The following is a 144,179-nucleotide window of genomic DNA, read 5'->3' as shown; positions in this document are numbered from 1 at the left end:
CTTCTCAGGGATCAGTAACTTCTTCATCAGACTTCGTAGATGATGCATCTTCATCAACCTCAAATTCTTCTTCCACCAATTGCCTTAACGGACCTTTATATGAATTGTCAGAGCTCATGGCCCAACTTCCCATCAAGTAAGTATAGGTGATATGCTCCCATATTTTTAATAGTAATGGGAAGGCCTTGTTGTGAAGATTTCAGAACCAGTTAACAGATAGATCTTCTTGTCTTCTTTCACTCTTGAAATTGTTAATATCCAAATTTAGAATTTTCTAAACTATGAACTTTTCTGGATTGATCTAAAACATCTTAGTTGTAGTATGGAAAGGTTGCCTTCCTTTCTCTCCAGGGACAAATGGATTTACCAATTTTAACCACTAAAATGAAGTCAATGGTGTGAAGGGAAATTTTTGGAGGTGTGAAACTTTCTTTCAAATTTTTTTATTTTTCAACTTTTGGAGTGTCTATAAACACCCAACTGTCCCGTTTGAATGCGCGTCAGCTTCTCTTTGACGTATATTTATTCATTTGTGTAAGTCCACAAAAGTAGATCTTCTTGCTGAAGGTTTTGCTTGTGTTTGTGCAGGAGAGGACTTTCCAAGTATTTCCATGGCAAGTCTGAGTCTTTTACATCCCTTTCAAGTGTAAAAAGCATAGAGGAACTTGCAAAGAAAGAAAGTCCTTACAGAAAGAAAATGAAAGCATGTAAAAGCTATGGGGGTGGGTTGGATAGCCACAAATTGTACACTCTTCCAAGAGCCACCATCTCAAAGAAATTCTCGAGAAATTCTGTCATCCTTATCTTTTCCAGGCAGGAGTTCAGGTAGTTTATCGAGAAGCAGGTTCCTTTAATTCCTGTACAAAAGAACTTTTGATCTGTTCATGAGGATTATCCGAAGTTGCATGCATGATTCACCATTCACTGCAACACGGAAATTTATTTTTTCCCGTTGCAGATTTTGTAAAGAATTTGCGCGCATGGTTTGGTGATGAACTGATAATCAAATCTGTAGTCAAAAGTCTATTTGACTATTTTTTTATGGAAAGTTAGAAGGCATAATTCCAATTAGTGGACACTAAATTTTGGTATTTTGAACCTTTCCTAATACATCAAGGTTTAATATATATATATATATATATATATATATGTTGTTAATTGCAGCTTAATCCTTTGAGTATAATATTCTTGAACGCATCTATCCAGCCTAAACCATATACAATTATCAATATATTGGCTCAATGTTTCCAGAATCTGAAAAATGGGATTTCAGGAATTTATGTCATCTAGCAAAGTTTCCCAACTTATAAAAACTTGAATCCCATGGTTGAGTTCGTAGCATTTCTGCATGGTAACTATGTTTGAGTTATGATAGGCTCCTTCTTGCCATCGTCTTTTCTAGGATAGGCTATGAGTCTACCCATTGAATCTCTAACTACTCATGGCAATGAAGATTGATCCCTTTTCTAAGTGTGAATTGTCTTTCTTATGCGACCTAGAATAACCGACATAGTGGCCACTTAAGCTCTGAAAGATGGTCTCCAGTCCACTTGAGATTTTTTTTTTTCTTGGTATTTAAGGCTGGTTTTGACCCTGGTCAGTCGAATAAGAGTTTAGCACTCTTCCAAATCCACTTGTTTTTATTGGCAATCTTTCTTAACCTGGGATTCGATCCTTAAGAGGTTGCTGCAAGGCAGAGATTCTATCTTCAGCATTTGCAAATTTTCTCTTCCTAGTTTCTCTTAAGCCTTGGCCTCCTTTGTTAAAAAAAATTAATTCTTTTCTTATGAATGAACCATTAAAGTTCATAATTACTGCTAATTCTACACTTCTCTAAGAAGCGTTCAACTCTTTAGATGATGATAACATCTCCTTCATTTAGACTGCATATATATATATATATATATATATATATATATATATATATATATATGTGCGCGCGCGCGCTTAACAAGCATGTATTCCATATTCCAGGTTAGATTCAATAGTTATGCGGTCTCATGAACACCTGATGGAAAGGTTTTCTTTCTTCGAATAATGGTTAATCGAATATTCTTACAGGGTGTCCCTATATCCATGTCCATTTTAAGCAGCATACTAAAATCTCTTATTAATTATATGAGGAGGGATCATTTATACTAGCGTAATTACACATTTTTTTAACCTTTGAATCAAAGTGGCTAAGGGTAAGTATTATAGATTTAATTGGATTTAAGAATAAAAAAATATGTAACTCTTACACTAGTAGCATACCACTACTACTACACTTTTCAATATTATCTGCTTCAAATGAAATCCACTTCAAAGCCAGAACTACAACAATCTTTATCACTATTGGTGCATTAAGAAACATTAATTAATATGATAAAGGTGATATAGTGATTGTTAAAAAGAAAATGCAAGTAACCGATGATTTGTCTTACAATGATCTACAGTCAGAAGGAGGCATTAGACAGCGAAATTCTAATTCTACATTAGTTTCCTGGAGAGTGGATGCTACATGAAACAACAGAGATGCTGTTTCTGATAGGCTCAACTTTAAGAATATCAATGTCTTCACTGACTTCATGGAGATACAACTGCACGTTTGTGGATTCTGGCTGATCGCCTCAGTGGAGTTGTGACCATGTTATTCCTCCCTTCTCCATCCACTCCTGCCTGTTGCAACACAAACAAAATAAGATTCCAATTCAAAAACCTTATTAAAAACAAAGGTGTTTTGTTTGAATAGTCCCTGGAAAAAAATATGCCTTAAGCAATGTTTGTGTATAACACAGGATTTCAGCAATATTTTGCATCTAAAACAAAATATAACACAGGATTTCAGCAACTGTGGTCCTGAACGACTAAATGAGAATGTCTGGCAGAGATAAGATAATCATGTAGTTATGTATGTGGAATTATCTGTCAGGACTTGACCAAAAAAAATCTGAAACCGAGTTAGACATAGTAGTTATAGTTTCAGACTATGATGATACATAAAAAAGCAAAAGAGTCCCAGAGATAATAATGCTAAATATAGTTGAACGAAAATAGAGGAAAAAGCATACCATGTCATCGTTTCCTAACTCCTTCCTCAAAAGTTTCTTCCTGGCAGTCAATCTTTCAGATGAACTTGAATTGACGGCATAGAATTCTGAGAAATCTTGTTGATCCTGAACCGGAGCTGAATAAGCCTTGATCCTCAAAACCTTTTCCAGAAAATCAGAATCGCTCCTTACTTCATCTTTCATTCTGCATTTTATAGCACAACTCTTAAGAGAGCTGCTAATTGCTCCCACCTCAAACTCACCAAGCAACTCAACTGAAGGTGCTCCCCTTCGGTAAGTTTCTTTAATATCTTTGTCCGCAGAGCTAATCAAGGGCATGGTGCTCAAAAAAGAATTAACATGCATTTTGTGCTCCTCTCTCTTAGCAGGAAGCACCAAACTTGGTTTCTCCTTCACAACAGGTTTGGTCGAATGCTTAACCACCAGAGAAGAATGCTTTGATGCAATTCCTTTTCTCCTAATATTGGATCCCAATACCAAAGATACAACAATAGCAGCGCATGTTAAAATCCCAAACATAACTTTGAGAAGTATTTCAGTTCCCATGTGCTGGTTGAACTTGAACCCCTTTATTGGATTAACTTCTTCAAATTTGAGAGTAGGATATTTGCCCCACTTCTCGAGAATAGTAATTGCACTTGCCATGCTTATGGCATTTCCAAATCGTAAATTTTTGCCTTGAACCATATCCTTATCTCTGGCTTCGTTGTGAATTTCTTCTTCTGACTCCTTTGAAACCACCTTTTCTATCTCTGAAGAATCTGTTGTGTGAGATGCAGCCTCCTGATGATCAGTCCCTTCAGACAACAGACATGCCTGATCACCTTGTAAGAATTCAATCTCTCCTGCAGTTTCTCGTCCCAGCAGTTCAATATCCACAACCATCTGATCAGAAACTTCTCCTGTTTTCACCAATGCCTTTTCAATTACATCTTGACGTTCTTCATTTTCTTTTACTTCTTCAACTTTCTCTACGTCTTCAATCTGTTCCCCACTTTCTTCTCTTTCCTGCAACTCAATATACTCGACAAGCTGGTCAGAGATGTTTCCTGTTTTCACCAATTCATCTTCAATTACATCTTCAGTTTCTCCATTTCCCTTTCCATCTTCAGCCTTCCCTACTTCAATCTTTTCCAGAGTTTCTTTCCCCTGCAACTCAACATACTCAGCAAACAGGTCAGAAGATTCTCCACTTTTAATCAATTCTTCTTCACGAGCATCATCACTTTTTCCATCTTTCTTTACTTCTTTAACCATCTCTACAGATTCAACATTTCTATCATCTAGCTCCAAGCTAACTATTTCTCCCATGTTAACATTTTCAGCCATCTCTTCCTCAATCCCCGCGGCTACAATAGCTTGCTTTAAGCCCAATAAACCCAACCGTTCCTTTTTTCTATCAAAGAACTTATATCCAACCTCAACACTCTCAAAAATTCCATGCGAGTGATTTTGAATCGTTTGATAACCAAGTGTAAGACCCTCAAAAGCTCGTGCAGAGGTTGGAGAATTCATGGAGGAAATATATGATGTAGTTAGTACTAATACAACCAATAAAAGCAGATATTTCAACACCCCTCTCAAACTCCATCCTACTTCCTCCTCTTCCTCTTCATCACTTTCAGTATCAAATTCCTCATCTTCTTCTGAAAAACAAGATGCCGAAGAAGAATTGTCACTATCAGCTTCATCACCAGCAGCTTTCTTGGAATCAAAAGAAGCAGTGCTACTGACACTCAACTCATTATCTCCTTCTTTGTCTTCTATTTCAAGGCGTAAAAAGATCTCTTTTCGCCTACTAGGATTATACCTTAGGAACTGAGGCCTTGGTGAAAGGTAATTCGTTAAGGGGTCATAAGGCCTTGGTGAAGGTGTCTCATCCCTGGAATTGTATGATAATGGTGTCTTCTGAGAAGAAGACTTCTTAGAATTGACTTTGGAATCAAGATTTGGGGAATTCTTCGGTGAAGCTTTTGGAATGGTCTTTGGTGAGGGTTTTGAATCAAGATTTTGGGTTTCTGAGAGATGGGTGTTGGAAGAATTAGATCCAAGAGATTCATTTTTTTCAGCTAAGATTTTCTTTCTTGGAAAAGTGGCCTTTGAAACTGCAGAAACAGTTGGTGACATGAAATTCTTCACAGTATGTTTCTTTGGGTTTTGCAAATTCAAACCCATTACGTGATTGCTTCTATCATTCTCATCTGAACCTATAAAAAATTCCAAACTTAAAACAATTAAAACAAAAAAAAAAAAAGAATACCAAATCGAAGATTCTAACTTATATTAGGGGAAACAAAAACAAAACACAGAGATAAGTAGAAAGAAAAGGAAAGTTTACCTTTGGGAGATGCAGATGATTTGATAGGAGCAGACGAAAAAAAGACTTTTTTCGCAGGCCCTTTCATCTTTTCTTTTGCCTTTTGTTTTTTCTCGTTGTGTTTTGATTGGAAATGTTTTTCTTGAAGTTTTTATTTTCTGTTAATTTGGAGGGAGAGGAAGAAAGAAGAAAACTGAAACTCAAGTGACCGTTGGAAGTAGATTTGAAAATTTGAAATGCCCTGCATTTTTTACCGTTGGCAGAGCCGTCAGTTTTATAACGGCTAGCTTCAAAAATTTTTCTTCAGGCCTACATTAATGGGGCAGGCTTTTGTAGTAACTTAACTTTTATTTAGATGTACGGAAGATTAAAAATATTAATGATAATAAAATTATTTATTATAATAGTTAGATCTAATAATTTTACACATAACAGGAAAGTAATATGAAAAAAATTATATATAAATTTAGTGTAATCGTATTTTGTGTTTTAATTATGTCAAATATGATTAAGATATTATACTATTTGTATTGTATTTATATCAAGTAATAATAACACGTTTAATATATAGAATTATTCATAATATAAAAAAAATTAAAATTTATTTTAATTTATTTAAAAAATAAATTAATAATTGTATTTGTCATACTAGTATTTAAATCAATTATAAATATTTAATTTTTAAACAACTTTTTGTCTAAAAACTAATTTAAATTATATTTTTTATTTAAATAAATAGACTAATCGTATCTAATCATGTTATTTATATATAATCATGCTAATCGTGTCACGTTGTATTAGTTAGGTATAAATTAATTTTAAATATATTAATCGTATCATATCATATTTAACACATATAATAAAACGTGTCATGTTTGTATTTAAATTATTCGTGCTATTCGTATATTCATATCATGTTCATATTAAAATTATTCGTGTCGTATCTAAAATCTTGTTTGACACAAAATACGATAGAAAATACGAATTATCAAATTTAAGAGTAATGAGATTGCACACTGTAATAATGAAATTAAAATCAATATAAAATATTTGTTTGAATATAAATACAACAATGAAAATGAGATAAAAAAAAATAATAACTATTAAAAATATTTATTTAAAAAATTTATTGATAAATTATTTTTATATTTTTTAATATTATTTAGTATTTAAAATTTTAAAAGTTTTATTCAATCAATATGTTCATATATTTTTTTTATATTACAAATAATAATTAGGATTTTAAGTATTAAAAATTACAAAAATACTTTAAAACATTTAATATTTAGAGATAATACTCATAACAACTATAAATATTAATACGAATATAAAACAAATAACAAAACTTTTAATTAGACTTTAGGATAAAACAAGAAAATAAGAAGTAAATGGTACGGGCATTATTAATCAATTTGTATCCCGATTAGTCACCCCACTCGTTATTAGAGTTGGTAACGAATTAGATTAAGGAGTTTTTGTTCGTCTTAAATTAAATTTAATTCGAATTTTTTTTTATTTTTTCATACTCGAATTCGATCTGATTTGATATTATATAAATCGTATTCAATTCGATTCGACTCGAAATTAATAAAATATTATTTTTTAAAATATATAAATATTATTTTTAAATATAAATATTTAAATATATAATTATATAAATATATATATTAAAAAATAATTTTTATATAATATCGAATCGAATCAAATCTAATTTGTCTAAAATTTAAACTCGATTTTATCTTGATTTTTTTAAAAATTTTACTCAATTTAATTTGATTTAAAATTCAATTTAAAAAAAAAATTGATTCTAAATCGAAACATAATCCATCGGGAATGAATTGGGTTACCGACCTACCCATGATGCTCCGGTCACTCGTGGGGGTTCAGTGCAATCCATAACTTTCAACAAGACTTTGAAAATGCTGGCCAAATAGCAAGCTGCAGCACAGTTGGAAAAAAAGATGCCCCACCGCAGCATATCGGGCCTGCAGTCAAAATCAAATGAATGCTTAGGCTAATTTGGAGGAGAAGTGAAATTGATTTTGATGAAATAAAAATTTATAATAAAAATTTATGTTGAATAAATTTAATTAAAATTAATCTTTTAATTAACTGATGATGGTTAGAACTTAATTACTCTTTATTGAAAATGTAGCTACATCCAAACATAGATTTAGACAAAAATTTCAATCATGGAATTTAATAATTTCTTAAAATACAATATTCTAATCCACTTTATAACAAATTTTATTTATTTAATAATTATCAATATTTTAATATTTTATTTGTAAGATTTATAGATTCAATATAAATACTCGTTAAAACCTACAATAATCCTGAAATAAAATAAATTCCTTTCACTTAAATCTGTTATAAAGAAAAAAAGTTATCAATGTTAGCTTTTAACATCTGAGTTTGTAGGTCCAAAAAAGTATAGGTTATTTATTTTATTTAAAAAAATATAGATAATTATAAGAGCTATCCAATATTTTAATTGTCGTGTAAAATATATTTTTTGGTTCAGGAAATATATTTCCTATTTATTTTAATTTTTAAACTTGAAAATGGAATATATAGCGTAACATTGCAATTGGGATGGTTGACAATAAAGAAGAACAAAGGGAACGATGCCAACAAATGCAGAATTCAGGCTTTGAAGCAACCCATCCGCAATATATTTGCTAGAAAACACAAAAATAGAAATTTTCGTCCGTGCATGTTTCAAACCGACTACTTTCGCAAAATGTTCTAATTAATTAAGCTAATAAGCTAAATTACTGAATTAAATTTTTTATTTATATAATGAACAAGGCTCCGTTTGTTTTGCGACTTTCAACTCATGTTTTTGAAAAATGTTTAAATATTTTAGAAAATTAGAGATTTTTATTATTGAATGGGTCAATAAAAAAATATTTTTTGAAAAATAGAGATTTATTGAAAAATCTATTTTTCAATAATATTAATAGAATATTAAAATATTATAAATTATTTATTATTAAAATATATTGAAATTATTTATTATTAAAATTCTTAATATTTAAAAATAATTATATTTTAATATTAATATTTAGTAGTAAAATATTATATTAATATTAAATTATTATATTAATATAAAACACTTAAAATAAAACTATTTATTGTTATTTATATTAATATTTTAAAATACTATTACTATTCTTTGAATATTATTTTTATTAAAATAAAATTTTAAAATAATAATATTTATTATTAAAATTTTAAAAAAATTTATACTATTAAAATAGTTATATTTCATATTGAAAGTATCTATTATTAAATCACAACAAAAATATTATTTATTTATAAATTATCAAAATAATCATATAAATACATTAGTTAATAGAATACAAAATAATATATTTAAATTGAAAAATATTAAAAATGTTAAAAAATTCATATAATTAAAATAATATTATTATATTAAATAATATTAATTATTAAAATAGTACAAATTTACTTACTATATAAATATTTATTATAAAAATAATAATATAATATTTATAGATACCCCAAAGATCCTTCAAATTCCGAAGTTCAGTTTGAGTATAATAGAATTGTAATTGGATTCCGAAGTATCCTATTTGGATTTTGGCTGACGTTCGGCTTTGGGCCACATTGCGTGCGCAATCGAGCAATACCCAGCAAACAGCAGTTATTCCTCGCTAGTTTACTGTCAGCCGAACCATTCCACCAACATACATAAGCATCGCTAAACGAGTCCTCACCACCACCATTAACCTAACAATCAAGTCAAAATTAGACACTGCCATTCCCAACAAACCCGAGAAACATACAGACACAGCAAATCCCTCTACCCATTCTCCGCAACCACCATCTACCTTACATGCACAGACTCTATGCATACAGAGGAAAAATGAAGGTTCTCAGCCATTCTGCAACAAGCTGAAAAACAAGAAATTTTCCTAAGATTAATTCACTGCCATTACCAATTAAGCTCAACAATCACAGAGATAATTTTCAACATGCATTCTCAGCAAGGGTTACACATAATCCAAAAATTTTACAGAAGCCAAAAGAAAACCACAAACCAGAAATCATAATTTCTACTTAGTCGTCAGTACCAAGTCCCCACGTGGCAACCACTGTTTTCCAGCATCACCAATCGAGACCGCCTAGCTCACAGCATCAAGGAGGAGCCTCATCAAAGCTAAGCGCCAGCCATCCATTGTCGAGACCAGACCCTACCATCATGCCACAGTTAGAGCCATCCTCGAGCTTCAACAACATCCATTGTTACCACTAATAGTCCAAGCTTACCAACTCGAGATCTATACAACAGCAAAGGAAAAACAGCTCATCACAAGAAAACAGAAAAGAGAGAGTCTTTCTTAGATTTGGGGTCCAAAGTGTTTAAGAGAAATTTAAGTGTCCAAATTTGGCAAGAAGGAAGATCCGAAGGAGAGAAGAAACATACCCAAATTTGAAGGCCATCGGAACAGTAGAAGAGGGGGTTTGAAGGTTTGATCGTCGAGACTTTGGGCTAATATCTACGAAAATCCAGTGAGTTCTCGAAGAAACCAGCTAGAGCACGTGAAAGTTGTTAAAATAAGGTTCACACACGTTGGTTTACATTTTAGAAAATTTAAATGAGGTGTCTTTTATATATATATATATATATATATATATATATGAAAGATTTAAGAATCTAATAGTTTAAAATTTTGAACTCAAATAGTATTAAACATGCATGTATGTATTTTTTTGTGTGCTCACGTGAGCTTTAAGTGTGACTTATTTCTCAACAAGTAGTATTAGAACTAAAATTACGACAAAATCGAACCCAATGGTATTGCTAAAAGGGAAATTATTGGCAAATCAAAAGTTAATCATGTCCATCAACTACATGTACTTTTAAAAACACCGATATTAAAATGTTCGATTTAAATACAGCGAGTTTATGATAATATATAGAAGCAGAATATTCAAGTGGGTGATATGTTGAGTCAATCTGAAATGCAAACTTAAAAAGGTACTGAGACAACTTAGATAATCAAGTTGAGTGTTATGCCCTAGCCCAAAAAGTACACTAAAAATGTGAGGTTGTGGACCTAAATGAGGTATTGATAGGACTTACTTGCACGAATGAGTCACCTAGGCAGTTGGGTTAAGTGCTATATCTTGGCACAAAAAGCGCACTAAAAATGTAAAGTTATCTAGCTCAAAAAAGGTGTTAATAGGACTTACTCGTACGAAAAATTAAAATGAGACTTGATTGAAACTCACAAATGAATGAGAGAAATTGTTGGAATATGATTCACGAATAAAGAATCTAACGTCGTTAACTTAAGCTTTTGGGTTCAAGTTAGGATCAACGTATATGTATGACCTCTTTGATATATTTTCATAGACTCTAAGTGTAATTTATCTTTCAACAAAAGTGGAGACCAAAATGAATTCCTAATGAATTTTTAAAGTGATTTCGACATAAATTATTGGTATCGTAGATAATGACAACTACAAGTGATCACTAATTCCTGGTTTTGTGTCGTCGAACTTTGATTTTTCAAGTTAGAGAGAAGGTCAAGAAAAAAGAGAGGAAGTTAAATGAAAAGATGAAAGAAAAAAGCTTCAAAATAGGCTATTTATAGCAATCATAAAATCGCGTCGTTTTGCGACAAGGATATTCGTGCGTTTTGAATTTGAATTATAACCAGCTTCTGCTTAGCCATGAAGCTGCCAAGCCGAGATTTCGAGCCGTCAAGCCACTGAATCCGAGCGTTAAGCTACACTATGCCAATTGAACCATTGACGAAGCTTTGAGCCATTGACCAACCCAAATTTTGGTATTTTCTTTATTTTTATTTATTTTTTGATTGAAAATGTTATTTTAAAAGAAAAAAATAAATTTTGAGATTAAATTTATGAAATCCTATCAAATTATTGAAGGATTTTCATAAACTTAAAAAATAATAATAAATTTTAAAATTTATGAAATCATATCAAATTATTAAAAATATCTTATTTAAGAAATGAAATTTTTTCAAACTAATAGAGGTTTTTTATGAATTTAAAATAAAATTAAAAAATTTTATCAAATTATTGAAGAATTTTTATGAATTTAAAATAAAATTTTAAAATTAAATTCTACCAAATTGTTAAAAGATTTCTTAGTTTAAAGAAAATTTTTAATATTAAATCTATTAAACTATAGGAGGATCTTATTTAAAAAATAAAATTTTACTAAATTATTAAAAAATTTTATTGATTTCAAAAGAATAAATTCTTTAAAAATATCTAACAAATTCAAAGATGAAGCCTCTTAAAAAATTACAATAGTCTCTTTAAATACTTTTGAGATAAAAAAATATTTATAAATTGTTACAAAGCTATTAAAATAATTTAAGAACAATTTCCTATTTTTAAATACTTAAGAAGATTTTTTCATTTTTTAAAGTAATTTAAGAATAATTTTTAACATTAAAATATTGAAAAAATTATTTTATTATTTTTAGATTGTGGATAATATAAAGTCAATTGATTCTTTGGACGTTATGAGGGTATTGTAATCATATTTGCACATAATTGTACTTCTAGATTAGCTTGGTTTCAAAGTTTAGAATTTAATCTTTTAAAGAATGAGTTAAGCTTAAGACATCATTTTAAAATGAAACAAATTTAGTTAGGTAACTAGTCACACTTAAAAAAAATTTTTTGTAGCAACTCTTCAATTTGTATCTAACAATTTAGTTTTCGAATTTGTACATTATGATAATATTATTTATTATTAAAATATTAAAAATATTTATATTTAATAATATATCAAATTAAAATATCAAAAGACTTTTAATTTTAATATATTAAAATTTTTAGTTAAAGTTATATAAAAATATTTTTATTAAATAGTAATATTTTGAGTGATCAAATCAAGTTTGAATGTAAAATATTATGTCTAAGATCTAACTTGAGTAAGACTATAAAAATATTTAAAATTAAAATATTTGAAAACTTTTAATATTAATATTTAAAAAATTTAAATAAAATTACATAAAAATATTTTTGTTAATATAATAATATTTCAAATATGATCAACTTAAGCTTGAACTTAAAAAATCTTGTTGGCTTCAGTATAATTTTACTCATGACCTGGCTAAGTAATTTTATCCATAAAAAAATTTTAAAATTATCTTATCCCATTCAAAAAGGGCTAAAATTTTCATAAAAATAATTTAATTTTTTTATTAATCAATAAATTATTTTTTATAAAATAAATATAAAAATTATTTTTCACAAAACAAACTAAAAACTCTTTTATTTTTCTTTTACGGAACGAAAGCCTCGTTCAACTTCAATATGTACGAAATCTCTTTATTAAACCTTAAATTATACTATATTCACTGGTTGTTTACATCTTATATATTCCACTGATCCTTTTTTTGAGGTTTTAATTTGAGAATTTTTCTTAATTGAAAAGGGGGGAACCTCCATACGATAAATTATACAATCTTTTCTGCATACTTGCACTCTTTTGTATAAAGTGAAACACTTGAATTCAAGATCCAATTAAGAACTGCTCTCTTGTTCCAATTATAACAACTGCCCATCCGCCAATGTTATTTTCCCCTTTAGAACTCTGATGAAATGCCCCGGATAGCCAATAAAACACTTGTTTTTAACCAATGATCTGTTAATTTTGAGTTGTTAGAATGGAATTTAAAATTGAAAATTACCGATTCGAACTTCAAACTTCAATTACAGTTAAAAAAATTTTTTTAAAAATTTTATGTTACATTTGCTTGAATTTTCAAATCCAAATATCCAATAACGACATCGAAAAATCCCACATGGATAAGAATTCGTACGAATTTAATGCCCCAAAAAAAAATCGACAAGACAACTTTCAATTTATGTATTAAACTAATCACCCAAAACCCTTTTTCAAAATCGAAAGTTTTCAAACAACTAAACAGTGGTTAATCAAGATTTGTATTAATTTAATGCATTTAAAAAATTATTTATTTCAAAGAAATTGAACATTCTTTATTTTTTTCGAAAAGAGATTAAGATGACGAAAGCATAGCAATTTAACCAAATACATTGGACCCACATGTTCCTCGTACAAATAGCTTCTAATAAAACAATTCTGAAAACAACTGAAAATTTTTCAGTGTTTGTTGGATCAGAAGAGACATACTTGCTAACTAAGCTTTAATAATATTGTTATTTAATATTGTGATTAGCAACGTCTTTTCTTCTATTGGCGCTTTTGGTCATTTGTACTTGTATTCGTGACTCGGGGCATTTGCTAATTATATGAATTCAATTTAAATTTTTCCAACAATTTTAATTTGAGAAATTAATCAGGATTAGTCTATTTAATAAGATGATGGGTTTTTTTTAATAAAATTTTGAATTTTGTGAGAAGCATTTCAAAAATTAAAATTTGAATTCATCCTATTTATATGAATTTTTTTTTAAATAAAAAAAATCATACAGAGTCTAAAGTACTTCTGAACAATATCATCTATAAAAAAAAAAAAAAAAACTGTTAGATAAAAAAGTGATATAATTTCTGGCAGGTTCTCTGTCAATTGTTGGACATTTCATTATGTCAAGCAAAGAGATAGGTTGAACTACACTAAATGCACATTTTCAAACATTTTTGACATGAAGAAAAACATTTTCAAAAATGAAAAAAAAAATTCAAAAATAAAATTTTGCCAACGAATATTTTAAAAACATATTTATAGTTATTTTATAAAATATTATATTAACTATAAATTATAATGCATTGAAAATCATTAAGTGTCGACTATTATATGTAATGCTGCTTAAATATTACCATAAGCTACACTTAAGGAGTAATGGTTAGCAAAACTTTCAGAAAGATATTACATAAGAATAATTCAAATGAAACATATCACATATATAGCTTGTACTTTCAACTATAAATGAGGTTATTTCTCAAGGTTTAGCCAATAGTATGCCAATATTGAGGCACATGCAGCCAAGGCTTGACCAATCTTATCTTTCTTTGTCACATTGAGCAGAGCTTTAAACAAAATGTCCTGCTCATATGATAGCAGTGCCAGTGCACCACCTAACTCAACTGACCTCCCTTGAATCCAACTGTGAATGCCAAATTTAGTACCATCAAGGAAGCTTCATATCTTTCAATAATAGCACATTTCAAAATTTTTTTTTCATACTATTATCATTTAGTCCTTAATTCCCACAGTTTTTTGAACCAACTTCTCATTTTTGTCCACTTCCAGTTGAACATGGCTAACCAGATTTTGACATTTTGGACCAAGTTCACACCTATGAAGTTTGTTTAAGCACTTTGTCCAAGATGGAAAAAAGTTGTTACTCTTAAAAATATAAAAATGGAAAGATTCATTTCATTGGCAAAGCCATGATTGAAAAGAAAACCTCTGAGAAAGAATTTACAAAAGCACTCTGTTCTATCCTATGGCTTTCTCATAACAAAGTGGGAAAACTTGACTTGTTCATTCTAACTCCACTTATGCTGTTCCTTGTAGCCATTATTTTAATGAGCGAAAGCCTCTTCTTTGCTCCTGGCTCTTGTCTTTGCTTCGGGGCACTGTGAGATCTTAACTTCGCCTTAAAGGATTGTGTGTTTGCCATATAGTTTGGGAAGTTTGAATAAGCCCTAAAATAGCTGTCTCCGCACACACTCTTCGCCGGTGTAGTAGGAGCATTGGAACTAGCCGTATTGGCAAAAAGAGGAGTGCTCTGAGCAGTAGAGATCCTACAGTCGTCGCCGTTGAAGCACCATTCGAAATCATGAAGGTTTTGGCAATTGGGTATCGATGACCGAGCTGGAATTGGACATGGAAGAGGTGATGACATTGTCTGGTAAGGCAAGTCATCCCCACATTCAGATAATGCAATATTGTACCGGCGAGACCTTGATCTGGTCTTGAATGTATCAATTTCAACTATTTTTGGGCTGTCATCGTATGCATTGATTTCAACCGATGCAGATAGTCTTTTGCTGTGAATTTCACTTCTTGGTTCATCAAACCTTTTCTGAAAAACGAGAGGGAAAGCCATCAACGAAATAAGCTGATTAAATAGAAATTCCATACTAGGAAATCTGTTGGCAATGATACTTACAATGGATTTCCTGGCCCTGTTTTCAGGATAGTACCTATTCTCCTTGTTGAAGGAGCGATGAATCCGCTGAGATCGAACAGCTGTTTGTGCTCTTATAAGAGCTTGCATAGTGTGCAGAGTTGCATTAGCTCTCTTCCTTACAAGATAGCCTCTAACAAGAGCTTGCAACCTAACCAGTCCTTTCAAAGCTCTAAGTGCTTTCCGGGCCTGAAATTAGAACCAAATTAGGTTCAACAAAGGGTTTTACAGGAAAAAAGTAACCAAATCTAACTCTTTAAACATTCAATCTAAGATCAATTGATAATAAGAGAAGTATTCAACTTAAATATAAGATAACATAAAATTCAATATTTAGCGAATATAGTATAACACCACTTTAACAAGCTTTTTCATGTGCAGGTGTAGATATGAGCCTACACGTGATAAACTGGACAGAAGTAACAGGTAAGAACAATGAAATAGAATCCAGATTATAATACTATATCAAACATACAACTTAAAATTAATTGATTATAAATATAAAATATAAATTTAATATTTAACTGATGTGTAATAACTCTACTTTATCTTTAAGTTATTAAACTAAATGTAAATGTTTGATATGAATATGTATATAACACATATAGTTCTATTTTATTTTTCATATAACATAATACCAATTTGTCAAGGGACCCAAAAGTCACCAACTTTAACGTGGTGCTTGGAGAAACCAGACTGGCAAAACAAAAAATTCAACGCCTGGTTGAACAAATGATCCCCCTCAGTTCAACAAAAACAATGGTTTTTATAAAATTCAAAAGCAGGAAAAAGAGAAGAATTTGGGAGTTTAGTCAAAAAAGAGTTGGAAAGCATATCTAGCACAAGAACCGTTACATTGAGCAAAGAAAACACACGTACTGTTTCATTACATAAGAGTTAGGCATTTTTCATTACATAATCTAATAGATACTTACCAAATAGCCTCTAAAGACAGTTTGAATTTTCACAGCTGCCCACCACCTCTTTCTCCCTCCACCAAACAAAGTGCCTCTCCCATTGCTGGTCAGTCTCACCACTGCTTCCGCAGCCTGCGCTGCTGCCACGGCTGCATCAGCTGCAGCTGCTGTAGCAGCAGCCACTGCAATTGCATGCTTGTTTTGCTCCTTAGTCTCAGCAACGTAGCATCTGAGCCAAGCAGCATCAGTGGCCGGAATATGCCTTATATTACTCTTTGGAATCTGAGAAATTGCATTGACATCTTCCCCGGACTTGGCAAAACTCCACCCTTTCTTGTCTTTCCTGTCATATAAAACTGATGAATTCGATGAATGCTCCATCTGGTCTTTGTCCTTCTCTTTTTTCATGCCTAATAGCCCCTTCAGCCAACTTGTAGCCTTCCCCATCTCTTCAGGATCGAAACCAAGGAAGAAAAAGTAGTAGCAACAGAAACAAAACAAGCAGAGTTTATTAGAAAACGGACCGCAAGAGAAGCTGCATTTTATTGTTTCTCTCACTTTCCCTGGAATTTAAAGTGACAAAACAGGAGAGAATTTACAAGAAGCTCGCCAGTAAATCTTTATAGAGAGAAACGAAAATGTCAAAGCACTGAATCGAATACCCAAGCTTTCAAAAAGAGAAAGTAATGATAATAGTCAAGAATTACCAGAGAGAGAGTGTTCTTTTCAAGGTGGGAATCGAGTTTTTTGAGAGAACAAATAAAAAAGGGTGTCTGCAAGATCTCTAGGATCTTTACAGGTTGCAAGTAGAGAAGTGATGAGAACAGCCTGGAGGAAAAACATTAACAAAAAAAAAAAGCGTCAAAAAACCTGACAAGACAAAAAAATATATATGGATAAAGTTGGATATTTTTTGAAAAGTAAATCTGACACATCCTCGTGAAGAACTGCATTACAAGACAACAATGTCACAGAAAGATACAGATAACATGATTTATCACAAAAAAAAATAAAAATTCAAATAAAACTCAGTATGCAAAACAAAGACTTACAGACAAAATCATAAAAAAAAAAGTAGCAATAATAATCAGACGGAGAAGAAGGAACCCACTCTCACTTTCTCAAAATTCAAAAGAAGCGCCCGGTTTCTTTTTCTCAAAGTCTCAAACTTTTTCTAAGGATTTTCTCTCCGCAACTTTGTTGAGCAATGTGTATGATTTGTGTACAAATGAAAGCTACATCCCATGAAAACAAATACTAGAACAATATTTTATACCCTTTATTTTATTAAACCAAAAGACGAAGATCCGATTGCCATTTTTCTTTGCACAAAACCACACACAAAGGGTACAACTTTTTTTTTTCCACTGAGCAAGGATTCAGTGTACTAAACCAAAAGGGTTGGTTTTTATAGCTACTACTCTTTTGTCTATAAAGAGTCCAAATGAAAGGCTGAAACTTCTTTTTTTTTCCCTTTTTTAGGTTAAGAAGAAAGATCTTTCAGTCTCCGTATCTTCTTTTCTATAATGATTTGTGGCTCAGTATCTCTCTCTCTCTCTCTCCTTTCTTGCAGTTCGAAAATGGTGTTTAGCACAAATGAGGGTGAGCTGGTTGCAGATTTTGAAAATTTTTTTGGTAAATAATGGCAGTGTAGCCAATAAATAAGAGAGAGAGAGAGAGAGAGAGAGAGAGAGGGGATATGGTGTAGTTTTAAAATTTCTTAATTTTATTATTTAATTTTGCATGATTCTTTGGGATACAAATCAATATTTTCTTTATTTTATAAGTAGAAAGGATTAAAAAAAGATTGTATCAAACGAATTAATGTTAAAATCTGTTTTTTTATACAAATTATATTATTAAAAAATCAAATTTTGATTATCAAATAATTAATGAATATATTAAAATAAATATTTATTATTTATATAATAAATTATTAATTTTGTATTAATATGATTATATGATATAATTTAGTTAACAAGTAAATATGTTAAGTATTGACGAAGAAATACGGTATAGCTTCATACGATCCTTTCATATAATGAAAATGGTATTTTTTTTATTAGCTTTTGACATTTCACACTTGACAGGTGAATTAAAATTTAAAAATGATTTAAGGGTTCGACCTAGTCTCTCTTCCCTTGGTTCTATCTTTTTTAAAATAAAATAAAATAAAATAAAAATTATCTGTTGGGTTTTTTAATTTTGAATGGAGATATAAATCTAAAGCTGCTGCTGCCAGTTTAATTAAAAATTACATGGATGAATAACAATAGTATCTTTTTGAAAATGACTTGGGGCTTTAAATTTTGAAATGGATATTTTGACCGTGTGTTGAGCTAATTTGTGGGATGATGTTGATAGAAGGGAACTTGGAAAAGGGAAGTGCGTAAGTACCACATTAACAATAACAACAATTCTTACAGTCCGGACTAGACCCCTTTCAGTTTTCATGTCAAAGTAAGAAAAAAAAAATGCTTAAACTTTACATTTTTGAAGCAATCATGACTCATGAGTACTTGGACCATATGGGTTCATGATCAAGGTACTGGACAGATTGGTTCCGGGAATTGAATTGGAAATTTGACTTTGAAAATGGGCTTGGCAAGCATAATTTGAGCGGTGACGTTTTTCTTTTATTTGAAAAAAAATTTAATATGACGAGTAATTTTTAAATTATAATAAATATTTAATATAATATTTAAATTATAAATTTATTAATTAATATATTATTTATTTTTAATATATTAATTAATACTATATTAATTAATAAATTTATAATTTAAATATTATATTAAAATTTTTAAAATTTTAAATATTAAATTAAATATTTTATTATAATTTAAAAATCATTTATGATATTAATTAAAAAAAAATTTTGGACTAAACTCAATATATCTCCTTTTCAATTTGTCCGATTAGATTTATTTATATATAATTTAACAAATTCATGAAATTTCAACAAATTCAAATTAAAACAACTAAAAAGTAAAAAAGTAAATTCTTTTACTATTTGAACTAACATTCATTGATAGAAATAAACTCTTTGACTAAACTTATACGCCAACACCAATTACTAAACTAATTGCTCGAATGTTAATATGATATACAAGAGAAAGATTCGTACCTTGTGCCACTTTTTTTTTTAGGTTACATCTAGTGCAAATTCCTTTGTTTCTTGATTGCATCATTAATAATCAATATAAAAAGGCATTTCTCAAAATCACAACAAAGATGCAATAATCTCTTTTAATTTTATACAAGTGATGTCCAAAATATCAAGCTCAATTCATTGATGTTATGGTGGGTTTATCAATTTAAAATATGATATGATAATATAATCTAGATATAATACAAAAATAAGATACAAAATTAACATGATTTCAAATTATAGTAATAATTATATATAAATTTAATAAAATAAAAAAAAATATTATATATTTTCATGTCAACATGAATTGTAATATATAAATTTCATATAAAACATAATATGAATATATAAATTTTAATATTTTACATTATATAAATATACGAATCGTCATATCTATATTTTTAATATATAATCAAATAAAAGAACTTACAAACAATAATTTTAATTGAATTTTAGAGTCAATAATATTTCATCGAGAATAACTATTTGTGGATAATGTCTGTAACAAATAGAATATATTTTTATTAGTTTTAAACAACAATTAATGATTCAAAGGATGTCATATCGAATAACACTTAAATTGCATATCATAATTTACAATAACAGAAACCACAATGGAGCCTTAAGAAAAATTTTCAAATAGAAAACAAAATAAGTTCTTAAGGTGATAAGTTTAAAACTTCAAGCTAAGATCAATAAGACAAAACAAAAATAAATTTCATACAAATTTTATAAAGACTAGTAAGTTCAAACAACATAAAAGGCATATTACAGATAACATTTTAACTTAAAAAGTAAAAATCTAATAACAAATGTTTTCAAGCATACTTTAATTGAAAAAGAAATTAATAAAAAGGAAAATATTAATATTAATATGGATAAAAAAATATATGAAATATTCAAAAGAATTAAAAGCAAATATAAAATTTTAAAAAAATAAAAATCACAATCATACTTGAGTGACTTTAAATCAATACCAAATGTATTTTAGCATGTTTTAATAAAAAAAATATTACTAAAAAATGAAAGAGATCATCTAACACTTACCTATCATAAAATACCTTGTTAAATAAAAAAAATAAAAACATAATATGCATGCAAAAACTATAAATGAAGATTTAATCAAAGGAATACAATAAATATTATGAAATATAATAAAGGGATAAAAAAAAAAAACAATCCAAAACACATTTCAACGGTACATTTGATTTAAAAATTAGTAAAAATTATTTTTTCTCCTTTGCCTTCTCTAACATTTCTCATTTCTTTTCCTAATCCATTCTTCTCAATTCTTTTTAGGAAATCTTTCTCTTTTATTTTTCTTTATCTTCACTCTCCATATGTTTATCTCTCTTGTCTCTTAATTTCAGATGCTTAGCAGTAGTCATTCATCTCCAAACCAAAAGCTAAAATAGTAATTTCACAACAAAAAAAGACAGTTGTTATCCTCTAATTCTTTGAGATTCTTTATTTTATAGTACAAAATTACCTTCTAAATTATTTTTTAAGACCACATGACGTGTCCCTGAGGGGACAATTTCTATTGTAAGTAATAGATAATAGATGTTTTGTCTTGATTTTGGTCCATGTGATCTGAATTCAAACCATATGCGCTTTTATTAAAAGAATAAATACCCGAATTGTTATTTTTCAAATAAAGGCCAGGCTCCTTGTAATTTCAAAAAAAAAAAAAAATGATCTCAAGGTAATCTTACCACTGCATATGCCAAAAGTTTAAGGACACCAAGCCATAACTTCTATGAAGGTTCTCTAGGCAATTTTACCACTGCATTGCACTTTGTATTGGATTATATATTAACCCTCTTTTAAGCAACATTGGTGTCCCCCATAGTGAAGCAATAATTTTTTTTAAATAAATTAAAATTGTGGATAGTGAAAGGAGTTATTGTATTAAGATTTAAACTCCAAATTTAATTAATGTAATTTTTTAAAGTTGATTATATAAATTAATTGAATTAAACTATTAATGATTTACGTAATAAGACATTGACTTAACGGTAAAAAAAAGATCTTAAAATCTTAAGGTTTTAGGTTCGAGTTTCACTATATGTCTTAACTTTATATTGAATCTGTTTTGTTAGTTGGTTTGTTTGTTTAATTTTTTAGTAATTTCATATTTATGAATGTAATATTTGATAATGACTATAAGTTTGATAATAATTGTAACTTTTATTTACTTGTAATTTCATAAAAAAAAAAAAAAAAAAACTCTTTGTTTATAACGGAGCAACATTATAAATGTAATACTTGACAATAACTTCTCTTATAATTTCATTAAAAAAGACTTTTAGGTTCACAATGGAGCAACATTTGTCTCTCTTGCTATAACTATAGAACTACTATTGTTATGGCGCAATAAAAAACAATATTTAGTTTTTTTTCCCCCAAGTGAAGTAGTATTAAAAAGATTAAACGGACAAAAGGCTCTCAAATCAAAATTTAATAATTATTCAAATTTTTATTGTTTTATTACAATCAATTAAATTTTTAAATAATTATTTTTATTAATTAAACCCTCACTAAACAAAATTGGAATGGAAATTTTCGTTTAATTAAGATTTCAATTAGAGTGAAAATATATGATTAAGAGTTTAATTTAGTGAAAATAAATATTTAAATATTTAATTAATCTAAAATAGAAAATTTAGAATTTGATTGATTGTAATAAAATATCAAAATTTTAAATGATTATTGAATTTTTATTCAAAAACTTTTTTGATTTGTTTGTCTTTTAAAAAACAAAAAATACATTATGAAAAGATAAAAATACTAAAAAAGTTCTTGCATTATTTCTTTTTTTAAATAAATTTATATACTTCTATTATATTAAGATAAGTTCTTATACTTAGATTTCTATCTAAATAAATCTTTTTTCAAACAAAAAAAAATTTATATTAAAAATTTACTTAGGTACAAATAAATTAAGAGCCTATTTAGATATAAATTAAATAATATAGTTTATTTGGGTATAATTAAAGGTTAAGATCATATTTGAACGTAATAAAAATATATAAATCTATTTAAATAAAGTGATAAACTATAAATTTTTTTATCCCAATTGTCAAATTTAATTACAAATATAATATAAAAAATACAAAATTTTGATTAATTTTTTATTGTGATAAATTTATTCTCAATTAGAAAAGTAGGCAATCATCAATGAATGCATTCCTTTTCCTTTTAATCAGCATCACAATCTCAATGTCAACTAGGCATAAGTTCAATTTTTTTTATAAAAGAAGCTGTACTTCGAATATAGAAAGAAATTATAAATATTAAATTTATTAAATATTACTTTTTAAAAAATAATTATATAAACCAATTAAATAAAGAATATATACTATTTTATGCTCGGGGAGGGTTTTAATATACAGTTAGAATAATTTTGCTTTCTAATTATTCAATCATTTTATACTCAATATATATATATATATATATTAGTTTTCATGAAGATTTGAATAGTATGCATTTTTTGTTAGGTATAATATCCAAATAAGTCCTCAAACTTTGCTCTAAAATTCAAATAAGCTTTCAATCTCTTATTACATCAAATTAAAATCATAAATTTTTATTTTATTGTAATTAGAACCTTAATAGTATAAAATATTCAATTTTTTGTTTAAAATTTTTTAATTGGGTGATTTAATTTGTAAAAAAAATTATTTAAATTCATTTGGATGAGATAAATAACAAATATTTAAGAGAATATTATTTTAAAAATTCTATCAATTGAATATTATTTATCTAATTTTAATATTTAATAAGTATAATTACAATAAAATAAAAATTCATAGCCTCAATCTTATGTAATAAAAGATCAAGGGTTTGTTTGCATTTTTAAATAAAGTTTGAGAGTTTATTTGGATATTATTTTTTTAATTATTAGCTCTTTTTTATAATACTTGCTTCTTTTTTTATAAAAAAAAATGATAAATTAATATTCGACTTTTTTTTTTGGGAATTTTTATAGAATTAATTCACTAACAAAAATATATGAAATATAAATAATATATATATATATATGTACAAATTGAAATTCAACTTCTCGTGACAATTAAAGGTCGCACGAAGGATGGATGTTCCTTTTTCTCCTAAACATTTAATGAAACTAATAGTGACAAGTTGCTTTCACAACTTACATTAGAAAGGGGTAGAGGCTTTAGTAAGAAACAGATGCCAAATATGTTTCTTACAACTTTAGAAATCAGAAATTTGGATATACGAAAGCAAAAAAAGTGTTAACGTTATGGATGTTTTTAAATTATAATGAAATATTTGATATGTTATTTGAATTTTAAAATTTTTAATGTAATATTTAAATTTTATTTATTATATATTATTATTTGAAATTAATTAAATTAAAAGTGAGGATGAAATTGCTTAATGTATTTATAATTTAGGTATTATATTAAAAAATTTTTAATTTTAGATATCATATTAAATATTTTATTATAATTTAAATAACATTCATAATGTTAACTTAAAAATATAAACACACTAAATATAAATATAAATAAATTTTATTATATTTATAATTTATTTGTTTAATTAACAAATTTTACTATATTATTTGTAATCATTTATTAAATTTAATAAATGAATAAAATTAACAAAAAATCAAATTTGTTCATGAAGTGTTGTCAAATACTCTATTTATTTATACTCCCAAATATAAATAAATAGGATATTAACAAAATTTAAAATATTATTTATAATTATTTATTAAATTTAATAAATAATATAAACGAACATAAATTAAATTTATTCATAAATTATTCATCAAACAATCTATTTGATTTAACCGATAAACAGTTTCATTCTATTGTTTGACTAGTGATTCCTATTAATATTACTTTTAAATCTATCTCACGTAAATAAATTAAGAGACTGGTCCAACCCTATTCCTTCCGAAGAGCACCGGAGAGGGTAGCCATGAGGAGGATCTGAGACAGGCTGGAGAGCTCCCAGCCTAGCCGCTTGCTTTTTTGAATGTACAATGAGCGTGGAATTTGAGTCAAAAGGCCCTTAATAATCGCTGCTTCAATTCATAGCTACGTTATTGTTGGTTCAATTTTTAAATAATGACATTGTTCATTATTTGATTGCCTATCAATTTTTAAATAATTTGATTGTTCAAGACATTCGAAATTCGACTTCTACTTAAAGGTTAAGTACTGTTTTGTGTATTTGCACACTTTGGCCTCGAAATTAAAAAATAAAAATTTTTTTTAAAAAATTTTTATTAGACATAATTTACATCAATAAAATTGATTAATTTGTCAACAGTTTTTTTTTTTTTTTATATTATAAATTTACACCCTTAAAAAAATTCATGAATCCGCCACTATTTGCACATCATGTAAAAAGTTATCAAAAAGTTTTTACATGCAACACTTGGCTATTTGATTTAGGTTTTTACATGCATGAGATTGTTCATTATTTTTTAAAAGTTTTTAATCTACTCTTTTAACCTTAGCTATTATTTATTTAACTCATCTGACAAAGACATTATGAGTTTAATTATTTTTGAATCCATAAATTTTAAAAATTAAATCTATCTAACATGGATTCCAATTGAACTAATCTCAAAGAATCTTGACTTAAGATTGTTCGTTGTTCATTGTTCATTGTCCGTTGTTAGTGGTAGGTCGAATGGAGCATATAACACAAAAAAAAAAAAAAAAAACCAAATCGGTCCAATTAAATTGGGTCACAGGTCGGGCATTTCCCTCTGAGCCCATCTTGATCCAAAGTCCCAAATTCATGGGGGCCAGGCCATTTTCAGATAAAATATATAAAATCAAATGCATCACATAACAACAACAATTATCTGAATATATATATATATTACTAGAAAAAATCAACAAATCATTCTCTAATAAAAATGTAATTCCATATGATCTCACCAAATTGGAAGAAAGATCTCCAATTTACCACGATTCAAATCAAAATAATTAAACCAAGTATAATCTGATTCATAGTTTTATTTTTTGTTCATCTATTGGAAAGAATTTTAATTTTGAAGAATTGTTACTTTTTAAGTAATAAAAAATTTAAGAATTTTTTCATGTACCAAAAAAAAAAATTCTTAAATTTGTCGAGCTACAAATAAATTTAAGCTAATCTAGCTCAAAAAGAAAGTGTCAAACCCATAGCAAGTATAACATGACGTCGTTTTAGTAATCACCATTTATCACCGACAAAAAAAGCAATTTATCTAATTAACACGTGTTAGGCTCATATCCAATCGTAAACCCCCCCCCCCCAACAACAAAGCCACGTGTTAAGCGAAGATCCAAAACGGCCAGCCACGAAAGACAGCGTTCCCGGCGGTGTCACAAAGACAAATAGAATATTCGATTCCCAACCCCAACCTCAAAATTAAAATCCAAATCCAATCCCAAATAGGGGAATAAAAAAGATTTTTTAAAAATATTTAAGTATCGATTTTTTTGTTAAAATTCCCCCCAAAAAAATCAGCCCCTTCAACCGCTAACGCCTACTGCCTCTCTCTTTCTGAGTTCAAATATCCTCTTTTCTTTGTTAAAGTTTTTTTTTTTTTTTTTCGTATTGAGAACCTTTTTCTTTTCCGATTTGCCTTTAATTTTTCGAATTTTTTAAAAAATTTTCTTGGTATCTTTTTGCCCGTTCTTTGATTTGCTCGATCGAAGAAATTGCTTTTGGTTTTTAGTTGTTCGTCCAACGATAATATCTTTATTGAGCTGTTCAGTTTTCAATTCAAATTGTTCTTAGTTTTTTCCATTAAAAAATTAGGGTTTTCTTTTTGGTGGTAAACGGATATATATAGATAAAGATGGTGAGTTCAGAGGGACTGAGTGGTTCGCCACCGCCGGTAGCAGCGCCAGTGACGCAGTACGGTGTAACAAAGCCGATTTCGATGGCAAGTCCCACCCTAACTGACATACAAAGAAGTCGTGATTTGGAAAAGGTATATATATCTGGAAATTTTAGATTTTGTGTTTTGTGGGTTATTGTTGATTTATTTATTTTATTCTGTTTGTTTGTGTGAAAATTGGTTGACAGTTTTTGGTGGAAGCTGGGCTTTATGAGAGCAAAGAGGAAGCTGCAAAGAGAGAAAGTTCTCTGTCGAATTCAAGAGGTTATTGCATATGTTTTTTGTGTGGAGAAAGTTATGTTTTTGTGAAATTTTCAATGTTGTATGAATGCTACTAACAATGCTATTTTACCACCAATTAGATTGTTCAAGCAATGAGAAGATATTGTTACGCTGGTTCAGAAATTTTTTATTTTTGTTCAATTTTAGCATAGTTTATTTAACAAATTAGGTCGACAAACAAAGTATGAAATAAACTAATCTGAATTTTTTTTTTTTTTTTTTTTTTGGGTTGGGTTAATGTATTTGGGCTCAAATGTGGCAGCAGTGCATGCTCGTTTGGGTTCTAAGATAGGATTGTATGCGATAACTTCTTATCTAATACTGTTCTTGCCAATTGTTCGTCTCTAGTCTTTAGGTAGAAGATTGGACAGTAAGTTGGTTAAAGATATCCTATATGGTTAAGATTGTACAATCCTATTAAGCAAATGTTTAAACTGCATGTATTACGTGAACCTCAGGGATCTCATCCTGTAAGGTCTCTATGGGTAACTACTAAAAGATAATTATTGTGGAAGTCACCCTATTTGGAACAATTTGAAATTCAGATATTACTGCTCACTATACATATTTCTCATGGACCTGTTTGAATGTCTGTTATTTATGTTTATCTGGAAAGCATTATGCCTATAGGGCTTAATTTCTGCAAGTTTTGAGATGACGCTCAATTATGAATTATTGTAGTCAGTGAGAGCATGTTGGATGAACCGTCTGATTTTGTATAACCAAAATGCTAGTCAAATTATAAATGGTCAAAAAATGTGGATCAAACTTATAAGAACTTCAATTATGACCTATATTCATCCTTTCATAAACACACTGCTAGCTAGAGCTCTTTATTGTGCAAATAGGCTAGTAGTTTAGACTAATTTAAGCCCTATGATACCAAATGTTTTTTGATTAAATATTGTGAGTGTATTTATATAGATTCAATGTTATTTTATCATTTGGAATGTTCTAGTAAAAACATCTCAGCTATTTATCATTTTAATTCCTATATGCCTTAGAAAACCTATTGAAAAACTACTATGCACTTTGATCAAACTACTTTCACAGTTTTGGTAACATCTCTCTTTATTGTGTTTAGATTGTAACGGATTGGGTGAAACAGCTTACTCGTTTGAGGGGGTACACAGACCAGATGGTTGAAGATGCAAATGCAGTTATTTTTACTTTTGGTTCTTATCGACTTGGGGTGAACATCTTACCTTTTTCTTTCTTGTTTCATAGTGCTTATGGTAGTCACACCAGGATAACTATACTTTATTGGAATGCTGGCTATAACATAACTTTGGGGTTGTATGATTGGATTGAAAACATGCTGATGTTACTAGGAACATCTTTGTTGTTTTTTGTAAGCATTATAATTTATTCTCTGTAGTTTACATGTTTCATATGCAGATATATTGATTAAGTTTTATTGTTTGATAGGTTCATGGACCTGGCTCTGACATAGACACTTTATGTGTGGGGCCATCTTATGCGAACAGGGAGGTAAATACAAAATTTATTAGTGACTGAATTGCTGATTTACAAACCCTTTTATTTACTTATCTGGATTTTTGCTGTCTTAACCAGGAAGATTTCTTTTTTGTACTGCACAACATCCTGGCGGAAAGAAAAGAAATTACTGAGTTACAACCAATTCCAGATGCTCATGTCCCTGTAATGAAATTTAAGTTTGATGGAATACCAATCGACCTTCTTTATGCAAGCATCTCTTGTTTGGTTGTGCCTCAAGTAAGTCTAAATCACCTTTTATTTCCATAGTAAAAAATTCTATTAGAAGTAAGCATCTGTTTATGTACAAATGTACAGTTACTTCTAGCGTCTTGTTTTTGGATATCTCTGCTTCTTATCTTCTCAATCCTTAGAATTGTATTGGTTGGATCTTCATCTTGTCTGCATGCATTTAGAGTCACGCCCTTCTCTCTGTTACCGTGTATGTGCCTGTCTCGCTCCCTCTCAGATTACTTCTTTTAAGCAGCATGTATGACTTTATATGAATGTTTTCTATGCTTTTGTTGTGCATTTTATTTAGTTAGTTTGCTCCATAACATACCATGTTGTGGAGGTTTTACTACAATTTATGAGGCATGTTTCTGTTGTTACAAATTTAGCATGTGAGTCTTGTTTGTTTGAATTTGTTTTTCCTTTCTAAGAAATGTGTAGTTAAAATGTGTTCTAGATAGTTTTGTTGCTTCTCCCTTTCTTGTCCTCTTGTGTGGGCTTCTTTGCTTTGGAATGAACTAGTAGGTGACGACCATTTTGATTTTTATCTAGGTTTTATATATTTGATAAATGCTTGCTTGTGGACAGGATCTTGACATCTCTGACATGTCGGTATTGTACAATGTTGATGAGCCTACTATTCGAAGTCTTAATGGCTGCAGAGTGGCAGATCAAATTCTGAAACTGGTGCCAAACGTTGAGGTGAAATGCATCTGATCACATATCTGATCTTCAAATTATAGTTTGTTTTCTTGCCTTCCATGCAATCGTTGATTGTTTGGATCTTTTTCTAAGCTTCATACTTGTATAATGTTTTAGCATTTTTGCTTAACGCTCCGATGTCTGAAATTTTGGGCTAAAAGGCGTGGTGTTTTTTCCAATGTCAGTCCTATTCTCCTTCATACTTTTCTAATTATCTTCATTACTGCATTCTCTATTTGTTTTACCATAAATCTCCATTTCAGGTGACTGGATTTCTTGGGGGTGTCAACTGGGCTCTTCTTGTAGCTCGAGTTTGCCAACTTTATCCTAATGCAGTTCCTAGTATGCTTGTTTCACGATTTTTTAGGGTCTATACCCAGTGGCGTTGGCCAAACACAGTTATGCTATGTGCAATTGAAGATGAACTTGGATTTTCTGTATGGGATCCCTGTAAAAATCCCCGTGATAGGACTCATCATATGCCAATTATTACACCTGCCTATCCATGCATGAATTCTAGCTATAATGTGTCCACAAGCACCCTTCGAGTCATGATGGAGCAATTCCAATATGGTAACAACATTTGCGAGGTAAGAGAATAGAGAATCAATTTCTCTATACTGATCCTTTTGGCCAAAAAATATATATATGCTGATCGCCTATCCTATCTCCTCCAAATCCAGAAGATTGAGCTGAATAGAGTGAAGTGGAGTGCTCTTTTTGAGCCTTATTTGTTCTTCGAAAGCTACAAAAACTATCTGCAAGTTGACATTCTTGCAGCTGATGCTAATGATTTGCGTGCTTGGAAAGGTTGGGTGGAATCCTGGCTAAGGCAGCTGACTTTGATGGTAATATTTGTGCCTTTATGGCATGGCGGTTAAATTTAAAGTTTTGATTAACTGTGAACCTTCATGAAACGAAGATATTAAAGGTTTTTCTATTTCAATCTCATCTTCATTTTAAGTTTATCATTTACAGATTGAGCGAGACACTTACGGAAAGTTGCAGTGCCATCCTTATCCTCATGAGTATGTAGATGCATCTAAGCCATGTGCCCATTGTGCATTCTTTATAGGTTTACAAAGGAAACAGGGGGAAGCAGTTCAGGAAGGTCAGCAGTTTGATATACGTGGGTCAGTTGACCGGCATTCAATAAACATGTACATGTTTTGGAAACCTGGGATGGAAATCTATGTATCCCATGTCCGTAGAAAGCAGCTTCTGGCTTATGTTTTCTCAGATGGCTATAAATGTACTCGGAATCTGCGGTTTACTCCCCTCCGGCAGTCTGATAAACTGTTTCATGACAATGGTGTTGCATGTCAAACTGAATCTGGTGAGAAATGCCTTAAGAGGAAAAAGGATCCTGATGGAGAAAATAATGAGCAAAGTAGGTCAGAGAAACGGAAGAGTCCTGATAAGAGTCAGACAGTTTCTCCTGAGATTATTAGTTGTAAGCTTAGCACTATGTCTCCAGGTTGTTCTACATCAGATCTAGATGAAATGAATGGACTTGCTGAAGGGAATGCATCATCTAATTCCACCGTTATCAGCTCTTGCTCAGTTGAGGATATTGGGAATGAATCTACAGCAGGCAGCAGTGAAAGGACCAACGGAGGTAATGATAACCCAGCGTCTTCTCAGAGTGAGTCGTGTGATGATTGTAGATCTTCTGTGGAGTATGAACATTCTGAACAGAATAGAGTATTTCAAGATGAATTGCTGGAAGAGTTAGAGGTTTTGTATTCAAGTTCCTAAATTTTCCTGATTTTTTTTATCATTTATATTTGGTTATGATTTCTTTTTTTCCTCAGTTTGTTGCCTCAGAATTCCTGAAAGTAAATCATTTCATTATCTGGTGTTTTTCTGCTCCATAATTTATATGTCTATTGCCATATTGGTTGTTTTTCTGTCTGACTTATAGATTATATAACCGAATATACTTTCAAGACATGAAGAAACTGCGAACAGAATAGTTGAAACCTTTTCGCCCTTAAAGAGATTATTTACAATTTTCTGACTGGAATATGAACTACATGTTGGGCATTATGTGATTTACAATGTTCTGACTGGTATATGAAATACATGTTGGGCATTACGTGAATCTCAGGTTTGAAAGGCTCACTAATTTACGCTTGAAAGGACTTTCTTTGTCTTGAATATTTTGATCCATTGAGTCAACACCTTTACCTAATCTACTTGATTTTATTTGTTGTTTTTTCTGATGTGAAGCCAAATACTGTGGTTGGTGTGGTTCTTAAGTCCATGAAAGGAGTTGTTGACTCAGAAACCGAGCATGATCCAGTGATAAGGCATGTATTTGAAATTTTAAGTGAGTGTTTCTTTTGGGGTTCTATATGCAATGTTTTTCTTTATAGTGCTTCTATTGGTGGTGTTTTTTTTGTTGTTACTTTGATAGGAGGTTGAGATTGACATCGACGGCGTGAGAGATAAGAATTTAGATTGGTGGATACTGGATAGTCTACGAAATTGTTGCTGCTCAGAAAAAGGCACAGACAGCCAGCAGTTCGGGTAAGTGTAATTTTAGTAGCTGGCTTTTGTTTCTTCCTCTTTTTCGGGCACATGTTCCTTGGTTCTACTGTCCTGGACAGAACCAGTTGGCAGAATCTAAAGATCTTTTGGGTTGTGGCTTTTGTAGCTTGCATCTCTGTACAAATTTTCACTTACATTGTCCTCTGTTCTGTTCTCCAAAGAAGGGGAAAAAAAAGTGGGAGAGAGAGGGGGGGGGGGTAGGAGGAAGTGCCTGTTTTGCACAGGCAATTAACTCCTGCATTATCATGATTTTTGTTTCTTTGGTTATGCTTTCCTAACTTGGTAGTTTTCTAGTGTGTCAGTGTCTCCGGGGGTCCTTTTATGTTGAGAAGTTGCGTGTCTCGGTATCCTTTGGTAGGAATGGTTGAGATGTGTATTTTTATAAAAACTAAACTCAGGTTCAAGGTCTAGTTTGGATAGGAGCTTATTCTTAACTCTTGCTGCCATGTATTGTAATAAAATTAAATTATATTTAATGTCTTTCTCTCCATATCTTGGTGTTTGTTCATTCTTGGTTAGATGGAAAAAAAAAAAAACAAACACTTGGTAAGCTAGTGTGTGACAGGGAACTTTATTCTGAAAGCAAACAGGTTGGGTTTGATTCTCATCTCGAATTCTTCGTGGTTAATGGGGTTTTTACTTCGTTTCCTGGATACGTTATATTCTAATGGCAACAGTAATTAAATTTCTGCATTAAAAAGCTTTTTTTTGGCAAGAGGGTCACGGGAATTCTCAAGCTTTGTTAGCTTTTGATATACGTCTCAAGTTCTGTTAGCCTCTGAACCACTCTTCCAACGGTATTGTTCTGATTCACTCTTCGATCCCGTTGGGATCCATTCTTTGAATGATTTTAAGATTTAAGGGACATTTAGCATTTTTAGTTTTGTAGAGTTTCTAATAAAAATAAACCTTGGTTGACAAATAGGTTTTATCCGTTATCGATTTTAAGGACATCTAACAATTTTACTTTTTGAGAGTTCCTGGTAAAAGTCGTATCAGCCATGAAATTCTGATTCTTTGTTTGTCAAATTTCCCTATTACGACCTCAAATTCAACATTTCCTCGAAAGCAAGAAAAAAAGTACAACAAAAAGATGGACTCGTAAATTTTGATTGGCCTAAAAAAAAGCACTTGTTTATTTTGGTTTAATCTATAAGCTAATGTAAGATGTCATCCCGATTCCACGAGATAAACCAAAATGCAGTGTGAATTCTTTAGGTTTTCTTATTTTGATACTTCATAATATCTCCGTTTTGATTGTACTTGAAAAAAAAAAGTTTAGTTATTTTATTTGAGTTCTTTTTGGTCAATTTATCTGTAGTAATAAATTTGCGTTTGCATGGAGAAAGAAGCAAAGAAATGTTAATACAGGAGAACTCTTTTCGCGTGGAAAAAAAGAAGAAAAGCATAAAACAAAAACAAAAGTACCAAAGCAAAGTCATAAGACCAAATCGAAAGTCTAAACTCAAACAAAGTAGACACGTGTACTCATGGCCCCTTGGTAAAATTTACAATGATATGCTGATTGGTGAAGTTTATTTTTCTTTTGTGCAATTTTTATCGATGAAGTTAAAAGCTATAGATCTTCACCTGAATGAACCACCATTGCTGAGATAGAAAGCTATAAAATCCTTCATTTACCACCCCCTTTTTTTTTTTTTTTTTTTTCTTTTTGCCTGTTACAGTGTCTCTCGCTCCCGCTCGTTTCCCCATTCTCCAAGCCAAAGCAAGATCTTTGCTTTTTGTTTACTTTTGATTTGATTTGATTTATTTTTATTTTCTCGCACAAAGCTCTAATCTTGATTCAACAACCATTCACTGATTTAAATCACATAACTCCTAATTGCCGTTTGTTATTAAATCTCGAAAAAAAGGGGTTCCTTTTATTTTTCAGTTTTTTGGATTATAAACAAAAAAATCCCATTTTTACGGTGAGAAAATGGGGAAGGTGGCAGTTGGGGTGGCGGTGGTATGTGGGGTAGCGGTGGCAGCGGCAGCAGCGGTGGTGGTTCATCGGAAAATGAAGAAGTCAGGGAGGTGGATCAAAGCAATGGAGTTAGTGACAGAGTTTGAAGAAAAGTGTGCGACCCCGATTTGGAAGCTGAGACAAGTGGCTGATGCCATGACTGTAGAGATGCATGCTGGCCTTGCCTCTGAAGGTGGCAGCAAACTCAAGATGCTCATCAGCTATGTTGACAATTTGCCTACTGGGTATTCAATCTCTTTCCTTTGTTTTTGAACATGTATAATTATGCATTCACTTGATCCATTTTGTTTGGCTTTTATGTTGGTGTGTTATCACTTACGTCTAAAATGCATTAAAGATCAATGCTCATACATATATTGCTAATGTATGTGTCTATGTACGTATGCCTGAGTATTTGGATCACTACAGCTAAGTCTTAGGTGGATTTTTTATCAAACATATATTTCGAATGAGTTAATATGAGGGTCTCTGTTGTTTGAGGTTGTTTATATGGGATCAAGTTCATGGACACTTGCTTGAGTTCATATGGGTGTCTCTACGCATGTGCACATCTAGAAATTTATGCTCCATCTGATCCACTTTGAAGATTCTTCTCTATATGATGGGGTGGATGAGGGACATGTTAATAACTATTTTTTTGCATACATTTTTTTTATTGGTTCTCGTATGTTTAGGTGGTCCATTAGAGATTTTACTTGATTAAATTGTAATCTTTTTTCTTTTCCTAAATTAGGAAGGAGAAGGGATTATTTTATGCATTGGACCTTGGTGGCACTAACTTCCGTGTGTTACGAGTGCAATTGGGAGGGAAGGATAGTGGTATTGTCAACCAACAGTTTGAGGAGGTTTCTATTCCTCCAAGTTTGATGACAGGAACGTCAGATGTAAGTGCTTCTGCTTTTCAAGAAATGACTGGAAACTAGTTGAGGCATAAAGCCTCTAATATCTGACAGGTGATCTTGATTTCAGGCACTATTTGACTATATTGCCGCAGAACTTGCAAAATTTGTAGCACAAGAAGGCATGGATTTTCAACTTACTCCCGGTAGGCAGAGGGAGCTTGGTTTTACCTTCTCATTCCCTGTGATGCAATCATCCATTGCTTCTGGAACCCTTCTTAGGTGGACAAAAGGCTTCTCGATAGATGATGCAGTCAGTGCTAATTGCTCACTCTCTTTCCGTACTTATTATGCATCAGTCTTTCTCAAAATTTAAGGGATGTAGAAATTTTCCCAATAAATTTGCCCCATATATTTGCCCCCTAGAAGTTAGTTTAACTAAAGCAATAATTTATGAAAAAAGAGTTTCAAGGCATTTGATTTTTAAGAATTCATATATATATCATTTCAGTGCACAAGCTGCTCTTTGGGTTCTTTATTATTGATTAATGCAACTTCTCATAACATTTGGTCTTTTATCCTCAACTTATATCTCTTTACTGTTCTTGGCTATGGATTTAACAGGTTGGCCAAGATGTGGTAGCAGAATTAACTAAGGCCATGGAAAGACAAGGTCTTGACATGCGTGTCTCAGCTTTGGTAGGTTCATGTTATGGATTTTCTCTTTCAATGGTTATAAGACCTTTAGATACTTTAATTTGAGCTGTGAACCTGATACAGAATAATTATCTTGCTTTTCATTGTTGTTATTCTTGTCTCCCTAGCATCTTATTGCACCCATTTTGACACCAGGTCAATGACACCATTGGAACACTAGCTGGAGGTAGGTATACTAACAATGATGTTGTTGCTGCTGTGATCCTTGGTACTGGATCAAATGCAGCATATGTGGAACGTGCACATGCAATACCAAAATGGCATGGTCTGTTACCCAAGTCAGGAGAGATGGTTAGCTGTTCTTTAATTGCTATCAGTAACTTTCTATGGCTTTGAGACTATATCTTTTTCTTTCTTGATGTCACAATTAAAATCAATGAGAATATCCATGTAAGTTTGAAATAGAACTGTTAAATTAGGTGTAGGATGAATATTAAAGTTGCTGCAAATATTTGGCTGAAGGTTATCAATATGGAGTGGGGTAACTTTAGGTCAGCTCATCTTCCATTAACAGAGTATGACCATGCACTAGATGCAGATAGTTTAAACCCTGGTGAACAGGTAAGTGCACAATTTTGTGCTGTTTGTTCCTTTAGCTTTTGCCTTAAGTCTCTTTAACATTTGCTTGTCTTTTTTTTTTTTGATTTGTGACAGATTTACGAGAAGTTAATATCTGGTATGTATTTGGGAGAAATTGTCCGCAGAGTTCTGTGTAGGATGGCTGAGGAAGCTGCATTTTTTGGTGACATTGTTCCACCAAAACTTAAAGTGCCATTCATATTGAGGTAATTTCCTTATGCTATTTACTGATCTGTTTCTTTTTAAAATTTTCTTTGCTCTGGGTATTTCTTTTTCCTTGATTTCAAGTTATGTTCATCAACTGTACTCTAATTTTTGTAAATTGATTAATAATATTTTTCTTTATAACTCTGCATGACATGATTTTCATTTTCACTGTGCTTGCAATGAGAAAACTGGTATCAAACATTGTTTGTCCTTGCAAAGAAAGGTCATTCTAATAAAACATATTTTCAGTGAGATTATGAGAATAATTTGAACTTGAAGTGATCTGCTTAGGTGGTTCTTTTTTTTTTTAATATTTGAAGAACTATTTAATTTGAGTCAGTATATGTGTGGTTTTGCATAATCATCATCAATTGAAGGTGTATTCCTTGTTAGGAGATTCATGTCTTTCATTTCTGAGCTTATCTCTTTGAATTCATATATACCCAATTTACGTTTCATTTATGTGACACCAAATAATGAATAAAGTAAATTGCTGCTGTTGAAGTATCCAATGCAAAGGTGGTTAAACAGGTGGAAATAAGCTGACGCTATGGTTAGACAGTTCTTGTTCTGCTTTTCTTCTTTACCTGCAGTTCCACTGAGATGCTTTGGCTAGCTTTTACGTTTGTCTCCAGCCTCCATGGTCTTCATATGATGTGTTTCTTATAGATAGTTTGTTGTATCAAGTGTCATTTTCAGTATTGATTATTACTGCAAAGAGCAGTTAAGAACTGCCACTGGTTTTTGTATGCATTTTTATTACTTTATTCACAGTGCAGTTCCTTGTCTGACCTAATTTCGTTTTACTTGCATAATTAGGAGTGATTTTTGGAAGTGGTAAAGAAATGTTTCCTTGCACAAGCCTTGGATTACTGTTCATGGCATGGGGCACATTCCCTTCTTCCCATTATATTTTGGAAATTTCACTGATATTATTGCCTTTTCTATACAGAAAGATGCACCTTTCTTTTGCGTTCAAGATCTGTAGAATAGTAATATTTGAGCTTTGTTGACATGCAGGACTCCTGTTATGTCAGCAATGCATCAGGACACTTCCCCTGAACTCAAAGTGGTAGCTGATAAATTGAAAAATATTCTTGAGGTATGTTATAATCTTGTGAAATTCTCCAGATGTTACTCTTGATCATCAAAACCTGGTTATTTCGCATTTTTTTCTTTGCCTGAAATTATTGTTTGTCCTTCATATCCCTGATAGAACTTCTCCAATTCTCTTCGTGGATTTTTGGTCTTGCATAATGCTGGTTGAACCCGATATATAGAATCCAATTTTGATTTCTTCATTTCATTGAAATCACTTCAAAGTTGATTTTACGGCAAGGCTTTCATTTCCTACGAAAAGTTCCCATAACATCAGTAGCTTAACTTATCCAAGAAAAGAAAAACATCACTTGCTTAAAGCTTTTTTCCATGGAGAAGTTTGCTTGCAACTCTGGAAGCTGTTGTGATTGGAATTGAATTATTGTTTTCTATATTCAGTATCTTGTCTTGACCTCAAGGGATTTATGCTGATGTTTCTGGCTACCAGCCTATCAGCCACTGAAGCCTGTTTATCGTTTATATTTTAGATATCAAATACCTCTCTGAAGATGAGAAAAGTGATTGTTGAGCTTTGCAACATTGTTGCCACACGTGGGGCACGTCTTTCGGCTGCTGGTGTACTGGGCATCCTGAAGAAAATGGGAAGAGACGCAGTCAAGGAAGGGGAGAAACAAAGAACAGTAATAGCTATGGATGGTGGACTATTTGAGCACTACGAAGAATACCGCAGGTGCTTGGAGAACAGCCTAAACGAATTGCTCGGACAAGAGGTAACTGAAACGATTGTAGTTGAGCATTCAAATGATGGTTCTGGCATTGGAGCCGCTCTTCTTGCTGCTTCCCATTCACAGTATCTCGAATCGGATGAGTCCTGAGATCCGCAAGAACCGGTTCTGCCATTATTTTCTAGTTATTTCTAAGACAAATTTTTTTCCTGGGGGATTAGCATTTTTTTCCTTTCTCAATTAGTTACTCCAGTACATTTATAATAAAATCTTTAAACAAGAATCAGAATGCATCAGTAGTGTGTCACCTGCTTGGGAGAATTTGAGTTTAGCAATTTTCTTTGACATTGTGAAAAAATTTATCACTGAATTTTCATAAAAATTCTGGTTATAAACTTATAACTCAAAATTTATCCGAGTAGAGGAGACTTTTGTGACAGATAACGACACTGCTACGTCAAGGATTTTATAGTTGGGTGTTGATTTTCATTTCATATTAGCAGAAAATGACAAATCCGACAAAGATAGATTAAGAAGCAACTTTGGAATGATATCTATTTGAAAAATAGAAAAAAAAATATAAAAGAAAATATTGTCAACGCTTCTTACTTCTTTTTCTCTTCAAATCAGTGGCTTGGGTGTCTTACTATGCTTCTCTTCTAATACCCCACTTCCTTTATTCCTATTTTTTCTTATTAATTTTTTTTTCTTTTTCATTTGTATTCAAATAAATTTTTATTTCAAACAAAATATTAATTTATGTTAAAATTTTATTTAAGTACAAATTAAAGGTTAGGCTTATTTCAGTGTAAATTAAAGTTAAAGGGTTTACTTAAATGTAATAAAAATATGGGGATTTATCTTAGGAAAGTGATAAAGTTTATGAGTTTTTTTGTTATTTTAGTCAAAATCTATTGGAATTTAAAATTTTTGCTTGAAATATATTTTTTTTATTTTTAAAAGAAAAAAGACATGGTCAGAATATTCTTTTATATGTATGAGAAATATAAATGAAATTACACATGTAAAGTAGAAAAAGATAAATACAAGAGGATAGAGGAATGGCATTTTGATTATGTTTTTGACCAACGTATAGGCTTTCCCAATAGAAGATGTGAGTGGAGGTGGTTCATGTATATGTATTGCTGCCTTCTCCCTTCAATTAACACTTTTCCATGTTTCAGTCCAAAGAGTAATGACTTCCCAAGTTGAATTTTGTGAAAGGTTTCCCTGTCATCCCACTCACTAGAATTGGAGGTTTGAAATTTTTTTTTCTACTTCAAATTAGTCTACACGCCATGACTAAACTCAAGCAAATACCCTTATCAGGCACCAAATTCCATTATTATTACCAAATCATAAGATCCCAAAACTTCACCTGTACGCAGCAAGTTTTTCAGCCCCATGAAACAAAAGCCGGAAAAACACATGTAAGATTATATAAAGAAGAGAAAAATATAGGAACTCACATATAAGAGAAGCACATAGCTTAGAAACCTTTCTTTTTTTTCAATGGCAACTGATCAAACTTTTCTTTCTCCAAATCCCTGCCGGTGTTGGTGGCACCGACGCCAGGTTCGGCAGAGCATACGGTGAAAATACATCGTATGTCTTGTAGTTTTGCATACTATACGGTTTACATACATGGCACCCAGGGTGAAGCCAGGCAGAACAAAGAAAAAATAAGGTATAACTATTTTTATTTCAATATTAAGAGAAAAAAACATGAAATTTATTTGGATTCTGTCTCTGTAATGTTGATATTTGATGTTTTTCTTCTTTCTTTTGGGGTCTTTTGATAGTAGTATGTTTGATAGTATCAAGCTTTTGTCTGTTATTAATTCTAATTTATGATCAAACTGTAATCTCTGGCCTTTTTGATGATCACTTGAAATTGACTGTAAAAGATTTTTGCTATGAACAGTTTTTTCGAACTAGAATGATCCGAAAGTCAAGGACGCCGAAAGATCATATTACTCAGTTTTAATGAACGCTGTAATTAATGAACATCTTGCAGCAAAGGCACTGCAATTCAAACAATTAAATTGAATCATCAGCCATTGTAATTAGAAACTTAATCCATCTATATCCAATATACCTTTATAAATTCATTGTTGGCCGAAGAATCTGAACCCATTTTTTTACATTAGAATTTTTGGGGTGAGTAGTACAAAGTAAACTATCTACAAACTCGTTCCACTGTTTCATCATTCCACATGCAGGGCCTAACTTTCCAAGAAATGCCCTAAGTTGAAGGAACCAATCAGAGTTGCAAGATGTCTCATGGGGCAACAGTTTGATTGTCGCTTCTTGGTGTGTTAATTGAGATTGATGGTGGCAATCTGCTACAAATGTATTCGAAAGTCCGTAAGTTTGGAGCATCGATGTTGGGGTGAAACCATCGATCTCATAACTTGAAAGCTTAAATCTCCCCGATCCAAAATCTCTCAAGCCAATGCATCTATTTAACACCAAAAGTTGGAGAGGAAAATTGGCAAGAAAATCGTGAAACCAATCCTCTCACTCGTTTAATTTCAACACCCATAGATTTTCACAAGCAATTGGGTTTACTACTTTTGCATTTTTTTGTAAAGGAAATCGCAATTTAGAGATAGTAGAATAAGTTAAAAATTTTAATATTTGAATTTTAAATTTATTAAAATTTATTATTTAAGATGATTGCATGAATTAATTAAATTAAAATTAAAATTTTATTGTGTTATTTTAAATACCCATAATAACTAAAACCTTTAAGATTATATCACTTTAAGCTTATATAGGTTTTTGATACCAAAAAGACGAAAATATTTCACTCTATAACAGTAAATGAGAGGAAATTTTTAATTAAAGGGCAATTCAAAATAAGATTTTGAATTATTTGTTAACGATGTTTTTGGGTGTTTTAGTTGGATGGAACTTGATTGAAAGTTCAAGGTGATGGAATTTGGACTTGCAGTCAAAAAGCACGATTTTGGAGCATTGGAATTGATTTTCTGGAACGCGTTTCATGCTCAGTGAAGTGTCTAAAGTCTAGTGCGGAAGAAGGTAAAGAGTATTAAAGAAGCTACAATGAAGGAAAATGCTTAAGTCTTACGTAGATGGGCCTTTTCTTTATTTTATATACCAGAAAAAAAAAGATAATTTGATCGAGACGATCAATAATTGATAATAAGTTTGCCTGTAGTTCAATAAAGATTCGTATAGATAATTGTGAATTATATTTAATATTTTTAGATAAATATAAATTATATTTAATAATTCAAGTAAATTAAAAGTTAATATTTAATTATAAAGTAATATTTTGATGAGATATCAGTAAAGGTGTTAAATGAATCTTTTTTTAAAATCAATTCTAAAATTAGAGTTTTTAACTCAACTTTTAATAATAGTAACGTAATAATTAAATGTGTGTTGATTAAATAATCAAAAGAATTGATCTTATTGATCGAATAAATAAAAATAATACTCTTGATTTGCATGAACATTTGTGAGAGACAACTCTTGTTACGAAATGAATTTTATGTTATTACGAATCACGAATCTATGTCTGCTCCAATTCACAACATGTTAGCCTCGACGTCGTTAACGACTATGATCTTAGGCAAACCAAACCAATGTTCTAGTTTTAACTATGCTCTGCCAAGGTTTTTCCTCTCTGGTACTTGATAAGGAAATTGATTTCAATCCAAATCTGTGAAAAAAATCAATTCATAAAGCTGATATTGATAATATCAATAGATTACATAGATTTTTCATTCTTTTATTTATTTTTCTAATTTTAACATTTTTTTACCGTTATCTTGTTTTATAAATGATAATGTATGTCTCTTGTAAGATGTGATACTTATAAATAAAACATAACTCTCTAGCAACAAATCACAAGTGAGATTTCCTTCACCATGATCCTATTTCAAGCCAATACTCCTTTCTAAAACTTTAGCAGCAGTACTCATGCAAAGATCAAGCATTTTAAGGTTGTTCTTTGCTACCATTTCGATCCAATATATCATCAAATCAATCTGATGCTTTGCTAAGTCTCGAAAAACTGTTAAATACAAATTTCATGAATTCAGTACTTGTAACCTCACTAATTTGCCTTTCATTGGACATTAAAATTTCCTTTTCATGAAGCTCAAGTTCTTTGCCATGTCTTGGACAAAGCACCGGTATGGACGACATCTTTTGTTGACAACAAAGATAGGATTTGATGGATTACACTTTCTGGCGCAGTCGAGAGCTTTGATCCTCCTCATCATCATCCTTCATCTCAACAACTTTTTTTTTTTTGTCGCTTCCGGTACCTTCTTCCATCAATTAAGTATACTTAAAACAGTTTACGTAACCTTGAGCGAATTCTCTAATATTTGGACTTCTTATTACTTGTATTCTTAGGTTAATAAGTTATTTCTATTATTTGTAATTAAAAAAAGACATAGCAATGACTTGAAAAACAAATTTACTTCAGGGAATGCTGGGGTCGTAAATCTACAGATTTTATGTAGTAATTTGGGCCCAAAATGTTTCCGGCTAACCCAAGCTTTAGAGGCCTAAAACAATTTCGGCTAACCCAAGTTTACGATGGTTTAACTTATTTGCAATTGGGTAAGGACTTCTTTTGAATTTTGATTAATTTGATTAAAGCATCTGGTGGAGAATGAAGTTTAATTGCCTCAAAACTGCTATTGTGAACCTAATTACAAAAAAAAAAGAAAAAGAAAACCACACAATAATTCATCTTCTGATGTTGAACTTTAAAAATTTGAAGCGTATAAAATGGTAGAAGCATTAGACAAATACGAGTAGAAGTATTTAATTAGTATCAAAAGAGGAACAAAAGGTCAGATGGCTAAGCTTACAAGACATGTCTATTCCTTTGGTCAACAAGCACACGTGTTACGGTTACAAAACTCTATAAGGTATGGGCAAAGCGCCGTGATAAGTGCCGGCGATCTCTCACATTCCCACACGTGACAAGTCTCCAAAGATATTTAGATTTTTTTTTTTTTTGGTAAACGAATTTAGATTTAGACAGCCAGTCTTATTATTGGGCCCAAAGTTAGGCAGCTCTCAAATGACAACGACCCTTCAATCCTCCCCCCAAACCCTCATTGTTTCCCCCTCTTTTATAGCTTTTTTCACTAGGCTCCTTTTTTTCATACTTAAAAATTTCTTTTGCCCTCAAAGTTCATTGAGTGTTGGTGTTGACGGATAAATGGTAAAAAATCATGCCTCAAATGGGACTAAAAGAAAATAGAATAAGCTCTAGGAAGGGGGGGGGGGGGGGCGGTTTCTGTCCTTCCGAACAAAAAGGGTACAATTTCCTATACTTTCTCCTTAACCCAGAGAAGGACAATTTGATGCACTCAAAAAGAGAGAACTTGAATAGAGTACTACTCGGATGGACAGAGGTTTCGAGAACTCGAACTTGATTGATCAATTAGCAATGCTTAATTGCTTACAGGCCTCAAAGCTTATTTCATATTTATAGCCGAAGAGTTAAATTAGGTTGGGTCTTTCACCATCCAGATGGGTTGCTAATATAAAGCACATAACACAAAAAGGTTACACATCAAACTCAAGATATTGCTATTAAGCATTGTTCCAAATGGCATGACGCAGAAAAAAAAAAGCATGTTAAGACAGAGGAAAAGAAGTAAAAAATTACATATAAACTACTTATATATATGTACTGACGGTGCAACAAGTTCCATGCCAAATAGGGTAAGTAAAATGTCAAAACGTGAACATAATAATTCAAAGTCTTATTCAAACTTTGGTGAAAATCTTCAGAAAAAAACTCTTAGTTTTCGAGGCAGAGTCAAGCGGGTATCTTTCTCTGCTTACTGCTTCCAACTGCAAAAGAACCACACCAATTTCTTATTGGGAGCAAGGGAAAAACAAACAAAATAACTAATACTTCTTCATGATTAGCCAACACTCACGGCTAAGCGCTGATAGTTCCGATCTCTTCAACACGCGCAGCCTCTTCACTGTTGATACAAACATGCTGCAAATCCAATTCAATAGCCAGATATTACAAATTTATTCTATGTATGGTAATGGTACAGAATCTAATGCTGTAGTTCGGGAAAAAACTAAACGACAAAAAAAAAAAAAGAAAATGGTATTCTGCTATATGCTCAATCACTTATTGTGGGAATATAATATGGTATAGTATAATCTCATATTGCATCAGACCCACAGTGATAAGATGCTTACTGCCACGGGACATCCCCAACAAGCATCCTGTCTCCTTCGTTATCCTCATATACAAGTGTATATTCCCCACTCCCGTCCAATAAGCCCATAACCACTTTCTCTTCCTCTTGCTTGTTCTCTGTTCCACCAGCAAAGGAATCTCTTTGTGCTACACGGATCAAAGCAAAAGACAAACAAATGAGCACACCTGTCAATTAGCATCACATTAACATAGGCTAACAGTTTGATTGCAGTAAGAACAAACAGATGAGTCCAAAATTTTTCCCTTGAAATATGCAATTTGGAATCCGATTTTACTCCTAACGATTCCCTCCCCCACTTCCATCACCTAAACAGTTGAAAACTAACACCGATGTGAATTGATTGGTCATATAGGGACCAGATGAAATACAAAATTTCTAATGTCAAACACAAGATATATTGAAGTAGATACGCATGAAACTGTGAATAAAACAAACTTCCCTAATGGCTAATGGACATAACAATAGTGACAGACCCAAATGGCTAGGTGGGGTATCCAAAAATTGGAAAACAAAAAAATTTGAAGGAAAATTTTCTCTAGACACCCTCAAAAATTTTCCCTAAACCCCTTTCCTTCGATAAAATTGATAACCCATCAGCAATTTTTTATATATATTATAAGTGACCACTCATAAAAAAAATTCCGGATCCACTCCTGATGATAATCAAATCAAATTTAGCTAAACTGTGTGAAAATAATTGCAAAGAATTGATTTTAGCATAGTTATATATTCATTGAAAACTTACCCGCAAGGAGGCCTCTGAAAAGTTCATCAACAGCAGTTGACAATTTCTCATAGCTGTCATAGGCTCTGAGATCCACTTTCCTTCCAATTGGAACACCATCCATGTTGATTTTTACTAATAGGCCTTTACCACTAGGTTGAGTTGCTGGTTTTTCATTAGCAACCTTGTGAGGAACTACACTTGGTGTTTCAGAAGCTGGTTTTGAAGAGCTGCCGCTTGCAAGATTTTTCCTAAAAGAACGAACTGGAGGCCAACCCACAACTGGACCCGGAGCAGTTCTGTTTTCCAAGATCATAACCATAGAATTAGACGAGAAAAAACATCACAATTAATTCAAGGCTAAATAATAGAGTTGTCCTGAAAAAGATAATCAGGGTTAGCTACAATTATAAGCCGCATAAACCAAGTTAGATACCTATGAGCCTTGAGTGGGAACACATCTACCCAAAATTTAATTTTTAAATAAAAGAAGAAAAGGAAAAGAAACACCATGCTAAAAAATAGATAAAAATAAGAGAAAGGCTCAATACAATAGCATAGGACAGGAAATAGTAAACAACAGACAAAACTAGTAAAACCTGTACATCTAAAAAGAAAGATGAGAATTAGGCTTTTACTACCAGAACAGCCTAAGGCTATCATGAATGGGAAGATTAATAAATCATGCAGAAAAAATAGTTTTTTAGAACATTGAGGGTGAAAAGTAAAATTTTGCACTAAAACTACAAAATATGCAGGTACATATATGAAAGATAAATTGAGATCCATGTAAAATAAGAAACATAAAGAAATGGAACAACCAACAAGTATGCATGGACCACACAACAGCAAGTATGGTAAACTTGTAACCTGTCAGTGAATATTCTCTGTCAAAAAAGATTTAAAAAGCTGGAGTACCTTTTCTGAGAACTGTTGGAAGGCACAGCTGTATTTGCAGGAGGGGAAAATGCTTTTTTCTCTGCATTCTGAAAGTCTACAGCTTTAGTGCAACAAGGCTGTGACGATTCCTTTGCTGCAACAAGCAAGCTCTGCGGGGATGTTGATGGAAACTGAAGAAATGATTGAGGCTGTGTCTGCTGTTGATGGTTGTGCTGGTGGATTTTGGTCCATGGAGTGGACAAAGCTGAGCCAACCGGATGGTCCTCTGGAGTTGGAAGCTTGTGTGTCTGTTTTCCATTGCTCTTCATTGAAGAGAAGTACCCAAGTAAGAGTAAGGACTCATCTCTCTCTCTGGTGTTGTTTTTGGTGGCCTCTTTGATGGACCAGTTATCTTCACCAGGGGGACCAAGCCTTAGTTCCAGCTTCTTCTCCTCCGAGGATCCATGCCTTCTCTCATCTTCTCTCTTCACATGCCAATCTCTTTGTTGAGGAATCAAATCAAGAAATTGAGGACATGCTTCACCATTCTTTGAGCAACCGCTCTCCATCTTAACAGGATGGAATAGATATCGAATTAACCCAAAAAGATCACCTTTTTCTATACTTTGAAGACCAATAACTGGCAACAAATTCAAAAAATGAAGTGTTTCACGTTAGAAGCTTAAGTATCACAAAAAAAACTAGAGAACAAAGGACAAGGACATAAAACCATGCAAAATGGATCAACATATATTAACTAATGAAATCCAAACTTGCCCTATACCTTTAAAGGAGTCTCTCAACCAAAGCGTAAAACAATGAAGACCCACATCATGAAATCAACAGAACTTTCCTTTAGCTATGAAAAACCCTGATAGGAAGAAGTTTAGAACTCTCAAGATCTTAGCTAACAACGCAAGAACTGTTCAGCTTAGAGAGCCCCAAACCAACTCCATTAAACTGAAAATGCCAGACCAAAAACGCAATATAAAAACACGCCCTTCAAAAAAAAAAAAAGAAAACCCCACCAAGAGAAAGGAAACCCCCCAAAAGAACAAAGTGCTCTTAGCAACTCAAAGTGAAAAGGATAGAAAGAGTATGATAAGAGGGGTGGGTTCTTATCTAGCTTTGCCTTCTTTTTTTTTTTTTTTCACGCTTTAGTGGGCTCTTCCTGCTTTCTCTTTCTCTCCTTCGATACAGGAAGGCGAATTTTTTATATGTAGGAGAAGAAGAAGGAGGGGAGCATCAAAAGAGAAAAGAAATGGATAAACCAGGAGATTCCACACCCCAAAAACAGGACACAGGAATTAGAACACAACTCACGCAACCGTAGCTCCCTCGTTCAGCTCTGAAAGCAAAGCGTGCTGTTGCTGACCTCCTAAAGATACACTTAAAAACAAAACTTTAGCCTTGTTATAGCACATTACCCCAACCATCGCCCTTTATTAGAGTCTCGTTCGTCATGCTTAAAATGAAAGCCACTTGGTGTTAAATTAAGTTCATTTTTTCTTACTTTAAAGCTCCATTTAGTTACAAACTCGGGAAAATGATGGTATATTTTATGCTTTTATCAGAGGATTAGGGCCTTACAATCAAAGTTTTAGTTAGATAACAAAGACAAATCATGTGCACTTTTTTTTAGAAAATATATTAGTAGTATTAAAGATTGAATGAATTGGTTAAAACAAAGACTTTAGGCTTAATTCAAACAGGAGTTGCTTTTGAGGAGGTCAAGAAAATGATGGATGGGATGTGACTTGTTGCTATTTAATGTAAGTTCATCAATAAATCTAAATGCATTTAGATTATTTCAAGTTTGATAAAAATAGTTTCATCAAAGCATTAATAAATTTATGGTCTGATTCTGAATTTTGTATTATATTTATTTATTTTTTATTATCGGAGAGAATGAAAGAGGATTTGGATGATCCATATTTTTGCAAGGGGGGGGGGGGGGGGGTTTGGTTTGGAGCAATAAAAAACATGCAGATCCATGATCCTCTCTCTCTCTCTCTTTTACTACCGTCCATGTACCCCCATATGAGGTTTAAGAAAGAAAAAAAGAATGGCAAAGCTTACATAAGAATGTGTTACACCAAGAGATTAAGAACCGTTTTATTTATTAATTAATTAATTAATTTTTTGTTTATCTGGACAATGGTGTTAGATACAAACAGAATCTGACACAATTGCTTGAGCTAAAACTCTGATCATAGCCAGGCTTAAAAGAGGCATTCTTTTGTTGCTTTTGCATATGGAACTTTCCATTTTTCTCAATCGAAAAAAATTTTCTATCCGTACAATGGTTAAGCCATTCTAATTCTAAAATAATCGTGACTAAAACACTCTTCTCGTCGCCAAATGCTTGAACATTCTTCTACCAGCTCAGCAAACCAACCAACTTTTACTGCATGGTTATGCACACAAATCACACAACCTTTAGGGGAATGGTTTTGTAAGTTATTATTACCAATCTTTTGACTTCAAAGGAAAAGTTAGTTTTCATTTTTTTTAACTTCATTTTGAGGAAAAGAATTTGACTCTTATGTATTATTTATTTATTTCAAAATATATTTTTTGTCATTGACAAAAAAATATTTTAGAGTTTTAACACATTAATAATTATACCCAATCATTTTATAAAAGAAAATTTGATTAAATTGTTATACACAATAAATTTGAGCAGGTAACTGTCCTCGGAGGCTCGTGGAGGGTGGGAACCTGGAATCTGACCTTTTATTTTATTAGTTTCAATCAAGTACATTAGGTATCACGTCAATTTTAATGTGTTCCCAGTTCCCACCATTAACAAACGCACATCAGGATCGTACATTGCCGACACAATCTTCAAGACAAATATCCCGCTCAAACCAAAGATGAGCGATCAGCATCCCTTGATCCCACAATGAACGATGAGGATGAAGGCTACAGTGTTAAAAGAAGGAAACAGCTCGTGAAGTAGACGTCATGTCAACATGAGTTAGGCTTTTTGATGAGAGAAAAAGAGAAAAAGGATTTGGTCAGTGGTCGTAATGATAGTTTTGTCGTCAGAATGACACAAATAAATAAAATAAATTGGAAATAAGATCAGGCGCACTAAGGTGCCAGTCTACTCATGGGACTCTGTTGATGGGACAAATCCCGATCGTCCGATTAACCCTGACGATTTTCGCGTCGCGATTTGTGATCGGATTTAGGACAAGTCATCAAGACGAGTCGCCATTGCTTTTTTTTTTTTTATTATTTTAGATTTTGTATTTGATTCGTTGTAAGTATATAAATTTTATATATTATTAATAAATTAAATAATATTATTTTATTAATGATAAATATTAATTTTTATAATAAATATATAAAAATTATTTTTTTAAAAAAATTTATTTATTAATAAAATAAAATTATTTATTTTATTTTATTAATAAAATACATCATTTTATTTATTAATAATATATAATTTATATATTAATAATATATCAAATAAAAATTCTTTGTTTTTAAGAGTTTGTCTTGGTAAATGCAAATTTTAAATATAAATGTATTTTTGTCGAATTTATTCAAAAAATATTAGGAGACTTTTACTCTGTTCTTATTTTCCTTTTGGAATTAAAAATTTTTGGCACACTAATTATTCTTGCATCTCGTTGGTTGTGAAGAGTAGGACCGTAGAAAAGAATATATATACATATATATTTAATTTTGAAAATTTTAAATATTCAAATAATCTTTGAATGTTGGTGTGAAGGAAGTACAGTCAAACACGCATGTATATAACTTTTTTAATTTATATATTTTGACAAAAAAAAAACCAAATGTGTTGTGGTAAGGAAACAAGAAACTGAGAGGTGTAATTTTAAATTAGAAAAAGAAAATGATAGAGTATGCACAATTTTGTCTGATACTATTTTAGTTTAAACATAATTTTATTTATATTATTATTATTATTATTAATTTTTTAAAAAAATTAAAAAAATTTGTTGATTTCACTTTGGGTAATTGAAATTAAGCTTTCATAATGGCTTTTTTCATCGTTGATACTATTTAACTTGACAGCACGATGAGTAAAAGTCACCAGATATATTTCTAAAATTTTTCACATAAAAATTTCAATTTGAATCATAAAAACTTTATAAATAAAATTAATTTTTGCAAAATATAAAAAAAAAAGAGAAAAATACTGTCAAGAAGAAAAAACTGGGGAACTAAAAAAAAGGGAAACACTGCCAGAAACAAAAAGTAGAAAGCAATTTTTTACAGTCATTCATACACAAGCAAAAAAAAAAAAAAAAACACAATCCTCTTATTAAAGAGGAACTACTAACAACAAAACAAAAAAATTTTCCAAAAAGCAAAAAAAAAATTTCTAGAAACAAAAAATTTTCTCGATCTGGGTATTCTAGATCTTATTTTGGTAAAACTAGTTTAAGAAAGGTGTTTGAAAGGCTATAAGGGTTTTTTAATTTTTTGAAAAATTTTAAAAAATTTTTAGGTCGTCAAAAATTAAAAAAATTTAAAATTTTCGACAACCTTTGAAGTTTTCGGTGATTAAAATTTGAATATATTGTCAGAATTGGGAAACTTTAAATTTTCAGGCGTTGTTGAAGATTTAGACCATGATGCACGATGACGATTGATCAAAATTTGGGTTGGCACGACCATCGATGAAAAGAATAAATTTTTAGAGAAAGAAGCTCTCAAAGGTAAAGAGAAAGGAAAGAAAGTAAAAATTTTAAAAAAATAGAAAAATACCAGTTATAAACCTCCAAAACGACACGATTTTGGATGTGTGACTTGTGCCCGAATCACACAAGATCTACACATCAACCTTTGCTTTGACCTAACCCATTTGGCATGTTTTTCCTTTTCTTTTTCTTTTTATTTTTTGTTTTGATTTTGATTTTATTTATTTTATGTTGATTTTTATGTTTTTTATGATATTATTGTTATTTTATATTATTACTAGTAATAATTCTTTTAGAAATGAATAAATAAAATGAAAAATAGAACTAAATTAAATATGGACATAAAAAATATAATATGCAAAAAAAAACTTAATAATAATAAAAATAATAATAACTATTTAAGAAAAATAAAATTTTATTACAAGCAAAAATGTTATTTAAATTTCACCAAAGTGTTAGGATAATTTAAAAAATAATTTTTGTTAAAAAATTATAAATAAAACATAAATAAAATAAAAAAATGTTAAATTATTTAAATGAATCTTTTAAATGTATTTTTTAAAGAAAACTGTAAGAGTTTGTTTTCTTTAATTATTGCAAGTAAAAATAATTTTTCGGATTTCATCATAAAGTTAGAATAATCCAAAATTATTTTTACTAAAATAAAAGTTTTATTTAAACAATATAAAAAAATGAAATAATAATAATAATTGATATTTTGAATAATTTTTTTTAAAAAAAATATAATTTTTTAAAAAAAATTGAAGGAGTTCGATTTTCTTTAATACAAGTAAAAAATTAATATTTTTAAATTTCACCAATGAGTCGGGATAATCTAAAATTTTTTTAAATAATATAAAATAAAATATATAAATAATAAATAGTAAATAATAACAATAAATAATCACAATAAAAAGTAATTAATTAATTAATTAAATCCCTTAATTATTATAAAAATGATTTTATTTAGAATCCTGTTAGAAAGTTGGAATGATTCTAAAACTTATTCAAAATTTTTAAAATTTTGTCGACGAGTTAAGATATTCTTAAATTTTGTTTAATAAATTTTGAAAACTCAACAAAAAGTTGGGATGCTCCTAAAATCATTTTATTAAATAAATAAAATATCTTGTGATGAGATTTGAGAATTTTGTGAATGGTCAATTTTTTTGAAATATTTTTTAAACAAAAATTTTCTATAAATTTCACCAAAGTGTTGAAAATTTTATAGAATAATAATAATAATAATAATAATAATAATAATTTTAGAATAAAAAAATTATTTTTCATAAATAAATTTAAGAAAATTAAATTTAAATATAAAAAAGATCATATCGTCAAAATTAAAGGATTACACATGTTTAATTGATATTGTTCTCTGAATGAACAACATTAAGGTACCAATACCTTTTTCACTCGTAATTGTACTCTCGAACCCAACTCTGATTTCGTAGATCTAAACATTTTTTAGTAAATCTTAATTAATTTTAAGATTTTTATTAAAAGATGATATTTTTTTATGGTCAATCAGATCTTATAATATAAAAAAAAGATTGATGGCGATTCTAAAAATTTTTTCCAAGTCTAGCAATTGAGGCCCTCACCTATGAAAAATTGTTATGATAGCTTGACGACTCTACTGGAGACACTTGAGAGTCAAGCAAAAATTAAACATACATCATCCAAACTTTGATTTTACGATCTTTTTAACATTTACTTTAATTTTTTATCTAATTTTAGAATAAAAATAAGGAAAAAAAGGTAAAAATTTAATGGATTCGTTTAATTTTATTATGTTATTTTATTTATCTTATATTATTGCTAATTATATTGTTGATTTTATTTTGATTAATAATTGTTAAATTTCCTCACATACACGTACATTTGCATTCATGCACAAGCTCTATAATTGGGCTCCCAAATCTATCCCTTTTTAGAAGGGAGTAGAGTACCTATGCTTTCGTGAGGTTATAATGCCTCCACTTGGGTTAGCGAAATATTTTTGCTCAAGTTGAACCATTTCTATCGATAGCCCGTTATAAGTGAAGATTGAGGGCCTTGCAAGTCCAGAGTGAATGACAGCAAGGATCAATTTGGGAACCTTTTTAGCTTGTGTTAATTACCAAACCCTGTATATAGTGAACCTTAAAAAAATCAACCTTAGATAGAGCCATACCATTTTTGTAGATTATACCCTAAATTAGGACACATGGGGAATTATTTATTTTAATATGATTACTAGCCCTAATCTGTTCTACTTTCCTTTTGTTTCATGATTATGTATCATCATAAACACTTGCATATGAGATGTGTTTTTCAATGTACCAATATCAATAAGAAGATTTTGTCTTGCTATGAAAACACCATCATAATATTCTAAATTTCGAAGGCCACCATTTATGAAGAGACTAATGTGGTGATGACTTTATCATTAAAAGCCCAAAGCAAAAAGGGAAACTGTTTGAAAGAATCTAAATAGAAAATTTTGCCTGAAAAAATTAAACTAGGACTTCAATAAAATGACATCTTTGAGTTAAGCGAGATTTGGCATCTTGTAACAACTCCTAGAAAGTTGACTTTCAAGGAAAAATATGGTCATATTTCTTCACCTCTTGAGGTGTCTAGAAAAAATTAGTTGATAAGAGGTCTAGTTCAGTTTTGGGACCCTGCATACAAATGTTTCATGTTTAATGAGATAGATATGACTCCGAAGATCGAAAAGTATACTACATTGTTATGGTTGCATCTTTCCAATCTAGATAAAATCTATTGGCGAGGTCCAAAACTTGGATCTCGAAATAAACTTATCTATATAATGAAGGTCCCTACTCATAATGTAAACTCATATATAAAAAAAAAAGTAAAAATGATTACATCATATGGGGAATATTACGTGATTATATTGTCAAACACTTAGAAGATGAACGAGGCATGAAAATAATAGCTTTAGCAATTTATGGCTTGATCATTTTCTTAAAGGTTTTAGGGCATATTGAGTTATCAGTAATTAACTTCCTCAAGTAGGTAAACAACAAAATCAATCATGTTCCTTTTATACTGGTTGAAGCTTTTAAATCATTAAATCACTGTCGAAGAAAAAGATGACGCTTCATAGGGTGTGCACAATTACTCTACATTTGGGCAAAAAGTCATCTTTAGTATCCTATGAGTAAATTTCATCTTACTTATAATAATAAAAGTAGGCCAATTGAAGAATGCTACAATTTTGAATGGCCATAATCAAAATCCAAGGAAGAATAGGTATTAATTTTGCAAAATCTCACTAGTACTCAAGTTATATGAAGAACTCCATGAATGCCATAAAAAGCCATATTGTACAAGTGTGGTAACAAGCCATAGGTTCCACCCTTAGGACCGTGGGGAGGTATAAGCCATGCTTTAACAATGGTTCATCGATAATTGGAATAACAACAATTCATTTCGATGACTCATGGGCTTTAAAAATTAGAATTTTTTTTCGAGGAGCCAAAATTTCTTGGAAAGGTAAAAGAGATTATCAAATAATGAAAACAGACCCAGAGAGTAGATTGTGAGGGGTTTATAGACAAAGCCACACTTAAATATCTAATATGGAGAAGTCAACATGTCACAAGCAAAGTTTATCCCAAAAAAGAGAGACCATGCCACCAAGAAGACGCTCATTGTGAAAAGATCCTTGAAGACATAAAGATTATAAAGTGTAAATTTGAAGAAGAAAAAAATATATAGGAGCTTGAAAAGAAGAGGCTTTAACATAGGATTAATGAGTGAAAAGATAAGACTGACAAGAGTGAAGCAAAATCTCCAAGGCTTGAAAAAAAAAAGAAGAGATTTCTGAAAGCTGGCATAAATCCATCACTTCAATGATCACAGAGCTTGAAGAATTAAAAAAAAAATGTAGAACAACTCTAATTCAATTTATAGTCTAAGAAAAAAGAGCTTAGTCAATTTGTGGAAGAAAAAAAGATACTACAGGGTTTCACAGATGACTTGAAATAGCAAATGCACTATCGATGTGAAATCATTCATGTTTTGAGATAGAAACAAGATCAATTTGAATATAAAACATAGTATTGGAAAGAAGAATGTTAGCTAAAGGAATCTTAAGCCACTCGCATGGTAGAACAGATAATAAAAGTTAATTTTAAAGGAAGAGACATGGCCCAAGAAGCTAAACAAATAAAGGAAAAAGTTTACCCAAGATAGTATAGCCAATGCTTGATTAATTTTCTAGATAGTGCTTATAAGCAATACAAGCATGTAGGGTGCTTCTTTTGAAAATTTTAATATTGTAATAAAAGAAGTATTCAGTAACAATAATGTGACATTATGATATGGTAGTTCAAGTTTAGCTTTAAAATATTTTAAAAATATTGGATATATAACAAGCACATCTTTTACATTCATGCATTCATGTATCATATGTGTGTTTCATTTAAAAAATGCATCATGCTTAAAAGAAAGAGGCCTCGAAATAACAAATCTCAAAGTTTCCCTTAACTAGATTAAGTGCAAGGATAGTTAGGCCATCAAAAAATATAAATTAGATCATTCATCATCATTACAACACTCGCTCACAAGTCAGAATCATGGAAAACAAATAAGCATTTAGAATGAAAATGATGAAAAAAGCTCAATTTGATATGTAAGAGCAAATTATTAGGTCCCAACAAGAGTTGATAGAATAAATGACTAGGTCTCAAAATTGGACTAAAAAAAATGGCTACAACGATGGACATGATAAGAAAAATGACCAAAGGAAAATGAGTTACTAAAAAAGTGACCATCGAGAAAAAGCCTCAAACCTAAGAAAATACCAGTGATAGCGAAAATCCATTGTATCCATCATGGTTTGCCCTATGCTTAAACCTCTCATCAAGTGCATCCATAAATGACATAGCCAAAAAGGTAGCCACATGCTCAGTTTAATTTACCTTCATTCACAGTTCAACCATGTAGTCACAGACGTGTTGGTCTAAACATTAGGGCAAGTCATATTGAGCCCGTTATGGTCCTAGATTTAGATGTCCCAAAGAATAGAAGAGGCTAAATAAAGGCATATTTGAACAATCTGAGAGTAAAAAGGCGTAGCAAAAATTAGATCTCTTAGAAAAAGACTACAAACTATTGAAGATGTGAATATTTTTTACTCAATTGATGCAAGTGAACTCAGTTTGATTTTAGATTTGGTAATCTCACCAAAGTTTAAAGTACTAAAATTTAAAAAATATGATGGAAAAAAATGCCCTCAGGCACATATCACTATGTTCTGCCAAATAATGATCGAGCATACAAACAATAACAAGTTGCTTATCCATTGCTTTTAAGATAGTCTTATCGGATCAACTGTCAGATGGTATATTCAATTAGACAGGAACCATATTCATTCATGAAAAGATCTAGTTAAAGAATTTATTACTCAATATAAGTATCTCACAGACATGATTTTAAATAGACTATCCTTACAAAACATGAAAAAATAAGCTAATAAAAACTTTAAAGAATATGCCTAGAGATTGCGAGATGTTACTACCTAAGTTCAACCTCCTCTCATCGTGAAAGAAATGACTATTCTATTCATCAATACCTTTTGAGCCTCGTACTATGACAGGCTTATTGGTCATGCCATGAAAAACTTTGTTGATATGGTGATTACGAGTCAAATAATAGAAAATACCATTAAAAATGGAAAGATCAAAATGGATGATGTTTCTGGATTAAAGAAAGAAAGACCACTCAAGAAGAAAGAAACAGAAATGTAAGTTATCATCACTGAAAAACCAAAAATGAGACTTTTTATCCTATATCACTCATATATTGTATACCAACCTTTTTACCCAACCATTTTTAGCATTTTCCAAAACCTAAACCATTACTAACCAGTGCAAACCTAGACACCTACTTTCCAAACTAATGTTCGTCCCTAAGCACCTCCACTATGACCTTTTTCTTAGTCAAACACCACAGACTTTAATTAAAAAGAACCCTAAAATAATCGAAAGCAACAATGATTTGATCTAATTCCTATGACTTACACATAACTATTCTTTTATTTATTTCAAAAATACTTGGTGGCATGACAACCCATAGAGCCTTTAAAACCTTAATATCCGAAGTGGTATGGTCCTAAAACTTTCTTTGATTATCATTATAGGATTCAGGGTCACTCTCTAAAATATTATACAACTTTCAAACGTAAGGTGCAAAGCTTAACTAATAATGAAAATTTAAATTTCACAACTAAAGTTAGACCAAGTGTAGAGGCTAATTCATTACCTAATCATGGTAGGGGATCAATAAATACTTTAAATAGTGAGACAACTCAAAATATTAAAAGAGAAGCAAATGAGATAAAGATCCTTATGGATCAAATATTTGTTACCCTAGTGAAAATATCTAAAAACTTAAATAATGAAAATTTCACATGTAATCCTGATCAAATTTGTTAATTCCACATGGGGATGGTTGGTCATTCGTTTTAAGATTGTGAAGCATTTAGATAAAAATTACAGAGGATGGTGGATTCTTTCACAGTCAAATTTTATGAAGAATATGAAAAGTTCAGTGAATGTTGTGACAGGACATTCATCTAAAAGCAAACCTTACCAAATGAATTTTGAGCTTGTTACCATTTTTTATGAAGAGAAATCAAGTGTTAAGGTTGATAAGCTAGTTTGTATGAATTTTGAGCTTGTCACCATCTTTTATGATGAGAAATTGAATGTTAAAATTGATGAACTAGTTTGTACAATTATGCCAAATGTGATAATTGAGGTTCCTAGCCCATTTTCATACAAAACTGATAAAGTAGTCCCTTGAAAATATAATTGTAATATCATATCACAAGGTTTGGATAATGGTTCCCTTTAATGTAGCTTATGTGATGCAAGCATAGCAAACATAATTGGTGTAAGGGGCATAACTCAAAGTGGAAGGTGCTATACCCAAGAAGCACTTGAGAGAGCATGAAAAGAAAAAGCAAAAGAAGGGGAGATGAGCTTACAAAAAGAAGATAAATCACCCAACAAGCAAGAGACTCATCCAACCCCAGTCTTAAATCGAGAATGTAAGAATTCATTACAGAAAAAAAAATTTATGAGTTCTTAAAACTTATTAAACATAGTGAGTATAGTGTGGTGGAATAATTAAATCATTTAGCAGCTTGGATTTCTACGCTTTTATTATTGCTAAATTCTGAGCCTTAAAGAAATTCATTGCTCAAAATACTCAATGAGACTTATGTAGCTCACAATATATCTATGGAGAAACTTAATCATATAATGAGAAATATCACGGTGAAAATTTTATATCGTTCAGCGATGATAAGATTCCACCATGTGGTAGAGGTGATGCTAAAGCAATACATATCTTTAAAAGATACAAGGATCACATATTGGCCAAAATACTTATTGATAATGGATCTTCTTTAAATGTCATGCCTATAACTACATTATCTAGATTGTCAATTGACATATCTTACATGAAGATGGGTCATATGATAGTGAGAACTTTTGATAAGACTCACCATGAAATGATAGGTGATATTGAGTTGCAAATTTAAATCAGCCTATGTACTTTTGTATAGTCTTTCAGGTTATGGATATCATTCTTTCCTATTATTATCTTTTAGGAAGGCCATGGATTCACATGGCAAGAGCTGTTTCTTTCACTTTGCATTGGAAGGTAAAATTTATAATTGATGAAAAAATGGTCATTATTACTGTAAAAAAGATCTATTAGTGATTAAACCCTTTACTGCATTATATGTTTAAGCAGCCAAAAAAGTCCTATAATATTTTTTCAGATCCTTTGAATTCATTAATGCAACCTATGTGGGTGAAGAATCAAAAGTGCCTATTCCATGTCTATCCAAAGCTTTCAAGATGGTCTTTAAAAAAGTGACAGAAAAAAGACAACAAGTGTGGTCTGACTTATGGGGGATGCAATGACCATGGATGATGCCTAAGAAAAATGATCTGTTTGGTCTGAGGTACAAGACAACTCAAAAAGGAATAATAAAGTTCATAGAAGAGGAAATAAAAAAAAAATTGGCCCATTTTTTACGGTAGAAGGCAAAAATTGAAGGCCTATCTTTTCTTTCCTTTTATGAAACTTTCATCTCAGCTGGTTATATATATCCAGATATAGCAAAAAACATAGAGAAAGGACTTACACCATTATTGGAAGATTATTTCATTAAATTTTCAATAAAAAAAAAAACAAAAATCTAGGTTGTCTATGGGTGCATCTTAATTTTTTTAATGCAAAACTAAAGAATTAGCATGTAGAGAAGCTGTCTGTTGTTTTTAAATTTTTTTCAAAGTAAAAATGCTTTTGTTAAAAGTACTAGATGTTTTATGTGTGTTTGTTTTCTTATTTTCAATTGAATAAATGACAAGCATAATATATTTGTCCATTTCTTTTGCCTCTTTCATTTTAATTCCTTGCATTGCTATACATTTCTCTATATTTTATCCATTTCACTTACTTTTAGGTATTCAAATAATGAATGTGAAGGTCATTATGACAATATTTCAGGATTTGATTTTGAAAATTCTATTTATATTGGTCAACTCGATGATGAAAAGACTGTGGAAGACCATATAATATCCTCAAAATTATTGAGATTAATGGAACAAGAATAAAAGCAAATTATGCCTCATCAAAAAGTCATTAAAATTGTCAATTTGGGGATGAAAAAACTAAAAAGAAGGTTAAGATTGGTACTTCGATGTCATCACTAATAAAATAAGAGTTGATAAAGTTATTACATGAATATGTAGATATATTTGCTTAGTTGTATCAAGATATGCCAGGGTTTGATACTGAAATTATAGTGTATAGGTTACCTCTGAAGCTTGGGTGCAAACCAATTAAACAGAAGTTAAAAAGGATGAAACTTGAAATATTGTTAAAAATAAAGAAAAAAGTGAAAAAGTAATTTGATGCAAGATTTTTAGAAGTGGCCAAATATCCCGAATGGGTGACAAATATAGTCCTGATACCCAAGAAAGATGGCAAAGTTAGAATGTGTGTTGATTATCTGGATCTAAACAGAGCAAGTCTAAAAGATAATTTTTCATCACCTCACAATGACACCTTAAGGAACAATATCGCTAGGCACTTTCTGTTTTTATTCATGGATGGGCTTTTAGGCTAAAATCAAATTAAGATGGCAAAAAGATATGAAAAAGATTACTTTTGTGACATTATGAGAAACATTTTGCTATAAAATCATACCTTTGGTTTGAAAAATACCAAAGCAACTTATCAAAGAGCCATGGTGACTCTATTCCATGATATGAAGCATAAAAAAATAAAGGTGTATGTGAATGATATGATTGCTAAATCCCGTCAAGAAGAAAATCATGTGGCTAATCTTAGAAAGTTATTTAAAAGATTAACAAAGTTTCAGCTCAAGCTCAATCCAGCTAAATGCATTTTTAGTGCAACCTCAAGAAAATTATTAAGATTTATCATTAGTAAAAAAAATCAAGGTGGATTTGGATAAGATACATGTTATCCAAGAACTACCACTTCTACATACATAAAAAGAAATAAAAAGATTTTTAAGGAAATTAAATTATATTGCACATTTCAATTCTCAACTTACAGCCAAATGTGACCCTATACTCATGATTTTTTAAAAACATGGGTCAGAAGAATAGGATGAAGATTGTCAAATGACATTTGAAAAAGTTAAAAAATACTTATCAAACCCACCAGTATTAATGCCACCTATCTCTATAAGACCTCTTATCTTGTATTTAACAGCACATGAAAAATCAATAAGATGTGTTTTTGTGCAACATGATAAAATAGGAAAGAAATAACAAGCCAGTTACTATCTGAGTAAAAAGCTCACTGATTACAAGTTCAAGTATTAACTATTGAAAAAGATGTGTTGAGCAGTAACTTGGATAGCTTATCGGCTCAGATAGTACATGTTGTATCATACCACTTAGCTCATTGTGAAACTAGATCCAATCAAGTACATCTTTAAAAAACCTTCATTGTTAGGAAGGATAGCAAGATGACAAGTATTACTTTCTGAATATGACATTGTATATGTGTCCTAAAAAATAATCAAAGGAAGTGCTATTGTTGAATTTCTTACAACACTTGCTCATGAAGATTATGTACCTGTGACATTTAATTTTTTAGATAAAAACTTAATGTCTGTACTGCATATAGATAAAGAATAGCATAATGAAGATATATGGAAGATGTATTTTGATGGTGCATCAAATGCTTTAGGGCATGGTATTGGAGTAGTTTTGACATCTCTAGAAGGAGATTACTACCTAACCACTGTAAAACTAAGTTTTGATTGCACCAATAATGTGATAGAATATGAAGCATGTGTTATTAATCTTCAAGCTACTTTTGAAAATAAGGTTTATACATTAAAAGTTTATGAAGACTCTGTCTTGGTCATATATCAATTGCGAGAAGAATGAAAAACCAGAGCTTCAAAGTTGGTTCTATACCAAAAGTATATATCAAAATTGATGAAAAAATTTGAGAATATTTGGTTTCATCATTTACCTCGAGAAGAGAATCAAACAGCTGATGCTTTGGTTACATTGGCAGCAATGTTCAAGCTAAATGAAAATGCTAAAATTCAACCCATCAAGTTGAGCTTACGAGAGAAACTAGCTTATTATTCAAATATTGAGGAAGAAGTTGATGGAAAACCATAGAATTTTGACATATTACAATATGTTAAGTATCAACAATACCCAAAATATATATCAGAGAATGATAAGAGAACTTTGAAAAGATTGGTAATAAGTTTCTTTCTGGATAGATAAATTTTATATAAGAAAAGTCAAGACCAAATACTATTGAGATATATGAATGCTACTAAAGCCAAAAAGTTGCTAGAAAAAAATCCACAAAAGTGTTTGTAAAACTTATGCAAAGGTCATACGATGACAAAACAAATCATGAGAATATGATACTATTGGTTGATAATGAAAAAAGATTGCATCGACTAATGCTAGAAAATACCATAAATGTTAAATTTATGTAAACAAGATACAAGTTCCTCTAACGTCCTTGTGTGTTATGCCAACACCTTAGCCTTTTTATATGTGAGAAATGGACATGATAGGGCCCATTACACCAAAAGCTTCAAATGGACATTGATTCATCTTAATGGTAATTGACTGCTTCACAAAGTGGGTAGATGCGACTTCATACGCTAATGTGACAAAAATGGTGGTTTGCAAGTTTATCAAGAAAAAAATCATATGTCAATATAACCTTCCAAAAAGGATCATTTCGAATAATGCTCTTAATTTGAATAATAAAATGATGACTAAGGTCTGTGCTCAATTCAAAATCAAACATCACAAATCAGCACCTTATCGCCCAAAGATGAATGAGATAGTTGAAGTGACCAATAAGAACATAAAAAGAATTGTTAAAAAGATGATAAATATGTATAAAGATTAGCATGAAAAGCTACCATCTGCATTACATGCTTATTGAACTTCAATTCGTATATTTACAGAAGCTACACCATTTTCATTGGTATATAGGATGAAGACAGTGTTACTTATTAAAGTTGAAATTTTTTTTATGCATTTTCATGGAAGTTGAGTTGGAAGAAGCTGAGTGGCTTCGCACTTGATACAAACAATTAAATCTCATTAAAGAAAAAAAACTAGTTGTACTTTGTCATGGTCAGCTACATAAAAAAAGAATGATGCGAGCTCATGACAAAAAAATTCATTCACGATAATTTTAATAAGGAGAATTAGTATTGAAGAAGATTCTTCCTAACCAATAGAATCCTTAAAAAAAATGGATTCCTAATTGAGAAGGCCCATATATGTTGAAAAAAGCATTTCTAATATGGTATTGATCTTGGCAAGAATGGATGAGGATGATCTGTCAAATCTAATTAATACCGAAGCAATAAAAAAAATATTATACTTAAAAAATGATGAAAAAGCAAAATGAACTGGAAAGATATCTAAGTTGAAAACCTGAAATGGTGACTTAGATAAAAAAAAGTATTGAATAGAGTAGGCCAATTCTCAATATATGCCAAAAGATCACATTGGTTTTAGGCTAACTTGGTCTGCTGTATTTTTAAAAAGTTAAGGGTACCAATCAAGAGGTTTTAAAAAAGAATCTATGATGAATTAGATCATGATGATTTGAATATTCATTATGTGATTACTTATTTTCTTTGTTATATCTTTTTGGATAATACATGAAACACTTCTTCTTTTTACTGAAACAAAATTCCTCTTTGTTTAGCCTTCTTTTGTCTCTCTCATTAAAAGAAAAAGTACAATGCATTGTCATGATATTCAAAAGATGATAAGTGAATGACAATGATCATAAAAGACACACATATTATTTTGAAGAAGATTTAAAATGATAAGTAAAATAGTAAAGAACAAAGTTCAATAAGAATAGAGGCCTATAAATCATAAAAGTGGTAGTTATCGAATACAAAAAATATAGAGAGAAATCTTTTTATATGAACTTAATCAACTACTGGATTGCATGGGATTCAAGATAAAAAAAAAAAACAAACATCAAACAATTTTGAGGATTAAAAAAATTATAAAAAAATAAAAAAAAGATAGTCTCTTCATTTGTATCATGATCATCATTCATTGCATGACATTCCAAAAACAAATGAAAATGTCATTCATGCATATCTGTGACACAATAGATATATGGGTCTAAGACAATGCAAGATCAACAAAAAGAAAAGTTAAAAGCAAAAATGATGCGAACCTTCTGTTTAGATGAATCTTTCAAATACCATTGCTTTCAGATTTTGAATTTAAAATTTTATTACCTCTGGTCAGAAGAACCATTTAAAGTTTTGTTGCCTTTGGTCAAATAAGCTTTTTGAATTTAAAGTTTCATTTTCTTTAGTTAGAGGAGCCTTTTGAATTTAAAGTTTCATTACCTCTAGATAGAGAAACCTTTTAAATTTAAAGTATCATTGCCTTCGGTTAGATGAGGGTTTTTAAATTTAAAGTTTCATTGCCTTTGGTCAAAGAAGCCATTTAAAATTTCATAGCCTTTGGTCAGATGAGCTTTTTAATTTTAAAAGCCTTTGGTCAGAGGACTCCTTTAAAATTAGGCATGATTTGTAAGACCAAAAGGCATAATCTATAAGTTCTCTCAGATTTTTAATTTAAAATTTCGTTACCTTTGGTCAGATGAGCTATTTAAAGTTCCGTTGCCTCTGGTCAGATAAGCTATTTAAAGTTTCATTACCTTTGGTTAGATGAGCCTTTGAATTTAAAGTTTTGTTGCCTCTAGTAAGATGAGCCTTTTTAAATTTTCAAAGTTGTCAACCCTCTGTTTAGAGGAGCCTTTCAAATTTTCTTTAAAAAAAAACATTATGTTCAATGTTTCATCTTTTGTATATGTTTGCCTAAACAAAATTGGTGTCTTTTTATCTTCACTTTATTCATAATTCTTAGAAATAGGCAAAGAGGGCAGCTATAGGCACTAATTTTGTCTGATTCTATTTTAACTTAAATATAATTTTGTTTATATTATTATCAATTAATTAATTAATTAATTATCTAAATAATTAATTAATCTTTTTAAAAAAAGAAGAAAAGGTCAAAAATATTTTTTGGTTTCAACTCTGACAGTTGAAATCAAGCTGTCAGAGTGGTTTTTTCTCCCCTAACACTGGCTAACTTGGCAGCACAAAATTCGATGATCAAAAGTCACTGGATAGGTCTCAAAAAATTTTCACATAAAGATCTCAAGAGATTTGGAATTTGAATCCCAGAAGCCATATAAAAAGAGCTAATTTATGTAAAACATAAGGAAAGAAAAAAAAAGAATACTGCCTAAAAAAAAAAAAGCAAAGAGCAATTTTTTACAGCCATTCACACACAAGCAAAAAAAAAAAAAAAAACATAGTCCTCTTATCAAAGAGGAACTAGCAACGAAAAAAAAATTTCCAAAAGCCAAAAAAAAAATTCAAAACTAAAAAATTTTCTCAATCTATGTATTTTAGATTTTTTTTCGTACAATTAATTTAGAAAAAGTGTTTGGAAGACTGTAAGGGCTTTTTTTGAATTTTTTGGGCTCACCAAAACTAAAAAGGTTTGAATTTTCTAGTGACCTTTGAAGTTTCTGGCAATTGAAATCTGCGTACATCGTCGGAATCTGAAAAATTTTAAATTTTTAGACACCGTTGAAAATTTCTGCCACTGGTGCACTGTGGTAACCGGCTATAATCTAGGTTGCCACGACAGCTGGCGAATGTGATAAATTTTTAAAGAGAAAAGCTTTAAAGGATAGAAAAAGAGGGAAGAAAAAATTTTTTTTTTTTAAAATGCCTATTTATAAGCCTTCAAAACAATGCGGTTTTGGGTGTCTAACCTGCACCCAACCCGTATGTCAACCTATGCTCTGACCCAACCTTTTTAGCAGGTTTTTCCTTTTCTTTTTCTTTTTCTTTTTTGTTTTGATTTTGATTTTATTTATTTTATATTGATTTTTATGTTATTTTTTTATATTTTATGATATTATTGGTATTATTCTTATTATTTTTATTTTATATTATTACTAGTAATAATTCTTTTAGAAATAAATAAATAAAATGAAAAATAAAACTAAAATAAAATATAGACCTAAAAAATATAATATGCAAAAAAAATTAATAATAATAATAACTATTTAAGAAAAATAAAATTTTATTGCAAGCAAAAATATTATTTAAATTTCACCAAAGTGTTGGGATAATTTAAAAAATAATTTTTGTTAAAAAATAATAATAAAATTATAAATAAAACAATAAATAAAATAAAAAATGATAAATTGTTTAAATAAATCTTTTAAATATAATTTTTAGAGAAAACTAAAAGAGTTTGGTTTTTTTTTTTTAATTATTACAAGTAAAAATAATTTTTCAGATTTTACCATAAAGTTTAAATAATCCAAAATTATTTTTACTAGAATAAAGGTTTATTTAAATAATATAAAAATAAAATAAAATAATAATGAAATAATAATAATAATAATAATAATAATTGATATTTTGAATAAATCTTTTTAAAATATATATAATTTTTTAAAAAAATTGAAAAGAGTTCGATTTTCTTTAATGCAAGTAAAATATTAATATTTTTAGATTTCATCGATAAGTTGGGATAATCTAAAATTTTTTTAAATAATATAATAAAAAAGATAAAAAAAATAGTAAACAGTAAATAATAATAAAAAAATCACAATAAAAATTAATTAATTAATTAATTAAATCCTTTAATTATCATAAAAAAATGATTTTATTTAGGTTCTCGTAAGAAAGTTGAGATGATCTTAAAACTTGTTCAAAATTTTTAGGATTTCACTAAAAAGTTGAGATAATCTTAAATTTTGTTTAATAAATTTTGAAAACTCACCAAAAAGTTGATATATTCCTAATATCATTTTATTAAATAAATAAAATATCTTGTGGCAAGATTTCGAGAATTTTATAAATGGTCAATTTTTTTGAAATATTTTTAAATAAAAATTTTTATAAAATTTGCCAAAGTGTGCCAAAGTGTTAAAAAAATTATAAAATATGAAATAATAATATTAATATTAATTTCACAACAAAAAACTGTTTTTCATAAATAAATTGAAGGAAATTAAATTTAAATATAAAAAAGACTATATCATCAAAATTAAAAGGATTGCACATGTTTACTTGGTACCATTCTCTAAACAGGCGATGTGATGGTGCTAATACCTTCCTCACTTATAGTCGTACTCCCGAACCTAGCTCTAATTTCGTAGTTCTAAATTTTTTTTAGTAAATCTTAATTAATTTTAATATTTTTATTAAAAGATGATTTTTTGGGTGGCTAATTATACCTTATAAAAAAAAGATTGGTGATAACTCCGAAAATTTTCTCCAAGTCTAACGGTTAAGTCCTTCACGGATAAAAAATCATTATGATAGATATATAAATATATATATATTCTCATAATTAATAGCATATGTGATCCTAAACTTTGAATAAATTATTATTTTAAAAAACTTTTTTTAGATTTTTAATTATTCAAAGTTATTTAATTTTGGTAATTTTTTTATGAAACCATTTAAATTAATGGTAAGTATCAACTTGTATTGCGTGAATGATAATAGTTCACATCTAGCATAAAAAATAAAGAGATCAAAATAAAATTTTACTCAAAGTTTAGAGATCAAGAGTGCTATTATCTAGAATTTTTTATAACTCATATTTATTTTATGAAATATAAAATATAAAATATTTGTTTTATATTTTTATTGTAATATAATTTATTAGTTAAAATCTTAAAATCTTTTTGAAAATCTCTACTTTTTAAATATGATATCAAAATTTTTACTTCATATTTTAAATCAATATGGAGTTTTTTATACCAAAATAGAAATTTTTACTTTTTTTTTAAATGATATGATATTTTATTTAAAAGGCTTTTAAAAATTTTAGCTTAATTTTATTTTTTAAAAATTTAATTTCTATCAAAAATATTATTTTAATGATAAATAATATCATAATAACAAGTAAAAATTTTAATTTAAATTATAATATCTTATAAAATATATTTGATATATACAAAATCAATTTTTATTTAATTATTTTGCATTTTCCTTTTTATTTATAAAATATATTTAAAAAATGAAAAAATATCTAATATTTTTAATAGAAAATAATAATTTTATTATGATTTATTAATAAAACAATATTTTTAATAAAAAGTATATTTTTTTGTTTTTAAAATGATATGATTTTTTAAAAAAAAGATTTTGAAAATTTTATCTTAATTTTTATTTTTGGAGATTTATTTTCTATTAAAAATAAAAAATATTTAACTACTAAATTATATTAAAATAAAATATAAAAATATTGTTTTAAATTTTATTTATAAAATATATATGAAATATAAAAAAAAAAGATAGTATCATATTTAATCCCTAAATTTTAAGCAAAATTTTATTTTAATCCCTTAACCTGCTATGTAGGATACTTGTTAAGACCATTCACGTGGAGCCAATTGACATTTATCATTAATTTAGACTATTTTGTGGATGGAATGACCAAAGTAAGACAATTTTAGATAATTGAATATCAAACTAGAACTTTTAAATATTAGGGACCCAAATAAAATTTAACTCAAAATTTGAGGATCATGGGTGATATTAACTTACACTCAAAGAATAACCCAGCTTTGCTCAGTTTACAATTTTTTTATTTTGATAAAATATAAATTAAATAATTTTTTATTTAATAATAACAAATAAATTTGTTTAGTAATTTTAAAAAAAAAAATCGTTTGGAAAAAAAAAACAAATACCTAAATTTTTTTACTCAATCATAATTAAACAAGTATTGACTTCTATTTTAGATAAGAGAGACTTCTTTAAAAAAATTATATAAATTAAATCAAAACCCAATAATACATACTCAACAATCCAACATAGCAATACAATATTTACCTATTACCAACATCAATCAATTATCAAATTCAAACCTATTCACCCATGGAATCAAAGCCTACTAATATCGTCACCGATTCAACTTAATTTTTTAAGGAAAAAAACCAAGAATTTTAATATGCTAAGAGAGGCATTATAGTAATTTTATTCAATGATGATAGGAGGGCATTTCTATAATTATAGTTGCAAGAGCATTATAATAACTTTGGTCAATTATGGTAAAAGAGGCATTTTAGTAATTAAAATGGGCATTATAGTAATTTTAGTTAATTATAGAAGGAAAGGTGTTATAGTCAATTTGGATGCGTGTCATTCAATTGTCAATGGGATCACTTTCGTATAATTATATGGATATTAAATTTTAATATGTGGTTATGGAACAATAAAAGAACATTTTCATAATTATGGCAATAAGGTATTATAATGTTTTGGCAAATTATAATATGAAAGGTATTTTTATAATTATGGTAAGAAGGATATTATAATAATTTTGGTAAATGATAGTAGGAGTGCATTTTTGTAATTATGATAATAGAGGCATTATATTAATTTGATCAATTATTGTAAGAGGTATTTTAGTAAATATGTTAAAAAAGGCATTATAGTTATTTTAATTAATCATATAAATAAGAGCATTACAATCAATTTAGATTCATGTAATTCAACTGATAAATAATTAAAATAGCATTATGATTATTTTTGAATGGATCAATTTCATATTATCGTATGGATGTTAAAATTTAATGTGTAATTATGAAATAATCAAAAGGGTATTTTCGTAATAATGCTTATAGGGTATTATAGTAATTTTAGTCAATTATAATATGAGGGATATTTTCATTATTATGATAGGAAAGACATTATATAAAGCAATCAAAAGGGTAATTTTTGAAATTACAGTTAGAAGGTATCATAGTAATTTTAGGTAATTATAATATAAAAGTTATTTTTATAATATGGTTAAAGGATATTATAGTGATTTTGACAAATATAATATGAGGGATATATGGTAGGAAGACATTTTTGTAATTATGGTTGAAGGCGCATTATAGTAACTTTGGCCAATTATGAAAATATGGGTATTTTAGTAATTATGTTAAGAGAGGTACTATAATAATTTTAGTTAATCATTGAAAGAATGATATCATAGTCAATTTGGATGCATGTAAATCAATTGTCAATAGCTAGAAATGCACTATAATCATTTCTAAGTGGATTAATTTCATATTATTGTATGTCTATTAAAATTTAACGCACAATTATGAAATAATCAAAAAGGCATTTTCATAATTATGCTTAGAGAGTATTATAGTAATTTTTGGCTAAAGACAATATAAAGGAAAATTTTCATAATTATGGTTGGAGAAATATTATACGAAGCAATCAAAAAGGATTTTTTTAGGTAATTATGTTAGAAGGTATCATAATAATTCTAGCTAATTATAATATGAGAGGTATTTTCATAATTATGATAAGATAACATTTTCTTAATTATGATTAGTGGGTATTATAGTAATTTTTGAAAAATTATAATGTGAGAAATATTTTCATAATTATGGTGGAATGGGGTGTTATAGTAATTTTAGCATATTATGGTAGGAGGGCATTTGCGTTATTATGGTTGTAATGCATTATAGAAACATTGACCAATTATGGTAAGAAGAGTATTTTAGTAATTATGTTTAGAGAGCATTATAGTAATTTTAGTTAAAAATTGAAAAAGGGGAATCATTATCAATTTAGATGCATATAGATCAATTGTCTAGTAATTAAAAGGATATTATAATCAATTTTAAGGTGATTAATTTAATATTATTATATGTATGTTAAAATTTAATGCATAATTATGAAGCAATCAAAAAGGTATTCTCATAATTATGTTTAGAATGTATTATAATAATTTTGACCAATCATAATATAAAGGGATATTTTTGTAAGTATGGTTGGAAAGCCATTATGTGAAGCAATTAACAAAACTTTTCTAGGTAATTGTGGTTAGAAGGTATTATAATAATTTTAACAAATTATAATATCAAGGGTATTTTCATAATTATGATAAGAGGGCATTTTCTTAATTATGGTTAAAGGATTTATAGTAATTTTTGGCAAATTATAATATGAGAGGTATTTTTATAATTATGGTAAGAAGGGGCATTATAATAATTTTAGCAAACGATGGTGGAAGGGCATTTGCATAATTATAGTTTTAGGGGTATTATAGTCATTTTGACCAATTATGATAAGAGGGGCATTTTAGTAATTATGTTAAGAGAAGCAATAAAGTAATTTTAGTTAATCATAGAAACATGGGTGTCATAGTCAATTTGGATACATATAATTCAATCATTAAGTAATTAAAAAGGCATTATGATAATTTCTAAAAGGATTAATTTCATATTATTGTATAAATGTTAAAATTTAATACGTAATTATGAAGCAATCAAAAACGTATTTTTGTAATTATGCTTAGGAGCGTTATGGTAATTTTGATTAATTATAATATGATGAATATTTTCGTAATTAGGCAGGAGATGCATTATATGAAGTAATTAAAAAAGGATTTTTTTGTAATTGTGAGTGGAAAGTATCATAGTAATTTCAGCCAAATATAATATAAAAGGTATTTTTGTAATTATAGTAAGAGAGGCATTATAATAATTATGGCCAATCATAGTAAGGAAAAAAAAAATCGCGTGACATACAATTAATATTAAGTGGGTCTTACAAAAAAAATTAAATTTAAAAATATTTTTAAAAAATTTAAATTTGAGAAAAGTAAAAAAAAATAAAAAAGGAAAAACAAAAAGTTCTATATAAATGGGTCTCAAATATATAAAAAAAATTTCAAAAAAATTCCTTTGTATTTGATTACAAATTGTTGCAACCACAAAATTAACTAGTTTGCATTTTGCTATCACAACCTTGATGACAGCTGTTCTAAGATGGTTAGGATATATTCAATCTTCTCATCTGCTATTGCTTGAACTTTTAAAATTTGTTTTGTTTTACAAACTTCTCTATCATTGGAATGAATGTTAATCTAATGTGAAACTCAGTGGGATTTTATCACGTAAAGTATAATTTTGCTAGATTTTAATAGTTATGTTTATGAATAATTTGGAAATCACAGATTCTTTAAGTCAATGACAGATTGCAAAACTCAATATGATTCCTGAATCTTGTTTTATTCCAAAGCTATAAAGCTGAGCATAGCTGTTGTTATAACGTCTAGATCTGTGAACCTATTGTCAGACATTGATTTAGGAGTCGCCACCGATCTTTTTTGTTTAGGTGCGATTGACCACCTAAGGAATTTATCCTTTCAAGAAACATCTAAGCTTGACTAAGGGTCCCTAAAAAAAATAGGTTCGGGGTCTATTAACCAGAACAGGGTTCGAAAATTCGATTACAAGTAAGGAAGGTTATAACACCCTCACAACGCCCATCGAAAGATGGTACCAGCTTAATTTTGTGTTATCCAATAAGCCTTAAAAATTTTACCAAGTAATTAATTATTGAAAATTATTCTTAATTAACTACAATACTTTTGGCAAAAAATTAAAAAAATTTCTCTCACCTCAAGAGTATGCAAGGAAACTATTGTTTCTCTTATAGAGGCTCCATCATCGAATTATTTAACATTAAAAATTTTTCAAGAAAAGAAAGATAAAAAAAAATTAAATTAAATTAAAAAAAAGAATAATGATTCAACTTTTGATATAAATATTTTTCTTTTCATTTAAAAAAAAAAACTCATTACTTTTGTATAAGAAAAATTGATACTTTCAACTTTTCCTTAAATCATTTGGAGATTTTTATTTTAAAGAAAATTGACACTTTAAACTTTTCCTTAAAATATTTTTCTTGATAATTTTTATTTTTAAGAAAATTGGTACTTTCAACTTTTCTTCAAAATATTTTTTTTTCTGAAATTTTAATTTAAAGGAAAATTGATACTTTCAACTTTTCCTCAAAATACTTTTCTTGATAATTTTTATTTTTAAGAAAAATTGATACTTCCAACTTGTCCTCGAAATGTTTTTTTTTTAATTTTAATTTAAAGAAAAAATGATACTTTTAACTTTTCCTTAAAATACTTTTGGAAATTTTTATTTTTAGAAATGTTCTTTTTTTTTTAAATTGATACTTTCAACTTTTCCTCAAAAATATCTTGAAGAAATTTTTATTTTTTAAAAATTTTATTTTAAGAAAAATTGATGCTTTCAACTTTTCCTTAAAAATATTTTTTTCTTTAAAATTTTATTTTATATTTTTTTCTATTTTATTCATGCAAAAAAAAAATACTCTAAAAAAATAAACAAACACATAAATACAAAAAATACAAAAATACAAAAAAACCAAAGAAAATAAATACAAAAATACAAAAAAAAAATTGAAACAGCTCAACTGGAGGGTTGGCGCGGCTCGGCTCTAGGCATAAACAACGGCTTAGATGATACAACTTGGCAGCTCAGCTTGACTGAAAAGATTGGCTGAGGCGTGGGTCAAACACGGGTGAAAAACAAGTTATATTGCGGGTCGGGTCGCTCAAATAAAAAATGCACGGATCTTGGGTCCTTTTTAAACTCAAAACGATGTCATTTTAGTAAGGCTATAAAAGTTCAAGTTTCAACCTTTTTGCTTCAGAACTCCCTTCCTTTTTCTCTCTTTTTTTTTCTCTTCTCTCCCTCTCTCTCTAACTGGATGAACACCGATTGAATATCAACCAGATTCTAAAAATTATCGTCAAAATTTGGGTTTTATCACCAAAAATTCATCAAAAAATTTAACTTTTGCCAGAATCTTCATTGGATTCTGGAAACCTTGTCAAAAAATTCAATCGATGCCAAAAAAACTCACCAAAAAATTCAATCGATGCCGAAAAATTTCGCCAGAATCTGAAAATTTTTCAAAAAATTTCCAAAAAAAAAAAGCCAAAAATTTTGAAAAATTCCTAAAAAATCCTAAAATTGCTTTTAACTTCTTTCAAAAATTTTTTATTCTTGCTTTCTGTTTTCGGCCCTCTGTTTCGTGTGTCCTCTGATCTGTGTTCCAGCATTCCATTTGTGATTGAGATTCAATCTTTGAATCCAATCCAAACTTTACCAGCCCTTAGATTCATGGTAAAACTTTTCTTCTAGAACAAAAAATTATACATAAAAAAAATAATAATTAAAATAAAATTTTGGAACAAATATCCAATAAATAAATAAATAAATAAATAAATGAAAATAAAAATAAAAATGGGCCCATCTTGCCCTATTTGGATTAGGCCTAATTGATCCGGACCTGGACCGAATTGGATGTTTATAGCTGTCCTTCTTTGCACATTTTCTGTGAAATAGAAATTGTGCAAAGTTGTAGACACCCATTCAAGACTCAATTTGATATTTTTTTTTTACTTTTTTTTTGTTAAAATTTTGATCAAAGCTCCTCTGACCAAAGGCTTAACGACTTCAAGAAACATAAATGCTCCTCTAAACAGAGGCTCAATGACTTTGGAAAATAAATTGCTCCTCTAAATAAAGGCAACAGAACTTTGAAAAAATAAATGAAGCTCTTCTAAACAGAGGCTCAACAACTTTGAAAAAATAAATAAAGCTCTTCTAATCAAAGGCTTAACTACTTCAAAAAAATAAACAAAGCTCCTATAATCAGAGGCTCAATGACTTTTGAAAAATAAATGCTCCCTTAAACAGAGGCACCACAACTTTTGAAAATAAAATGCTCTTCTAAACAGAGGTAATCACGACTTTAAAAAATAAAATGCTCCTCTAAACAGAGGTAACCACGACTTTGAAAAATAAAATGCTTATCTAAATAGAGGCAACCACGCTTTTGAAAAATAAATGCTCTTGGAGACCAGATGAGTTATAGATCATGTTTGATGGAATTTGTAAGGGGAACTCAAAGATTTACAATTTGAATTGAAAATTCAAAGGTTTGATTCGCAAAAACCTTTCAGCTTCATAAGAATTCACTAAAATTTTACTATAAAAATTTTAGTTTCACAAAAATTTGATTCGTAAAATTTTAGATGTGCAAGAATTCACATCTGTAAGATTTCAAAATTCACATTTGCAACTTGCAAAACTCGTATCCAAGATTTAAACATTCTCATTTGAACTTTAAAGATTCATATATAAAAGTTCAAATATTCTCATTTGAAACTTAAAACTCAAAGATTCTTCTTTGAAATTCAAAGACTCTCATAAAAAAAGTTCACAATTTTGTATGAATGAATGTCATGATCAATGATGCAAATGCAACAATCTAGATTCTCATAATGCCATATTCTAAGTCATAATTCAAATTCTTATAACTGATGCAAACACATATCCAAACCTAAAGTTTCAAACAATCTCCAAACATTCTGCATGTAATGTGGATGTTAATGTCATGAAATTCTAATCAAAACATGGTAATATGGTTCTCAAGACTCCACCATCTCATAATTTTTCCTTTTTCAGCTTCTCAATACTTTAGAACAAGTTTCATCAATTGATCATCACTTAACCGCCATTCATAGGCTTCTCAATATTAACAATTTTCAAAATAAGTTTCATCCACCATCACTGGGTCACTACTCATAGGTGTCTCGGATTAGCCATTCCAAAATAAATTTCATCATCTATCACTAGGTCACCACTCATAGGTTTCTCAACCCTAACGATTCCAAAATAAACTTCGTCCACTGATCCATTGACAGGCTATGTTGATTAATTCATCCTCATATTCAGCATTTAGTCATATCACTTTTTTTAAATCATCATTTTTTAGGTTTTTACCATCTCTTTATTTTTCTTTTATCATCTTAGATTTCTTTTCAAATGAATACAAGATTCTTTTATGCCCATTGTCATTTATTCGTCATCATTCCAAATCAAGACAAATATAATGCATTCACATATTTTTTTTTTATTCATTCTAGGGATGTAAGAACACAAAGTGAATTGAGAAAAAAGTAATCAATGAGAAATGAGTTTGGTATCAAAACAAATGGGAAAAGAAACAAATCATTGGGGAATCGTATATCAAATAATGAATATTTGAATAATTCTAAACATTAATCCAGGATTCTTTTTCAAGAACCCATTTCACTGACTTTAAGCTTATTGAACATTGCCCCAACTTCAAGAGATCTTCATATATCTTTGATCTCTCATCCATATGAACTGTTTATTAAACTTTCAGCTCAAAATTTTTTTTACCTAAATAGCCCTTTTAGGTTTTCAATTTGAGTTTTCCTTTTCTCTCATTTCCATTTTTCTCATTTTTTTCCTTTTTATTTTTTCATTTTTTTCTTTCATTTTTTTTTCTTCTTTCATTCATTCACCCATTTTCACATCAGTTTTTAAAGCAACCAAGCATGATTCTATTATTTCATCATAAGCATGCCTTAGCCTAACATATAACCATTCAATTCGAGTATTCACATTTGATCCAAATAGACTTTTAAATATTGTAATGTAAGCCATGGTGAAGGGTCATGAAAAAAAATAGATATAATAGGCTCAAAACATGTATTAAAAGGGTTCAAAACCAAATGATCATCATTTGATGCAACTTGACATTTTACCACATATTTTACTACTTTTTCCTTTTTTATATTCACCTCACTCCTTATAAGAGGATTCATATTACTTTACCCTAAATCAGGTGTGACATTTTTTTTTACTCTTTTTTTCTTCTTATTTTTTTAGACCTTTTAAACTCTTTTCTTTCTCAAAAATTACCCCATGGTGTGGAGGGTAATCTTTGGTCAGGATTCTTTTAGAAAAAGAAATCATAACAGACTCAAAGGGGTAACAATGAATGATTTTTCAAATGGTAAAAGAAAAATAATCATTTTTTATTTCAAATGTGAATACTTTTATTGAATATCATCTATTGAGCAAAAATAAACTCATTGATTTGTATAAAAGACTGCACATCTTTAACATATATTAATTTAACATCTATTAGTAACTGACTTCTTTTACTCAAATAGTCTTCTCATATCAATATGAATAAGTTCTCAAAATTAAATCCCATAATTATTGTTATCATTATCTAAACATTCATCATTTGAAATTTAAAAATAAGAATAAAAAGTTATGAAGATAACAGAGCATGAAACAATGGTTGAATGAAAGAGAAAATGTAATGAAATGCATTAACTTGCCTTTATTAAAATGATAACAAATGAAATCCTATTGTATAAAAGAAATCCTAACATTACTCTAAAAAAAAATTCTAAAATGACAAAAAACTTCTAACCAACCTTATCTTCATTCTCCAAAATTATGCCCCTATGCAATCAAGTGAAAGATCTTTATTGACATATTTCCCCTTGATTCATTGTAGCACTTCAGGCCTTTTTAAATTAACGTGTTCTTGATTCTCATTCAGAGCATTAACATTGTGATTAGGTAATGGATTGCCACTAACATTAGGTGTTGTTGCTCTTTTTCTTGATCAAATCTTACCATTCCATCTTTGATTAACCATTGCACCATTATGCTTTAAAGCAGTGCAATTTTTAGTGGAATGGCCAGTAATTCCATAGTGGTAGTCACAGTGAGCTGTAAGATTATACCACTTAGAATAGGGTGGCTTGAGCAGTTCCACACGACTGGGGGTAATCAAGTGGCTGTTATAGAGCTCTCGATATAACTTCATATAAGTCATAGGGATTGGATCAAACATAGATTTTTTTCAAGCAATTCGTTGCTCTCGTGAACCACTTGTCAGGCTAATAGGACAAATTTGGGGTCTTACAAGAGTTTGAATGTTAAAGCTATATGTGAGAGCTTGGAGGCTAAAAATAGACTGGTATGTGGATGAATAAGGTGGTTGTGGAGATAACTAGTATGGGTATGATGAGGTATTATTCACAGCAGGATAGTATGGAGAGTAACCGTGTGGTGGATAAGATTGATATCCCTTAAATTATTTGTTGAAGTTCATAGCGTGAGCTTTAGTCTCTTTCTTTTCTGATGCCTTTTTGGTTTTTTCTTCTTTCAACTTACCATTTTTAATGGTATTCTCAATGATTTCACCCAAGATCACCATATCAGTAAAATTTTTTATTGTATTCTCTATCATCTTTTCATAATATGAAGATTTTAAAGTGTTGACCAACAATACTGTGATCTCTTTCTCAATCAAAAGAGGTTGTACTTAAGAAACAATATCCATCCACCTTTAGGCATACTCTTTAAATAATTCAATTGCTTTTTTTTCCAGATTTTGTAAAGAAAGGTAATCTAGGGCTAAGTCAATGATATGTCGATACTGACTAATGAAATCATAGTTCATATCACTCCAGGATCGAATACGAGTTCTATCCAATTGGATATACCATCTAGCAGCAGAGTCAGTAAGGCTGTCTTGAAATACATGCATCAATAGTTTCTCATTATTAGCATAGGCTACCATTTTTCGAGTATATGGTAATGCAGGTCTTCGGACACTTTGTTCTATCAAAATTTTCAAACTCTGAAACCTTGAATTTTGGAGGAATAACCATATCTGAGACTAAATAAATTCCAACAACATCCACTGAACTATAAAAATCAGTGCCCTTTATGGCCCGTAACCTTTCCTCTAATAGGTTTTTTTTTGTTCAACTTTTGAGGCTTCTAAAGTCTTCTTCTTCTTGGGCCTTAATTTTTTTTATCTTTTAGATCATCCAATTTAGGGACTGGTATTGGTTCTACTATTTTTTCAGTAAATATAGAATTTATGTAGCTGTAGTACTGTAGTGGATTTGAAATTGATGGCATTTCAGGATATGTGTACCTTATAAGATATATAAACTGCTGGGGCGGTGGACCTTGTGCAGGTTGGGCTTGATGTGGCCTAAAACCAAGATGGTACAATGGGTCATCCACCTCTTATGATGGATGATCTTGTTGACTAATGCTTTCTTTTATACCTTTTCCTTTGTTTAATTTGTTCAAAGCCTCCAAAATCTTATTCAACTCTCCTTTTAGCTTCTCTTGAGCTTTCTCTATCCTCTCAAGATGATTAAAAATTTTTTATTTTATCTGTCTGGTTTGAGTTCTTGTATTGTATTGATGAGTGAGATTGCTTGGTAGAGCTTTCCTTGAACCTTTAACACCATAATTATGATTAGAAATGCTATGTTATGCTTTATGTATGATATGTTGATGCATTAATAGAATGTGGATCTTCATGGATGAAATGAAAATGATGCAAATGATAATGTTAAAATATGATCACAAAAATGATGCATAGAATGAAATAATACAGATGCATAAAATCAGACAAATAACATGGTTGGTTTCATGGATGAAATGAAAGTGATGCAGATGCATAATGTTACATATGATAATGAAAATGATGCACAAAGTTAGACAATCAAAATGATTAGATAAACACAACTTGTTCATTCTTATGTCTTAGTTTTAGGGTATATCTATCATTAGGTAGGAAAGGCTCTATCTTAGGGTTGGCCTCTTAAGTGTACACTATATGTTGGGTTAGACAATTTTGACCACTAAAGATTTTCAAATCATTTCTTACATCAGTGTCCATCACAGACTAGTAAGGCAATCCAAACCTCACCCATCACAAGCTACCAATGGAAATGATTCAATTGGAGTGAGAGCATTTCATTAGCCACTGTGAAGGCATTAGAACCTCACGAAAGCATAGGTATTTTACTCCCTCCTAGAAGGATGGAACTCATGTATAAAGCTTATATTATGCATATGTATATGAATGACATAGTTTGCAACATAAATAAATAAAATAAATGGAAAAGAAAGAAGAAAAAAAATCCTTTCAAAGAATTCAATTTTATTAGGTTTTTTGGATAACACAAATTTATTTGTTGGCCTGACTCTCGGCTTTCCCCAACAGAGTCACCAAACTATTATAACATCTAGATCCATGGACCTATCGTCAGACATTGATTTAGGAGTTACCACCAATCTTTTTTGTTTAGGTACGATTGGCCACTAAGAAATCTATCATTTCAAGGAACACCTAAGCTTGACTAAGGGTCCCTAAAAGAAATAGGTTCGGGTCTATTAACTAGAACAGAGTTTAAGAGTCGGTTATGAGTGAGGAAGGCTATAGCACCCTCATAACCCCATCGAAAGATGGTACCAGCTTAATTTCGTGTTATCCAATAAGCCTTAAAAATTTTAACAAATAATTAAATATTAAAAATTATTCTTAATTAACTCCAATACTTTTGACAAAAAATTAAGAAAAATTTTCTTACCTTAAGAGTATGCAAAAAAATTATTGTTTCTCTTGCAGAGGCTCTATCATCAGATTATTTAACATTAAAATTTTTTCAAGAAAAGAAAATAAAATAAAATAAAATAAAAAAGAGGAATAACGATTCAACTTTTAATATAAATCCTTTTCTTTTCGTTTTAAAAAAAAACTCATTGCTTTTGTATAAGAAAAATTGATACTTTCAACTTTTCGTTAAAGCATTTGGAGATTTTTATTTTTAACAAAATTAACACTTTCAACTTTTTCTTAAAATATTTTTCTTGATAATTTTTATTTTTAAGAAAAATTGGTACTTCCAGCTTTTCCTCAAAATGTTTTTTTTTGAAGTTTTAATTTTAAAGAAAACTGATACTTTCAACTTTTTCTCAAAATACTTTTCTTGATAATTTTTATTTTTAAGAAAAATTGGTACTTTCAACTTTTCCTCAAAATATTTTTTTTATTTAATTTCAAGAAAAATTGATACTGTCAATTTTTCTTCAAAACACTTTTGAAAATTTTTATTGTTAAAAATTTTATTTTTAAGAAAAATTGATACTTTCAACTTTTTCTCAAAAATATCTTTTAGAAATTTTTATTTTTTAAAAATTTTATTTTTAAGAAAAATTGATGCTTTTAACTTTTCCTTAAAAATATTTTTTCTTGAAAATTTTATTTTTTTTTCTATTTTATTCATGCAAAAAAAATACTCTAAAGAAATAAACAAACATATAAATAAATAAAATAAAGAAAATACCAAAAAAACCAAAGAAAATAAACAAAAAATACCAAAAAAAAATTGAATCGGCTCGGCTGGAAGGTTGGTGCGGCTCGGCTCCAGGCACAAACAATGGCTTGGATGATACAGCTTGGTGGCTCGACTCGATTGGAAAGATTGGTTAAGGCGCGGGTCAAATTCGGGTTAAAAGCGGGTTGTGTTGCAAGTCGTGTCGCCCGAATGAAAAACGCACGGATCCTGGGTTTTTTTTAAACTCAAAACGACGTAGTTTTGGTAAGGGTATAAAAATCCAAATTTCAGCCTTTTGCTTCATATCTCCTTTCCTCTTTCTCTCTCTTCTTCTTTCTCTTCGTTCCCTCTCTCTTTAGCCAAATAAACACCGATTGAATATCATCAGATTCTAAAAATTATCGTCAGAATCTAGATTTGATCGTCGAAAGTTCATCGAAAAATTCAACCGACGTCGAAAAAATTTGTCAGAATTTGAAAATTTCTAAAAAATTTTCAAAAAAAAAAACTAAAAATTTTGAAAATATCTTAAAAAAAATCCTAAAATTGCTTCTGACTTCTTCCAAAAATTTTTTTATTCTTGCTTTCTGGTTTTTACCCTCTGTTTCATGTTTCCTTTGATTTGTGTTCCAGCATTTATTTATAGGGATTGATCAAAAACTCTTCGATCAATCCCAATTTCATTTGTGATTGAGATTCAATCTTTGAATCCAATCCAAACTCTACCAACCCCTAGATTCATAGCAAAACTTTCCTTCTAGAACAAAAAATTATATATATAAAAAATAATAATAATTAAAACAAAATTCAAAACAAATATCCTAAAAAAAATAACAATAATAATAATAATAAATAAATAAATAAATAAAAATAAAAATAGACCCATCTTGTCCTATTTAGACCATACCCAATTGATCCGAACTTAGACCAAATTAAATGTCTACAATTATTGTTCTTCTGAATGTTAATGTTTGTATTGTCACTGATATGAATGTTAGTACCAAAGGTTTCATAGTTATCCTTATTGGAGTTTGGAGTACTTCTTTACAACAGTATGTAAGTTATTAATTTTTGTGCATATAAATTGAATCTTCTAATGTTTTAAACTGTTGTATCTTTTATAAAACCTATAATTTAGTTATTTATTTATTTTTGTGTTTATTTGTGCAATATGTATATCACCTTCAACGAAGGTATAGTTTTAGTTCCTTTAACCTATTGGGACACACTACTCCTACCCAGGCTAGAGCAATGCTATTATTAGGTCGTTTTTGGATTACTGGTTAACAAATAAGAGAGTTGATGCTTATGACAATGTTTTAGTGAAAGTCTCATCTTATATTTGTAATTAGTGAACTATTTATATATTTATTATTAGTTATTTGCATTAATTTTAATATTAAGAAATTTAATTATTTGATTGTGGATTTATTTCGCTTCCCTTCAGGATAAGCTATCTTTCGTTTTTTTTTTCAAAATAATTGACTTTTTGCATGAATGTGTTGGTGTAGGATTGTTGAAAATTTTGCCATGATTCCAGTGTAGCATCTTCCACTTCACATGATCCTATACCTTAAGAACTCGTAGTTCTAGAGCCTGAAGAGTGTGAATTAGCCAAAATCCATTCAAAGGGTCTTGTTTTTTAATTGGATCAAGAAGGCTTGCCAGAGGAATCCTAATTTGGCTAGCTAGGTTGTGGACCTAAGTTTGCTAGGGAGATGATTGAAAGGCAAGTAGCTTGGAAGAGAGTTGTGGGTTCTATCTCTGCTAGGATCAGTATACCAAGAATGTACGTAAACTCCCTGTAACATAGCATGGGTCAACGTTATAGTAAATAGATTAAAGTTATCCCCACTTAAAATTAAAGTGTAATTCATGTACAACTCATATTTGTCCTAAATTATAATTTGAGGGTTAAATTAGGTATAATATTATAATCATTTGGGTTAAATTTAATTTTGTTAGTTTTAAAATTAATATGATAACTTAAGAATGAAAATGATTTTATTAGGTTAATAATTATTTTAAAAATTAAAATTCACTGTTTTATATTTCTTTATAAATCAAATCTTTACCCTGCTATTATTTTGAGGAATAAGAAGAGTAAGATAACATTTGGTTGAGGTACTTAATTGAATGATGCGTATCTTTAATTGTGATACATTGATTGGGTTGAGTTGAACAAATTATAAAAAATTGTATGATTTTTGTTTAATTGGATTCATAAATACTATTCACCGATGTTCTTATTCTTTTATTTTAAATTATATGAATTTAATTATTTATAAATTTTAACTATTCATAAATTTAATCATTTATGAATTTATAGTATCCATGGACCTAATTAATTGTGAATAAATGTAGTTCGTGTTTACTATTATTTAAATTTAATATTTTGAGTATAAATTTATATCTACTAATGAATAGCATAAATAATCATGAATTAAACTTAAATTGCATGAATTTAACTATTCATGAAGTTAATCATTCATGAATTTATGGTTCCATGAATTCAATTAATTGTGGATGAATGTATTTTCAGTGATTAGTGTAATGAACCCAATTCATTTTTTATGTTGTAAAATTATAAGTTCTTGATTTGTATCATTAGAAATTAAATTTTAATTTTTAATTTATGCATAAATGGAGTTCCAATTAAATGAATTTGTTGGTTTGTTCACTTAGATATTATTTTATAAATATCTGTCATTTGTTCATATCGAATAAAATTTTAGCCCAAGCGAGGTTGGATAAATTTTTATAGTGTTAATTTAAAAATATATTTAAAAAATTAAAATATAATTATGAAAATATTTTATTTTTTAAAAAATAATAATTTGAATTGAACAAACTTAGATGGACAAATTGAGTCAAGTTTTAAGTAGGTTTTAAAATTGTTAATTAAATCTAATCTTATTCATGAACACTTTTATCTTCAATTAAATGTAGCTTTTTATCATAGTAAGAAATACTGTGTTTTCTTTTTTCCCATTAAAAGAGTACTATCCCAGCAACAACTCAATTTGCCCATCAATAATTCCATTATAAATGAACAGCCCATGTGCTGATGTGCCCCATAATTTGAAAAAAAAAAAAAAGCAATATAAGAAAACTACATCAATCTAAACAATCCACTCTCAGAAAGCCATACAAAAAGGAATCCTTTTGTTGATGTTCCATTGCCTTGTGCTTTCCACATCAATCCCGCTCCAGCTCCCCCTTCTTCGCCACCTTTCCGTCTCTCATGCCTTTTTAATTCTCCAAACGAAGTTGTTTGCTTGGTTTTAAGCCATGGCCTTTGCGTGTGCTCAGTCATAGATTTTGACATTTAATTTTAAAGAAATTTAATTAATATTTTATTTTATTTTATTTTTTATTCAACTTATTATATTTTATATACACAAAAGTAATATACTAATACATGCAAACAATTTTAATTTTGGAGAGGCTAATTTAAGTTTATTTAATATATATATACACACACTAAAAGTAGCTAAAAGTTTGAAAAGAGCCTTGAGAGTTGTGAAAAACTTTGAGGGAGCCAAGGCTCCTCATGCTTGAATGACGGTCCGCCTGTGCGTGCTGCTATTATGATGGGCTGCGTAGCCCCTTCTGCTCAAAAACTCTAGCCTTTTTGTGGATATTTTTTCAAGTCATCGATCTCATAATAAGGTAAAATATGCGTATCTATTAACGATCAGTACATTTAAAATTAACATTAACAACCTAATTATTGATAATATTTGAACTTAAAATCATTATATTAAGATAAACAAGTAAATTTATTGATTAATAACACACTTTTAAATATCAAATTATTGTATAAAAATTTTTAAAATTTAATTTAATTAATTTATATAATTATTTTTGAAAAATAATATTCGATAAATTTAAAAAAAATTTATTATATATTTTTATTTTTAAATTACAATTTCTTTCTATACGAAAAAAAAAAATATTGTCCAATAGTTGCCAACGATAAAAACAGCAAACCACAACCATATAGAATTGATGCATATCTTTCTTTCTTTTTTTTTTCTTTCTCAACTAGGCTTATGCTTTATGGGCAGAGACCCCACAAAGGTGTCGTTTATCTAGACGTGCATTGAGCGCACTTCACTTTGTGTTCATTCACATATATCCTTTCCACCCTTTTTCCTTTGGCTTTTCCCTTTTAAGTTTTTCTTCACTTCATTGATTGCTCCATCACTGTCCTTTTAATGGTTTTGTTTTCTGTCCTACTATTGTTTCCCTTCGCATGTATATTTTTCATGCGCCGCTTTTGTACCACACACATGATCACTTGTCGGATCCGCTTCTAGATTCTCTCCATTTCCTTTTGAATTAGAGATCAATTTTACTTATTTATGATCACTTGTCTTATATCTGTCCATATAACATTATCACACTTTACTCAAACGAAATAGAAGAATATAATTTTACATTGGAAAATTATAGACTAATTTTTTTTCCTACAAAATCAGAGAGTATTATTGCTCGAATCTAAGATTTCTTTATCCAAATCTCATCCCACATGTTATTTGAGTTAAATATTGTTGAGTAATAAGATTATCAAAATCACAAATAACTTTTTATTTTTTAAAACTTGTTTCAAAAGGTTTAAAAAATACTAATTATAAAAAATACTCGAATATTTGATTTAATAATTATATCTATTTATTTTTATTTAAAAAGTTGAATTATGAATATAAAAAATAAAAATAAAAATATCTATAATAGAATTTACCTTTTAAAATAACACATTCTAAGTAATTTTCTTGGAAAATGCAGTATTAATGCATCATAACAATCCGTATCACCCTTTCTAAGTTTCTATGTATAATAATAACACTAATAGGATAAAAAAAACTAAAAGTCTAAATAAGTGGATAATGAGGTCTAAATATGGGCGGCAAGAAACTACAACTAAAACAATTATAATTCTTTGATTTGGAAGAGTATGATGTGATTATTAGAAGCATGGGGTTGCTAGCTAAAAAGCAAGATGTTGATAACAACCACCACAAAAAAGCCTCTTTTGTCAATTATTATTATTATTATTGGTTAAAGGTTGATATTTTTATGCAAAAGGAGGTCCTTTTATTCTCAAAACAATTTTATTACTTAAGAATCTTCTATGATTAGGGTTTAAGAGTCTATTCAAGGATAGAGAAATTATCTCATTGATAAAGTTTTAGACTTTATTGACAATATTAGCATAATGATTTATATTTTTTGAGTATATTAAAAAATAAAACATATGACACTTATAATTTTATTTATAAAATTAAAAAAAATAACATTATCGATATATAAAAAATGAAGTGACAACCTCTTTACGCATGTCCTTCCTTGATTTCAAATTATGTCAAGATTACACACTAACTAATTACAATATAAGCACGTTCAATTTTTTTTTTCTCTTTCTCCATTTTATCACAACATTTAATAATGGTTATTAGGTCGTGTGATGCAATTATATGCTATTTTATTGGTTAACATTTGTAGTAATCCTCTAAGCAAATCTTACAAAATGAATTAAGTAATGAAGATTTTGTTTTTCTATCAAATCATGAACTCTTCATTTAGAGATGAATTTCAAACCATTTGTTTAAGAAGGGACTGCCAAAGTTAAAACTTAGTACTAATTGTTATGTTGAAACGTTGGTTTTAATGATCTTATATTCTGAATTTAATCTCTTTGCGAATGATCTTAAAGGTGGAACTATTATTATTATTATTATTATTATTATTATTAGTATTATTATTATTATTATTTTCTGTGCACTCTTGCAGATGAGAAACACATCAGCCATATGTAGATAGTGATTATTTGTTGGTAGTGGCTAATTATTAATAAGATTAATCATAGTTCTCATCGTATGTTTTTTATGCTCGAAAAAGTCGGATTTGTATCCTCTTATTCATTATAATAAATTAAGCAACAAATATCATTCAATTCACTGTCTATCAAGTTCAATGCAGCCCATTGAAAGCAAGATTTTAAGTTTAAATCTATTCATATTGAAAATTAAAAAAAAAAAGAATTTTGGATTAAATTAAATTGATCTATATAATTAATTTTAAAATATAACATTTAATAATTTTAAAATTTAAATTTTATCACTTAAAATTTATTATTCGATCTCCGTGATCTCCTTTCATGCTTTCAATGAATGAAAAAAAATGCTGTCTTTTCATCTTATTCCAAATTCAAATTTTATTATTTTTTTCTCATAAAATAAAAAAAAAAGAAAAGAAAAAAGGGTTTCGTAGTCACCCCTATAATCAAAGCTTAGCTTAGCGTAACATAAGGTAACATTTTCTTTAAAGGTTGAATTTATGATATCTCGATAATTTAAATGCTAATATGTAGAATGGTGCCTATGTGGAATTGACCTACTACGCACTTACTGCAATATAATATTTTTCAAGTCTTAATGATGACATTTGACTTATCTAGCTTATTCTGCAAAGTAAAAGGCAACCATGTTTTACTAAATCATGACCAATTATTATAATAATTTATTTAATTCATAAAGTTAGTGTTACGTTGATATTTGTTTTGCTAAAAAAATCTAAAGAAGAAAGGGATGGATCATAAAAAAAAAAAAAGGTCTATAAATATTTGAAAAAAAAAAGAAGGAAAAAGGTGGGGAATTTAATTTGGACAATGTGGAAAAGTTGGTTTGCCACAGCTTATTAAGGTCTGCAAAAGAGGATCAAAGCAAGCATTATCCATATTATTGCTGCCCCAACTCCAACCTAGCAAATCCTAAAAGGCAAAGTAAGTTTAAGACTGAATCCCATATTCAGATGAATTGATTCACAAAATCAATTTTAAAAAATAACATTCATTATATTTTTTATGCTTGTAGTTTCAATACCTATAGTATCTTTCTCCATTCCTATAGTGCGATTTCTATAAAAAAAAAAAAAAAAAAAGTGTAAGTTTAAGGTTGCAAAAGAGAACAAGTCAACCTCGTTTGATGCATTGAAACATAGCTTAAACCCATTTAAAGCTTGAGCTTTAGTGAGTTTGAGCCAAAGTTTGATTCTAATATCCGTTGAAAATTTACTTTTTGAAGCGTTTAATTTGCTCAAAAGTTTTGAAAATCCATTTCATAATGAAAGTTTTAGTTTAAGTCAATAGCAATATACTCTATTAGTGATTAAGATTCGAATTTTAACAACCTTAAATATATATATATATATATGTATTATTATTATTTATTGATCTCAAGGCTAGACTTCAGCCCATTTAGCAAACAAGTTGGAGCAAAGCTTTGAGTGAGTTTTGAAGTACACTGCGTTGGTGTCAAAATAACAATCGAATTCTCTCAAACTTTGGCAAGGGTCTTCTCGAGGGCCCTCTTGCAAAACTAATGCTTCACTAATTTTTTTTTTCTTTTTTATGATCATTTGAACATACAAGGAGCAAGACCTTGTTGAAACGAAGATGTTAATTTGTTAAGTACTGTTTGAATGAGTGGGGTATTCCGGTATGAAGGTTCTTATTGCACTGGATCCTTGAAACGATGTCGGATCTTCGCCCGGCCATTTGCATTTTTGTAAGCTTGTTACCACTAGGTGGCTTTTGAAGTCAATCATTTTGAGTCAAGGGCTGGCTCATTTTAATCTTCACTTTGCTTGTTATGTTCAGAACTTTAGTACATTGGATCTTTTCTTTTATTGGAAAAAATTTTTTTATACATAAAATAAGTGTAACCCATGAAAGAAAAAAAAAAGAGATTTTGAATCAAATCCTTTTTTTTTTTGTCCTCTTAAGAATTACTTAGTCGCCAGAAGGTTTTACCTTTGGAATTTTGCCCTTATTGGGACAATCACTTATCTATCTTCCATTTTTGCTTGATAATCCTAGGATAGATCAAAAGTGGCCACCACCCCATCACTTTCACCCACCCAATAGAAGTACATATCTAAAATAAAAAAAATTTTATTTCTTAATCCGAGTTTAATTTATTTAATTTATACAATTATTTTTAAATAATATCATTTAATAAATTTAGAATTTAAATCTCAATACCGTTCCTCTTATATTCGTATTACAACCTCTTTTATAAAAAAAATTATTTCCTACCATTAATTTATTGGAAATTTGGGGTGAATAACGAGTTTTTCAAAAGTAGAGAGCATATAAATTAAGGCTTAAAAAGGCCCTGGGACTCTGGGGTCCAAATGTTTGAAGTCTATACAGCTGAATAATCCAATCCTAGTCTTACATTGCAAAGGGGCTCATCAAAGAAAAGGCCCTTTTTGCAAAACATGACCTGATCTGATTCATTGTCTTTCAAGGCAGCTCTCCTTGTGTGTTGGGCTTGTTGATTAAGTTATTATCTGAGTTTCAGCTAAAAGTTTAGGTCTCGTTACTGAAAATTTAAGAAGGATACATATAATTAGTTCCTCCGTAGCCCATAGCATCCAATCAAATTGAAATTGATGCAGAAAATACTGGCATTGTCCCGTGAAATGATGCATTAAATATTGATTTGTCACTTTTTAATTGGACTATTATCTGTTAGATCAGATTAATGACGTTAATTCTAAATTATTTATTCAAAACTTGAATCACTCAAGCCTAATACTTTCACTTTATAGATATAAATAACCTCTTTCACATCAAATAAATTCATTCAATTTCTTTCTCTCCTCTTAAAATTTTTTTCATTCTCTCTTTCTAAACATTGATTTGAATATTGAAACGTAAAAACTAAAAAAACCTTCAACTTGTATTTTTAATCGACCATCTATGCCCCAATACCCTCATTTGCCTTTTTTCACATATCCAATCTTCGATGCTCAAGAACAAGGGTCACTCCACAACAAGGTATTGATTTAATTAATAAATCCATTTTATCTCGAGCTAAATAATTTTGGATTCAAATTTTATTCATGATTCATTATGAATGTAAATCTCGATTGCATAATTTTTTATATATTTTGTTATGACATGAAAACCGAATGACTATCAATTTCGAGTTTTGTATATTATAAAAAGAAAAGGCCACACCAGCCTCTCATGCAAACCATAGGAACCCTCGAGACAAGATCCAATGTTTGTGACCCCTCGAGCAGAGAAACATAAAAATCATACAATTGTCTGATGCAGATTAAATAACAATTAATCCTCCTCATCAACATATTCTTCGACAGAACTGCCAATCCAGTCTGAATAATTGATTTCACTTACTACAAACGACCCTTTGGCAAATTATTAATCTTAGTTCAACTAATCCTATGGTCTGGTTTCATAATTCCATATAAATAATAAAAGTCCATAAGGGAAATGATATTATATGAGAAAAGTAACAAAATTTTAGGTCAGATAAAATAAATTTCCTGCTAAAAGCACATGCAAATGATCCACTTGATGTGGACAATATGTCCCACAATTTCCATCTGCTAAAAGCTGCCCTTTAGTACCCAAAAAGAAGCTGTGATTTCCATTTTTAAAAGAAGGGTTTGAGTAGGTTTACTTGTTTAAGGCTGTCAATTTTGGTTTCTTTTGAGACAATTACAGGAATGCTGCAGAGTTCTTAAGTGCAAGACAACAACGCCCTTCCAAATGCTGCAATTTGTTCAATCTAAGTTTGGTGTGGGTGGTTATGGTGGGTGTCAATTTCGGGGATTTTGATATAATAAATATATGTATTATCATTGCACGCATCTTATTAATATGTTTAGGTTAAGTAGTTTTGTAGGGTATAGGGATATTTTGCTCTTTGTCAAACAACCATGGACTTTCTCTTTTATTGTCTTAGTTGAATTCTGGCACGCTAGTAAACTTTTACCATAATGATTGATTCAAAATAACTTAACTTGTGTGATTAACTTTTAAGAAACTTAGAAATTTTTTTTTAAGAAATATGTTAATAGATTTTTGTTAAATAAGGATTACTCTGAACTATATAAAAATTTTTTAATAAGTGTAGTTAAAATATATTTTTAAATTATTATATAATATTAAGTAATTTATCATTTCAATGTTTAAAAACACAAAAATTTAACTATTAATTATCATATTTAATCTAAAGATATTATTATAAATAATTTTTAATTGATTTTAACAATTATTTTTTTATAAAAAAATATAATATGATAACAAAAAAAGTTATAGATATTAAAATTTGTTAAATATCATTTTTATTAATCAAATGAATTAAATTTTAAATTAAAAATCTTTAAATACTCATTAACAAAATCAATTAGCCAGTTAAACCCTAATTTTATTAATTTTAATGTTGTGAGAAATCCGACCAAAAGAAAAAAAAAATGAAGACAAAGAAAATCTTACTTTAATAAATATACCTTAATCTCTTGGATATCTTTGGGTTTTTGTTGGGTATCTTTTGGCATTCGTTCCAGGTTAAATCTCTCTGTCTCCTCTCCTTATAAAAACATATTTTTGCTTTAATGTAAACATATATATTTTATTTTACAGTTGTCGTTTGTCCACCTGTGGGCCTACATGGTCAAACCTTAGTTTCCGACTTTTCTACCCTTTCAAAAAATCGGCACTATTCGAGTTTGGATCCAATACATCCACCACCTTCAAAGGTAATTTACAGCCGCGGTTTCCCTGCCCAACCAAATTGTCTATCATCGTTAAACAATGTTAGCTTTGGTTTCTGGTGACAAGTGTAAGGGAAAGTTATACATACAATAGCTTTAGATATCTTTTCTGATCAAATTGCATTATATGGTTTAAGGTAAGTTAAAATTCTCTTGATTGTAATGGGATACTACACTTTGCATTACATTTTGGAGCTGAGGTTGGTTTTACAAAAATATTTATATTGTCAGATTTGGACTATTTGTCTTACACTGTACCTCATAACAATTGATCAATAACAAGTTTATTATCATTCTGATGATTTATCTCTATGAGAAAACAATAGAAATCATAAAATATTTTCTCTCAAAATTATTAAGGTTAACATTTAGGGTAAAACAATGCCAAGTTGAAATTTGGGTTTAAACTTTAAAATCAATATTAAAATCTTTGTATCCATTTTCAAATTGGTTAATGAATTAATAATAATATTTCATTTAGAAAAATATATAAATTTATAATTATAAATAATTTATTTGTTTATAAATTTAAATAGTTTCGAAATTTAAAAATGTAATTTAATTAGTTTATATAGTTATTTTTAAAAAATTAATTTCTAATAAATTTGGATTAAAAATTTTAATATTTATAAAATTTTTTTCAAATCGCTGCGTTCTTTAAAGAAAAGAAATCATCTTCTAAAAATATATAGAAGGGAGATAGTTACTAAAAAATAAATAATCTAACATTCATGATTTATTAAAAGAAGCCAATAATCATTCATGATTTTAATCCAGTCCTATTTTCACTTTAAATGCTGTAAAAGCACCCGAACGTAGCCTCTAGTACTAATCGTAAGTGTCGGTAACTGGGGTCAAATGGTATCAAGGTCAACGAGGTTTGACAATAAGATGATCCATACACCGTACGCAAATAATCGGCGAAGGTATACAAAAGTTGCCGTGTAATTATGGGGCCCAACCAACTGTCATTCTCAGTTCCAGCTCTTCGCAACTTGTGCCAGATCCTTTTCCCAACAGCCAATCCCGTGAATTTTATATCCCAATTTGGCCTTCCTTTTTTTTGCAAATTTATTTCCACGCTTTTTGGTTTTCTCCAAAAACCTTTGCTTTTTTTTTTGTCATTTGTTAATTCATTATTATTAGAACAAATTATTTTTAAATAATAGAATTTTGACCTTAACGCAAAATTATTTTAATTAACAAACGTAAAATTTATTATTTTTAAACTTAAAAATAATTATGATTAAGGTTGAAAGAAAAATATTTCTGGGATTTATTTGAACTTAAAAATAAATTTTTTTAATTTTTCAATCTTAAAGAACACTTTAGCAATCCAAAAATGGGAGAAAAAGAAAATTAAAGAATACAATTTATGCATATTTATTTGAAAAAAAATTAAAAAAATTTTACGCAATTATAAAAATGATGAATGCATATAAAAAAAATTACATTCTACATAATATGCTCGTTGATTTGAAGAAAATTTAAAGAAAGTAAACGAAAGTAAAATTGAAAATAGCAATAGAAGGGTAGTTTAGTCAAATAAAAGGGTGCCCACGCCCACCCACTGGCCCAAATATCTGCAGGTGGATGGCCCCTCGTTACAATTACAATCTCCCCTCCTTGTATCGCTTCTGAAAATCCCTGTCTCTTTTTTACAGCCAAGTGTGAAGGCCTGAACTACTGTTACCAGACTGGCCAAACAAACAAACAAAAAAAAAAAAAAGATAAAAGAAAACAAAACATGCTCTGTTTAGTGTCCACCTCTTTACTTTGTACTTCCGTCTTTGAAGTCCCACTTTCACCTCTTCCTCTTCTTTCTTACAATTCGTCGGTCTCCAAGTTTCTTACTTTCTTGCAAAAATCTCACTGTGTTATTCCCTCAAATCTTCATTTTCTTGATTTTTTAACTACCCTCTATCTAAATCTACCCTTTCCTTTATCCCTTCCCATAAAAAGATTGTAAAAGCAAGGATCTTTGTATAACTCAGCTCTAGTTTCTTCACTGACTCTTTACATTTCTTTGTCAGAATTTTTTGTTTTAGCTTCAAATTCACACTTCTTGCTTTCCACTTTTTAAAGAAAGAGCTAAACCTTGCTCAAATTTCATTAATTTTCATTTATGTTTAATCTTGTTTTCCTGCATCAAGTCTCAGATTTTCTTGTGCTAAATCTTTTTAGACATAGTTGTTTGATCAAATTCTAAAATTTTAGCTCAAAGTTTCAATTGTTTTTTGAAACAAGAAACCATGGATTTTGTAGTTCAACGTTTGTTGATTCTCCTAACATTAATTGTTCTTGTTCATGTTCAAACCCTCCATGCCTTGGATTCCACCACAACAAGACCCATGAATTGTACGGACACAACGAGATTGTGCACATCTTTTTTGGCTTTTAAGCCGCAAGACAACCAAACTCTAGCAGTGATCCAGAGCATGTTTGATGTGTTACCACAGGACATAACAGTTGAGGAAGAGAATGGTCATGGCTACATGTTCATCAAAAAGAATTGTTCTTGCTTATCAACTACCAAGAATTATGTAACAAATACAACTTTTACGGTGAGATCAAATGAAGGGTATGTTTATGACATGATTTTGGAGGCTTATGATGGGCTTGCAATGGTTCCAAATATTACCAGGCAGGCGAGGGTTGGAGCTGTGGTTTCTTTGAGGCTGTTTTGTGGGTGTTCAAGTGGCTTGTGGAACTACTTGATGAGTTATGTGATGAAAGATGGGGATAGTGTGCAATCTTTAGCAAGTAGATTTGGGGTTAGCATGGATAGTATTGAGGAAGTCAATGGGATTGTAAATCCTGATAATATCACTGTTGGTGCTCTGTACTATATTCCATTAAATTCAGGTTTGTCTTAAAATCATTCAGTTTTTTTTGGCCATTTTTGGATTCTTAATTTTTTTATTTGGCAGGTTCCTAAGTTAGTTGGAGGATTTTTGCATGTGGAGGGCCGATGTGCATATTTAGTTGGTTTTGGAAAGATGGGTATTTCTGATGTTGTTCTGCCGGAATGAAGATGCTATTGACGTAGTTTTTTAGAACTCTTATGTTTTGCAAATAGAGTATGGTTAATCAAGTTAGTAAAATAAGATTTTCCGCCCATAGTTTATGTTAGTCTATAACTGGGTGAATTTTGATCTGAAACTTGTTATCAGATCTGCTTTGGCTTGGTGTGATTGAAAGTTTAGCATTGGAGGTCAGATTGGTCGTCCAAATAATTGGAAATGTATGGGAGATGAAGCAAGTTTGGGATAGTGATAGGTAATTTGATGCTAATTGGTAATTCAATTCACTTTTAGAGTCTGGAACTTACTTGGTTTCTAACTGAGGTCATAATGTGAACTTTGAGGGAAGACACTAATGCTAAACGGATTTCAGATATGCAAACAATATCATATAATGGAGAAATAATGAGTTCATACATTTTCTATGTGTATATTTGTAATTAGCATTAACGAGTATCTTTGCTTTATGATCCAATTCCTTATATTGCAAAGGCTATTAGTTGGTTTTTCATTTTGCCTTGTGTTTAGTGTGCAACTTGCAATGCAAAATGGGAGTAATTATTATAGCCAAAAATTTGAGACTAGGTTGTTTATATATGTTGCAGTTCCTGGTGAGCGATATCATGCGGAGAAGGAGATTCCCCCTGCACCTGTTCCTGCACCATCTGCTGACACAAATTCAGGTATGGATTAGTAAATCTAAGTGAAGGAATTAAATTAAAGTAGGAACGATGAATAGGTTCCTGTGTGTTAATTCAACGTCATTGGCTAAGTCTGTTTTTTAAGTGATGTCATGTAACGGCTGACAACCATAAATTAACAACATTCTTTTGCTGTAAAATGTTTGTCAAATTGAAATTTGCCTGTTTTACATATCAATATATGGTTACATGGCTTGCTTTCCAGATATGTGGATTCAAGCTCTATTAAAGTGTTAGTGCTGCTCATTCTTTCTGCCAAAAGTGTTTACCAGTTCTTTTGTTTTTTGTTTTTTTTTTTTGGTTACAATTGTGAGCTACTTCTGTTTTATTTGATTGCCTGAATTACAACATCTGGTAAACACTCTCTAGTGAAAGGACCTGTGTGTGGATAGTAGCTGTTTGCTTGATTTTTCTTCTTTTGGCAGCTTCCATAGTCAATGAACATTGCAGCATAAAAGCCTGTGCTGTAGGCAGGCAGCAATTGCTTATCTTTAAACCATTTGATTATCTGGCATTGCTATATTTGTTTTAATGAGCTGTAAATACAATTGTGAAATGTTGAAAGTCACAGGGGTGGTTTTGTGAGATCCATAGTTTTAAATTTTGCAATTTTTTGGCTTCCTTTTAGTTTTTCTTGGAATTAATAATTTTCTGAAGGTTCTTCCTACATTTTGTGTGAGAAATATAATGTAGTATATCTTTAATTTTTGTGCAGAAATTCAAGTAAATCATAAGTCTCATGTGCCATATGGATGGATCATTGGGGGTTTTGGTGTTGGGCTTGCCCTCATTATAGCAAGCATAGTCGTTTGTATTTCCTTGAGGTCCTCAAGCTGCTTTGCTGAAGCTCGAGGAAGTCTTGTGAAAGACCCTGATGGCAAGAGTTCTCATAAGTTTCACATTCTTCGGAAGCCAAATTTCTGTTGTGGTTCAGGAAGATACGATTGTGGCAAGTCAGGGAATTGGAACCAAAATAATGGTGAACCTAGTAACCACCAGATTACTATTCCGAAAGGTTATTACATTCTTGTTTGTTAATTGCTTTCAATTCTATTTGTTGCTAGCTGAGATATTGGCAAGGAGTTATTTATCATGCCAAACAAATTAGATTAATGAATCAAAACAAATAATAGTAAAAGTTATAAACCCTAGACCTAATGTTTTTGAATAATATCAGTTAGTTCTTAAGTTTTAAAACGTGAGAATCTGCCACTTCTCAGTTGACATTAAGTTTTAAAACATAAGTATTATCCATTCCCACTTTGTATGATTTGAAACAATCATAGCAGTTGACTTTTGAAGAATTATTCTTGAAACTGAATTGTTTAGGGGAAGCCTTTAAATATAATTTTGGTTCCTTTTTAATCAAAGAAAGCTCAGTCCTATCTAACTATAGCTCTTCAGCTGGTGTGTTCAACTATGGCATCATACTGTAGACCTTAGTAAATAAAATAAACAATAAAAAAGAAACAAGGTCTGGGTTTTTTGTATGCTACTATGAGTGACTCCTATCAAAGGTGTCAATGCACTGTTGATTTTCAGAGAATGGGCTCTTAACCTATATTCCATGACATATTACTTTTTTTTATTTTTTGCTGATGAGATATTGCCAGTTACTGGAATAGAGGTTGCTTTGACTTGTGAAGTATGTAGGTTTCCCTTTATTGATCATTGAATCTGTTTCAAATAGTTGTTTGTAGTCATGGTGTCTTAAATTTCTGAATTAATTGGATTTCAGAGAGAGATTTCATTGTGTTTCAGAAAATGGCTTAACTTTAGATTTGTTGCAACTTTAGCGGGCAGGATAGGCTAGTTTTTATGATACTCAACTTGCTGCCCTATTGGCCAAAAGAAAAAGCTCGCTGCTCTGATTGATCTCAAACTTGGGAAGTCTAACTTTGTTTCTGGTATTCTCTGACAGCTCTAGGAACTGATGTACTTGATGTTGAGAAGCCTGTGGTTTTCACTTATGAAGAGATTCTTTTTTCAACTGATGGGTTCTCAGATTCTAATCTTCTTGGTCATGGAACCTATGGTTCTGTGTATTTTGCTCTCCTTCGTGATCAGGTTTGTTCAATTCTACTTCAGAATTTAGAGTACAGAACCTGAATAGTAAACAACCATTAAGTTTTTTTATTTGATTCTTTTAGGAAGTCGCTATCAAAAGAATGACTGCCACAAAGACAAAGGAATTTATGGCAGAGATGAAAGTCTTGTGTAAGGTTCATCATGCAAATCTGGTAATGCTTTCTGTCTGATAGGCAATTGTTTAAATTGCAAAATTGTGAAGCTTGCTGCTTGCCACTGTTCTAAACTGTTGACTCTCATTTGGTTTAATTTTGTCAAAGGTAGAGTTGATTGGCTATGCTGCAAGTGATAATGAGCTCTTCCTTATTTATGAACATGCTCAAAAGGGCTGCCTTAGAAGCCATTTACATGATCCACAGAACAAAGGTAAGCAGCAATTTATATTTAATTTTTTCTAGAGTTTTTACAATTTATATTTAATATTTTAAGAATGAATTATCACAGCTTTATTAGGTTGAAGGTTTTATCCCTGTAAAATTTAATAATTACTGTTTGTGTGAATTTGAAGCCATTATGTTAACGCTTTAAATAGTTGTGATGGAGCTAATGCTCTTGGTATATGGTTATAAAACTGGGCAAATAGTAGGGCTAAAATGGACTGAATATTGTAAATTATGGTGCTAGATCATACTTAACCATAATGTGTTGAAACAATGTTGATAGTAAACAGCCATGATAAATAAGAAACTAAATTAATTTAGTTTGCTTGACCAATTTTCAAAATGAGAGGAAGCTATTCTCATTGCCATAGGTTCCATGCCTTATATCAGATATTAATTAGTGGTAGCAACCTGAAGCTTGGGCATTGCAATGACCCAGCACATTCTAGCCATAAAAAGGTGTAGCCATAGGTTTTGAGTCCAATGTATTGGCTCTGTAATGCGATGGGCTTAGTCTACGAGCATAAACTGTTGCTCTTCTGGGTTGCTTGGTTACTGCTGAGTCTAAATTGAATATCATAAGCAAAATGGTAGATTCAGTGTTGAAGCACTACAAAGGTTCTGCTATTTGCTTGGCCGGGCAAGGAGGAGCTTAAATGCCCCCTGCATCCCATATAAGTGGGACCCAGTAGCTCCTATGCTTAACTTTTTTACTAGAATATGAAGTTGCACTTTTTGGTGTTGGTTTGGACATGTGAATTGAGGAAAATTAGGGGTAGTCCGAATTGAGGAAAATTAGGGGTAGTCCAAATTGAGGAAAAGATGAGAGAGGGCTGTTTGAGATGGTTTGGACATGTGAAACGTATTCTGTCTGTGCACCAGTTAGGAGAAATGAGCTTCTAAATTTAGGAGAGACCAAAACTTCTAGAGGGAGACCACGGAAGACGTGAATGCAAGTAATAAGAAATGATATGAGGGTTAAGGAAGTAAATGAAAAGGTTTTTGTTGATAGAATCAGTGGCGCAAGAAGATTCAAAACTGCAACCTAACATGATTACTTTTGGCCTTCCATACAACAGACCCCAGAGTTATGGGATATAAGACTTGGTTGGTTGTTGTTGTTGACAATTTTACACGGCTTGTTCCCATTTTCAATATGTTTTTATCCCCAATTTCTCCCTTTTTCAAAACCTTGAATGCAATTTTATGATATTCATGCTCTGGATGTGGGATCTACTGAATTATTTCTTGTGTTGAGTCATGAAATTCATACTGTAATTAAACTGCAAGTGTTTACTGGCATGAAGGTCATACACCACTTTCTTGGATAATGAGGGTTCAGATTGCACTTGATGCTGCTAGAGGCCTGGAGTACATCCATGAGCATACTAAAACTCATTATGTTCATCGGGATATCAAGTCGAGCAACATATTGCTTGATGTTTCTTTCAGGGCAAAGGTTCTAACGCATTAAATCTTGTTGGTTTTGTTTTGTGATTTAAGTATGCTTGAGCACATTTCACTAACTTTGCTTCTGTTTTCTAATTAGATTTCAGATTTTGGGTTGTCAAAACTTGTTGGGAAAACAAATGATGAAGAAGCAACGGCAACAAAAGTTGTTGGTACATTTGGTTATTTGGCACCAGAGTAAGTGATGATATTGTTAGTTGGCTACTGTTTTTCCCTGAGAGTTCTTCAAGACGCATTAACTGTTCCACAAATGTTTTCTTATAGATATTTGAGTGATGGACTTGCCTCATCAAAAAGTGATGTGTATGCATTTGGTGTTGTTCTGTTTGAGATTATATCTGGAAAGGAGGCCATCATACGAACTGAAGGCACCACAATGAAAAATACTGAAAGACGTTCATTGGCATCTATTGTGAGTTCCATTGTAGCATATTCTAAGATACATATTTTATTCCCATTCATAGACAAGCCTGTGAGAAATTTATCTTTCTGAAACTAACCTTTAATGTAGATTCAGAACATAACTTAGTTTTCCACATAGTTCTGACGCTGAAGAATGAGAATCTTCAATAGACTAACTTGAGCACTGACAAATGATTTGGTCTCCTATTTTCTGGATGAAACTGCTACCTCTGCTGAAAAATGATATTCTTATTGAATGTGGGATGGGATTAGCTTATATGGGTACTGTTTTTTCTTCCTTTCATCTTCTAATCATTAAATAAATAAGCCAGTTGAGGCAGACACTGCTGTCGTATCTACGGTCCGGCATATGAATGTATCTTTTAAAAAAAGAAATAAACAAGGAGGAACGGGGCATTCTGAAGAAGTTGTTAAATAGTTCAATTTTTTTTTTTTGTTTTATAAAAGTCTATCTGGCTTTTGGTTAAACTTTATTCCAGATATTTGTGTCATTGGAAATCTGTTATAGATCAGATTGAGATGATATTTATGCAGGATTTTCCTGAAGAGATGTAGAGATTGGTTAGTAGGATGCCCAGAAGTGTAGTAACCTGTATGTAGCAGTTGAAAAGTCTATTTGTGTTTGATGGATAGAGGTTTGAATGGTGACATCAGTCATAATCTACCTTGTTGCTAACTGGAATGGAATGAAGTGTCTGTAGCAGTGTGAAATATAAAATGATAAGTCAGAATTCTATAAACAAATCTAAAGAAGGAACATCTTTCATCTTTTTGCTTTCTTTCCCAAGGGTCCAATGTTTAGATGCTCCTTCACCTTGGCTTATATTAATAATAGTATATTCTATATTGCAATTTTGCAGATGTTAGCAGCTCTTCGGAACACACCCGATTCAATGAGCATGTCAAACATGAAAGATTATGTTGATCCAAATATGTTGGATCTATATCCCCATGATTGTGTCTTCAAGGTAAATTTTGACCTTTTTTATCATCTTTCCTTTTTCAGTGCTATATGATACGTGAAGCTTGCTGCTTTCTTGAGAAAAAGGCTCAACTGTTACATGATCAGTAAAAAGAATTGGAATACAACTTATGTTGGTTAACGCACTTGATAAAAGCATAATCAGATTAATAATGGTCTATATAACGAACTGAGCGGATTAATAATGGTCTATAAAACAAATTATCTGGATTAACATTTCTGTTAATGCTTTAAAGCATGAAGTTACATCCTAGACATTCTCAAAGCTACAAAATTAGCAGTTATCAGATTCTGAAATCACTTCCAAAAAAGGAAAAACAAAAAGATGATATTCTGGGACTGCATTCACAATGTTCTGACTCAGCTTCTAATTTCTTGCTCTGATATGTTTAGATGGCTATGCTGGCCAAGCAATGCGTTGACGAGGATCCTATTGTACGCCCTGACATGAAACAAGTTGTGATTAACTTGTCACAGATCCTTTTGTCCTCTGTGGAGTGGGAAGCAACTCTTGCTGGGAACAGCCAAGTATTTAGTGGTTTGGTCCAAGGAAGATAGTTATGGAGCAGTCAACCTATTCCTCTCTAGTATACTTTATTTTTCTATTGCCCCACTTTGTGCCCCCTTTCATATGGTTATGTGTGCAGAGTAGCAATGATGTTCCAGAAAAGCAGTAATATGGTAGTATGTATACATCATTCCTTTTCTCTCTCTTTCCTCTTGTTCTATATGTTATATTCTTTGAAAGCTTTAGGCCTTTTAACTTGTGTGAAAAATTTTGATGTAAAATGCAATGATGTAGTAAAAGATTTGGCTACTCTGCAACAAGCATTTTGAGTAGCTTGTTTAAGATACCAATATTTTTTGCATTCTATGACCTAGATTCTCATTTACTTAATTTCTTAGTTCAATTGCTTTCATGGATGCTAGGTTGCTAGTCACACGCTCAACTCTTTAAAATGGATGCTGAGACGACTGGTGGGCATCGCATGATATGAAGTTCATTATTAATGCCACATCGTCTCTATTATTCGTGTATTTATGTAGAATAGAATATAAAAATTCGTGTGTTGATATTATATTTTTTTTAAAAAATTATGTATTGTAATTTATATTTATAGGAAAATATAAAATATTATTTTTTTAATTTTATGAAACTCATATATAATTATTACTAAAATTTTAAATTATAAATTATGTTACCTTAAAATTTTTTTTAAGTAAATTTAAATTGTGTCACCTTGAAAACATCATTTTTGCGTGTCATCGTTTGTGTTTTAAATCATCAGATTTATAGTGGGTTTTGAATATTGTAGAGGTGATTGGGAGGAAATCAATGTGGGCTGTGACTTAGGATTGCATAAAATGGGTTAAAAGGATTCTGATGGGCCGTAAACTTTTCTTTAACCCGACCCATCATCCCTCATGTCTCAACATTCGGATCCCGAGTAAATAAAAGAAAGCCCGCCTTGCAGGGAGCCCCACCAGAAATTTAAAAACCAAACGGCTAGAGGAAGACACAAAGAAAGAAGAAAACTGAGAGAAAAAAGGGAAAGGATGCGGAGAACAGAATCGAAGGCGAAATCGTTAAGGAGACCGCTGAGAGACAACGGCAATAATCTAAACCACGCCTCCTTCTCCTTCAATTTGATATTTATTCTCTCCTCCGCCAGGTATGACCAAATAAAAGGTTTTTACTTTTTTTGGTAGCAATTGTGATTTTAATGTACTTGGTTTGGGTTTTAGCTTCTGTTTGGTTGTTAAGAAAATATGCAAAAATTTTGTAAAACTATCCGAATTTTTACAAGCATTTGCCTTTTCATCTTCTTACTTCTTTTCTTTTTTTATTTGTAAATTTATTTTTTGTTGAATGGATTCCTTTGACTTTGTAATCTAATTCCTAAGTCGGTTTTCCACTGAAAAAATGAGTTGTTTATACCTAAATTAATTTTCACCAATTTGGAAATGGCAGATTGATGAACTTGTTGTGCAAGCTTTTGAGCTTAAGGCAACATAACACCGAAGAAAATAAATTGTATCTTTCACGAATGTTATTTCCCAATTGCTTTCCTCTTTAAAGGTTAATCCTTGAAGTTAATTTTCTAAAGCATATATCACTCGATTCTGAACGTATTTGTTGCAGAAGTGACATGGATTGTCATGTTCTATAATTGCAGCCGTTGTTTCCCAGATTTAAGATGGCGCTTTCAAGTCCTTCTGGGGAGTGCCTAGATCAGTCTGGATAATTTTTGGAATGTGAAACTGTTCCTTTTGTGAATGTAAATGAAAAAGAATGCTTTGACGTTGGGAGTCCAGAAGAAACCACGTTGGACTCGATAATCTCTCCTTCTTCTCGTGTCATGGCTTGCTGCTGACTGTAATGTTGAGAGAGGTAGACAGCTGTTTCTGCTCACACCTCTATCTATGTCGAAGTCACTGTCTTCCAACAGGCGTGATTTGTCTAAATCAGTATTCAAAAGGATTGCTTCCAAATCTATTGTTGAGCTGCCATCTTTCTCAACAAGGGATGAAAACCATGATTTGCTTGAAGGTGCTGCAAAGCTAACTCCAATTAAGCCTGCCGATTCTGTTGTGGCTGAAACAGATAATACATTGAAGTGTGGGTTTGTTTCTTCACCAGTGTTTTCGAGAAGAGACCATTCCATGCTTAAAAATGTCGCCTCCTAAATCTTGTGTGTTGCTCGAACCGATTCATGAGTCCTCACGTAGAGGCGATTATGGAATGCGCAAGTCTACCCCGGTTTCCTGTTGGATTTAACAACAGTGGTTTTTCTGAATCCTCTGGAAGTGAAGCTTCTGAGGATCTGACTTTGAAGTATCCAGAGAACTACTAGGCATACAACGAACTTACATATCAGGAATTGGGAAGAGAGAGCTGGAGTCAAACCATCACATATCACCTTGCCAAAAGTGGTTAAAATAAATGACTTTGAAACCATAATTTTTACTTATATTTGACGCCAGACACTTAAATTGTGTTTTTTTTTTTTTTTGGTAAGATAATTCTGAACCCAATCTTTTTTAGTAGAAAATATATCTACATACTACTGAGTTAATAATTTTAAAGAAAAATTAAAATAAAAAATTTGACTTCTTTAATTGTGAAAACTGAATAGTAAAAACAAAATTTCTCTGGGGGTCATTCCACAAATAACCCTTGCTATAAACCCAACCTTCAAACTTTCCCAGTTTCCCTGTTTAAAACTTTTTTTTCTTTTTTATTTTTTTCAAATTTTTTCGGTTTGAATAAATAACACCGTTTAAACTTTATACTTCTCTCTCTCTCTCTTTCTCTCTCTCTTTGCTTTAAAACCCAAGTGTCACTAAAGTTCCCCAAAAACAATGGCAGAAACGAGTCAACTCATTCAGCAAATAGAATCGTTTGTTGATTCGTCTAGTTCTCCGACTCAGCAGGTTGACTCATAATTCCCTCAATTTATTCAAAATTTTTACTATAATTTTAGTTTTGTACATTTCTTTTAAAATTTAAACACAAATTTATTATTCTGAATAGTTTGTGAATATATACAAAACAAAATTTACCCTAAATTATCCAATAATTCTTAAAAACGGATTTTGTTTCAGTTAAATTGAGTATTTCAAGCTCCTAATTTGTTTTGAGTAATTCTCTTATTTTTCTGTCATATGAATTTGAACACATTGGAATTTTTATACTTATATATGCTTTTATATATGCTACATAGGCTGCAAGTTTGGACGCCATTTCTTCATTGTTGAAGAATAATACGTTAACAATAGAAACACTGGTATGCTTCAGTTGAACTCAATGAAGAAAGGTTGCTTCTATTTTTTTATTTTTATTTTGTTGGGGGAGGGGGGAGTCCTTTCTTTACTCTTATTTATGTTTTCATTTTTTCTTGGTGTGGGTACTTTTCCTAAGTGTGTTTTTTTTATTATTATTTTCTTTCACTTTCCTTTTGATTTTGAGATAACGGATTAGAGAGATGGAGGGGTATTTGACCACTGCGGACAACATTGTTCGTGCTAGAGGTACTCAAATTCAACTGATTGTCGTGCTGGTATTTGTTTTTGTTGTGTTGTTTTCGCGGAAAATGAAGAATTTCTGGATTTAGTGCTCAATCGACTGCCCAATCTTCAACTTCATGTCTATAGCCTTATTAGCCAGCTACTATATATATATATATATATATATATATACTTTCTCTCTCTCTCTTCTTTTTTTTTTCCTCTCTCCCATATACATTTAGATTTTATTTGGAAAAATAAATAAATAGACGATGATGCCTGAACTTCTTGTTATATGGTGTCCTTTTCCAGGTATTCTCCTTCTTGGTGAAGTTCTTGTGCATCTTGCATCAAAGCCATTGGATGATGCTAGTATTCATAGCTTAATAGGATTTTTCGCGGACAGATTGATGAGTGTAGCATTCACAAACAACAATATAGTTCACTTAAAGTGAATGTTGACACATTTTACATAATTTTGAATCTACATGTTACTTTTATTTCAAAGCTTCGTGATTAATTTTTCATCTCATTAGAATTCGTGCAGGGTGTTTTGAGTTTTAACCATTCCCTGACTAGATGCTTCTTGGTTTCATGATTATTTTTTCATCTCGTTAGAATTTGTGCTGGGCGTTTTGAGTTTTATCCATTCCCTGACTAGATGCTTCTTGGTTAGAATAAATTCTCTATCTGGATAGTAGCTCCATATGTAAATTTGAAACTTTTTTTCCCTTTCTCCAGCACTTTCCATAAGTTAGTCACAATTTGGTGCCACCTACTGGGCCTGGGCTTTCTTTATTGTTCATAATCACCATATTATGTTTTACTTTCTAATTTTAGAATTAGATAAGATGATAATTTTACTACATCAGGCAGACTGGAGAGCTTTATGGGGAGCACTTGTTGGCTGCTTGGCCTTGTTGAGGAGGAAAAGCAATGGTGGTATGGTCAGCGGAAGGGATGCAAAAGCAGTTGCAGAGTCCTACTTACAGAATTTACAAGTGCAGTCTCTAGGAAGGCAAAGATTATTTGATATTACTATAACAAATGATCATACACATACCTGTTTTTGAGTGCTTTTTAGGAAATGTGTATCTGCCAGATTACATATATATATATATATATATATATATATATATGATTAATTTTTTTCAAGTGTTGGCTGTTTCTCTTTATCATTTAAATGGATCTTCTTGCAGCTTTGTTTTGAATTATTTGATAGTACTATAACAAATGATCATACACATACCTGTATTTGAGTGCCTTCCAGGAAACATGTATCTGCCAGATTACATATATACATATATACATATATATATATATATGATTAATTTTTTCAAGTGTTGGCTGTTTCACTTTATCATTTAAATGGATCTTCTTGCAGCTTTGTTTTGAACTTCTGGAATGCCTACTAGAACGCTACCCCAATGCTGTTTCATCACTGGTATTTTTTATGAGCTTTTTTTTTTTTTTTTTTTTTTCAGTGCATACTTTATTGGACTGATTTTCCTTTTTTTTTCTTGTGTGTATTATTTTTGTATGTTAGAGGCATATAATGAAATGAATTTAAAGAATAAAGGAAAGTAATTGATGCAAAGTCCTGATCCTGCTGTGATTGCTTATAGTTTGGAACTTATATTCTAAATATGTTGATTATGACTAACCAGAAAAAAAAATAAAAGGAAGAAGACTAGAAACTACCTATTTCAATTTTGAAATCATCCTCTATCATCAAAAAAGTCAGTTGGGCTTATATTGTTTAAAACACCATGATAGAGCCATGGAGCTCATTTCCTTCTGTAAATAATTGATAGAAGTGCTTATACTCATTGTTATAGATTGTAGATGAGATTCTTTAAATTTTATTAATGTCAAAGGGGAGGTATCTGATTGGAACAATGTAACTGCACTAAATATATGATCATGCAGTATGAAGCCTTCAAAAGTTTGGCAACATCACAATTTTCACTGTTGTTTTTCTGTTGATAATAATCTGATTGCTGATTTGTGGTCCAGGGTGATAACCTTATTTATGGAATCTGTGAAGCTGTTGATGGAGAAAAGGATCCTCACTGCTTGATGTTAACATTTCACATTATTGAGGTTACCTCGCGACTCTTCCCGGATCCTTGTGGCCCCCTTGCTAGTTTTGATCATGACCTTTTTGAGATTTTGGGCTGTTACTTTCCCATTCATTTTACACATGTAAGCTTTATTCATTGCCTTTTACTCTGCTATATTCTGATGAGCTGTCATATACTATTTACATATGAGCACGGAAAACTGTGGTGTATGTCTGACGAAATTTAAACTGTCAATACAAGTTTTCCTAAGAACTAATGAGTGATGCATGTTGGAATTTCCTTTTTGATCCTCCGAGTCAAAGATCAGTAATGGTTGTTAATTTTTATCAATTTATTAAAGATAATTAGCTAACTTCTTGTTGCACTTCTATTAGCCTTGAAATCATTATATTAGATTTAGATAATGTTGGAAGAAATAAAGGCCATAAACCTGATGGCTTCATATTTAAAAAAGGTTCATATTTGATGTTTGTTCCTTTTCTTTTTAATTTTTAAATGCATAGCGTCTCTGTTACCTGTATTGTTCTCATTTTCAACCCTTGTTAAGCCTGGAGTTAAGTTCTTGTCCCATGTTCTACTCACTGCTCTCTGGTTACATATATCAATGCTCTTTGTATAAATAGGAGTAATACTTTTTAAAGCAAATTAGCCTTTATGATACAATGGGACAGATTTTGAAAGGATAGCAGCTATAGCTCATGGATTAGTACTGACTGTAAAATACTGTGTATGCATGAAATCTATAAGAATATGTACTAATAAGAGGCTTTAATTAATGATATGCGGTTCTCTTTTTTGTATTCTCTAGCCAAAAGGTGAAGATGCAAATATCAAAAGGGATGATCTCGCAAGAGAATTAATGGTATGTAATTCTTCTGTTGAAACTTCTTTCTCTTTACAGGTTATGCACTTAGTCTCTTGTCCAAGTTTGGGTTATCCATTGTTATGAATGCCATTATGCACTTTTGACTTCCAGTAGGAAAAAATCGTATACAAATTTTGAAGTCATTTTGTAGTTGTTGCTAGTAATGATTTCTAGACATGGAGCTCAGATATTGCTGTATTCACTTTGCTTTACCAGAAATACATTGTATACCTTGCCTTTTTTCTGTTGTTTCTCCTTATGTTAATTTATGCTGATTCTAAAACATAAGCAAGCTTAAATTTTCTTTTTCTTAATGCCTCTTTCTGGAGCAACCTTGTGATCAGTTCATGAAACATGAATTTATCAGAACAGAAAGGAGGAGCTTGAAAAGATTTCTGTATTTTCTTTTTCTTAATTTTCTAATTCTTGTAATGAAAATACAATTTACTTCTTTTATTTCTTTAAGAGATATGAAACCATGTAAATGGTAGAAAAAACAATGTTTGGAAACACTGGAATGTGGTTGAAACTTGTTTTAGGGTTTTGGATAAGACCAACATTGTTAAATAAAGAGGCAATCTCAAAATTTTCTTGTAGTTTAAGTTGTGTGAATCTTACCCACCAACAGAAAGGTTTGTTTAATTACTTGTCATATAATAATAATGGTTTGCCACCTAAATTTTTAGTAAAAAATAACTGATTCGCTACATAATGTGTACGTCTAGCATATCATGTAAAATTTCTCAAATGGGCAGTAATCTTGAATCCTTTTATTTGCAAAAATCCTCTTATATAAACTTTTTTTTTATGTAACATTGGCATCTTAATTTGTGTTACATGTATGATCTGTTTATTTATTTTGTATTCTTGCAGCTAGCATTTTCGTCCACACCTCTTTTTGAGCCATTTGTCATTCCATTACTCCTTGAGAAGCTTTCTTCTTCACTTCCATCAGCAAAGGTCAGAGCAAATGAAATAGGGATCTGTTGTATGAAGCTAATTCGATGATCATAATCTTCATTTTCAGTTTATAGGAGTGTCTTTTGAAATTTCAAATCTATTAAATGCAATGTATGCTTGTTCGCAGGTTGATTCTTTGAGGTATCTCAGCGATTGCACAGTGAACTATGGAGTAGACAGAATGGCAAAACATGGTGAAGCTATTTGGTCTTCATTAAAAGATGCAGTATTTACTTCATTCAAAAGTGTGTTATCCTTTACTCCAGAATCCCTCGAAGGTCTAGGCCTTTGGGGAAATGAAATTGCAGCAGAAGCGCTAAGTCTTTTACTGAAGCTTATTCTGCAAAATAAAATGCTTGTTTTTAGATTTAATTGTTGGTGATGAGGACATAAACATGATCTTCAATATGATGTCTAGTTATAAGAGTTACAATGAACTCCCTTCACAGAGCAAGCAGAGGCTGCATGCGGTTGGCTGTATCCTTTCTACTTCTGCTAAGGCTTCAACAGCGTCATGCAATAGAGTTTTTGAATGTTTCTTCAGCTGATTGATGGATATTCTGGGTCTTTCTGTTAGAAACTCATCTGGACATCCATCTTCGGATGGGAGTATTTTGATTTCCAAAAGATGTAATCATGGAGCTCTGCATCTCAGCATTGAGCTCCTTTCAGCATGCAAAGATTTGATTGCTAGTTCTGAGACAATCCTAGCAGCATCTGTTCATACAGAAGAAACATGGAACTATTTGCTTCAAAGCCTTTGTCCTTCACTTACTCAGGCCTTCTGTTCTGCCCTCATCTGCACCAGTGAAGGTACTCATGATGCAGACATGTACTTTGGAGGTGAATGCTTTTGTATTTCAATGCAGTAGATATGATTTCTGTGCTCATCTTCAATCTTCACTACAGGCATGCGTACTGGTTTGTTCATGGTGCCTCTGGTGTAATTGTTCATATTACATTTCTCAATCCTGTCAAGTCTTTTCGCCCGTGGGTATTAGTAAAAGCCACTGACCTTTATCTATGATACAAGTGGAAATAATCGTATACTTTGAAATGTTAAAGTTTCTGACCTTTGTTCCCTTCAATTACTCTCTCTCTTTCTCTCTCTCGACAGACACACAATGTAGAGATTAGAAAAATTTTATCATATGATTTTAATTTATACTATCTATATTGTTTTGAAACAATTGGCTTGTAAAATTTCCATTTTTGTTGGCTAATATGAACAAAGTCAATGCAGCCAAAGAGTTTAATGGGAATGGCAGAGATCAACGTAGTTTGTGGGTAGGAAGCAAGGAAAGTATGACAAGGTGTTTTAAAGCCAAGGCATTCAGTTAACCAAATAAGTTGGCAGTGAGAATAGCTTCTCCCAAAAAATATTTAGGCACATTGGAAGTCAACAAGAGGGATCTGGTCACTTCCATCAAATGTTTGTTTTTGTGTTTGGCAACCCCATTTTGCTGTGGAGTGTCAACACAAGAACTTTGATGGATAATGCCATGATTGGTGAGGTAAGGGCCGAGACTAGAGTTGAAATATTCCTTTCCATTGTCAATTTGTAGGACTTGAATTTTGGCTTGGAATTGGGCTTGTACCATGCTATTGAAGTTTTGAAAAATTTGGCTAACCTCGGATTTTTCTTTCATAAGGAATACCCAAGTGAGTTGAGTATGATCATCGATGAATGTAACAAATCACCTAGAACCTGTGATATTGTTGTGGGAAAACATTTAGTTACAAGTGGTTGTATTCTGTAATCTGCTGATTGTAATCTGTATATATCTGTATCCCTAAAATTGAAAATTTGTATCTCTAGAATTAAGGACAAAATATCAGGATAGACAACTCCTTGATTATAGGGATCAGATTTAAGAATATTTAGTTTCCTAGTTTACCCTCTAGTTAGTTGTATTTAAATCTATGATGTTTGTATGATTCAAAACAAAAGTTTTTCAATATACTTTCATTTTTTCACATGGTATCAAAGCTTTAGGCTCTTCTTGGGAAGAAAATTTTTCAGCCTTCATTGCTGAATTTTTTTTAGGCCTTCATAGCCAAATTCTATTAAGTCTGTCATACTTTTATTTTTTTTTTCTTCCTTTTTGGTCTTCATTGCCTATACTCGTTTCAGTCCTGAGAAAGATAACCATGTTAGAAATAGTAAAATTTGCCGCTACTACTCAATTTGGAGAAGTAACAACTGGTCAAACCATAGCGGAACTACAGAATATCCAAGCTGCATACAAATTGAATGGAAAGAACTACTTGAAGTGGTCTCAGTTGGTTCAAACCTTTCTAAAAGGGAAAGGAAAATTAAGCCATCTTCTTGGCACTGGTCCTGAGAAAGGAGATCTAAAATTTGAGGCTTGGGATGAAGAGGATTTTATGGTTACGTCATGGCTGTGGAATTCTATGACACCAAATATTAGTGACACTTTTATGTTTTTGTCCACGGCCAAAGACATTTGGGAATCAATTTGTCAAACCTATTCCAAAGTTAAAGATGCTGCTCAAGTCTATGAGGTAAAGATCAAGACTGCAGCTCTCAAACAAGGGAATAAGTCAATCACAGAGTATGCTATTCTTTTTAAAAATCTTTGGCAAGAGATGGATCACTATCGGTGCATAGAAATGAAGTGCAGTGAAGATGCAACAACTTTGAAGAGATTTATTGAAAAAGATCGAGTCCATGATTTTCTTGTTGGACTGAATGTTGAGTTTGATCAAGTCAGAGTCCAAATTCTGGGAAAACAGGATTTGCCTTCTTTAAATGAAGTGATATCCATGGTTAGAGCAAAAGAGAGCAAAAGAGGAGTGATGCTTGACAGTGTGCATGTAGAAGGATTTGTTATGGTCTCTAATGGTGGGAAGAAACAAAGCTTAGAACAATTATCAGTCAGTGAGAATGGGAAAGGTGATTCGGCTAAAACTTCAAATCGCGACAATCTTTGGTGCACCTATTGCAAGAAGCCAAGGCACACCAAAGATCGTTGCTGGAAACTACATGGAAAACCTTCATCTTCAAGCAAAGAATGGGGTTATAAAGGAGGACAGCCAAGAAATCAAGGATAAGCTCACATGACTGCAATGGAGTTAAACCAGGAGAAGTCTCAGGAACAAAGAGAGTTGATAAAAAAAAGATTGAGAAACTGAGAAGCCTATTGGGAACTCTTGAAAAGGCTACTGGTGTATGCTCCTTGGCACACTCAGGTAAGGATTTTAGTGCAAGTAAAGTCTCTAATTCTCATGGATTAAATGTCTCAGATAAGTCCATTAAGAGTTCTTGGGTCATTGACTCAGGAGCCACAGACCACATGACACATTCTTCACAAAAGTATAGTACATATATCCTATGTCCTGGTAATAAGAAAATTACTGTTGCAGATGGTTCACTTACTACAGTGGCAGGATTAGGAGATGTTCAAATTAATCCCTAATTCGTTCTTAAAAATGTTCTTCATGTTCCTAGATTGTCTACTAATCTGATATTTATACAAAGACTTACTAGAGACATGAACTGTAATGTGACTTTTTATCCCTCTTACTGTGAATTTTAGGATTAGGGTTTGGGAAAGAGGATTGGACTTGCTAAGGAGAAGGATGGACTATACTATCTTAAGACATACAACAACATAAGTAATATCAAGAATAGTTTACCTTTGTCATTTCTTTCTGAACAATCTTTCAATAAAGACAAAATCTGGCTTTATCATTTTCATCTTGGACATCCTTTTTTTGGAACTTTGAGAAACATGTTTCCTTCTTTGTTAAAAGTATAAACGTTGAAGATTTTTATTGTGATGTTTGTGAACTTGCAAAACACAGACGTGTATCTTTTTCAATTAGTAACAAAAGAAGTTCTACTCTTTTTTACTTGATTCATAGTGACATTTGGGGTCCTTCTACAGTTCCTAATATTTCTGGGGTAAGATGGTTTGTTTCATTCATAGATGATTGTACCAGGGTTTCTTAGGTTTTTTTACTTAAATCCAAATCAGATGTGAATAATGTGTTTTTTAGCTTCCAAAACATGATCCAAAATCAATTTGGAGTGAGAATCAAGAGATTTAGGTCTGATAATGCAAGGGACTATTTCAACCAGAGCCTATCTACTTATTTCCAAAATGAGGGGATTATCCATGAGTCATCTTGTGTTAATATTCCATAGCAAAATGGAGTGGCAGAGAGAAAAAACAGTCATTTACTAGCCACAACCCGAGCCTTATTCTTTCAAGCAAATGTACCTAAATCTTACTGGGGGAAAGCTGTTCTCATTGCTCACACATTAGAAATAGGTTACCTTCAAGGGTTTTAGGATTTAAAACTCTTATGGAACTACTCTCACAATTCTATCCCAACCTTAATACCACAAACAACCTCACACCTAGGATATTCGGTTGTACATCATTTGTTTATGTTCACAGTCATAATAGGGGAAAGTTGGATCCAAGGGCAATTAAGTGTATCTTTGTGGGGTATTCATCAACTCAAAAAGGGTATAAGTGACATCATCCTCCTACAAAAAAATTTTGTGTTTGTAGATGTCACTTTTGAAGAAAGTAAACCATTTTTTACTCAACCTTATCTTCAGGGGGAGACATCATTTATAGAAGATAAGGATAAAGACTTCTTTTTGCTTGACTTGTCATCCTCCTCCAAAACAGTTTCACCCATTAATTCTTTTGAGCCTAAACCCATTTCTTCAGAGTCCAAGTCAAACACTAATTCTAAATCTGAACCCATTCCAAACACAGAAGTTGTGACTAAGGATAATACTATTCTTGATTCTGTGAAAGAATTACAGGTGTACTCAAGAAAGAAAGTTCCAGCTCCTGAACCAGTGCAAATCCAAGAACCTGATCTAACCCTAGAAATGAGGTAATTACAGTCTCTGATTCTATTTCTTAAAATGAGCATGACTCTCCTAAAAGTAGTGATTATGATCTACCTATTGCCATTAGGAAAGTAACTAGAGAATGTACTAAACATCCATTATACCCAATCTCTAATTTTGTGTCATTTGAAAAGTTTTCACCATCCCATAAAAATTTTCTTGTGAGCCTAAATACTATTTCTATTTCAACTACATTATCTGAGGCATTATCCAATGAGAAATGGAGGCAGGCGATGAAAATAGAAATGGAGGCCTTAGAGAAAAATAAGACATGGGAACTGGTAGAGTTGCGTGCAGGAAAACATTCAGTTGGGTGTAAATGGGTTTTCACTGTAAAGTATAAAGCAGATGGTACTATTGAAAGATATAAGGCCAGGCTGATGGCTAAGGGCTACACTCAAACTTATGGAGTGGATTATCAAGAAACTTTTGCTCCAGTTGCCAAGATGAATACAGTTAGGATTTTATTATCCTTGGCGGCAAATTAAAATTGGCAGCTTCAACAATGTGATGTAAAGAATGCCTTTTTACATGGTGATTTGGAAGAATAAATATATATATATGAAAGTTCCACCGGGATTTGGGGGTCATCTAGAAGCAAAAAAAGTATGCAAGTTGAAAAAGGCTTTATATGGCCTTAAACAGTCTCCTAGAACCTGGTTCGGGAGATTTGCCAAAATGATGCTAGGAATGGAATATAAACAGAGTCAAGGGGATCACACACTGTTTATCAAGTACTCAGATTCAGGAAAGGTCATAGTTCTATTAGTATATGTTGATGATATAATTGTAACTGGAGATGATGAAAAAAAAGGAGAGTCTAAAATAGTGTTTGGCCAGAGAATTCGAGATAAAAAAGCTAGGGAGATTGAAGTACTTCCTAGGAATTGAAGTAGCCCACTCATGTCATGGTATTTTTATCTCATAACAGAAATATATGATGAATCTTTTGAAGGAAACTGAGAAGCTCGCATGTAAACCTGCAAGTACCTCTATAGATCCTAATCATAAACTTGAAGAAGCTAATGAAGATGCTGTTGTAGATAGGGAGATGTACCAAAGATTAGTTGGAAGACTTTTTTATCTTTCACATATTAGACCTGACATAGCATATGCTGTGAGTGTGATAAGTGAATTTATGCATAGTTTTAAAGAAGTACACCTACAGGCTGTCTACTGTGTACTACACTATTTGAAGGCTAATCCTGAGAGAGGTATCTTGTTTAAAAGAAATTCAGGGTTGGTATTAGAGGCATATATAGATGCTGATTATGCAGGTTCAGTAACTGACAAAAGATCTACCTCAGGTTACTGCACTTTTGTAGGTGGTAATCTTGTAACTTGGAAGAGTAAAAAATAGAATGTGATGGCAAGATCAAGTGTTGAAGCAGAGTTTAGGGTAATGGCTCAAGGAATTTGTGAACTACTATGGTTAAAGATTATTCTAGAAGACTTGAAGATCAAATGGGATGGACCAATGAGACTTTACTGTGATAGCAAATCTGCAATAAGCATTGCACACAATCCTGTGCAACATGACAGAACAAAACACATTGAAGTAGACCGGCCCTTCATAAAGGGAAAACTAGACAGTGGATTGATTTGCACCCTATATGTATCAACCAAGGGTCAACTTGTAGATGTGTTGACTAAAGGCCTCAACAATGCAACATTTCAGGAAATTATTTCCAAGCTGGGAATGGAAAACACCTATTCACCAGCTTGAGGGGGAGTGTGGGAATACATTTAGTTACAAGTGGTTGTATTCTGTAATCTGCTTATTGTAATCTATATATATCTGTATCTCTAAAATTGAGAATTTGTATCTCTAGAATTAAGAACAGAATATATGGATAGACAACTCCTTGATTATAGGGATCAGATTTAGGAATATTTAGTTTCTTAGTTTACCCTATAGTTAGTTGTATTTAAATTTATGATGTTTGTATGATTCAAAACACAAGTTTTTCAATATACTCTCATTTTTCCACAATTGTTAACCCTTGACAATCCCCAAACGTCACTGTGAATCATTGAGAAAGGCTAAGATGATTTATAGGAAAGGCTAGGGTAGGTATTTCGAGTGTGCTTGGAAAGTTGACAAATTTCACACTGAAAATCTTTAGAGATGTTATTGAATAATGAGGGAAATAGCCTTTTTAGGTACAAAATATTTGGATGTCTTAATCTATAATGCCATCACATGATAAGGTCATCCTTACTAATACTAGAGGCTAAGGCTATATAAGAGTTTTGTGGTCTCTTAAGTGCACCATCTTGAAAAAGGTAGAGCCTTGCATACATCCTAGTATTGCCAATAATCCTCCCTGAGCCCAATTCCTGAAATTCACACAAGTTAGGAAAAAATTTAGTGACACAACATCTATCTTTTGTAAGCTTACTGATGGAAAGTAGGTTACAGCTTAAATTTGGGACATGAAGGATAGAGTCGAGTGTTATGTCTTTTGAAACTACAATAGAACTTGTTCCTGCCACCTTTGAGAGAAAGCCATCAGCAATTTTTACAGTAAAAGTATTATAGCAACGTCTATATGTGTTAAATAAGGATGCATCTCCAGTCATGTGATCTGATGCTCCTGAATCAACAATCCAAGATTGTGTATTTTCCCGTTGAACATTTAAGGCGTTTAGGAAATTACCTTTTTGTGCTAATAAACTAGTTCCAAAGGTTGCATATTTGTTTTTAAGGGTTTGTTGGAGCATCACCTTTTTGTGACTTCTTTCATGCCATACCTTTGCAGAAAAAGAGTTCTTACTCTTGCTAGCCATAATGGAAACTCGTGTGGCTACAGTCTAATGGTTCAGGCCAACTTGCTCTGATACCATGTAGAAAACTTAAAAGAACAATTATCCTTATTTCTTCTTATTCAATCTAGAATGAAGGAGAATGAAGTTCCTTATTAGGAAACAACTTCATGAAACAGAAAATGAAAATAATAAAAGGAAGGAGAATTATTCCATTCTAAAATAGAAGCAAATCCCTAAAAACTTGAGAATCAAAATAGTTGATTAAATTAGAAGAATAAATGAGAAATAATCCCAAAATAAATTAAGAAATCAAGCTGCAGTAATGTAGGAGAATTAGATCTGCATTAATGTAGGAGAATCAAATCAAGCTGCATTAATGTAGGAGAATCAGATTTCTACAATATCAGAAAATATATTCTGATATCGGAAGAGGCATCTTATACCTGCTAAGACCTATTTGTATTCTGTTCAACAAGCAGTGAGACTGTTAAAGGGCAAATCTTTGTTGCGAATTGTGATGCTGTCAATTTTTTTAAGCATGTCTACATATGTTTAGTTATTATTGCAATCATTTAGTAATGAATAACACGATACATAAAGCAAAGGTAAAAGCAATGTCAAGCTGTAATAAAGATTTAATGTATCTATAAAATCAAATTAAAACCAGAGAGGAAGATAAAATTGACTGCATATAGATGATTAGTGATAGATTTATATTGCAGTTCTGATTGGTGACTATTTGGGTCAACAACCTCATTCCTCTTTCTTGCATTGATCTAATAAAATACAAACCAGCTGCTTATTGAGCTATATAACTTTGGGGCTACATGTTTCTTAAGCACTGCTGACATAATTGAATTGATTGACTCCCATTTGTAGTAGAAATTTTTATTGGTTAATTTGGATTGACTTCTCACTAAATTGCTATGTGATTTCAGACCTTTTCTGTTTTGGGTTTCTGCGCATATTATAATAGACACTCGACTAATTGTTGGCTTGAGTGATGCTAAGAAGGTTAGTATTGAAATTTATTAAACTTTCTGCATTAGTTAAGCTTTTCTCAGATATACTAAACACTTTGAAAAAATCTTTTATTACACTAAACCAAAATTTATGTAGATAATTCCAATGCTGCTGGATGGTTTATCTGCATTAAGCAATCGTATTCTGGATAAAGATGTTATTTATGGTCTCCTGCTAGTCTTGTCTGGAATATTGATGGACAAAAAAGGTGAGCCTAATTGTGCATTGGTAGATTGTTAGTATCTGTTAAACTTCTCTTCAGTAAATACATTTCTTTGACACATATATTTAGTCCTTATGGATTTGCTTGCTAGAGTAGACAAGTGGAAGGATGGATAGGGGAGGGTGGCAAAGTTGGAAAGAAAATGAATTTTGGGTGTGCTTGCTAGGAGAGTAAGGTGACAGGAAAGAAAATGGGAAGGACGGTTATTTTTCACACTTATTTACAAAATAAATCATTCCAAATTGGAAAGATAGGAGGAGAGAAAATGGGAGAGGTATAAGTCCAGTGATGCATATTTACAAGATTTTCCATCATATTTAGATTTTGTTCTTTTCATCTTAATTTACAAAGGGTATAATAGTGAAAAAATTAATGTTCATTTTCTTTCTCTTCATTTTTCTACTCTACCAAGCAATGGATAAAATATATAAATTATATTTTTTTCAACTTTTCCTACTTTTTTACCAAGCGCAAAAAAAAAAAAAATGTTTTCCACCTTTCCACTTTTCTCCTCTTTCAAATTTTCATTGTTTCATTTCTCTATCAACCCTACCAAGCAAAGCTTAAAGGTTTTAAATTTATTATGAAAACATAAAAGCTAAAGAGATTTTGAACATCGAATAGCTGTTAGAAAAACTTAATCAACAACTAAGTTTGATAATTACAAACCACTTAAGCTCTGAATGGTTGCATTTCAGCTTTCTCTAATTTTGCAGTGAAGCAAATAGCGAAAATTGCAATAGTTAAAAACTAGCAAATGGCCAAAAAAGAAGCGAACTTTACCAGAGATGTTGTACATGAAAGTTGTCATCCAGGATAGTAACTTGTTAATTTTTCAAAACTATATATATTTTTTCCTTTTATATAAAACTATTACCTTTTACTATTATATATTAATTTTTCATTTACTTTCCAATACCAAAAGTGGTAGCATACAGTAACATTATGTTTGGGTTGTTGTATTATGTCTGTCAGCATATTATTGCTTCTCTGGATGTATTTTGGAATATATTTGAATGCTTGCCAGAATATATCTTTGCTGCAAGGTAAGTAACAATAAAGATTGGCAACATATAACACAAAGCCATCAAACAGGGACCCTCACCTGATGTAAAATTATTTTATTGTACTATCACATTATGATTTTACATTCAGTGACTATCCACTTCAACTTTCAGCTGATATTTGTAAATAATGTGTATGCGTGCAGGTCAAGAAGCTGTTTCAGATAGTGTGCATACTATTGTCAATTGTCTCATTGAACTTATTCAATACCATCATATGATGGTAATTGAAGCTTTTCGAGGAGAATAAGTATATTTGTTTATCTTTCTTCTTGTGCTTTTAAGTACAGATTGTTATTTTATGAAATAGCATTCTGTCTAGGCTCAATCTCTCTGCGTCCTCTCCCACCTACCACCTTCTCCCCAACCCAAAGAAAACGGAAAAAAGCCAACAACATCTATCATTTCCTACCCATCTAACATAAATGTATTACTTTTCTTTTGCAAATATGGCCTTGTCGTCTGTCTACTACACTCTACTACATTTCCTAACTCCTAGCTTTTTCCTCTTCATCTCTGGATTATATTAATAATTCTGCTGGTGGCAAGTGCATTAGTGCTGTTTTGGTTATTTGATCAACTCTATTGCATGCACTGGTTGAATAATATGTTAGAATTTATACATTTAAATGCCTAAAGTTGTTGGCATTAAGGTATTAGTTTTGCCTTTTAGACAATAATAAATTGGTAGGATCATGGTTGATCTTTAGGTTCAAATCTAACTATTAGTGGGTGGGTAAAGATATTCTGTTTTGAAGCATGCGAATATTCGGGAAACATAATGAACAAAATTACCTTATAAAGGAAAGTAGTAAAGCCTCTTGTAAGCGACAGCAAATGTCTTGGAAGTGGGACCGACTGAAATTTGTAATCAGAATATGGAACCTAAAAATATTCATGGGTCCAGTTACTTTGACTTACCACCTTGTTAAATACTGCTTCACTGGATTTAGTACACATGGACATAGGTTATGTCTCCATTTCTGTTAAGAAATAAAGCGTTGTAAAATTTATCATTCATTTTTTTCTCCCTATAATACTAATATATACTGTTGGCGTTTCAATTTTTTTTTTCCTCTCTTGGCATCTTAAGCTTGTTCGTGAGACAGCCATTCTGTGTTTTTTTGCCGGTTCTGGGCGATCCCATATGAGGATTTATCCCATGAGAACGCAGGTTAGTCAACCATGAAGGAGATTTTCATTTTTGGTATATTTTACTACCTCTTCGGCTGCAAGATATTTCTTTTAGAATATACCAAGGCCAGAAAAATAGTAGTTCTAGACCTGGATAATAATGAAGAGCTTATCATCATTGTTAGCAGGTACTACGAGCTATGGTAAAGGCTCTGGATGATCCGAAGAGAGCTGTTCGTCAAGAAGCTGTCAGATGCAGACAAGCATGGTCAGTGTTTTACATTGTATTTTTCTTCGATGTGCAACAACTTGCATTCATTACTTTTCAGTTTTTTTTCTTTGACGTGCATCAGTATCACCATTGTTTTCATTCATTTATCATACAGGGCTTCAATTACATCAAGAACCCTTCATTTCTAACATCCTCACTTTGCCTCCAAGGCTAGCTAGGTTCAGTAAATATTGCTAGTCTTTTCTCATCATTTGTTATAGTAAAAAGAACTGCCAATTTTTACTCTTACGGGACATTTGTAAATATTTTCGAAGTGACTACATTTTTTTACTCTATTGAAAATCGATATTTCTAGTAAAACCTCGAATTAGGTTTTTCGGATAATAAAATTGCTTGTTCGTCCCCAATGTTGTGCAAAAATAAATGTGTTCAAGGATATCTGTTAACAGGATCCAAATGGGTGGCGGCAAAATTCATAAATCGAAAGACAGGCGTTACAGGCCGTACAGTAAACACAATTTGGCATTTTCGAAATGGGTTATTACGTAATTCGATGTTTGAATTAAATTACTATTTATTAAAAAAATTTCATGAGACGTTTTGTTTCGTTAACTATTTGATTCAAATGCTGATCTGACAAATTAAAATAAATTTTAAATTGTGTCACGATATTATTAATTATTTTAATAAAATTAATGTCTGAAGTAAAATATTCGACGAAATAAAATTATGAATTATTTAATTGTAAATTTTTACATCACACGTTAATACTTTCTAAATCGAGTGGCAATGAAAAGACAACACAAAACTGCTTGAAGGTACAACGCAACGGTTGTGGGAAAATACACGTAAAAACAGCATTTTACATTTGCTCAATCTCTTCGTACAACAATTTACTCTTTCCCCACTCGCCTGTTACAGTATTCAAGGAAGAAAAAAAAGGGAAAAATCTATATCTCAACTGAATTTAACTAAGGATCCAAAAACCAAAAGTAAGTTTTGGAATACAAATATGGGGGATATATCACTTATCCTGATTTATTTGGGTGAGGCTTTACAGAAATAACTAAGGATCAGTCAACGCCCAACAGCTACAAAACTCCTCAAAACCTTCTGAAAGGCTACCATCATTTACTCATGCACCAATCAATCAGACAAATCATCTTCATCTCCGCTATGCTGATCGACATCTTGGTATCGTGCAAGTTTCTGTGGTCTTCCGAGGCCATCTTCAGCATCTAGCCTTCCTATCTTTGAGCTTGAGACACAGTCCCTTGAGTTGGAATAAACCTGATCGCGTACCCCAGAAGAAAAAAAGATTTATATATAAGAATTAAAATCCAATATAATCGAATTTGGAGTTTAGTTCAATTGGTTCATGTAGCCATCTTTAAGAAGTGATATCTAACAAGTCTGAAGTTTAAATATCCTAGCACCTACAACTTTTCTACTATCCTTGGGTTGTGGTTTCCTTTATACCAAAAAAATCCAGTTTAATCATGGATGGTGCAAACTCCTATCTCTGGCTCCTACGACCGTACCTCTGGCTCTTTCAGTTCTATTGCAGCAACTGTTAATCTTCTCCTCACAGTTATTCTAGAAGGTATAGGAAAATGTTCAATCTCATCACTCAACCTTCCCTCTCTGGCCCTCTTTTTTCTTAAATTAAGCTTTGTGGGAAGAGGCTACAACATGAGAAAAGTGTGTTAATGTCAGTGTAATCAACATAATTTCTGCCAAAAATGTGGATTGAAAAAGATGTGAATTTTGCTTAAGTGTATACCACATAATGAGCTTCTCCTTCATCGAATGAAACAAGGTATGTTGTAGGGTCATTTGCATCATCATCCCGTACCTGTAAAGGGGTCAGATTTTTTGAGCATGTTAAGTTCTAGCTCCTGCTTGTGCAACATAACATTACAAAAATCAAGTTACATACATCCCAATGGTATTCACGAACCCAAGAATATGAGATGTCTTCATGGTCATCATACATATCCTTCGATAGCTGTCACCATTAAAAATGAAAATTGAAATGACAAAGCAATTCACTTAGAATCAACATATTGAAAGTTATGGCTGTATGCAGCAACAACCGCAATGCTGATGGATAAAAAAGTGGAATGCAAGGCATATCTACCTCATCAAGAGAAGGCACCGTGTATGCCAAAAATTTCTCAGGATTAGCCGGATCTGAGCTTGGTGCCAGATAACTTTTCATAATGGCCTGCAATTATTAAAAAAATTCAAAACCAATATAAAATGAACTCAATATATAGAATCAGTAGCCACTGTGTCCCTCTGCCCCTTAGTAAATTTATATAGACTTTGAATAAAATTAGAAGTTATTGCCCAAAATAACATTGCACAGTTAACTATGATCATCCCTTGAATAAAAGCCGCAGTGATACTATCAACTATTTGTGGCATACTCATTGATATACTAGGGCCTCAAGACTGCATGTGGATTAATGTCAAACAAAAAGCAAAAAAAAAAAAAAAGTACTTAACATAAAAATAACAGGTCCCAAAGAAATCCTAGGGCCAGCAAAAAGATTCATGAAACATTTCATGCGTACATCACATTAACTTGCAATTTATTTATCATAAATAATAACTGAATTATGCAGCACATTCTTTTGGTCTGTACTCTACCACTAATCTTCCAGAAAACAGAATTTACTTACCAGAGAGCCAAGATATCAATAAACTATAGTAATCCTTGTGGTATGTTAATCTCAGGATATTAACTAATTTTATAAGCAGAATACACCACCAATGTGTTGCATGCATGCGATAAAACCATTTCTTAACTCACCCTTGATTCATGCTCATCACGAATAGAGCCATGCAGTTTGCTGAAGATTTCTGAGTCAGCTGTAGGAGCACTATCAAATACCACCACAACGAACTGATCATTGTACCTGGTACAACCACATCAAAGACAACAGATATCAGTATGCTGTAACACTGACAAAGCAAAATAACTAATTATTGAATTCTAAAAGTTTTATTATCAAATCCTTAGAAGTCCCTATATTGTGATTCAAATAGAAACCATCAACTACTACTTTCCCACTCCTGAATCCCCCTTACACATGCCTATTTAAATACACTTTTATAAATACTCACTGTGACATTCTGTTGCATTTCAATGGAAGGTGAGGTAAGAAATAATGACTCACATGTTTTATAGAGAAGACAAACTAGTCAATAGTTATCCCCAAAAACAAATGTAAGGTTCAAGTTGGAAAGAGGTTTGAGAATGGAAGCAAGGATGATAGCAGGCAGCTTCAAGACTTGAGGCTTTTTTTTTTTTTGTCTTTATCTCAAATTTTCATCTTGTTTTGCCAATCAAAGAAGGAAAATCCAAACCAGGATGGCAAAGCCTATCCTAAACCCTAAGCTTACCTGATATGATAGGTTCGAAAAATCATGCAGCTAAAGACATCAGATTCACCTACTTAATACAGGTTTGGCCTCAATATTCTTGTTGGTGTTTAGATTACCAAATTAATTTTCTTTCCAGAAAGGAACCTTGTAAAAATAACATTTCTGCCACATTATGTGGATTCTTTTTGCTAGAAACAAAACAAGACGGCACAACAATAGATATATCAATGAATCAACACATAATTCAGTGACAGAGCAAGCTTCATGCCTATTAATCTTGATCAACTGAGACATAGTTACGCTGATAGATTAAATGTAGAACATGCACAATCAAGATTTCCTTCATATATCAGAGCCCACAAAGAAAGTAAAAATAAAAACATAAAAGCACAAACTAATTCCATACCGATCAAAATCGGGTAAGAGGGGCATAACTTCAACAGGCTCTAAGTTTTTATTGGTTGCATGGACAGGACGAAACTTGGATGCCTGAAATGATGCCTCAATTTCTTTGATTTGCCTTTCCCTAATAAAATTGTCAAGGCTTTGATGTCAACATGCAGCGGTAAGTGGAAGTAGATAAGTTTTTCATAAATCTGCTTCTAATAAAAATTTCTCCCCAGAGAGGGAGGATGAAATAAAACAAACCTATTGTTAAGGTTATCCAAAAGATTGCGGCCTCCCTTAAGTTCTCGCAGTTCTTTTGCTTGCTTTTCAGTCAGAGACTGCAAGTGCAAATGTATTTAGTTTTGAAACAGCTTTCAACAATAATTGTTAAGAACATCAAATACGAAAAAGGTAGTTAGCAATTACCTGTTTTATTGATTCCATACTAAGTGGAGATATATACTGTGTTTTAACCAGCCAAGAAACACCTTTGTCAGTGGGTCTTTCTTTTCGTCTTATACCATCTTTTTTTATAGGGGTTACAGCTTCATCATCTTGCAAGAGTTCCTCATCTTCTGGGGCAAGAAGTGGTCTAACACTAGTAGGACTAAATAAACAAACAAAAAATTGATAATCAAAATAAAGGCATAAGAAAGCAAAGGACAAAAGAAAAAAAAAAGTTTTAAGCAGTTGAAATATGATACTTGTATACACTAAGGTCAAGCAGGTCCAGTGGTATCCCAAGATCTGGCTCAACAAAAAGTTTAGGCTTGTACATTTTCTCCATAGAAGTGATGGTGTATTTTGTAAATCTGCGAGGAAGAAGTATATATTAACAACAGATTAAATCATGACATCAACACCAAAAACTAAAACCAGCTTTTAAGTTTAAATTTTCAAAGGTCCAATAAAGTTTTTTCCAACAAAGTTTTTCTCCAGAAACAAAAGAATAATAACCACAGATGTAACATCACTAACAAGAAAAATAAAAGAAAAAGGTAAATGCATTCAATCAGACAGCCAACAAAAATATTGGACTTTGATTTTTAGAAAGAGATAAAAAAGTCATCCTCCTTTGAAGCAAAACGGCTAGTTCTTACCGATCTTTATCCTTCTTCAAAGCCGTGAGTTTGGGTTGTCCACTTGGATCAGGAAGTTCATTTCGGAATCTACAGAATATAAGCATTTGTCATTATTGGAAGTAAACAGTATAGATATTTTCCATACTTAAATACTCAAACAAATAAAAAAAAGGAACACTTTCCTGAACTAAAAAAATCCACATATAGCAAAAATAAGAAAGAAATTGCAAGCAGAAAATATTGATCAAGTACAGTGTTCAGCCAAGAAGTATTACCACACATCCAAAAGCAAGGAACTAGGGGTCAGAAAAAAAACTAAGAAAACCGAAAATCGATTCGAAACCATAATGTGCAGTTCGGTTTGGATTAAGGTCGGATATTCAATGTATATATTAAGTTTAGATTAGATTTCAAATCGAGATATGAAAAATAAAAAAAGATAAAATCAAACCGAATTATATATTTTTATTAGTTTTTATATATATTTTAAATTTTTATAAAATAAAAATAATTATTTTATATATAAATCTATTTAAATATATTAAAAATTTTATTAAAATAATATATAAAAAAAAATTTAAAAACCGATTAACTGAACCAAACTGCTAGAATTCAGTTCGGATTGGATCGATTTCAGAAAAAGGTCAGATCGGATTCGGATTAGATTTTAAAAATTTATAATATTATGCATTATCCGAAAAAATCGAACCGAATTTGATCTGATCCGAACCATTATCACTCTAAAGGAACAGTGGAGAGACACATTTGAAGGAAATTCACTTCCCATTGTTCATAAAACTATTTTAGCTACAGAATGCACAGGTTCTACAACATGGAGGGGCAAGAACTGATAATTTTCAAGTTCACCATGGTCCGTCAACCTACTTGTGCCATATTATTCAGATATCAGAGGCATATCCAGCATTAATTACTCTATCATAAGTCATCCTGGGATATTTTACAGACAGGCAACCCCTAGTCTCTGGTCATAAATGATTTTCATCCCCAAATCAGAAAGCCAAAAAAGAAATGGGAGAATTTTTCCTCTGAGGCGAAGAGACAACATCATTTAACCTTAACCAGATAAAACTCTTTGAGACAAGATGACAAATACGAAAACTTAATAAGTTTAATATCTAAATTTGATGTGACCTAAGAACCAAAAAGAAATTGTAAATAAGAAAGAAACTTGCATTTCCAAATACTCACTTCAACTTGCACAAGAATGTAGTTGGCTTCTTTAACCTGTTGTCAATCCTCTCACAGCTCAAAAACGGTGTAGCTCTCCTATCTCCCATCCGTGACCCTACCATTGAACCATGCCCTTTCCCCGATGACATCATCTGGGTCTTTTGGGACTCCTTCATCTGCTGCCTATGATTCTCTTGCCTTTGCTTCTCAGACTCCCCTTTCTTCCTCAATCTTCTCTCCTCCTCCGTCTCCACCCTTCCTACCTTTAGCTCTCTACCTCCAACCCCGTGATTGGAATGCCCATGTTCAAGCCTTCCAGAACCCGAATAATCCCTATTCCCTCCCTTACTGCGCTCACTTAACCCCTTGTCCTCAACACTCTCCTTTGGAGGAGGTGGCGGTGGTGGAGAACTCGGGGGAGTTGGTGGAGGGATCAAAGAACCCGATGGAGGAGGTGGGGGAGGTGGCTGCATTGCTTGATTACTATACTGTGAACGTGGATAGCACATTGGTGGCTCTGAGTTGATCGTATTTTGTGGTATTGTAGGCAAAGTAGGAAGTGGGGGAGGTGGAGGCGGAGGGGGATAAGAATATCGCTGTTGTGGGGGTGGGGGGTGGTGCTGTTGGGGCGGTCTTGAAGGAGGGTAATGGTAATTCGGATTCGGATTCATTTGGTTGTAATTTTGACCATAATGTTGTTGTTGGAGTGGAAGTGGGTTTTGATTTTGTGGTGGTGAAGGAGGAAATGGTCCATACGAGGCCATTCCTTTTGTTTTTTATTTCCTTGATCACAGTATCAAAATCGGAGATAAATCAACAAGAACCCAAAAGGACAGTATAAAAGATAAAAAGTTGAGATTTTGAATTTTGGGTTTCTTTTTTTCTCCAAGTTTTACTGCGGAAACTGATCCAAATTGGAAACTTTAAACTGCCTAGTTAATCAAATTTGAAATATCCTATTTTAAACCGAATCAAGAAAGACCCCTAAAAAGAATAAAGTTCAAATTTTGATATCCCAAATTCCAAAAGTCAGCTGAAGTAGCTAAACACTAGCAAAATCAACCGCCAAATTTTTTTAATTTTAACGGTCAAGAAAAAATTAAGGGAAACAAACCGTTGAAGAAGCTAAACAAAGCAAGGATTTGAGTTCCCAATTCCAGAAACCCTAAAGAAAGAGATAGAAAGTGAATTGGAATCTAACCTGTCAATACTTAGTACAAAAATCAGCTCCAAATATATTTATAAAAAAAAAGAAGAAGAGAAAATCCAAAAGATTATATTTTCAAATAATTCAAAACAGATTAACAAGGAGTAAGTGAATTTTATGGGATGAAGTCAAGATAGAATGTACGGAAACCCTAGCTAAGGGAGCGAGATCAAAAACCCCAAAAATTTTATGATAGTGAATTTGGGTGGTATTGAAAGCCCTAGATGGATTGATTGGAAACAATGGAGAAAATCATAAAAGCGCATTGCTATTAAATTATTATATTTACAGTTCTTTTTTTTTTTTTTTTAGTACAATTATAATTTTGGCTTGTCGGAAATTTTTTTGAGTAAAATTATTATATTTACAGCGCTTAAGAGAACACAGTGAACAGACCGGAAAAGGTGTGTCGGAAGGAGAAAGCGGGGATAGTAGTTGACTCAGCTTTGGATTTTTATTTTATTTTTACATAGTTAGTAATTCTTCTATTTTTTTCAAAATCAAAGTTAATTTTTTTAATATTTGTTAAATTTATTTTTAATAAGTAATTTTGTCAAGCTTATTGATTTTTCAGTCTTTTAAATATTTTTTATTTCTTTAAAAATTCTTATATATATATATATATATATATACATACATACATCCACATATAATTCTAATGACAACAACTTTTTAATATATAATTTTATATTGTAAATAAATCTTGCTTTTTTTTTAACATTCTAGTTTCATTTATAACTTATGTATTTATATTTAGAGTTTAATAATACATAAATTAAAAGTTATAAGTTTTAATTATTTATGTCTATTTTGTATTTTTTATTAAATACAATTTGAAAAAAACTCAAACTTAAATTTTAAAATAAAAATAAAAGCACTTATCATTAAATTAATTGTTCAAGTGCCATTTATTCTTACAGTATTATTTGATATATGGAGCCGTACAAATTTCACTAAACATCTAATTTAATTTGACACAAAAAAAGTTTTGCCCTAAATTTTTATTTTTCTTATTATGACAATGATACAAAGCCCAATCATGCTCGGGTTGGGCTTCTCATTTACAAAGTAAGGCAGTGCAATCCAAAATGACTTGTATGTGCATGCCATAGCCATACACGTTGAGAGAGATTCACCCATGAAAGAGTTGAACACCAATACTTGGAATTCTACATCTAATCTATAACTTATTTGTTGACGAAAACCATTTCATTCACCAAACTCAAATCTAAAAGTTCATACATAGCATACCAGCAAACTCTAAGAGGCCTATAAAGCAAGCTAATGAGGTGAATTTTGGGCATACCAAATGGATAACAAATTCACCAGCCACAATATATATATATATATATATATATATATATTGTAATTTCTTGCCACATTGCACTCAATCGTTGGATCATATCTCTATTATTATTTGGGGCGACATGCCGTCTCCATTGGCCCAGCTTGTCTTGCCAGCTGAACATTTTGATAATCATTGTTGAAAAAATTAGCAGGAATTAAAAAATTACCTGACAAGTTATGAATATATAGAATTTCGTTTTAATAAGGTGAAAAAAAAAAAAAAAAAGAGTAAAGCACCTGAAAATAAGCTTCAAGCTTCTTTTTCAGTGTTGCGTACTCTTGCTTCAGTTGTTGGAAAGCTCTCACACATCTGCTTGCAATCATGCAAATGAATTAAACCATTTATATTTATGTTAAGACTCCTAATTTTAAAGTATAGCTTTTATATGCACTTGAACTAATTATTTCATACTTAAACAAATCATATATGAACAGATTTTGTTATGTTTATAATTTATTCATTTAATTAACTAATCTTAAAATATTATTAGTAATCAATTGTTAAATTTAATATATAAATAAATATAAATGAATAAAAATAAAATCTATTCAGGAATTTTTTATCAAACGTTTTGTTGGTTCACATCCTTATTTACAAATACTCAAGCAGGAAGCTTTCAAGAAGGTCCAAACTTGCTATGAGCTTGTTCATAATGTTAGATTGTGATGAGAAGAAATCTAGGGTCAGATGGTTTACCCTTCTCCATTTCCAGAGTTGCAATGTTCCCTAAATAGTGTGCTCTCAGCTTTCACCTTTTTGGCTCCAATGCTGCAACCAATCAAAGACAATGAAAATAAACAATTGGTTGTGTCCAGCATAGAATATACTTGATGTTACCTATAATAAGTCTTTTATACAAGATCGTGACTCTTTTCACAAACTTAATTTTAGCAGCATGTTACCTTGAACTGCTTCCTTTGAACTGATGCATATAGCCATCCAACTTATTAAAATCAAAAGGTTTCCTCTCCCTGAAGAGCATATAGCAGACCAAAAACATAAAAAAAAAAAAGGTATAATTATCATTTGACTCATCAATATTGTCCTCATATTTTGTTGTTATATATTATAATTAGTAGAAAATTGAACTCACAGTGCCTGCTCTATTTTAAGGATTAATCTGGCTGAATCGCGGTAGTATGAGGTGACAACTTCTTCCACGAAATTCGGGTTAGCATCATCTTGGAGTTCCTCCAACTGGATGAATTGTTCATCAAGGTATCCCTGCAATGATCAAATACTTGGTGTTTAGTTATGGCCACATAAATAAGTTGGCTATGAACATGATAAAACTTTGAGGGAGTAGGAAATAGGAATTTACATGTGCTTGCAGACACATGGTTCAGGCCTAGCTATTTATGGAAGTGTGGTTAAATCCGATGGTTTAACTCAGATGACATAAATCAAACTTCCAGGTGATCCCAGGTGAATCAAGAGCAAAACTTAATTCAGTTGGTTTATGCAATCATCTTTAAGCTTGAAATTCAAATCCCTGAAACCCCTTTCCCTCTCCCAAGATTAGGGCTTTGTACCCAAGGTACAGACATCTAGGTGAATATTGCACAAGCATAAAACAAAGTGTAACACCATTTCCAGGTTAATTTTCCTGTACCATTTGGGAAACAGTTCATTAAAAAAATTGTATGCATCCTTTTTCGTTTTTTTTTTTTTTTTTTGCATTTATTGGTTATTTGGTGGGTAGTCTTGAAGACTAGTGCTTTTGAAAACTTTTCTTGTGCGTGTGTACGTGCATGTAATGTTTAATTGTGTTTGCAAATGTTAGGAGAACCTCAAGTTTCTTCATTTGCCAACCGAAAATGTTGAGGAAAAACAAACCTGATCAAACAGGGCTTGCCTCATGATTGCAAGTTGCCGACGCATGGGGTTTTTCTCCATCGAGGAAAAAGTGCTTGAGGAAGCAAAAGAAAGAAACAGAGAGCAAGCAGGCTAGAGATGGTCAAAGAATGGGGGAAAAAGAAGTTGAAGGAAGGAGTGATAATGCAATGGAAGGGGGCAAGAAGGGGTTTATATAGTAAAGAAATCTTCTTTCACCAGCCTAGCCAAAAAAAAAAAAAAAGTTAAAATGGTGCAACTCAGGACTAGTGGAAGGACTAATTAAAGATTGCACAAAAAATGTATGTGGACATAATAAGTTGGTATGAAGGAGCTAGAAAATGGAGATTTTAGTATCTTTGCATTGTTATAATTAGGGCCTGCTATATTCTGATTCTGGTCTAAAAGAAAAAATCAGATTTGTCTATTAGTGAATTATATTCGACATACTGTCAATGTATAATATTTAGAGTTTATATTTGATGTACTATTAGTATATAAATTTTATACACTGTCAGTGAAGTGAAGCATATGATGACATTTCATTAATGAGAAAATTTTAAAATAAAAATCAAATTTTTTTGTATTTATTTTAAAGATTTATACAAATTTAGGTTTACTTATGAATGAGATAATATTATATGATTCACTAACAGTATATTATATTTGACAGTGCATTAAATATAAGCTTATTTAATTTATTCACTAATGAGATGACAATATTTAATTATTTGATAGTGTAAGAAGTTTATGCTTTGATTATATATCAAATATAAATTATTTCATAAAATTAATTCTTAATGCTTTTACAGATTCTGTAATTGTAACTGACACTTAATTATAATTAATCCTTAGTGATTCTGTGAAAACTAATACTAACAGTGACAAGACAAATGTAATTATCTTTAAGGTAACAAAAGCAACATACAACATTATTAATTTCTTAATTACAACAAGAGATTAATTAATTATAGGACTGCTATTTTGTTGATAGGCTTGAGTGATGTATGAATTTTAACTTGAAAGCTAGATATGAAAGACAAGTTTTGAATAATTTAAAATTAATGCATATTATTTTTATATGATTGGAGCTAGATACTATATATAATGTTTAGTCATTTGATGAGATGTGAATTTAGCCGATCAATTAATTTATTCATATAAATTTATCATTTTTCACTGTTAAGCTACATTGGCATCTTTTTTCCCATCTAAAATATGTTAGAACCTTTTTCCTTTAAGTTTCGTTAACACATGTACCATCTTTTATGCTTTACAAATTACAAGATAATATTGATCTTCACATGATAAATAAGAATATTTTTTTCTACTAAATTGAGTAATTTATTGTTTTAATCATTTAATTTTTGAAATTTTTTTTTTATTTTGATCATCTAATTTAAAAAAAAAACATGTTTAGATCATCAACATTGATTTATAAATTTTAACATCACTCAATCATTGATAATAATGGTTGTCCATACGGCTTTCACACATCAATTGACCTACATCATGTATCATTTCCACATCAACTGCTCTAGCACATGACCTTATCTACATTGAAAATACAAAATATGAAAAAAAAAAATAAAATTGGGTGACCTATGAATACAAAGTTTTATATCTTCACATGATAAAAGAGTGGAAAAGTCACATGATAAAAATCAGGTAACGTAAAATCATATGAAACAATCATTAATTTTTAACCGTTAAATGACCAATGCTATAATATTTATAAACATTGATGATCAGAATGGAATATTTTTAAAAAATAAGGGATGGAAAAGGTAATTTACTCCAATTTCAATTAAACTATCCATCATTCCTAGTTTCTCATATTAGATATCATGGTCTACATATTATTATCTAACTTAATTAAATAATTTTTATTTATAATTTAATAACTTAAATTAATAAATTAAATAAGTATGACTTTATTAATATTGCTATCAACACTTATTTTGATCAGTGCAAATAAAAGAAAGATTTTCTTTTGTTGTAATGCATACGGTGATAGAATATATAAATAAAGATAATTAAATATTAAGTTAAAGAAATGCTCCTCTCTTTGCCTATAAAATAATACTTTCTGTCCATTAAGAAAGCATATAAAAGATTAAAAGATCAAGAGAAAGAGAAAAAATTATAACACATTTTATTAAAGAATTTATAATGGATCAATGTATGATTTTTTTTAATTAAAAAATTAAGAAAATTATCTTGTTTTAAAACCTTAAATATTAAGATTATGCAAAATTAAATTCAATTTACATAATAAAAAAAATTTAACATCTCACCCTTGCATCATTATTACGTACTAATACCAATTAAAAAAATTATGGGAAGTATAATGAAGAAGCTGGATATGAATGCACTAAAATATTCTTTTTCCATTAGGAGTATAATTTTGTTGCTTTCACTATAAGGTGAAGAGTGGGCTAAGAAAGATTTTCATAAGAGCAGCCAACTTAAGCCCCGATATGTCCGAAACACCAAAGTAAGTTAGCAGCATATGCCATTTTCGCTTCTCTTTATGTTTGCTTTGGCCACAATTATCAATAAAAACAGATTTTTAGTGGGCATGAATGAAATAAAGAATTTATAATAAAAAGATAACATCTAATACATTTAAAATTTTAATTTTATTTTTAGACTGCAACATCTTTTATAAAAGAAATTATATTGAAATAGGCTAAATTAAGTTCAATCATTACATTCAGGCTAAAGCCAAACTTTAGAAATTACATCATGCTTCATTATTATTATATTACATCATGCTTCATTATTATTATAAGTACTGAAATTAGATCTTCAGTCTTACTAGAAATTGTATACATGAACCATTCCAGTTTAGTTCCAAATTCAAATATCTTGATTACTTTTGTGATGCTAATTATTACTATATTCAATTATTATTTGTTTCAAAAGAGCAAGATTGGTAGGAAAAAGGGAAGACGGAAAGCTAGCTTAACAAAACCAAAAGTGGGAGGAGTTGTTCGATTCCAACAAAAGACCAATCCTCCTCTCAGCTAAAACAAAAGTTCATGTAGGAATGAGATTGACGTCTTGATTTAGTGGCGAAAAAATTGAGATTTCAAGTTTAAATATTATCATATGTGATTTGATTTAATTTTATGTTTGATTTGTCCAGTTTTATTAATTGATTTATTTGATTTAATTCAATGATTTATTATATAAATATAGGTAATGTTTGGTGTATAAAAAAATTAATAGAATATCATGATAATCATCTTAGATTATGTTTTATTTATATCTAAAAAAAAGATAGCATTATAAAGAGAATCATTATCTTGATATAAGATAATTCAATTCGTCCAAAGTAGAAATGATTATTTTTAAATTTTAATCCATAAGATTGATTTTACATTTTTTATTATACTTTTAAAAATTATATTAATAATTTAAATTATTTAAATTTTGAAAAAAATAATTTTGATTAATAAATCAATTATCCTATCTTAATCATATCAAATACAAAATAAAATGACATTATTTAATTTAATCTTATTTACAATATCAACTTATATTATTACAATCTTATGTACCAAACATAATCATAATAATTATTATAATTATAATTTTTTTTGTACTATAAATTGCAATTTCATAAAAAAACAAGAGTTCATGTCCAGACAATCTATTTTATACTATTAAGTTTCTAATCAGTATTGGATTCTCAAATTCTCTAATTATGTTTTAAGAAATTGAACCCCTTTTCCTAAATGATAAATTGATAACAATTAAGAATTGGCCAAGCCATTGCAAAATTTCTTGATATAATTTTTTTCCTTGTAAAATGAACAATCGGCTTATAAATCCACATAAATTTTTACTATTCTTTAATCTATTCATCATATTGTATTATACATGCGATAAATTCTATTAATATCTGTAATTTTTTTTATTTCACTTTAGTCTTCAATCTTTGAATTATTATATTTAAGTCCCTAATTTTTTGAAATAATCTTATTGTGATCTTTCCGTCAAATAATTCTGTTAAAATTAATATAATATTTATATTATAGCTTATTAATGAAAAAATGACAAATTGATTGAAATAAAATTATTTTAAAAGATTACAAAATTAAATAAAATGATTTAAAAAATAATAAAAATGGATCAAAAGTTAAATATCATAAAGCCGACACGTATCTAATGAGCTAATATTTTGTCTAGGAAAAAATCTTTTGATTACTTATTAAAGTTGATGAGTTCTTTCGTGGCAAAAATTTAGAAATGCAAAATGGAAGAGTGTCATCACTTCCACCACCGCACCTTAAAAAAAAAAAAAAAGTTTAACGAAAGAAGGGAATCTTAGATCGATCTAAGCATTGATTTGATAGGAATACTGCTCATTCAGTGTACCATGATCGAAATCACTTACATCACTTCAATGTTTTTGTTATTGGAAAGAAGCTTTTGGATACTCCATTCCCTAAGTCAGCCCTTCTGTTCCTTCCCCCTTGCCTCTTTCACAAGTTTTAGGGGCTCACGTCGAGCATCTCTCATAATTTCACTACTGACGTGCCACGAAATGACAAAAATTAAAAGAGTGGTTCTAAACATATTATTTAAAATTTTCTTCTCACTCCTACATATTTCTTTTAAAAATATTTTATCTATAAAATATTAATTTTATCTTTTTTATACTCAATATTTGAGATTTTAAAAAATAGATCTACGAGATGTACGATTTGAACGGAAAAAATTTACACCATATTCACACTTTGCTCATCGTTTAAGATTCTTAAAAATCTATTTTTGAAAAATATAATTTCAGTGAAAAAACTTTAATTAAAATTTTAACTAAATTAATAAACAAAAATATAAAAATTTTACTTGCAATAAATAAAATACTAAAAAAAGACTTATGATTTAGGAGTTGATTTTATAATTTTAAGGCTAAGTTTAGATTGAATTTAAATTGAGAGTGAAAGAACGAAGAAAAGAGTGAAAAATGTATGAAGGGAAATATGATGCTCTTAGAATGGGATGTATGTAATATTCAAGCTCATTTTTTTTATATGCTAATTAGTTGACCAAATTCATATGTTTTTCCAAAAAAAGAAAAATTGAAGGAAAAAAATCTATGGACAATTTTCTTTGATAGTTTTCCTTCAATAGTTTTCTTGAAGAGAAAAAGAAAGAGGAAAACTTGAAGAAATTCTAAAGAAGAGAAGAGAATGGCTAAGATTTTAGAATTTAATCACGTAATTGAAGATTTGAGGTAAGATTTATCTTTTATATTTTTCAATTTTGGTCTTTGTGAGAAAACCTAAGCATTAGATTAAGGTTTTTATTCTTTTTAAATTTTTCGATAATCTTTTGATTGTTTTCTAGCGGCATATTTGGTACCTATGGAAAGCTCTTTTTAAGACTTTCCAATAGTTTTGTTACACCTACTTTGGTTGTATATTTTAAGAGTTATGAATTTTTGAAATTAAAAAAAATAGCATATTTGATAGTTTTGATAATATAATTTTTGGTTGTCGGAACTCCCTTATTCGGTCGTTAATATGGTCAAATTTTAGGTGCTTTTGATAGTATAAAATGTGATTTTTATAATGGTATAATTGGTTTGTTTAGATGATCTATGAGCTAAGAGAATCAAAGCCCCAATGTAAGCTTGGAAATCCAAAAAATCTGGCTGTTTGTGATGATTTGTAAAATTTTAGCCTTCAAAACTTAAGCTTATAGAAATAATTTTTGTGGAAACAAAATTTTAAGTTGTAGTATTATATTTCTACTTCAAATTTTTGTTTTCATTTATCACTAAAAACTGTGGGATGTTAAAGATTTTGTAGCTCAAAGTAAACCAAATGTTCAAAAAATACAAAAATTTCATTATTGAGAAATTTTTATTTTTAGTTACTTTAAAAATGATTTCCAGCTAATATTTGATGTGTTTAATTATAAATTACATAAATTGTAATTATATTATTTTTAATGACTTTCTAGTTATTTTAATATATTATTTATTATATTAATTTCATGTTATTAGTCTTGTTAAAAGACTACTAAGCTAGATTCAAATTTACAAAATAATTGCTATTAAATATTAAAATTAAGTATTTATAAAAATTTATATTTCTATTGATTTTTGTGTTTTTAATTCTCAACTTCATATTTCTACTTAATTTTAAGCATTTTGATATTTAAAAAGAAATTTGATTTAATATATTAAAAGTACTTTCAAATAGTTTTGATTAATCATGAAAGTTGCCACATAACCCAATTTACTTAGGATGATCAATGGAACATTTGCCGCATTAAATTTATGTTTTTAGGGTAAATTTTGATTTTTTAATATTTCTTAAATTACTAGGACATTAAGAGATTTGTGTGATTTGTTACTTAAGTTTGTTTAGCGCATAAGATAAGTGATTTGATATACATTCTATTTTCTTTTCCTAAAAATCAGCCTCAATGTGAATTTGGATTTTGATATATTATATATGATATTTTGTCCCTTTGTTTTATTAAATTGAGTTAAGCATGCAAACTATTCTATATGTGACTCTTTTGCTTTGCATCTAAAGCTCCATTTGTTTTGTGGAAAATGACTTTCGAAAAATGATTTTTACATTTTTAGGTGTTTGTTTGGTAGAAAACTGATTGGTCAATAGAAAATAACTTACTAGTCAATGGAAAATGAGGTTATTTTTTTTAAAATTATCTTACAGATTTGAAAAGAAAAATACATTTTTTGAAAAAGAGCTGTCTATGGTTATACTCTAACCCTGCTGTCATAACATATATATTCGAAAATCTATAGCTAGATTTATTAAATGAATGGAGTCGTCACCAATCTTTTTTACTAGGTGTGATTGGTTACTTAAGGAATCTATCATTTTAAGGAACACCTAAGCTTAAGGGTCCTTAAAAGAATAAGTTTCGATCTACTAATCTGAATAGGGTTCGGGAGTCAGTTACATATGAGGAAGGTTATAGCACCCACACATGCCCATATGAAAGATGGTACCATATTTTTCGAATTTATCCTAAGGTATTGAGTCTAACGGTTTCAAATTTTAAATTAAATATTAAAAATAATTTTTAAGATTCTCCATCAATCTGGTAAAACTCTTTAAAAAATATTTTCTCACCTCAAGAGTATTCAAGAATTTCATTTATTTCCTTAAAGAGGCTCCATTGTCAGAAAAAAAGGTTTAATTGTTATTAGTAAAAAATATATCTAATTATTGTATCATTTGGGCCAAATTAGAAATATATATTTTTTGAATTTCTAAAATTTTTCACCATTTAGGCCTATTTAGAAATTCTTTTTATATTTTCTTTGGAAAGAAAATAATATGATAATTACTTATATTGAAAATTTTCATCTAAATTATTCCATAATTTGGGCCAAATTTAAAGAAGATTTCTCACCTAGAGATTTCTTATAAATTTACCATTTGAAATTTCTAAAAATCTCATCCTTAGATAATTATCAAATATTTTCAATCCAAATTTTTATTTAGAGAAAAAAAATACAATTACTTGTATTGAAATTTCATCTAAATCATTTTATCATTTGGGCTAAATTTAAAGGAAATTTCTCACCTAGAGATTTCTTAGGAATTTATCATTTGAAATTTCTAAGAATCTCATCCTTGGGTAATTTGTATTTAATTTAAAATTTTTTTATATTTTTATGTTTTTAACTTTTTTTTGTTTGAAAAAAATATTAATTATTGTTATTGAAATTTTATTTAAATTATTCCACCATTTGAGATAAATTTAGATAAAAATTTTCACCTAAGAATTTTATAGAAATTTACTATTTTAAATTTCTATAAATTCCATCATTGGATAATTAATATTTATTTCTAAACTTTTATTTATTATTTTTTTTAATTTAATAATAAAAAAACTAAAAAAAAAACAAATAAATAAAATGCTTAAATAAAATAAATAAAAAAATAAAAAAAATCTGAAATGGCTCAGCTCAGGTTGGGAAATGGCTTGGCTTAAGACAGAAATCATGGCTCAAAACGTGGCTCGGGGCAATCGGCTCGGCTCGGATGGTTAGTTGGAACGCGAGTTAGCGAATCAGGTTACAATTGGTCAGGTTGAACCAAAGAGAAACGTGCGGATCCTCTAAGATTTTTAACGCTAAAACGACGTTATTTTAGCAGGGTATAAAAGGCTCCGAACTCAGCCTTTCAGCAGATTACTTCATTCCCTTCTCTCTTTCCTCTTCTTTTTTCTCCCCTTCTCTCTAAATAGAACCTAGATTCTGGTTAAAGTTCTGTTGAAATCTGAAAAGCCCATCGAAAACTTCAAAGTTGGCTGGAATACTCGCCAAAAAACTTAAATCTCATCGAAAAATTTCACTGACTTCTGAAAAAATTTCAAAAATTTTCTAGAAAAAAAAACACCAAAAATTCTCAAAAAATTCCTAAAATTTCTAAATTGCTTCTAACCACTCTTAGAATATTTGTAGACTATGCCTTTTATTTTTTAGCTTTCTGATTCGCCTTTGTTTTTTGTCCTCCCCTGTGTTTCTGATCTATGTGTATTTATAAGGATTCAATCTCAGAGTCTCTAACCAATCCAGATTCCATTTTTTATTAGATTTCTACTCGTTGTATTTATCCAATACATGATTTAATCCAACAATGATTCCCTGCTACCCTTATTTACGACAGAAATCCATTATCATTTAATTATTATCTTCTAATTAATCAAGAAAATAAAAGATAAAATAAAATAAATAATAAAATAAATAATGATAATAATAATAATAAATAATAATAAAAATAAATAATAAACGAAAAAAAAGAATAATAATGCTAATAATAATAATAAATAAAATAAAAAATATGGGTCTATTTTACCCATTTGGGCTAGGCCTAATTGTCCAATTGATCTGGGCCTGGACCAAATTAGGTGTCTACACTTACAAATAAGGGTTAAATGTTGGCCATGTTGATATGTACTTTGTGATATAGATACTAGTTTCGAATTGTGCCACTGGTTGAGAATAGTAATTTTTGTTTATCGCACCATCGATTCTATGCCATTACACTATTGTGATTTTTTTTCAATCTCATTATACTAAAGGGTTAATTGTGATTGCCAGTGCAACGATATAATTACTTTTGATATACCTTTATCCTATTGTACTAAATTTTTTTTTTTATTTTGACTTGTACCACAAAAGTTAAGTGTGATCGTAATATGTTACAGAAGAATGATAAAATTTATAATTTTATGATATTTTATTTTGATTTGTAATTTGAGAATTTGGTTTTGAGAATATGATTTGTAAAAATATGTTTGTGAGTACAAAATTACCTAAAATATTTTCGAATAATTTAGTTACTATTTTGGCCTAAATGTTTTTTTGCATGCTTAATCCAATTGAGGGGATATCGATTGCTTACTGAGTGACTATACTCATTATTCCTTCAATTTTCTTTACTTTTTCAAATTTCAATGTTTTATCTTTGAAGGCTAAATTTTTACAACTACTTAGATTAACAAGATAAGCATTTGTCCTTAGTTTGATATAATTTTTGAAGTGAGTATTTTATTATTGATCCTAAAAGACTTATTAGTAAGAATTTTATTATATTCAGTCAACTTATAAAGAATATAATTTTGTAAATTTGAGATTTTGTAAAATATTATTTTGGAGGCTATTGGAGATTTTGATCTAGTTCGATATTTGTTACTTTGCATGCTTATAAGATTTATCTCATGAGTATGCATTATTGTTATATTCTAAATTTTTAGGTTTGAAGCATAACAGTGCATTTAGAAGAAATAGATAATTATATTTTAAATGTGAGATGTATTTAGTAATAAGATGTAAAGAGCCTTTGTTGTAGGTGTAAATAGAATTTCCCAAAATAATAATTCACATTTCACTTTTTTAATCCCATTCTTAAAAATTTCAAAAACCAATTTATTTTTTTAATTTCCTAATTTAACTTTAATTTTTTTATTTTATTATTTACTTAATTGAAAAAGATATTACATTCATAAATGCATAAACTCTTTAAACCGTTAAACTTCAAACATCAAATCTAGAAGATAGTTGACCACAAACCAACTAATTGATATAACATATATATATTTAATATAGTAATTAGTAGTTTTTTACTACTATTATTTTCGGTTTCATATGATATAACTTAAGCTTTTTATTATTTTTATATTAATTGAGAAATTGAAGGATTTGAATTCAAATATTTGAAAAGAAAAAGTGTGGACCAATTACTAAATTAAATGTTCCAATATAATTTGACTTAAGGTTTTATCAATAAAATAAAAAGTGAAAGATATTAATTAGATCTTGAATTAATAATTTCCCTTCTTTAAGGAATTAAGTATTTTACAATTTTTTTTTTTTTTATAAAAGAGATTGAAAAGGATTACAAATGTTAGGATTGAAATTCTAGATTTGTAAACCAATCAGTTGAACTAAGTCTCAAATTCAATTATTTTTCATTGGTTGTGGAATGGAACCATTTTTCCTATTATGATCATTGTAGACATCCTAATTTGTCTGGGGTTGTAATTGTTTGCTTTTTTTTTTAATGTTAAACAAATGAAAAATTAGGAAAGTTTGGGGGTGGTTGAGTTTATCCAGGATTGTTATTTTAGGATTACAAAATTTGGGTTAAAATCAAAGTTGAAGTTGGAATTGAAGTGAAATTAAAATCTTTTTTGATTTAGGGTTGTCATAATTAAAACCCTATAAATATGAACCTAGATTCAATAGAAAATATGGCAACAGGAATTGGCAGAGAAAAAAACAACAAATTAGTAGAAAAATATGCACAAATCAACAGTGAAATAGAGGAGAAAAGTTTGTTTGGCAGAAACGTTATGGTTTAAAAAATTTTGTTTTTTCGAAGTTTGTTGATTGGAATTGATTCAATTTGACTTGGGGCAAAATAAGTTCATTTGGGTGATATAGCGAGTTTTTTTTATTATTTTTGGAAAAAATCTAGAAAATTTGATATTTCGGCATACTTTTTTAGTTTCCTGTGAAGTTTTTTACAAAACTTGAATCTTTACCATTGTTTTGTAAAATCTGATGAAGTATTCAACTGACATTCATATGTTTTAGAGAGAGAAGGAAAGAAAAAGTTGAAAGAGAGAAGGTGAAAAAGGAAATATAGTAAAAAAAGGTTTTTGCGTTTTTATATTACAATAGAAATTATGCCGTTTAGAATATTAAAGGGGTAGGATCCACGTGTCTGCAAGTGGGTGATCTGACCTGTTCCACTCAACCTGCCTTTGACCCACTTCTAGCCTTCTTAGCTTTAGTTAAGCAGAGCTAATATGCTCATCCAGCTGCCTTTCCTTCTTGCAATTGAGCCGTGCCACACCAGCTGAGCTGAGCCGATCCGATTCTTTATTTTGGTATTTGATTTTTATTTGTTTTCATTTTATGCTATTATTTTATTTATTTATTTATTTTTAAAAGGATATTTTGCATGATTACTTTTTAGAAAAAAATTAGAAAGTATTCATAAAAAAAATAAAACATTAATAAAATTTTGAGAATAAATAATAATTATCCAATAATGAAATTTTTAGAAATTACAAATGATCAATTTCTACAAAATTTCTAGGTGAAAAGTTTTTCTAAATTTGATAAAGTTTCAATAATAATAATAATTAATATTTATTTTAAATTTTAAAAAATATAAAAATTAAAGATAAAACTTAAAATTTGGGTAAAAATATTTGATAATTATCTAATAATGAAATCTTAAGAAAAATCACAAATGGTTGAATTTTCATAAAATTTCTAGGTGAGTTTTTTTTCAAATTTATTCTAAATGGTGGAAGAATTTAAATGAGACTTTAAAAAATAATTGTCATATTATTTTTTCAAAAATTAAGAAATTAACAAGAGTTTAGATTCTATATAGACCCAAATGGTAAAAAATTTAGAAATGGATAAAGAAAATTTTCTAAATAAACCCAAAGGGTGAAAAATACGAAATAAAACTTGTAAAATAAAAAAAATTTTCTATAATGAAATTCTTAGTAATCATAAATGGATGATTATTTAAAACATTTTTAAGTGAAAAAATATTTGTAATTTTGGTGCAAATTGTGGAAGAATTAGATATATTACAAGTAAAAAATAAAATTGATTAAGCTTTCTAATGACGGAGCTTTTTCAAAAAAATAAATGAAATTCTTAAATACTCTTGAGGTGATGGAAGTATTTTTAAGAATTCTATTGGATTGATGAAGAAATCTTAATAATTATCTTCAGTATTTAAATATCAAAATTAAGACCATTAGAACTATAAACTTTAAGATAATTTAAAATAAAATAGTACCATCCTTTGGATGGGCATGTTGGGGTACTATGACATTTTCTATATGTAATCGAACTCCTGAACTCTATTTTGATTAGTAGATCAGAATTTATTCTTTAGGGACTTTTAGTCAAACCTAGAAGTTTCTCAAAATAATGATTTATTAGGTGACCAATTACACCTAGATAAAAATTTGATAGCGATTTCTTGGTTATGTCTAGTTATATGTTTACGGATCTATATATTATAACAATCATTATTAAAAAAAGTTATTAATAGAGTTTCAATGAATTAACTAAGTTAATTAAGTCATATATTTACATTACAATGCTGAAAAAACTGATATAATGATGATAACCAAGGTTTCTTAATGTTTGTAAAACAATGAGTTGGCATTCAAGAATGTTTAAAACCCTTTAAACTTTTGAAGAATTGTAATTTTTTTTAATATGGGAAAAAGGTTTAAAAGTGTAAATCAATGATTTTAAGTATGATTTTGAAAGATTGGATTAGAGTATATAAAAATGCTATATATCTCAATTTAAGTGGGCAACCTACAGCTAGGGAATAAGGATACTCTATAATATCAGCTTAGAAAGTGCTTAATTAATAGTGACTGAACCATAAGAGAGATGCTATGCCTTTCAATCACAGAGACCAGAAACTGCATATTTCTTAAGCTATATCATATGGCAATTTATTTGTTATTTATTTTTTATTCGACAAAGGGAAATTTGAATTCTGCTTTTTAAAATAGAAGATGATGTATTAATTATTGAACCAAATATTCAATTACATATAAACTTTATTAATTTTAAAAAAATTTTGTATAATGGTGAGATTTGATGGGTGGAGAATAACAAACAATACGAAGGCATACTAACAAAGAAACAGAATCATTTTTAGTTTCTAAAAGAGGAAAGAAAATCATCTATAAGGAGAGAATTTTTATATACTCTCTCTATGCACTGGTTCTTATCATATGTTTCTCTGTGCCTGCAAAATAGAGCAACGTGTTAAAAGAATAAGGGAAGAAGTGTTTGTGAAGAGATTATGCCTTTATTCCTCCCCCCAGTAAAATATTTTACAGTACTTCTCCCACTGTCTTTCATGTTTTTTTGTCTTTTGCAAATATGTGGTCACATCTACTCCTTTGTTAAAAGAACTAAAAGGCTCAGAATATGGTTTTGTGTTTTAATTTATTGGGGCATCAGTTTTGATTCTTTTTCCCTATCAGTCTCCTGTGTTGATAAGAATCCCACCCTGACACTTATCAAATCCCAACCTGACATGTGTACAAAGTTCTTTCGCCTCAAACTAAAAAAGGAAAGTTGCATCAGCAAACCAGCTAGAACAAGTTTTTTTTTTTGGCCAATCAACCAGTTTAACCGTGTTAATACAAAGGATTGAAGAGTAAGTTTTAGGTTTTATTTATTTCGTAAAAAATAATTTTTAAAATTATTTATTTTTTTGAATTGAATTTTTTTTTTTATATTTGAATGAGTTAATGAAAAATATTTTTTGTTTATTAATTATTTTTTTAAATTTTATTTTTTTAAATAATATTAATATAACTATTAAAATATTAAAAATTATTTATTATTAGAGTATATTGAAATTATTTATTATTAAAATGATTAATATTAAAAAATAATTATATTTTAATAATAATATTTAATATTAAAATATTATGTTAATATAAAAAATACTAAAAATAAAAATATTTATGATTTTTATATTATTTATGAATATATTATATTATTATTTATTAATATCATATTTTTTATTAATATATTAATATATTATTAATTAATTAATATAATAATTATTAATATATTATTTATTAATATAATATTATTTTTTATTAATATGATATTAATTATTTATTAATATAATATTATTTATAAGTAAAATTATGCTAAAAATATTGATAAATAGTTCTATTCAACAAATAGCTTTTTTTCAAAAAATATTTTCCTCTTTTGAAATCAATAAGATAATTTTAAGAAAAAATAACTTTATTTTTCATTGACTAGCCAATTTTTTGTCAAAAAAATACTTAAAAATATGAAAATTATTTTTCAAAAGTTATTTTGCACAAAATAAACGAAGCCTTATAATGTATAAATTCATTAACATTCTATTTGGTAATAAGAAAAAAAATATGAAAGGAAAAAGTTTTAATCGAATGATCAATATACATAAGATCATACGTATAGACATCTTATTTTGTCCTAAAAAGTTTTTAAAATTAAAACAGAATTCGATCATGAATTAGACCTTAATATGAAAAAATTTGGGCTAAAGGATTAAAAGCCCAAAAGTTTTGGTTTTGGTTTAATTTTGATTTTGATTTTATTTTAGTTAAAAAACTTAAAAAAAAAAAAGGTCAAAAAAAGAAAATGTGTGAATTTTTGAATTTGCGAAACTTTGAATTTGATTCGTTCTTAGATTTAACCTTAGACTTTGAATTTATTGATTGAATATTTTTTGGAAAGCTTGGTCCCCTATTCACGAAAAAAGGTAAGATTACACCAAAAATTGAATCCCAAGTAAAATCCTAGATTCGATAAGATTTAAACGATAGGATTTAAAGGATTTAAAACTTTCTAAACTAAAAGCAATTAAATCCCTCTAAAAAGAACACACATTAGACAATCAATAGACAGAACACAATAAGCAATCAAACAAGTTACATTAATTA

General features: G+C 30.2%; 8 protein-coding genes, 1 long non-coding RNA gene and 5 pseudogenes across 17 annotated transcripts in view; 9 read left to right on the top strand and 5 right to left on the bottom strand.

The window, feature by feature from the left end:
- The window catches only part of LOC111278958 (protein OXIDATIVE STRESS 3-like), a 1,619-nt gene extending 536 nt beyond the window's left edge, over window positions 1-1,083 (top strand). For both annotated transcript variants that reach the window (XM_022865742.2, XM_022865741.2), the window contains 2 exons: window positions 1-136; window positions 589-1,083. The exon at window positions 1-136 is cut by the window's left edge. In XM_022865742.2, coding sequence (XP_022721477.1) covers window positions 1-136; window positions 589-829 — 377 coding nt within the window. In that variant the 3' untranslated portion in view covers window positions 830-1,083. The remainder of the gene's footprint in view (window positions 137-588) is intronic.
- Window positions 1,084-2,168: 1,085 nt separating this feature from the next.
- Window positions 2,169-5,726, bottom strand: LOC149517621 (uncharacterized). The gene is made up of 3 exons (XM_089764698.1): window positions 5,389-5,726; window positions 3,051-5,257; window positions 2,169-2,658 (listed from the first exon to the last, which is right to left on the bottom strand). The coding sequence occupies exons 1-3, from the start codon at window positions 5,453-5,455 to the stop codon at window positions 2,566-2,568; spliced, it is 2,367 nt and encodes a 788-aa protein (XP_089620824.1). The 5' UTR covers window positions 5,456-5,726; the 3' UTR covers window positions 2,169-2,565.
- Window positions 5,727-14,781: 9,055 nt separating this feature from the next.
- LOC111278740 (protein IQ-domain 26-like) lies at window positions 14,782-17,664 on the bottom strand. The gene is made up of 3 exons (XM_022865365.2): window positions 16,437-17,664; window positions 15,484-15,690; window positions 14,782-15,396 (listed from the first exon to the last, which is right to left on the bottom strand). The coding sequence occupies exons 1-3, from the start codon at window positions 16,863-16,865 to the stop codon at window positions 14,824-14,826; spliced, it is 1,209 nt and encodes a 402-aa protein (XP_022721100.1). The 5' UTR covers window positions 16,866-17,664; the 3' UTR covers window positions 14,782-14,823.
- An 8,269-nt stretch (window positions 17,665-25,933) lies between these two features.
- LOC111278956 (nuclear poly(A) polymerase 4-like) lies at window positions 25,934-32,201 on the top strand (annotated as a pseudogene). Its single transcript, XR_016344039.1, has 12 exons — window positions 25,934-26,539; window positions 26,635-26,710; window positions 27,813-27,920; window positions 28,157-28,219; window positions 28,304-28,465; window positions 29,045-29,158; window positions 29,276-29,338; window positions 29,422-29,748; window positions 29,842-30,006; window positions 30,137-30,895; window positions 31,391-31,470; window positions 31,578-32,201. The product of XR_016344039.1 is annotated as a nuclear poly(A) polymerase 4-like (transcript).
- On the top strand, window positions 31,578-38,145 carry LOC111278957 (hexokinase-1-like). Of its 3 annotated transcripts, none has more exons than XM_089764697.1 (10): window positions 31,578-31,690; window positions 33,667-33,922; window positions 34,432-34,582; window positions 34,668-34,850; window positions 35,162-35,236; window positions 35,390-35,545; window positions 35,717-35,815; window positions 35,909-36,039; window positions 37,061-37,142; window positions 37,627-38,145. In XM_089764697.1, the coding sequence occupies exons 2-10, from the start codon at window positions 33,732-33,734 to the stop codon at window positions 37,972-37,974; spliced, it is 1,416 nt and encodes a 471-aa protein (XP_089620823.1). In that variant the 5' UTR covers window positions 31,578-31,690; window positions 33,667-33,731; the 3' UTR covers window positions 37,975-38,145. The 3 variants fall into 3 exon arrangements, with proteins under 3 accessions (XP_089620823.1, XP_089620822.1, XP_022721474.1); XM_089764696.1 differs by having other exon boundaries at window positions 33,586-33,922; XM_022865739.2 differs by lacking the exon at window positions 31,578-31,690 and having other exon boundaries at window positions 33,397-33,922.
- Window positions 38,146-38,903: 758 nt separating this feature from the next.
- On the top strand, window positions 38,904-42,402 carry LOC149517620 (uncharacterized). The gene is made up of 3 exons (XR_016344038.1): window positions 38,904-39,511; window positions 40,781-40,869; window positions 41,956-42,402. It is a non-coding gene; the product is annotated as an uncharacterized LOC149517620 (long non-coding RNA).
- Window positions 42,403-43,386: 984 nt separating this feature from the next.
- LOC111278955 (auxin-responsive protein IAA26-like) lies at window positions 43,387-47,290 on the bottom strand. 2 transcript variants are annotated; one of them, XM_022865738.2, is made up of 6 exons: window positions 46,454-47,290; window positions 45,709-46,309; window positions 44,812-45,089; window positions 44,044-44,191; window positions 43,767-43,831; window positions 43,387-43,677 (listed from the first exon to the last, which is right to left on the bottom strand). In XM_022865738.2, the coding sequence occupies exons 2-6, from the start codon at window positions 46,236-46,238 to the stop codon at window positions 43,643-43,645; spliced, it is 1,056 nt and encodes a 351-aa protein (XP_022721473.1). In that variant the 5' UTR covers window positions 46,239-46,309; window positions 46,454-47,290; the 3' UTR covers window positions 43,387-43,642. The 2 variants fall into 2 exon arrangements, with proteins under 2 accessions (XP_022721473.1, XP_089620820.1); XM_089764694.1 differs by having other exon boundaries at window positions 44,044-44,230; window positions 46,454-47,222.
- Window positions 47,291-70,692: 23,402 nt separating this feature from the next.
- On the top strand, window positions 70,693-81,153 carry LOC111278431 (UDP-rhamnose/UDP-galactose transporter 5-like; annotated as a pseudogene).
- Window positions 81,154-92,155: 11,002 nt separating this feature from the next.
- On the top strand, window positions 92,156-100,608 carry LOC111278954 (lysM domain receptor-like kinase 3). Of its 2 annotated transcripts, XR_002688846.2 has the most exons (12): window positions 92,156-93,259; window positions 94,023-94,100; window positions 94,834-95,133; window positions 96,040-96,185; window positions 96,269-96,358; window positions 96,467-96,572; window positions 97,894-98,045; window positions 98,136-98,233; window positions 98,321-98,468; window positions 99,340-99,447; window positions 99,855-100,145; window positions 100,392-100,608. XR_002688846.2 is itself a non-coding variant. In XM_022865737.2 (11 exons), the coding sequence occupies exons 1-11, from the start codon at window positions 92,647-92,649 to the stop codon at window positions 100,017-100,019; spliced, it is 2,004 nt and encodes a 667-aa protein (XP_022721472.2). In that variant the 5' UTR covers window positions 92,156-92,646; the 3' UTR covers window positions 100,020-100,330. The 2 variants fall into 2 exon arrangements, 1 of the variants encoding a protein (XP_022721472.2); XM_022865737.2 differs by lacking the exon at window positions 100,392-100,608 and having other exon boundaries at window positions 99,855-100,330.
- A 410-nt stretch (window positions 100,609-101,018) lies between these two features.
- LOC149517619 (uncharacterized) lies at window positions 101,019-102,405 on the top strand (annotated as a pseudogene).
- Window positions 102,406-102,760: 355 nt separating this feature from the next.
- Window positions 102,761-119,124, top strand: LOC111278430 (MMS19 nucleotide excision repair protein homolog; annotated as a pseudogene). The gene is made up of 17 exons (XR_016344205.1): window positions 102,761-102,896; window positions 103,187-103,250; window positions 103,440-103,493; window positions 103,782-103,883; window positions 104,346-104,490; window positions 104,844-104,913; window positions 105,486-105,674; window positions 106,362-106,415; window positions 107,292-107,378; window positions 107,506-108,248; window positions 112,046-112,259; window positions 115,983-116,058; window positions 116,164-116,275; window positions 117,501-117,577; window positions 118,448-118,528; window positions 118,677-118,756; window positions 118,875-119,124. The product of XR_016344205.1 is annotated as an MMS19 nucleotide excision repair protein homolog (transcript).
- Window positions 109,767-111,846, top strand: LOC149517618 (uncharacterized; annotated as a pseudogene).
- Window positions 119,125-119,510: 386 nt separating the features above from the next.
- LOC111278953 (protein PAF1 homolog) lies at window positions 119,511-126,290 on the bottom strand. 2 transcript variants are annotated; one of them, XM_022865734.2, is made up of 12 exons: window positions 124,792-126,290; window positions 123,601-123,669; window positions 123,205-123,312; window positions 122,927-123,107; window positions 122,762-122,838; window positions 122,520-122,639; window positions 121,539-121,644; window positions 120,861-120,947; window positions 120,660-120,728; window positions 120,504-120,575; window positions 120,262-120,405; window positions 119,511-120,010 (listed from the first exon to the last, which is right to left on the bottom strand). In XM_022865734.2, exons 1-12 carry the CDS (start codon window positions 125,535-125,537, stop codon window positions 119,867-119,869), a joined length of 1,923 nt encoding a protein of 640 aa, XP_022721469.2. In that variant the 5' UTR covers window positions 125,538-126,290; the 3' UTR covers window positions 119,511-119,866. The 2 variants fall into 2 exon arrangements, with proteins under 2 accessions (XP_022721469.2, XP_089620819.1); XM_089764693.1 differs by lacking the exon at window positions 120,262-120,405.
- Window positions 126,291-127,904: 1,614 nt separating this feature from the next.
- Window positions 127,905-129,855, bottom strand: LOC111278746 (histidine-containing phosphotransfer protein 4-like). The gene is made up of 4 exons (XM_022865371.2): window positions 129,165-129,855; window positions 128,422-128,552; window positions 128,231-128,299; window positions 127,905-128,096 (listed from the first exon to the last, which is right to left on the bottom strand). Exons 1-4 carry the CDS (start codon window positions 129,222-129,224, stop codon window positions 128,021-128,023), a joined length of 336 nt encoding a protein of 111 aa, XP_022721106.2. The 5' UTR covers window positions 129,225-129,855; the 3' UTR covers window positions 127,905-128,020.
- Between the last annotated feature and the right edge of the window lie 14,324 nt (window positions 129,856-144,179).

This window comes from Durio zibethinus, chromosome 8, assembly GCF_047325235.1.
Source record: "Durio zibethinus cultivar Kanyao isolate XHJ-2024 chromosome 8, ASM4732523v1, whole genome shotgun sequence".
NCBI lineage: Eukaryota > Viridiplantae > Streptophyta > Magnoliopsida > Malvales > Malvaceae > Durio > Durio zibethinus.
The sequence above is the reverse complement of the archived record's forward strand: the minus strand, read 5'-3'. Positions and strand labels throughout refer to the sequence as shown.

Excerpts from the sequence above, each read along its gene's own strand:
- LOC149517621 (XM_089764698.1), bottom strand. The coding sequence starts at position 5,455 with ATGAAAGGGCCTGCGAAAAAAGTCTTTTTTTCGTCTGCTCCTATCAAA. Across the intron at positions 5,258-5,388 it reads ATCATCTGCATCTCCCAAAG|GTTCAGATGAGAATGATAGA; the intron begins GTAAACTTTCCT and ends AATTTTTTATAG. Across the intron at positions 2,659-3,050 it reads AGTTAGGAAACGATGACATG|GCAGGAGTGGATGGAGAAGG; the intron begins GTATGCTTTTTC and ends GTGTTGCAACAG.
- LOC111278740 (XM_022865365.2), bottom strand. The coding sequence starts at position 16,865 with ATGGGGAAGGCTACAAGTTGGCTGAAGGGGCTATTAGGCATGAAAAAA. Across the intron at positions 15,691-16,436 it reads CTGTCTTTAGAGGCTATTTG|GCCCGGAAAGCACTTAGAGC; the intron begins GTAAGTATCTAT and ends TTCTAATTTCAG. Across the intron at positions 15,397-15,483 it reads ACAGGGCCAGGAAATCCATT|AAAAGGTTTGATGAACCAAG; the intron begins GTAAGTATCATT and ends CTCGTTTTTCAG.
- LOC111278957 (XM_089764696.1), top strand. The coding sequence starts at position 33,651 with ATGGGGAAGGTGGCAGTTGGGGTGGCGGTGGTATGTGGGGTAGCGGTG. Across the intron at positions 35,237-35,389 it reads ACATGCGTGTCTCAGCTTTG|GTCAATGACACCATTGGAAC; the intron begins GTAGGTTCATGT and ends TTTTGACACCAG. Across the intron at positions 37,143-37,626 it reads AATTGAAAAATATTCTTGAG|ATATCAAATACCTCTCTGAA; the intron begins GTATGTTATAAT and ends TTTATATTTTAG.
- LOC111278955 (XM_089764694.1), bottom strand. The coding sequence starts at position 46,238 with ATGGAGAGCGGTTGCTCAAAGAATGGTGAAGCATGTCCTCAATTTCTT. Across the intron at positions 45,090-45,708 it reads TCCAACAGTTCTCAGAAAAG|AACTGCTCCGGGTCCAGTTG; the intron begins GTACTCCAGCTT and ends CTTGGAAAACAG. Across the intron at positions 43,832-44,043 it reads GTTGGGGATGTCCCGTGGCA|CATGTTTGTATCAACAGTGA; the intron begins GTAAGCATCTTA and ends TTGGATTTGCAG.
- LOC111278954 (XM_022865737.2), top strand. The coding sequence starts at position 92,647 with ATGGATTTTGTAGTTCAACGTTTGTTGATTCTCCTAACATTAATTGTT. Across the intron at positions 93,260-94,022 it reads CTATATTCCATTAAATTCAG|TTCCTGGTGAGCGATATCAT; the intron begins GTTTGTCTTAAA and ends TATATGTTGCAG. Across the intron at positions 98,469-99,339 it reads GACGTTCATTGGCATCTATT|ATGTTAGCAGCTCTTCGGAA; the intron begins GTGAGTTCCATT and ends GCAATTTTGCAG.
- LOC111278953 (XM_022865734.2), bottom strand. The coding sequence starts at position 125,537 with ATGGCCTCGTATGGACCATTTCCTCCTTCACCACCACAAAATCAAAAC. Across the intron at positions 123,313-123,600 it reads TTGAAGAAGGATAAAGATCG|ATTTACAAAATACACCATCA; the intron begins GTAAGAACTAGC and ends TCTTCCTCGCAG. Across the intron at positions 120,011-120,261 it reads TAGAACTGAAAGAGCCAGAG|GTTTATTCCAACTCAAGGGA; the intron begins GTACGGTCGTAG and ends GTACGCGATCAG.
- LOC111278746 (XM_022865371.2), bottom strand. The coding sequence starts at position 129,224 with ATGGAGAAAAACCCCATGCGTCGGCAACTTGCAATCATGAGGCAAGCC. Across the intron at positions 128,553-129,164 it reads GGCAAGCCCTGTTTGATCAG|GGATACCTTGATGAACAATT; the intron begins GTTTGTTTTTCC and ends TGATCATTGCAG. Across the intron at positions 128,097-128,230 it reads TTCAAAGGAAGCAGTTCAAG|CATTGGAGCCAAAAAGGTGA; the intron begins GTAACATGCTGC and ends GATTGGTTGCAG.